The 140,756-nt window shown below is 41.7% G+C and overlaps 2 protein-coding genes across 14 annotated transcripts; one reads left to right on the top strand and one right to left on the bottom strand.

Moving 5' to 3' along the window:
* Positions 1-34,759: 34,759 nt before the first annotated feature.
* zc3h6 (zinc finger CCCH-type containing 6) lies at positions 34,760-90,500 on the bottom strand. 7 transcript variants are annotated; one of them, XM_078542663.1, is made up of 13 exons: positions 90,481-90,500; positions 89,916-89,997; positions 66,360-66,549; positions 66,085-66,201; positions 64,240-64,498; positions 60,255-60,385; positions 54,014-54,145; positions 53,054-53,165; positions 49,904-50,013; positions 47,616-47,956; positions 45,139-45,716; positions 44,050-44,292; positions 34,760-37,299 (listed from the first exon to the last, which is right to left on the bottom strand). In XM_078542663.1, the coding sequence occupies exons 2-13, from the start codon at positions 89,945-89,947 to the stop codon at positions 35,801-35,803; spliced, it is 3,744 nt and encodes a 1,247-aa protein (XP_078398789.1). In that variant the 5' UTR covers positions 89,948-89,997; positions 90,481-90,500; the 3' UTR covers positions 34,760-35,800. The 7 variants fall into 7 exon arrangements, with proteins under 7 accessions (XP_078398789.1, XP_078398786.1, XP_078398787.1 ...); XM_078542660.1 differs by lacking the exons at positions 89,916-89,997; positions 90,481-90,500 and adding exons at positions 88,848-89,003; positions 89,105-89,327; XM_078542661.1 differs by lacking the exons at positions 89,916-89,997; positions 90,481-90,500 and adding exons at positions 88,848-89,003; positions 89,159-89,327.
* LOC144681008 (ADP-ribose glycohydrolase OARD1-like) lies at positions 87,533-129,885 on the top strand. Of its 7 annotated transcripts, XM_078542672.1 has the most exons (7): positions 89,494-89,636; positions 119,512-119,596; positions 121,730-121,804; positions 122,367-122,520; positions 126,661-126,719; positions 127,407-127,519; positions 129,253-129,885. In XM_078542672.1, exons 3-7 carry the CDS (start codon positions 121,769-121,771, stop codon positions 129,353-129,355), a joined length of 465 nt encoding a protein of 154 aa, XP_078398798.1. In that variant the 5' UTR covers positions 89,494-89,636; positions 119,512-119,596; positions 121,730-121,768; the 3' UTR covers positions 129,356-129,885. The 7 variants fall into 7 exon arrangements, with proteins under 7 accessions (XP_078398793.1, XP_078398799.1, XP_078398796.1 ...); XM_078542667.1 differs by lacking the exons at positions 89,494-89,636; positions 119,512-119,596 and adding an exon at positions 87,533-87,556; XM_078542673.1 differs by lacking the exon at positions 119,512-119,596 and having other exon boundaries at positions 89,468-89,504.
* Positions 129,886-140,756: the final 10,871 nt, after the last annotated feature.

The following is a 140,756-nucleotide window of genomic DNA, read 5'->3' as shown; positions in this document are numbered from 1 at the left end:
CCATTGACGGGCAGAGCGGACGATTGCAAACTGATTTCACAATGTTGTGAAATCAATTTTTGGCCTTCTCGCCATATTGTCTGCTCACACTGCCAAACACGCTCAACGCCTGCGGGCAAGGAATATTCCACCTCCAGTCTTCAGTAATTGACCCCTGGCTTTAGTAAGTCAATTGGACAAAGCCATCCCACCAGTTAAAGTGGCTCCTAGTCACTGCTTGGGGAACCCATTGAATGGGAAATCGAGAGTCGATCTCTTTAAAAAGGATAAAGCTGTTGAGTGACTTTATTTACAAGGTGTGCAATGGCATTGATGGCCAACCTTCTTCATCCCTTGTGTGAATATGTTCATAAGCCCAAAGGTCTTGAGGAGATTAGCTGTGTAAGTAACATGGATTTTTCATTGATATACATCAAGGACCTCAAAAACTAAAAATTGGTCAAAGGTTCTGTGTAATAGGACAACTACCTCTTCCATCACATGATCCACCTGAAAACAACTTTGAAAGTGTGAAGAAGATGAGCAATGAGCTTCCTGCTGAGTTCCCCCTTATAGGTGAAGGAATTTATTCAGCTGCAAAAGTTAAAGACAACCTCATAGTTAACATCACTTTTGTAGGTATACTTGAACTGTCTAGTCATCACATGAATGCTGCTAGGGAAGTGGCAGCAAACACAGATCCACTAGAAAAGTAAGGAAGCCTTGGGTCACTGTAGGGTGAAGTGGCAGGCCTGATGCCAGATCTTCTCAGCCTGGCCAGGGGAGTGGCAGTTAAACAGAAAGGAGTTTGTGTGTGTAAATCAGAGGCATTTTAGGTCCAACCAGCCTGTGCGCCTGAAACTGTGTCTGCAAGAAACATCATTTTGAATTTGTAAGGTCAAATGTACTTTGCCTGGGGTCTTTTTAAATCCTTGAGCTTTACTGTTGCCTTAATGGGGGTGTAACTGAGAGTCAGGTTAATTAGGAGATTTTTGTAGTTCTTGTAGTAGTAATTTTGTAGACATATGTATATGCTTACAATTTTTCTTGTATTAATAAATGTTTAATTTAGTTTTATAAAAAACCTCTTGAGACTCGGTGGTCTTATTACTACTGAATTCAAAGCCTGCATCTCGAAACATACAAATTGCAAAAAATGGATTATGACAGTTGTTTCAAGTTTCTCTCTAGGATTTGAACAACTCAGCCTTTACCATTGGCTGTGTCATAATAGGGAAAAGCAAGAGACAAGGGAGGTAAATTTCTATGGTGGTTCTCTCCATCAATAATAGTAACTTTGGCAGAAGGTTATGGCAATTTCAGAGAAACAGCATAGTACAAGACTGGTTACCATATACAAATAGCATATAATTATTAGTCTTTCTGGAACTGCACAGTAGTTAGACATTGAGACCTGGATTCAAATCCAGCTGAGACTGATGACTGCTTCCCGTAGTGTCCGATGGCAGCAGAGCTTGGACAGCCTCAGTCCATTTGTGGCGGGCACAGGCCAATAGCACAAAACTGCTCCTAGTTCAGCATTAGTTGGCAATATCATTCAGACAGACCAATGACCTGCGCCTGCTTGATGCTGAAATGAAAAATATTCAATTCCTAAAACCCCTTGCCTTGTTGTGTAATAACAAAAAAAATGTAATCTTTGACTAACCTAACTCTTTCTTGTTTACATTTACTCCAGCTTGCTCACAGCTCTCTATATACTTCCAGCAATCCAGCACATTCAATTGCTGCTGAAGCTCTGGGTCTAAGAGCTGAGACCGAGGAATGGCACAATGACAACTAGATTGTGCAGGTCATCAAAGACATAGCAGTCCAAATATATCATATGGCACAGTTTCTCATAAAGCAAGGAGCAGTCAACATAATTTATATTGTGCCATCACAACACATTCAGAGCACAGGTCTAAAATAGCATCATACTGACACTGCAACAATATGCTGTTCTTTTTCAATAAGGCGTTCTGATTTAAAGATCAATCCCTCAGTCTTGGCAACTTAAAACTTTCTACAGTTCTTAGCTGTTAACAGAGGAAAGCTGAATGGGGAAGAGACTGATGTTCTAATAACTTTAATAAACAATTCCCATTATTAAAGACAGTTGCACATATGAAAACTAGGTATCTGCAATATAAGCAGATTCCAGGAGTTCTTATTCAAGACATGATTAGAACCTGTGCACAAACTGTACCAATAATCTACAAAGGCGGATATGGCACGTTCTAGGCATTGAACCAGATAATCAGGAGACCAGATAAATACAAGAGAATAATCAAGATGACATCAGGAAAGATGAGATATTGCTGAAAAAAAGACATGTCTAAGCTCTTGTTCTTGAACTATGCAAATTTGTATCTTTCAAATTTTTTTGTGCGATTTTGTCTGTTGTCCCATTTAAAATCTTAGTAATACCTAGCTGCAGTAGCAACACGAGTGATATTCGCCATTAACAGGATGCTGCCATCAAGCCAAAAAGACGTCCTGCCTATCACACAAATGAGTAATGTGGTATCTGAATTTCAGTGCCAGTGTGATGCTCGGTATGTAGGCCTTACGTCCCAAAGACTGGCAGATCATATCAAACAGCATGTCCAAGCCACTTTCGCAACGGGCAAGGTACAGACTGTACCCAACCAGCCTGTGTTTGCAAAACTCAAAACACAATGTCCAACATTAGATGTGATTCTGCAATTGGACAACATTTGCTAAATAATCCTCAGTGTCCTTAAAATTACACTGACAACCAATTTAAGCTTATCAGTTGGGCTTGAAGTGTGACGCATTTGCATGTGCTGGAAGCTACATATATTAATACACAGAGATCTGTTCTTTGCAGACAGAAAGAACATTTACACACAGAATCACACAGTGCAGAAGAGGCCCTTAAGCCCATCGAGTCTGCACCGACACGTGAGAAACACCTGACCTACCTACCTAATCCCATTTACCAGCACTTGGCCCATAGCCTTGAATGTTATGACGTGCCAAGTGCTCATCCAGGTACTTTTTAAAGGATGTGAGGCACCCCGCCTCCACCACCCTCCCAGGCAGCGCATTCCAGACTGTCATTACCCTCTGGGTAAAAACGTTTTTCCTCACATCCTCCCCAAATCGCCTGCCCCTCACCTTGAACTTATGCCCCCTTGTGACTGACCCTTCAACTAAGGGGAACAGCTGCTCCCTATCCACCCTGTCCATGCCCCTCATAATCTTGTACACCTCGATCAGGTCGCCTCTCAGTCTTCTCTGCTCCAATGAAAACAACCCAAGTCTATCCAACCTCTCTTCATTACTTAAATGTTTCATCCCAGGCAACATCCTGGTGAATCTCCTCTGCACCCCCTCCAGTGCAATCACATCCTTCCTATAACGTGGCGACCAGAACTGCACACAGTACTCCAGCTGTGGCCTCACTAAGGTTCTATACAACTCCAACATGAACTCCTTACTTTTGTAATCTATGCCTCGATTGATAAAGGCAAGTGACCCAAATGCCTTTTTCACCACCCCACTAACATGCCCCTCTGCCTTCAGAGATTTATGGACACACATGCCAAGGTCCCTTTGTTCCTCAGTACTTCCTAGTGTCATGCCATTCATTGAATACTTCCTTGTCAAATTATTCCTTCCAAAGTGTACTACCTCACACTTTTCAGGGTTAAATTCCATCTGCCACTTATCTGCCCATTTGACCATCCCGTCTATATCTTCCTGTAGCCCAAGACACTCAACCTCATTGTTAACCACCCGGCCAATCTTTGTATCATCCACAAATTTACTAATCCTATCCCCCACATAGTCATCTATGTCGTTTATATAAATGACAAATAATAGGGGACCAAGCACAGATCCCTGTGGTACGCCACTGGACACTGGCTTCCAGTCACTAAAGCATCCTTCTGTCATCACCTTCTGTCTCCTACAACTAAGGAAATTTTGAATCCATCTTATCAAATTACCCTGTATCCCATTTGCCTTCTTTATAAATCTCCCATGTGGGACCTTGTCAAAGGCTTTGCTGAAATCCATATAAACTACATCAACTGCACTACCCTCAAGCCAGTTTCATGCTGTCTGATTTCTTTCTCTCTCTGGAGTTCAAGTTCAAGCTTTCACATTTCCATTTCTTTTTCCAGTTTGAACTTTTTCATTTCTCTTTCTTTTTCAAGTTCAAATTCAAGTTTTTGCTTTTCTCTATCTCTTTCTATCTCAAGCTGCTTGACCTGTAACCAGTTAACTCAACTGTTACCTGGATTAACTTTTTCTTCTTCCCATCTCAGACGCTGTTGTATTATCTCAATTATTTCTGTTTTCTTGAGCCCTGCTTTTAACTCTTAACGCTAACTCTTCTGATAGTGCAATTAACCTAGCCTTGATTAATTGCTGTAAATCACTCAATGATACTCTCTGGTAGCTTTATATTCTCAACACCTGGGCAGTCATCTGGTGGAGTGAATCAGCCACCCTGTGTAGAACCTGCCCAATTATTGCCCCATTGCAAGTTTGAAATACCTGGTTCATCTTCTTCAAACACTTTACCTACAGTCTGCAGGGTTCTGGTAACTTTGTTGGTACTGGGGAATAGGTGGAGTGCTTAACACAACCGATTATAAATTGTTAGGGTCTGTGGTGCCACTTGTTCTGGCCTCCTCAACTTGAAAATAATGTATGAAAGAGAAAGAGGAGAAGATTTATAACTCATTTCCAAGAAAATAGAAATAAAAGAATAAGATCAAATTATTTTGCATCATATTCTTTACTGGGAATTGGACATTGCTGACAAAGCCACCATTTGTTGCCCATCCCTAATTGCCCTTGGACTGAGTGGTTTGCTAGGCCAGTTCAGGGGGCACTTAAGAGTCAACCATATTGCTAAGGACCTGGAGTCAAATGCACATCAGACTGTGTAAGGACAGCAGATTTCCTTCCCTAAAGGGCATGAGTGCACCTGATGGGTCTTCACGACAATCAATGATTATTTCACGGTCACCATTAATGAGACCAGCTTTATATTCCAGATTTATTAATTGAATTTAAATTCCACCAGTGGGATTTGCACCCATATCCCCAGAGGCTAGGCCTCTGGATGACTGGTCCAGTGACATTTCCACTATGTCACTGGCACCCCATGTAGCTCTTGCTTTGAGGATTAAGAAAGTAAGTCAGCCTCAGAAGGATAAAAATAAATGGAAAATTCTTGAAATATTGATCCAATCTCATCCTCACTAACTTCCCCCACAAATTCACAACTAAAATGGGCCAGGATTACATCCTCATGATGAATACACTGTTTCAGCTTGGCAATCCCATCTTCTGGTCATGATTCTCTCGGCTTTTTTAAAATTCATTCATGGGATGTGGATGTCACTGGCTAGGCCAGCATTTATGGCTTGCTAGGCCGTTTCACAGGGCAGCTAAGAGTGAACCACGTTGGTGTGGGTCTGGAGTTACATGTAGGCCAGACCAGGTAAGGACAGCAGGTTTCCTGCCCTAAAGAACATTAGTGAACTAGATGGGTTTTTATGACAATTGACAATGGTTTCATAGTCATCATTGGACTTTTTAATTCACCATCTGCTGTGGTGGGATTCGAACCCAGGTTCCCAGATAATACCACTATGCCACCGCCTCCCCTGTAAACAAACACATTCAGGTAGACATCAGCGACCACCTGAGCAACCCAACAAGCATCTTTGTGCATAGCAAACCTTCCTCCTGTCACTAGGATTTTGAAAAGGAGCTTGCTTTGTGCATCTGCTGGCAGTACTCTTTGCAAGGTGAACTTTGAACTGCTATGTTATTAAAGCAAGAACTTGCTATTAAAGAAAGCACTTTTATTTACCTAATCTTTTGATTATCTGCTCCTATCACTGCTTATCTCCACAATCACCACACCCTCAACTTCTCTCTTCCCCCCCTCCCCCCCACCCCCACCCCCCCACGCCCCCCCCAACCCCACCCCCCCACCCACACACCCCCCCCGCCCACCCCCCCCACCCCCCCCACCCCCCCCCCCCCACCCCCCCACCCCCCCCCCCACCCCCCCCACCCCCCCACCCCCCCACACCCACCCCCCCCCCACACCCACCCCCCCCCCACACCCACCCCCCCCCCCCACACCCACACCCCCCCCCACACCCACACCCCCCCCCCACACCCCCCCCCCCACACCCCCCCCCCCACACCCCCCCCCCCACCCCACACCCCCCCCCCCACACCCCCCCCCCACACCCCCCCCCCACACCACCCCCCCCCCCACACCCCCCCCCACCCACACCCCCCCCCCACCCACACCCCCCCCACCCACACCACCCCCCCCCCCACCCCCACCCCCCCCCCCCACCCCCCCCCCCCACCCCCCCCCCACCCCACACCCCCCCCCCACCCCACCCCCCCCCCCCCACCCCCCCCACACCCCCCCCCCACACCCCCCACCCCCCCCCCACACCCCCCCCACACACCCCCCCCACCCACACCCCCCCCCCACCCACACCCCCCCCACCCCCACCCCCCCCCCCACCCCCACCCCCCCCCCCCCACCCCCACCCCCCCCACCCCCACCCCCACCCCCCCCCACCCCCACCCCCCCCACCCCCACCCCCACCCCCCCCCACCCCCACCCCCCCCCCACCCCCCCCCACCCCCCACCCCTCACCCCCACCCCCCACCCCCACCCCCCACCCCCACCCCCCCCCCCCCACCCCCCCCCCACCCCCACCCCCCCCCACCCCCACCCCTCACCCCCACCCCCACCCCCCCCACCCCTCACCCCCACCCCCACCCCCCCCACCCACCCCCCCCCCACACCCCCACCCACCCCCACACCCCCACCCACCCCCACACACCCCCACACCCCCACCCACCCCCCCCCCCACCCACCCCCCCCCCCCACCCACCCCCCCCCCCCACACACCCCCCCCCCCACACACCCCCCCCCCCACACACCCCCCCCCCACACACCCCCCCACCCCCCCCCCACACACCCCCCCCCCACCCCCCCCCCCACCCCCCCCCACAACCCCCCCACCCCCTACCCCCCCACACCCCCCACCCCCTACCCCACCTTAAACCAGTTTATATTTCTCCCTTCTCCTAACTATGCTTCAGTTCTGCCGAAGGGCCATGAAGGCTCGAAACGTTAACTGATTTCTTCTCCGCCGATGCTGCCAGACCTGCTGAGTTTTTCCAGGTAATTCTGTTTTTGTTTTGGATTTCCAGCATCCGCAGTAGCTTTTAGCTTTTTGTTTTTACATCTGTTTTTAGTGTTGATTGAGGGATGAATATTGGCTAGGACACTGGAAAGAACTCATCTGTTCTACCTCAAAATAGTGCCATGGGCTCTCTTAAATCCACCTAAGAGGGCAGATGGGACCTGAGTTTTTTGTCTCATCCAAAACATGGTATCCTCCCAGTGTAACACTCCCTCAGTACCTCACCGCAGTATCAGCCTGGGTAATGACATAATTGTGCTTGACAACTTCTATGTTGTGTGAAGAAGTGTTGCAAGAAGGAGCCATTTGTCTCAATAACATCCGTATCTCTGCGCACCCCTCCTCCAGCCCTATAAGCCTCCGAGAACTCTGTGCTCTACCAGTTCTGGCCTTTTGCACATCCTTGATATTCATCACTCCACTGTTGAGGGCTGTGCCTTCAGCAGCCTAGGCCTTCAGCTCTGGAATTTCCTTTCCAAACCTCTCTCTCCTCCTTTAAGATAGTCTTTTGATTTACCTCTTTGATCAAGATTTTTGTCATAATATCTCCTTATGTGACTTAGACCATAAGACGTAGGTGCAGAAGTAGGCCATTCGGCTCATTGAGTCGTTCACATCGCCGTTCAATGAGATCATGGCTGATCTGATAAACCTTAATTCCACTTTCCTGCCTTTTCCCCATAACCCTTGATTCCCTTACTGATAAAAAGCCTTGAGTACAGTTAACATCCCAGCCTCTACAGCCCTCTGCGGTAAAGAATTCCACAGATTTACTACCCTCAGAGAAGAAATTCCTCCTCATCTCTGTCATAAATGGGCAACTCCTTATTCTGAGATTATGTCCTCTGGTCCTAGGCTCTCCCATAAGGGGAAACAACTTCTCAGCATCTACCCTGTCAAGCCCCCTAAGAATCTTATATGTTTCAATAAGGTCGCCTCTCATTCTTTTAAACTCCAATGAGTACAGGCCCAACCTATTCAACCTAAGAAAATCCCTCCATGCCCAGGATCAACCGAGTGAAACTTCTCTGGACTGCCTCCAATGCCAGTATAACTTTCCTTCGATAAGGGAACCAAAAATGTTCACAGTATTCTAGGTGTGATCTAACTAGTGCCTTGTATAGCTTTAGCAGGACTTCCCTATTTTTATACTCCATTCCCTTTGAAATAATGGCCAACATTCCATTTTCCCTCCCTATTACTTGTTGAACTTGTATGCTAGCTTTTTGTGATTCATGCATGAGGACCCCCAAATCCCTCTGTGCTGCAGCTTTCTTCAGTCTTTCTCTATTTAAATAATATTCAGCTCCCCTATTCTTCCTGTCAAAGTGCATAACCCCACATTTTCCCACATTATATTCCAACTGCCAAGTTTTTTACCACTCACTTACCCTGTCTATAACGCTCTGTAGACTCTTTGTGTCATCCTCATCCACTTGCCTTCCCACCTATTTTTGTCAACCGCAAACTTGGTGATAGTACATTCACTTCCCTCATCCAAGTCATTAATATATATTGTAAATAATTGTGGCCCCAAGCACTGATTCCTGTGGCACTCCACTAGTTACAGGTTGCCATCCTGAAAATGCTCCCCTTATCCCAACTCTCTGTCTTCTATTAGTTAGCTGATCCTCTATCTATGCTAATATACTACCCCCATTATGCACATTATTAAATTTGTTTGCCAAGACTCCTGTACAGCACTTTGGTGCTATATAACTGCATGTCGTTGTTGGAACAGTTGGTGCAGCATAAAGGCAGGTACACCAAGTGATAAATCAGCAATGAAATGCTGGTAAAGAATGCTGAGAACGTGATGAGAATTGTACTGCAAACCATCCAAGTAGCAGAGGCAGCATGTATCTAGGTGAGACCTTTTCCCTCTTTCCTACCACCATTTTGCCACAGTATTCCTTTTATTCAAAAATGTAAAAAAATGTTTCCCCTATTCTCCATTCTAAATCTCTTACATTTAATCATATATTTATATCATCTTGTTCTAAGCTCCATAAGCACCGGGAATAGCCTGTTTCTTAATGCTCTGCTCCATCCCATTATAATATATTACAACTTCTATAAAATCACTGTACTCTCCTCTGTTCTGACAACAGCCCCAATTTTTCAATTTAATGGTTCCTATTTTTCATTTGCTAGCATGCTGCCTTTCCCCCTTGGTTTAACATCCTCACATTCTACTATCAAATTCTTATTTGCTCCTGAATATCTACCCTTCATTTCTTTTATTCTTTCAGGGGATGGGGGTGTAGTTGGCGAGGCCAGAACTCGTTTTCCCATTCCAATTGTCTGTGAACTGAGTGGCTTGCTGGGCCAGTCCAGAGGACAGTTAAGAGTCAACCACATAACTGTGGGACTGGAGTCACATGAAAGCCAGACCAGGTAAGGAGAGCAGAATTCTTTCCCTAAAGTACATTAGTGAGCCAGATGGGTTTTTACATGATATTTTACAGTATTACGATCACCATTACTGGGACCATCTTTATATTCTGGATATATGAAGCTTTATATTTGAGATTTATTAATTGAATTTAAATTCCACAGCTGCCGTGGTGGGGTTTGAACCCATGTCCCCAGAGCATTAGTTTGGGCCTCTGGATTACTAGCCCAGTGACATTACCCCAAGCCACCATCTCCTCTTCATCATCACTTTATTCCAAGTTACCATTCCAACTCTGGAGTTTCCGGTGTGGAAGCTAGGACTTGCTGTCACTAGATCAGCTGTGTACCTTGGTCCAGATTTGTCATACTATTGGCTGTTTAATTGTGTCAATTCATCGCTGTTAATGATGGTGTTATGGCACGGCTGATGGTAAATGCTGAGCTTCTCAAATCCCAGAGAAACAGCTGCCAAAATGGTTTTTGCAATTTGTACAGTATGAGGAGAGGTTCTGAAATTCGTAATGATTTCCCTGACTACTTGTGATGATTTTATAGTAAAGTAAACATTTATTAAAAGAATAAAGGGGAAAAATAAAACACTTCCAGTTAAACGCAAGAATGGCTTCACACTGTAAGCAGTACTTTACATAAATCTTAACTACCCTCAGAGCTAACCTTCCCCTTCTCTGTTCAGCAACTATCCTCACAGATTTTAAAATCTATAGAATTCCAGTAGTTTTTACCATGCAGTGCCTTTTTTCTTTGGGGGTCCCCTCTAAGGCTGACAGCAACTGGGTCCTCAGATCTGGCCTTATTCACACCATCTTCTTGGGGTAGAATTTTGCGGTCAGTGAGCAGGGGGCGGGACCCATTCGCCGACGTGTAAAATGACGCAGGATGACATCGGATGGAACCCCCAACGTCATCCCGCCCCATTTAAATTTTCAGGAAGGCGGGGCCGCAGCAAAATCAGCTGCATGCCCGCTGACCTGTTAATGGCCAATTGAGGCCATTGACAGGATCAATTAAACAATTAAAGGACCTGCCCGTCCAACCTTAAGGTTGGCGGGCAGGCCAGGAGCCCCAGTGGCAAATAGAGAAAACATGAAACCTCATCCAGCTGTGGGATGAGGTTTCATGCAGGGTTTTAAAAATTTTAATAAAGTTATTATGTAAATTATGAATATGTCACATGAGGGGAACGTGTTAGGGAATTTTATTTTTCTATTTTTAATATTTTTCAAAGTGGAAGCAATCTCCCTGAGGCTGCACTTAGCCTCAGGGAGATGTGCACTCTTTCGTGCACATGCGCGAAAGAGCGCACTCTCGCTTTTAGGGAATCCTCCCCGCCCGCACACGCTTCCCGCCAGACGTCACGCTGGGTGGGCCTTAATTGGCCCGTCAACGTAAAATAGCAGTGCGGCCCACTTCACTGGCAGAGATCGGCTCCCCGGCCGCCGGAGATCGGGTTGGGCCTGCCCGCCCAACAGGCAGAAAATTCTGCTCTTGGAGTTCTGCCCAGCTATCCTGCTATCTTCTGTGAGATCTAACCAGCTACCTTCATTCACCTAGGTATCAGCATTTCCTTAAATGCAATCCTTCCCTTCTTCCCTTTGATTTCTCTATTGTCCCAACCAGTCTCTTCAGAAATGCTTTCTTCCCAGGATTGATTAACTTGTTCTTTATTATAGCTCTTAGACTTGTAAAAACAAACCTACCCTGTCTTTATCTTACTTGCGCCTTTTACCACCTGCATATATTCATCCCCATTTGAACTATAACAACTCAATTTGAAAACACTCCTGTTGTTGCTTTATGTAAAACTCTGATTGGAGTTCCTCTTGGTTCATTAACACATCAAAACAACTTTTTACTGTTGACTTTAGTGCCTTGCTGTCATTCTAACTCTTAATCCAATTACAGCCTGACTTCCAGTACATAAGACAATATGCCAGGGTAATTACCAGAAGAAAAAATTACAATTTCTTGTTTTCTTGACAATGGCACTAGCACCTGCTATCATAAAGCAACCATTGGAAGAAATGGGGAAAAAAATGTTAAAGTTGCCTTTGACTCTAGGGGTAAAATTTTTATCTCGGCGGGTGACCGCACACCTGACCCGACTGAACATAAAATGATGCACGATGACATCGGGTGTGGGTCCCAACGTCATGGCGCACTTGCGCGATATTTCAGTCAGTGGGTGCGCACCAGAGTTGGCAGCGTGCCCACTGACAATTAAAAGGCCTACTAAGGCTATTAACAAATTAATTAAAATAAACTTTTCGCTGCCCGTCCAACCTTATGGTTGGCAGGCAGGCGAAAAGGCCAAGTGGCCTTCGCATTGTTGGAAACCTCATCCATGGGCGGGATGAGGTTTCCAAAAGCAAATGAAGGTCAAATAAAAACTTTATTATTTCATTAATAACATCTCCCTGCTCATGTGACAGAGTCGCCTGAGGGGACATGTTTCATAACAGTTTTGAAATCTTTAATTAAAAAAAAAAATCAGTTCATCTCCCTGAGGCAGAGATCTGCCTTAGGGAGATTATGTAGCTTGCACTCGCATGCATGCGCGAAGGTCACGCTCACCCCACTCCTCCTCAGGGGAGCGTGAAGGTCGTGCTCCCCTTTCACGCTGGGCAGGCCTTAACTGGCACGCCAGCGTGAAGTTGTCTCCCGGGCCCGATCGTGCGCCAGCGGTCGGCTTCCCGACCGTCCCCACCAAGCCCGCATGCCAAGGGCAAAATTCTGCCCTAGCTGATATTTAAAGTGCTCCTGATGGAAGAGCTCTTTTAAGTATTATACCTGCATATCAAGACAACCTCAATATGTATGTCCATCTCAGATATGAGATCAGATAATAGTTGTTAATATTCTAATTATGATTCTCATGCACCACTGTTTGATTCAAGGGTCTAAAATAGCCTCCAGCTAACAAAGATAAAGCTGAGTCTGCTGCCTGTGTATTCAGTGGAGGAAGAAGTTGCAGCTGTACAAAGTCTCCAATCCAAACTAGACACGAGCCAGAGAAGAAGCAGCCAGCTTGTGCTCTATTTTTAAACTATTAAACTTCCTATAACAAGGCAACCAATGGCATTTGATAAATGTAGACCTTTGTGAGAAATGGATTTTTAAAAATATTTTAGGAGAATACTGTGTTATCTGCGAAAAAAGGCTGCGTGTGTGTGTGTGTGTGTGTGTGTGTATGATTTAATTAAGCTGGGCAGAGATTAATAGGAGACAGGTTGTTTGGGGGGGTTTAAAACATGAAAAGGATAGAGGTGTTAGGTTTGAGGTACAAGTGAATAGGTTAGATCTAACATTTGCATTTTTAGATAAGTTGAGAGTGTTTGAATATCAAAGCAAAATCAGAGGTAACAAGAAACATGTTTGCATCTTGGAGGAGTTCCACAGGTAAATAGAAGTGGGGATATCATATTTTATTGACTCGAAAGCAAAGACAAGATGGAAACTTGAAAGATCTTATATTTGGAATGATTTGAGTTTTAAAGAGGTGTGAGGACAAAGGAACCTGAGCCAAAAGGGGAAAAAGGGTATTTTAGATTTACTGTGGAGAGCTGCTTGAGCTGTAACTGTTAAGCTGGAGCTGTGAGATATAGTTGCTGAGCTGTGGCTGAGAAGATGTGGTTTGAATCAGCCATCCAGTCAAGCCATAAAAGTCTTGGGCTGCAAAAAGCAGTTTTATTCTAAAGCTTGGGTTTCCATAGCAGAGTGGAAGAGTGTTACAGGTCATGTGGTATGCCTTTATTAAGCTACAGCAGTTTGCCTTGCATAATATTACAGGATTTTTATAGTTAAATGTCAGTAAGGGAGTGATGCCTGGAAGGTGTTTACTTGTGGGTCTGACCAAGTAGAGAGTCTTTTTTGGCGAATGTTTTGTTAGACTAAGTTTAACTGTATAACTGTGATCTTGTGTGCTTAAGTTCTCTTTTATTCTTGGTAATAAAACTTTTACTTTTAATTTTTAAGATCCCAAAAGAGTTACTGGATTTCTTGCTGCTGAGGTCAGTATGTCATCTTCTCATTTTCAGAATACACAAAAAAAATGGGTGTGGCCCATAAACTAAGTTGCCCTCTGGGATTTGGTTTGAGCAGCAGTTAACATCAGCTACGGTCATAACAAATCTGGAGGCTTTTTGCAGGATCATTGAAATTCTTTGATTGGGTTGGAGTTTGTGAATCTAAGGGATACGAGTACAAGAGGAACGCTGGACTCGGGAATTTTGTGTTGAAGGATTTTAAAGCGGTTGGCTTTGGCAATTGCTATGACTTTACTGGGAGTAGAAAATGTAACTGTGGAGTATTTGAAATCTCTGACTAAAACTCAGTTGAGAGAATTAGCAGATGAAGTGCAGGTAAAAGCGGAATTTCGTAAGGCTGATATATTTAAAGTACTTACCCAGCACTTAAAGTTTGAGGAAGAGATACCTGAAATGAACATGTCACAGCTGGAGGTAGTAAGACTTCAGTTGCAAATGACGTAGCTTAATATAGAAAGAGTTAGAGAAAGACAAAAGCTTGAATTGGAAGAAAGAAATGAAAAAACTCGAGTTAGGGAGAGAAGAGAAGGAAAAAAAGAGAAGAATAGATTAAAAGAAATAGAAATAAAAAAAGCTTCAATGGGAAAGAGAGGAGCAGGAAAAGGAAAAGAAAAGATCACAAGAAATAGAAATGCAAAAGCTGGAACTTGAACTTCAGAGAGAGGAGTTAGCAACTGAGGAGAGAGAGAGGGAAAGAGATAGAGAGCTTCAGAGAGAGAAAGGAGCCAGATGGTATAAATTGTCTAAAGTGAAACTTAGCATAAAGGAAGAAATGAGAGATAGTGATTCAGGTGGTGACTTTGATTTCTTAGAGAAATTTGATTTAACTAAGAAACTTCGGTTAGTGCCTAAATTTGCAAAGGATGGAGTTGAAAGATATTTTACCTCATTTGAAAAGATAGCTATGAAATTGAATTGGCCAAGAGCTGCTTGGGCTAACATGTTACAAGGTGTTTTGTGAGGTGAATGTGTATGCAAACTTATCAGGGGAACAGTCTGCAGATTACAGGCAGGATTTTTCATATGGCAGGCAGGCTCGGTGGGAGTGGGCTGGGCGGGCGCAGAGCCGATCGCTGCCCACGATCGGCTCTGTGCCACCCATTTTACATGGGCGGGCCAATTAAGGCCCGCCCAGCGTAATATGTGGCCAATAGCGCTCAGCGCTACCTGTACGGGCAGGGGGAGGAGGGCGATTCGGGGCCAGTGCAATAGAGTGCAGCAATCTCCCTGAGGCACAGAGCTGCCTCAGGGAGATTGAATCGATATTAAAATAATTGAATAAATGATTTTTAAAATTATTTAAATATGTCCCCTCATGTGACTGTGTCACATGAGTTGGGACATGTTTTTATAGTTATGAAAATTTATTTATTTGATAAAAGCTTCAGGAAACCTCACCCTGCTTCCTGAGAAACGCGAAGGCCGCTTGGGCTTTTCTCCTGCCCGCCAACCTTAAGGTTGGACGGGCAGCATTCACAAATGCTTCAATTAATTTCTTAATGTCCTTAATAGACTGTTTACATGTCAGCAGGTGCACAGCCGCCTCCGGTGTGTGCTCGCTGAACGAAACATTGCTACTGAGCGCGATGACGTCGGGGCACACGCCCAACATCATCACACGTCATATTGTGCGTTGCCGTGTTGGGCCCGCCCCCACACCGACCGGAAAATTCTGCCCAAGGAAATAGTAAAGGCGGCAATATTAAACGCTTATGAACTTCTCCCTGAAGCTTATCAGTTGAAATATAGAACTCTAAGGAAAATAACCCATCAGACTTATGTGGAGTTTGCATGAGAAAAAGAAATTATCTGGGATCAATGGTTCAGGGCATTAAAATTAGACGAGACTTTTGACACTGTAAGAGAGGTTATGATTATGGAAGAATTTAGAAATAGCATTCCAGTAAACAACAAGGCCTACTTAGGTGAAAGACAAAGCAAAAAGATCAGGGAAGCTGCTGTTTTAGCCGACCTGTATGATATTTCACACAGTGGGAGTTGAGTGTAGGAAAGGGTCATATGGAAATCAGGAAGGAATTTGGGGATATGGGGCAGGATTTTGAGTTTGGCATGCGGGCACAGTCGGCAGGCCCGGGAGCGGCCGGGAAACGGGCCACTGTCCGCAGTCAGCCCCCTGACCGCGATTTCACGCTGGCTGTCCAATTAACGGTCAGCCAGTGTGAAAGGCGCACTGAAATGCTCAGCGCTGGCAGGGCGGGGGTGGGAGGAGGGCGAGCACAGGCATGGGGGAGCGCTCACAGAAAGCTCCCTGAAGGCAGATGGCTGCCTCAGGGAGCTGAAGAACCCAAACGCCATAAATAAAGATTTTAAAATGCCGAAAAAAACGCCCACACATCCGGATGAGTCACCTAAACATATGGATGCTGAAAATACTGTTCGAACATTTTAATCTTTCTTTTTCAATTAATCTCGGAAACCTCATCCCTACCAGAAAAAATATTCAACCATAGAGAAAGAGACTTTGAGTTTGGTGTTGGCTTTGCAGCATTTTAAGTTTGTGTTGCAAACAATTCTTCAGAGACAGGTTTCTGCCCATTACAAATTCCTTTGATTTTGGAACACAATGGGCAGGAGAATTATGATGCCATACAGACAAAGGAAATGCACATTTCATTTGAACCCGTGGCTGCCAAAGACATCTGTATCTCCCTCCTATCCAGCATTTAAAAGGCTAGTTTGCCTATTGCACTCAATTAGCAAGTGGCTGATTATAAAATTGCAATTAGTCTATTCATAAGAGAAATCAGTTAATCATTTCTCTTTTAAATTGTCGGGCATACTACACTTTTTCTGTAGTGAAATGCTTTCATGTTCTGCACCCTCCAAAATACTTAAATACCCAACTGCCAGGAACTGGAATAGGATTAAAAATACAGGGTGGTTGGACATCCATTCACATCATATCTAAAGCAGCAAGCTGAATGAAGAGAAATTTGAGGTCCATTAAACAGGAACTATTATCAGTATGTGCAGTTCATTAGCACTTTGTGCCAAGGCAAAACAAGACAGATTAAGTGAGTGGGCAACAAGGTAGCAGATGGAGTATAATGTGGAGAAGTATAATTTGCGTTTTTTCACTTTGGTCGTAAGAATGGAGCATATGAACAGAGAAAATAGGAGCAGGAGTCGGCCATTTGGCCCCTGGAGCTTGCTCCGCCATTCAACTAGATCATAGCTGATCTTCTACCTCAATGCCATTTTCCCACACTATCCCCATATTCTTTGGCATCTTTAATATCGATCTTTGTCTTGAATGTACTCAATGACTGTGCCTCCACAGCCACAGGGTAGAGGATTCCAAAGATTCTGAGTGAAGAAATTCCTCCTCATCTCAGTTCTAAATGGTCTACTTCTTATTATGAGACTGTGTCCCATGGCTCTAGACATCTGAGCCAGAGGAAACATCCTGTATCTACCCTGTCAAGCCCTTTAGGAATTTTGTATGCTTCAATGAGATCATCTCTCATTCTTCTAAACTCTAGAGAATATAGGCCCAGTCTCCTCAATCTCCCTTCATAGGGCAATCCCACCATCCCAGGGATCAGTCTGGTGGACTTTTGTTGCACTCCTCTATACAAAGTATATGCTTCCTTGGGTAAGAAGACCAAAACTGTACATAACACACCAGTTGTGGCACCAAGGCTCTATACAATTGCAGCAAGACTTCATTCCTGTACTCAAATCCCCTTGCAATGATACCACTTGGCTTCTAATTGCTTACTGCACCTGCATGTTAGCTTTCAGTGATTTATGAACAAGGACATCCAGGTCCCTTTGGAAATCAACACTTTCCAATCTCTCACCACTTAAGAGATACTCTGAATTTTGTTTTTCCTACCAGTGAAAAACTTCACACATTTTCCACATAATATTGCATCTGCCATGTTCTTGTTCACTCACTAAGCCTGTCGAAATTATCTTGAAGCCTCTTTGCATCCTCCTAACAACTCACATTCTCACTTAGTTTTGTGTCATCAGAAAACTTGGAAATATTACATTTGGTTCCCCACATTCACATCATTTATATAGATTGTGAACAGCTGAGCCAAAGCACTGATCCTAGCAGTGCCCCACTAATCACAACCTGCCAACCTGAAAATGACCCGTTTATTCCTACTCTCGGTTTTCTGTCCATTAACCAATTTTCAATCCATGCCTGTAAAAGAAGATCATTTCTTAAAAGGCTTGAAACTTGTAAATGTTGATGTACAGAGGAACTCAGGTGTACTTCTACAAGGAGCATGATGTTAGCATACAACTACAGCAATCAGGAAGACAAATGGGATGCTGGCCTTTATTGCAAGGGGATTGGAGTACAAGAACAGAAAAGTCTTGCTACAATTGTACAGGGCTTTGGTGTGACCATACCTGGAATACTGTATCCAGTTTTGGTCTCCATATTTAAGGAAGGATATACTTGCATTGGAAGTGGTACAGCAAAGGTTCACTAGATTGGTCCCTGGGATGACAGGGTTGTCCTATGATGAAAGGCTGAGTAAATTGGATCTATATTCTCTGAAGTTGAGGAGGAGGAGAGGTGATCGCATTGAAACATGCAAGATTCTGAAGACACCGAGAGTTGTTTCCCCTGGCTGGGAAATCTAGAACATTGGGGATCTCAGGATAAAGGGTCAATCGTTCAGAACTATGATGAGGAGAAATTTCTTCACTCAAAGGCATGTGAATATTTGGAACTCTCCGCCACAGACCATTGTGGATGCTCCATTGTTGAATATATTTAAGGCTGAGATAGATAGATTTTTGATCTCTCAGTGGATGAACGGATATGGGAATGGGCAGAAAAGTGGAGTTGAAGCTGAACATCAGCAGTGACCATATTGAATGGCGGAGCAGGCTCACTGGGCTAGATGGTCTACTCCTGTTCCTATTTCTTATGTTTTTAAGTGTTAATATTTGCCTTGAATAAGAAAAATTTAACATCACAGATTTTCACATGAAATCCCTTGTCAAGATAATTTAAGTTACAAAAACTATACATCTGCATCGATAAACTTTAAATGGCTGACGTACATGATAAAACTCTTTAAGAAATTTCCAACTCCTATGAGTAGAACACTTGCATTGGTGAATTGCCTATGCTGTTTAACTCTTTCTTGTAGTGTTTCAGCCAAAGTGAATTCATAATTCTCAACACATATACATTCCCTTGTTGAGGAATTATAAACTCCACTAGAAACGTGGGACAAACATGGTTCCTTAGAAATATGAAGGATAGCATTGGATTAAGAGAAGCTTACAATACTGGCAAAAAGAACAGTAGGCCTGAGAATTAGGAAGGTTTTAGACATAGACAAAGTATAATCAAGAAATCGATAAAGGAAAAATTGGAGTAAGAGTAAACTAGCAAGAAATATGAAAACACTTAAAACTTCGACAAGTATGCAAATAGGAAGAAAGCAGTAAAAGGAAACATGTGTCCCTTAGAGGCAGAGAGGAGAAATTATATTGAAGATTAAGGAAAGGTGTTAAACAAATATTTTGTGTCTCTTTTCACAGTTGAAGACGAAAGAACATACTGGAAATTATGATGAACTTAGAGTAACTGATATTTGTAAAGAAAAAGGACTAGAAAAGTTAATGGGATTAAGAACCTGGGCCTGATTCTTGTGTTTTAAAAAGGATGACTGCAGAGATAGTGGATGCATCTTCCAAGATTTCCTAGGGGTGGGGTTTCCCAACACCGCGAAATAGGGGGAGTTAGGAATGCATTCCTGCCTCTCTGGGATTTTCTCCAGCAGGCTGGGAACAGATTTTGCTGCCCACTCCACAGAGGTGGGCGGACAATTAAAACTCCACTTAGGGACTACTCTGCACCAGCGACGGTAATTTACCAATGTTGGAGCGATCCCTTTGTGCAGAGGCTGCTCGCTCAATTGAGGCTATCCAGTGGCACACCAGGGGGCCATCAGAGGCAGTGACATCCTGACCTAATGGGGCCATAGGGATGAAAGGCCACAGCATTGTCCATGAATAGGCATGTGGAGGGGTTGCCCTTCCAGTTTGATGGCCATACAGGCTTCTGGCCTTTTAGTTTATAACTTCAATGCAGGTAGCCAAGGGCACCATCATGTTGAGGAGACTTTGTGCTCACCTGCCTGCCATAGCAGCACCCACCTTGGGCCTTCTGGCCTGACGTCGCTGCGGGTTGATTAGGCCTGCAATATCGGAAGTCCGTGCTGAGGTAGCCATTTAGGAAGCCATCTGCCAGTAAGTTGTGCCAGAGGGCATGCTACCAACATGGGTCTGCTTTTGGAGACCTGGCACCTACTGGGATATCCAGCCCTAGACTCTAGAATAAACAAGAAGGTAGCAAATGTATCCCCACTATTCAAGAGAGAGAAAACAGAAATCATAGGCCAGTTAGCCTGACATTAGTAGTAGGGAAATTACTAGAATCTATTAAGGATATGGTAACAAGGCACTTTGCTTAATCATGTTGTGATTTTCCAAGATAACACGGTTTTATATAAGGGAAAACATGTTTGACAAACTTTAGAATTTTTTTGAGAGTATGAATAGCAGAGTAGATAAGAGCCAACCATGTAATATATTTGGATTTTCATAAAATATTCAATAAAGTGCTGTACAAGAATAAGGCTCATGGGTTGGAGGATTGGTAAATGGACAGCAAACAGAGTAGCAATAACAGGTCTTTTTTAGAATGAAAGGGTGTAACTAGTGGAATGTCTAAGGATCAGTGCTTGGACCTCAGTTATTTACAATCTATATCAATGACTTAAATGAGAGGACCAAGCACAACATATTTAAGTTCTATGATGATACAAAGCTAGGTGGCAGAGTAAGCAGAGAGGACATAGAGACTGCAAGGGGATTGGCATGACAATGGGAGTTAGACCAAGATGTAGAGAAGTGTAAAATGATCCATACGGTAGGAAGAATAGACAAGCAGAATTTTATAAAAAGTGAGACTTGTAAATGTTGGTAATTCAGAAGTGTTTGGGAGTCCTCGAACACAAAATGCATAAAGTTAACAAGCAAGTAAAACAATTAGGGAGACAAATGGCATGATATGTAAGAATAAGTCTTGCAATTATACAGGGTTTTGATATGGCAACACATGAAGTACTGTGCACAGTTTTAGTCTCCATACCAAGGAAGGAAATAATTATCTCAGAGGGGTGCAAAAAGGTTTAGTAGATTGATTCCTGGGATGAAATGGTTTGCCTGCAAGGAAAGATTAGGTAGAGTAGGCCTATATTCTCTGAAGTTTAGAAGAATAAGAGGCGATTTCAACATAGAAAATTCTTGAAAGGCTTAACAGGACAGGCGTGGAGAGGTGGTTTTCTCTTGGCTGTAAAGAGTCAGAGGATAAAGGTCTGGCCATTTATGGCTGAAACGAGAAGAAACTTCACCCAGAAGGTGGTGAATCTTTGGAGTTCTCAATCCTTGAGGACTGTGTGCTCAGTCAAGGAGTACATTCAAGACTGAGGTCGATATATTTTTGGGAATTAAGAAATGTTTTTTTAAAATTGAATCTTGGGTTGTGAGCATCATTGGAAAGGCCAGCATTTATTGCCCATCCCTAATTGTCCTTAACAAGGAGGCAGTGAGCTGCCTTCTTGAATCACTGGAGTCTATGTGGTGTTGGTACACTCTCAGTGCTTTTATCTGTAGTATTTTTCTACAACTGAGTGGCTTGCTTGCTTAATTCATAGGGCAGTTAAGAGTCAATCACATTACTATGGATCTGGAGTCACATGTGGGCCTGGCTAGGTCAGGATGGCAGATTTCCTCATTAGTGGAAAATTAGGGCATCAGTGAAGCAGATAGTATTTTACAACAATCATGATCAGTTTCATGCTCATTACTGAGACTAGTTTTTTTAAAAATTCCAGATTTATGAATGAATTGAATTTAAATTCCCTCCATTGTTGTGGTGGGATTTCAACTTTTGTCTCCAGAACATTAGCCTGGGCCTCTAGATTACTAGTAACATGCATTACCACCATGCTACCGTTCCCTTATACATGGAAAGTGCAGGTTATGTAGTTCAGCTATGATCAAAATGAATAGCGTAAAGGAAATATCATTTCTTTACTAATATTACTGTGGGATACTGAAGCAGGTGTGGGCGTGTGTGTGTGAGAGACTAATTTAATTAAAGACGGCCAGACTGCAAGGTTTGAATCATCAAAGGGATTAAGTGTAAAACAGGCATTTTAAAATTGAGATGGGTGAGCTAAGATGAAGTCTCAGGAGATACAGTGTTAATGGAATTTGCATTTTGTAGATAAGTTGAGAGGTTCTTTGATTTCCAAAGGGACATAATAAGATATTTCACAACTGGCAAGATAAATAAGGCAAAGTTATTAAGTTTATTTTTCCCTGGAAGTGCTGGCCATAGGGATAACATGAAAGATTTTTATATGCTGGGAAAAGTAACTTTGAGAAAGAAACAATGGGATTTACAGATCAAAAGGGAGAAAATATATTTAAAGAAAGATGGAAAGCTCTATGGTGAGTGGCTCTGAGAGATTTTGAGAGATGGACTGTGTGAAATAGACCTGTGAAAAATCAGCCTCTAGCCTACCCAGAGAAGTGCTGGTTTGGTCCAAAGTGCAAGGTATTGTTAAAAGCCTTGGAGTTCCATTGTCGAGTGAGAGGGAGAGAGAAGCTGTGAAATACCTCCCCCCTTATAGCAATAGTGGGTGCTTGTGGTGATAGTGCTGGATGTTTTATATATTAAGAATCTATTTGGACGGTTGCCTGAAAGGGGTTGTGTAGTTGGGAGTCTAGTTAAGTGGAAATCTTTTGGGAACTGTTACAAGACAAGTTTAACTGTAATCTTGTGTGTGTTTTTTACTTTTCTTTTGTTAATAAATGTTTTAATTTAATCTTTAAAATCTCCAAAGGTGGTAGTGGAGTCTTTACTTCTGACTTCAGTGTACCTACCTTCTCGTAATAGATCCAAATTGAAAAATTGTTGTGATAGCCTGGCCAAGTTTCCCTTTGGTCAGCCTGGCAAACACCACCTGTCATATCATAACAAAGCTGGGGGCTCTTTGAGGGATTTTTAAAATTCCTTGATTGGCTTGGAGTTGGTGAATCTTAAAGCTACGAGTGCGTAAAGAACATTCAACTCAGGAGTTGGTGTTGTGGGATTTTAAAGTGATTAGGCTGCAAATATGGCTTTAACAATTGCTAAGATTTTTCTGGAAGCAGATGTAACCCTGATCAGTTTGCAAAGAGTAAGGGAGCAAGCAGAAAGGAAGGAGAAAGAAAGAAAACAGGAAAGAGAAACGGAAATACAAAAAATTGACCTCCAGGGGGAGAAGTTAGCAATGGAGGAAAGGGAAAAAGAGAATACCAACTGAAAAGGCTGGGCCCTAAACAAAAGAGACCTCAGATGCTGAGGAAGGTTCTGATGGTGAAAGGACCACCTTCAATCCAAAAACCAGTGGGGAGATGTTTAAAGTTGTGCAAGCTCTTCCAAAGTTTGAGGAAAGGGATGTAGAGGCATTCTTTATTTCATTTGAGAAGGTAGCTAACCAAATGAAATGACCACAAGAAATCAGAACATTGATTTTACAGTCTAGGTTGGTAGGTACAGCTCATGAGATATATGCATCACTGTCAGAAGAAGTATCGGTGGATTATGATGCAGTAAAAATGACTATTTTTAGTGCATATAAGTTGGTTTCTGAGGCGTGCAGACAGAAGTTTAGGAATGTAAGGAAACGGCCTGGACAGAGTAACATTGAGTTTGAGAGAGTAAAACAAAGTAATTTTGTGGATCAGGGCATTAAAGGTAGAGGTGACATATGCAACTCTTAGAGCAGTAATTCTTTTGGATGAATTTAAAGGTTCACTTCCTGCAGTGGTTAGAACTCATGTACAAGAACAGAGGGTTAAAACGGCAAGCAGCAGAGATAGCTGATTAATATGAGCTAGTCCATAGATCTAAACCTTTTTTCCATCACCCTTTTAAATCCGAGAAGGATAGAAAGCAGGAAGTTGAAAGGAAGGCAGCAGTCAGGGAAGAGAAGGGAAAGTTGGGAATTCTCAAAGTTTCTCCCTAGACCAGAAAGGAAGGTGTTGAGGGTAGAACTGAACCTGAAGACTTAAATGTTTTCATTGTAATAAGGTTGGGTACACAAAGTCAATATGTTGGAGGTTACAGGAAAACCTATTGCAGTAATTGGAACACAGAAAAGTTCAGGAAATAAGTGTACTGTGGGTTTGGAGAACCAAAGCCAAGGGAAAACAGTGGTTTGTGTACAGGTGGAGCAAGAAGAATCAGTGGTAGCTAAAGAAGTGGGTATATGTTCACAATTTACCCAAGGGAGTCCTGAGGGGAAGGTTAAAGAAATGTTTAAAGATTTTGTATATAAAGGGAAAGTCTTTCCATGTGTACAGGGTGGAGCAGGCAAATATATCAAATTTTTAAGGGACATGGGAGCTAGTCAGTCCTTAATGCTATGGGATAGAGCTAGTTGTTGTCCAGAGGGGGTATTGCAGGAAAGAATATTAATAAGTGGAATAAGTGCTAAACACATTCCATTGTGTAGTGTAGATTTAAAAAGTAAGTTGCAAACAGGCGAGGCGATAGTTGGGGTAGTGGAAAAATTGCCCATTGCAGAGGTTCAGCTAACCCTAGGTAATGATATAGTTGGATCACAAATGTTGATGCTTACTGTAGTCATGCAGCCTGTGGAGACACAGTCAATACAGATGTTGCAGAAAGAACATCCTGGAGTGTGTCCAGATTGTATGGTAATGAGATCACAAGCTCACAGGTTGAAGCAGGAATAGGAAGAATCTATAAGACAGGGGAAAGATGTTGACATCCAGTTAGCTGGATCTGTCTTTGAAAAGATTGTTCAGGAAGAGAAGGTTGAAGAGAGTGAGGCTTGCGTGTTTGGCTCAGTGAAATTAGTAGAGTTACAGCAGAAAGATCTACGGATAAAGCAGTTATACCTGACAGCTTATTCGGACGCAGAGGCAGGATGTATTCCAGAGGGTTATTACCTGAAAAATAATGTGTTAATGGAGAAGTGGAGGCCGTTTAATATCCCAACAGGAGAGAAGCGGGTGGTAGTACATCAAATAATAATCACATCTGGATACAAATTAAATATTAAGAGTGGCTCATGAAATTCCAATATCTGGACATTTAGGAATTAGGAAAACTCAGGCTAAAATACAAAAAGATTTCTATTGGCCTGGGCTGCATAAAGATGTAGTCAAATTCTGTAAAACATGTCACACATGCCAGGTGACAGGAAAACTTCAAACAGCAATTAAATTACACCATTAATTCCGATTCCAGCATTTGAGGAACCTTTTACCATGGTCCTGATTGATGTGTAGGGCCCCTCCTCAAGTCCAAAAGTAGAAATCAGTACTTGCTGACAATCAATATGTCCACAAGATTTCCGGAAGCGATACCTTTACAAAATATTACAGCAAAAAGGATTGTAGGGGAGTTGACCAAATTCTTTACAAGATATGAGTTACCAAAAGAAATACAGTCGGATCAGGATTCGAATTTCATGTCACAGCTGTTTAAGGAAGTAATGAACAGCCTGGGAATAAAGCAGTTTAAGTCATCAGCTTTTCACTCTGAATCACGAGGTGCTTTAGAGAGATGGCATCAAACTTGAGAACTATGATGAGAGCATTAAGTCACGACTACCCACAGGACTGGGATTGGGGGATTCCATTCTTGATATTTGCTGTTAGGGAGGCCCCTAATGAATCGACTGGGTTTAGTCCTTTTGAATTAGTCTATGCTCATGAAGTAAGGGGACCACTTAAGTTGATTCAGGAGAAACTAGTAGGTCAAAGTTCAGAAACTACTCTCCTGGATTGTATGACAAAATTCAGAGAAAAATTGAACAAAGCCTGTGAGTTAGCTAAGGAACATTTAAATATATCACAGCAGGTGATGGAGACAGGTGCAGATAAGAGGGCAAAAGCTCATAGTTTTGTTGCTGGAGAGAGAGGTGTTAGTATTGTTGCCAGTGTCAGGTGAACCATTAAAGGTAAGGTTTAGCGGGCCTTACAGAATAGAAAAGAGACAGAGTGAGGTAAATTATTTAATAAATACTCCAGATAGAAGAAAGGAGCAGAGGATGTGTCAGGTAAATATGCTTAAAAAGCACTTTGACAGGGAGGTAACCAAAAGGAGGTATTAGTAGTGGTAGATCAGGAAAAAGAGGTAGAATGAAGGATTCAGAAAATAATTTTCGTCTAATTAAATTGGACAATGAAGGAGTGCTTGAAAATGTAAACATAATACTGAATTACCTTCGAGACAAGTGTCAAAATGATTTGGAAAAGCTATGGCATCCTTTGAAGTTCAAAGGAAACAAAGCTATTTGTGTGAATAAGTTGGAGAAAACAAATTTAGCTGTACATGATGTAGATGTGGGAGATTTAGTTTCAATAAGTCAACATTCTTATAGATTAAATCCAGTAAAATTAGCTGAAGTGCAAAATGAAACTGAATTCATGCTTCAAAATGACATCTGAATCTAGTTGCAGTAATTGGAGTTTACCTATTGTGATGGTGCCGAAACTGAATGGAACACGAAGAGTGTGTGGATTATCGAAAAGTAAAAGCAGTGACAAAAGTGGATTCATAGCCTTTTCCAGGTTGGAAGATTATATCGAGAAAGTGGGACTGTTTATCATAAAGATTTACTTGGTACTTGCCAATATCCTCACAGCCTTATCAGAGAGAGCAAAAAAGATATTTGCTTTTGTAACGCCAGGTGGACTATATCAGATCAAAGTTATGCCATGTGGTATGAAGAATGCCCCAGCAACATTTCAAAGACTGACGAACAAAGTAATTGCAGGCACAAAAACAAAAAATGCTGGAAAAACTCAGCAAGTCTGACAGCATCTATGGAGAGAGAAACAAGAGTTAATGTTTCGAGTCTGTATGACCCTTCTTCAGAGCTAGTAATTGCAGGACTGAGCAATTGTGCTGTTTATATTACCAATTTGGTAGTTTTCAGTCAAATGTGGGAGGAGCATTTGCAACATCTGAATTAACTGTTTGATCAACTGTAAGAAGCTAATTTGGTGGTGAATTTGCAAAAGCGCGAGTTACATATTTAGGCCACACCATTGGACATGATCAGATGGCCTCACGAGATGTGAAAGTAAAAGCCATTGTGAATTTCCCAGTGCCTATGATGAAACGTCAAGTTTTGAGATTTCTAGGCAAGAGTGGATTTTATCGGAAGTTTGTACCATATTTTAACAGTGTGGTTGCTCCATTAACTGAACTACTGAATAAGAACAAGAAATTTCAATGGACACAGGAGTGTCAGAATGCATTTTACAGTTTAAAAACTGTTGACAGCCACTACAGCTTTGGCAGCACCTAATTATGCCAAGCAGTTTAAGTTGGCGATTGATCTGGGTAGTGGTGCTGTGTTTTTGCGAGATGTTGAAACTGGAATTGAAAAGCCAGTAAGACATTTTCCATGTAAGCTGAATGTACACCAGAAAGATACTCATCGATCAAAAAAGGGACTGGGTCTGGTGCTAGCTTTGCAGCATTGAGTTTTCTGTTGCAAGCAATTCTTCAGAAACAATTATTTATACAGACTACAATCCTTTAAAATGTGACAGAAATGCAAGGCTATTCAGATGGAGTTTATTACTGCAACCATTTAATCTAAGATTATACATGTGGCTGGACGAGAAAATTTAATTGCAGATATGTTGTCAAGAGTTTAACGTTCAAAGGAAACTGGACATTTAAAACATAATAGACTGGTGACCTCTGTTGTTGTGGAGTGTTTGTATATATTGTCATGTTAATGCATGTACCGGGTAGTGTAATAGTTTTGTGTATTGAGATGAGTATAGTAAGTAAAGTGAAATGGGTTAAGAAAATGAAACCCTCTTTTAGAAACATGATGGCTCATTTTTCCATAAGGATGGAGGTGTAAAATAATTTTTTTCCCCGAATATTATTGTGGGATACTGGAGCAGGCTTGTGTGCGTGACTAATTTAATTAAACTAAAGACAGTCCGAGTGCAAGATTTAAATTATCAAAGGGGTTAAGTGTAAAACGGGCATTTTGAAATGGAGATGGAAGCTGTATGGGGAGTGGGGAGATCTTGAGAGGTGGACGACTGTGTGAAATAGATCTGTGAAAAAGCAGCCTCCAGCGACCCCAGAGAAGTGAGGGGGAGAGAGAAGTTGTGAAATACCTCCCCTCTTATAGCAACAATGGGTGCTTGTAGTAATATTGTTGGATGTTTTATAGATTAAGCATCTATTTGGACAGTTGCCTGAAAAGAGGTTCATCACTGGGAGTCTAGTTAAGTGGAAATCTTTTGGGAACTGTTATAAGACTAAGTTTAACTGTGTAACTAATCTTGTGTGCGTTTATTTTTTTCTTTTCCTTTGTTAAAATTAGATTAAACCATTTATTAAAATCTCCAAAGGAGGTAGTGGAGTCTTTACTTTTGATTTCAGTGTACAGACCTTCTCGTAATAGATACAAATTGAAAAATTGTTGTGATAGTCTGGCCAAGTTTCCCTTTGGGATTTGGTCAGCCTGGCAAATACCACCCGCCATATCATAACAATATTACAGGCTTGCAGGGCCCACTTCTGCTCCTGTTGCTCACTGATAAATACCATGGTCCCACCTTGAGCAATACTAAAAGTCTTCACAAGTAGGGTAAAATTGAAATTAGTAGCATGTTGGTCAGTGGCCAGATGTATGGTCACTCAGGCTCGAAGGAACATTAAACCGGTATTTTAAAGCAATGCTTGAGCTTGTGACCAAATTCTAGAGAAACCTGTGGAGAATTCAAGCAGCCCATCAACCTTTTATCCCCAGATCTAAAAATCAAGAGTTAAAATATGGCTTCTTCAATGAATCTTTTTTGGAATCCTGCTCCCACCTGAGGAATATCCTGAATGCACAATTGATTCTTTTCGCCTCATCTGATTTTACTGAATGGATCAATGCACTCATGCAAATCTAGCAGGGATCAATGAACAGCAAAGAACTAGAAGCATGGCCAAATTCCCACTCCTTATTCCTGCATTGCCAGGCCATCTGTGATGCTTCCATCATCCCAGGGGATGCTGTCTCTCAGCAAAAGCTGGTGTTTAGGTAGTAGCTCTTAAAAGTTTTGTCTCTTTTAGGTTGAATTAAAACTAGCTGTCATTCAGTGTGTTCAGGACATAAAATATCGGATAGAAAAGCAAATTACTGTGGATGCTGGAAACCTGGAACGCAAGCGGAAAATGCCAGGAAAGATCAGCAGGTCTGGCAGCATCTGTGGAGAGAGAAGCAAAGTTAATGGGCGGAATTCTCCCAGATTTGCACTAAGTGCGGTAGCAGGCGGGTAAAATGGAATCCTACTTGTCAACGAAAATGGCAGGTTTTCATGACATATTGTCCCAAGCCCATCTCATTATATATTCACTCCCGCGAAACACACCGCTTCCATGGCGGGTGGGCTCTCATTGGCCCGCCCACCATCACCCCGCTGTTGCATCAAGCTGGCTGCCATGTTTAAAAGGCAGCTGCCAGCACAGCGCTCATTGCCACTGGCTCACCACCGCTGCCTGAGAGACATGGCCAGCAAAGGCAAAGAGACTGCAGCCCCCAGCTTCAACGATGGGTCCCTCGAGCGACTGCTGATGCTGTGGAGGCCCGCCAGGATGTGCTCTACCCCAGCTCTGCCAGAAGGATGGGCAGCAAAGTCACCAACCTGGCTTGGGAGGCAGTGGCAGCAGTGGTCAACACAAATGCCTTGCAGAGAACGACAGCTGCCCAGTGCCGCAAAAGGATGACTGATCTCCTCCATTCCGCCAGGGCAAGTCACTCTTTTCATCACTCCCAACTCTCTCACTCTCAAACCCATCACACATCCACAGGGCCCTCACTGCCAGTTCAAGGGACATCACCATTCACTCTTTCACACACAACTGCATTGTCCTCAGCCGATCCATGGGACCACTCACCACCCACAGAGGCCAGACATACTTATCATCTGGCCCGGCAAGTGTCCTGATACTCTTCTCTCCATCTCTATCCATGCAGGACAAACTGACAAACGGGAGGGAAAGGTCACAGACAGGTGGAGGGATGCTGGAGATCAAAGTTCTTACACAATTTGAAAACAGAGCCATCCAGCTGGATGGCGATGACCGGGACTGGTCCTGTGCTGACGGTGAGGTCAGCCCTGCTCTACCAAGTGAGGATCCAGAAGTGCAACATCCAGATAACCATGCCATGAGTGATGTGCTCCATTTCACAGGTCGCCGCCATGCTCCCCTTGCTTTCGCAGGCACATCTGCTAAACAGCCGACAGAGTCCATGACCTCCAATCAAGCCCTGAAGAAACCTCTGAAGAGGAACTTGAATGCTCCCTCCCGCCTCGGGATCACAATCTGGTGATCACATCACACTTTATTCCACAGCAGGCAGAGGCAGGGACTTCCCAGGTCCCCGACCCTCCGAGGACTGTTGGAGACCAGACTGTTGCTGAGTCAAGCGCCAGATGGCGAGCCTCTGGACTTGGTCATGTCACAGTTACGGGAGCTGCAAAGGCAAACTAGGTAACATCAGGAAGGTTAGTCCACTGCACTCAGTTGCCCCCCGCCCCCAGCATCCCAGAGGCCTGTAAACAACAGGCGAGCTGTGGAGAATGCTGCTGCTCACTCACCTCAGTTCCCCCAAAGAGGATACCAAGTGCACGTCACTTGCGTGCAGTTGTGAAACACGTTGGTGTGCTTTCCCGACTTGGATAGATGATACAGAGGGGCTCCGAGACCCTGGTGGGATGGCCTTTTAATTATATGCCCATCTATTACAATTAGCTTCCCGCAGGCTGATAGTGGGAAATGCGGCCCACCATTGGCAGGCTGAGCGGATGATGGCGATTTGCCTTCACACCGTCCTAAAGCAGGTTGCGCCATATTTTCCACGTACACCACCTATCATGCCCTCCGCCAGCGGGCTCGGAAAATTCCATCCAACGTTGAGTCCAATATGGATCCTCTTCAGAATAGATAAAATGTCTGGTGTTCTCTTGCACACAGAAGTATTGGATCAGCGCAAATATGTTGCCACCTTCAGATAAAAGGTTGTTTCTACAATTGGTCACAAAAGGATACAAGAGTACAGTGCAGCTCTTCAATTCATTGTGATCCCAACTAGATGGCTAACATAATTTGACAGTGGCAACTAAAGTGGAATCTTCCGCTTCCTAAGTCTGTAATTGATCTCAGATGATTATTCTTTCCGATGATAAAACTGCCAAACTTACATGTATATAGCATCCCTCACCTCAAGATATCTTAACTGGGCTTCACAGGCAAATAATTATTTTTGAAGTATTTTGGTTGCCATGTTTGCCTGCAAAACAGCAAAATGCATACAGCAAGGTGCTACAAATAACAAAATAAATTGCCAGTTAATCTGTTTTGGCACTGCTGGGGATAAAAATTGGCCAGAACACTGGGAAAAATCCACTTCACTATGAATAGTGCCGGGAATGAGGTTAGAGTCCTAGCTCCGATAAGATTAATACCACCAAGCCAAGCTAGCAATTGATGTCCTTTTGGGTACCATTTCACATGTAGAAACTTCCTCAGAGTTTAGGGAAATCAGTAACATACGGATCTGGTTGCCCTAGTGCATGAATCACAAAAGGCTAATATGCAGGTACAGCAAGTAATTAAGAAAGCTAATAGAATGTTATCATTTATTGTGAGGGGAATTCAAAATAGGGAGGTTATGTTTCAGTTATACAGAGCAGAGTGAGACCATATCTGGAGTACTGTGTACAATATTGGTCACCTTATTTAAAGGATGCTAAAAGGTTAGTTAAGGAAAAAGTGGGACCTATCAGAGATGAAGATGGAAACTTGTTTGTAGATGCAGAGGCTGTGGGAAGGGTTTTGAATGAATATTTTGTCTCCGTTTACAAAGGAAAGGGAGGATGTAGATATAGTAGCCCAGGAAGAACACGGCGAGATATTGGACGGGATAGTCATAAAGAGAGAGGAAGTACTCGAAGGGTTGAAATCCTTGAAAGTTGATGAGTCACCGGGGCCAGATGGATTGTTTCCCAGGCTGCTGAAGGGAGTCAGGGAGGAGATAGCAAATGCTGAGGATTTTCCAATCTTCACTAGATACAGGGGAGGTACCGGAGGAATGCAAACGTAGTTCCATTGTTTAAAAAGGGATCAAAGGAAATGCCAAACAATTATAAGTCAGTTAGTCTTGCATCGGTGGTGAGCAAATTAGTAACATCAACCCTGAGAGATAGGATTAACTGTCATGTGGAAAGGCATGGACTAGTCAGGGATGGTCAGTATGGATTTGTTAAAGGAAGGTCTTGGCTCACAAATTTGAATTCTTTGAGGAAGTGACAAGAAGGGTTGATGAAGGTAGTGCAGTGGATGTTGTGTACAAGGCATTTGACAAGGTCCCACATGGCAGATTGGTCAGGAAAGTAAAAGCCCATGGGATTCAGGCTAATGTGGCAAACTGGATAAAAGGTTGGCTTTGTAACAGAAAACAAAGGTCAATGGATGCCCTTGCAAATGGAAAGTTGTCTCAAGTGGTGTTCCACAGGGCTTGGTGTTGGGACCCTTGCTGTTTGTGTTATATATTAACGATATGGATGTGAACATGGGGGGCACATTTGGGAAATTTGCAGATGACACAAAGATTGGCTGAGTAGTGGATAGAGGATAGCCATAATCTCCAAAACTATATAGATGGGTTGGTGGAGTGGGAGGTAAAGTGGCAGATGGATTTTAACATAGAGAAAAGTGTGAGGTCATACATTTAGGGAGGTCAGTTACAGGGATTACACAATAAATGGGAATATACTAAAAGGGATAGATGAAGTGAGAGATCTTGGCGTACAAGTACACAGGTCCCTGAAGGCAGCAGTTCAAGTAGACAAGGTTGTAAACAAGGCATGTGGAACGCTCTCCATCATTAGCAGAGGTAAAGAATATAAAAGTAAGGATATAATGTTGGAATTGTATAAAACACTGATGAGGAGTATTGTGTACAGTTCTGGTCACATTACAGGAAGGACACAATAGCACTGGACAGAGTGCAGAGGAGGTTTACAAGAATGTAGCCAGGGTTAGAAAAGTGTAGCTACGAGGAGAGAATGGATAGGTTGGGGTTATTTTCCTTAGAACAAAGAAGGCTGAGAGGTGACTTGATTGAGGTGTACAAAATTATGAGGGGAATAGATGGAGTGGACAGGATAAAATTGTTTCCCTTGGTGGAGAATTCTAGAGCCAGGGGACATAAGATTCAAGTGGCAGAAGGTGTAGGGGGAACATGAGGAAGAACTTTTTTTACACAGAGGGTAGTGGGCGTCTGGAATTCGCTGCCCAAGTTGGTGGTAGAGGATTAAACTCTAAACTCTTTTAAAAAGTACCTGGATCTGCATCTTAAGTGCTGTAAACTGCAGGGCTATGGGCCGGGTGCAGGAAGGTGGGATTAGAAAAGGCACGTGGGTATCCTTGGGCTGGCATGGACAAGATGGGCCGAATGGCCTCCTTCTGTGCTGTAACTTTTCTACGGTTCTATGTAAATACAATGGAAGCAGTTCAGGGAAGGTATACTAGACTAATACCTGGCATGGGCGTGTTGCTTTATGAGGAAAGGTTGGACAGACTAGGCTTGTATCCACTGGAGTTTAGAAGAATAAGAGGCGACTTGATTGAAAGATATAAGTTCCTGAGCGGTCTTGACAGGGTGGACGTGGAGAGGATGTTTCCTCGAGAGAATCTAGAACTAGGGGTCACTGTTTAAAAATAAGGGGTTGCCTATTTAAAACCGAGATGAGATGAAACGTTTTCTCTGAGGGTCGTGAAGCTTTGGAACACTCTTCCTGAAAAGGTGGTGGAAGCGCAGTCTTTGAGTATTTTTAAGGCAGAGGCGGGTGGATTCTTGGTAAGCAAGGGTGATAGGTTATCAGGGGTAGGTGGGATGCAGATTTTAAGTTATCAGCCATAATCTTATTGAATGGCGGAGCAGGTTTGAGGGACCGAATGGCCTACTCCTGCTCCTTGTTCGTATGTAGTTTGGCAGGTTGGAATGTCTCAAGCCTCATGTAGCCCATGAAGCATCCATGATGCATACCAGACTTTCCAGAATAGGCTATCACCCAGCCACATAATCAAAATGTATGGTACAATCCTTTGGTTGTCAGTTTTACCATAGCAAATAGCTTGGTGCACATTTTTTGAGTTCTTTGCGTCAAAATTATTACTTTCATCCCTGAAAACTGAAACAAAACAGAAAACAGGTCTGATTTTCCAAATGAGCAATTTACATACTTATTACAAGATAAACATACATTTGCGTACACATTATCAGCATAACGTAAACCACATTAGAGTGCAATGCCTAAATTCAGATAATCTTCAAAACAAACCCAACTGAACCCAACCTTTCTTCTGTGAGCTTAACCTCCGCACGGATGGGCCAGTATAGAATTACCACTGCGCATCAGTACTCACAAGAATTGATCAGCTCTTGTAATTGTGTAGAATGGTTCAGGTATTTAGGCCTTTGGTAAATATAAGCATGTGTTTCATTCAAACTACTGAGTAAGTGAAGACAAGAGTTAAAATACTCACTTTCAATTCTATCCAAAACTGAAAAAGATGTTGAACTATGTGCAATGCTAACTAAAATGATTTCTGATGTGGGTTCATAAATCTACAATAGTTTAATTTAAATTTTAGCTGTCAAATGCTTCATCATTGCAGAATGTCACAACTGGGTGGGTACAGTAGGTATGTATAAGTCTGTATTTGATTTTATATATACAAGCATAATGCAATATTTAATTTACTACTCAATTCAATATCTCAATCTGGTTCCTGAGGATGTTACTCTAATTTTCTTTGCATGTCATGTATTTTTCCATTTTAAAGCAGTTTTTTTAAACCTTAATGTTTATGTATAGAAACCCAAAATTAAAATAACTGCAGTCAGGCTGAAGTATTATATGCAGGATTGTATAAATAACTAAAAATTACAGCATACATATAAAATATACATTAAAAGAGTTTAATACATTTGTACAAAAAGCTTTTACATTAGGTTTTCTTTATAAAGCTAACTCTCAGTAGCTCAATATGAAAATACGGTATCGTACGTAAAGAACAAGTTCAGAAACTTTTATTAATGCACAATAATCCACCACTAGTTCCTTGTGTTAAATGGATAAGCAGTAGTTCACTAGATTTCAGACTTATTCTAGACAAAACAAAAAGGTTTTCACAATAAATGCTTTATACATTGTATACATTGATCTTCAGTAAATCACGTCATGATTCTGGTTGATTTACCAATTCAAAAATTGATAATCAGCTGTTACATTTGCTAAACAAAAAACATAATTTTTGAAGTACATTAACAAATTGTACAGTGCAATATCTATGGACAGTGTCTAACTGCAAATGGTTCCACACTTGATTGCGACAAAAAATTAAAGCAACTAATTTAAAACAAAACTGCAGTGCACGCATGACAGCATTGATTAACAATGAAACTCAAAAACTAGTTAGGACCATGACTAAGTATACCATTGGAGTGATATTATTGAAACTGTACAATATAAAAGTGGCAGTTATTTTTCTTTTTAAGATTAGCTCTCAAAACAAAAAGTAGTTACTTGAAAGTACTAAAAACAATATAGTTTTTCAGTGTACTACTTCAATAATACATAATCACACAATACCCAAGCAGGAAATAACTTAGAATGCGATTTCAGCAATTTCAGTACACGGAAAAACAATGACTTCACCGGGAAGAAAGTTTAAATGTGGTCACAGGTATATTCTCTCTATACATATATATATATATATATTTCTATTACCATAAAAAATTATTCATTCAAAATGTAGTTCTTACATACTCAGACCAAAAGAAAATTAGTCATACAGTCTGCGTGTGCCACTGCATGCATTTCTTTGAACAGTTAAACAGACTGTACATAGTAAAAAATAAATAAACCACTACCAACAAGCCAAATAAGTTAAAGAACCAGGACAAGCTACAATGTACAGACTGAACACCAGTCTTTCGATGGGTGCTAACAGAAAGGTGATGCTGTTGGATCAAAAGTCTTGAACATTTCTTTCAGTGGTTTTTTATCCTTTTTACTGTTTAAATCCTCTTCATCCACTTGACTAGGAGGTCCAGAATGTTTAGTTTGTCTTGGGTCACTGTACTGTGGTCTAATTAGACCAGCTAAAGCCTGGATTGGCAGATTATGCACTGCAGGTGCAGAAGTAGCAGTTGCCTGGGATGCTTCAGGCTTTAGCTGTGGTCTGTAACTATCTGACTTTTCTGCACCAAGATCAGTTGCATTCTCTGTAATACTACCTTCTTGTACCAATGAAGATTTATATGTTAGTGATGAGTCACACAGAACATTTTCTGACTTTGTGGGATTTTTTGGTACAAAAAGTTTCTTTACTTGCTCTCCTTCCCTAGAGGAATCTGCTTGCGTCGTTAAAACGGACGTCACTAAACTTTGTGAAGTTTGGGTCCTTGGGTCATAGAGACTGATGCCACTGAGCAACGTGCTGGGGGACCCAAGTCCAATGCCACTTGCAGAGAGTTTGGGAGCGTATGGGGGGAGTGTCTGATCCATCTTAACAGTCACTCCTGAGACTTGTGTAGAACCACTACTTAATTTTGATAAGCGAGGATCTGCTCGTGCAATGTGGGACTCTCTTGAAGTGGTATCTGTGCTGCTGCTTTTCTGCAATCTAGGATTAGATGACTTTTGCAATCGTGGGTCTAAAGGTCTGTCAGAAGAAACCCTTGAATCTGCGCTCTTTTCCGTTTTCATTGCGTTATTCTCCTTCGACCGCAAAGATAGCCGTGGATCAGTTTGACGAGGGTCACTTATAATACTCAGAGCTCTATTCAGCCGTTGATTAGCTATTAATGGAGGGAGAGGCAAGTTTATTGAAGACACTGGGTCTGGCTTTGGCAACGGCAGTGGAAGGAGGTCCTCAGGAGTCCAAACAACAAGTTTTGCAAAGTGAGGTTTAGAGAGGGTGATGTCCATCTTGATATGGCTGAACTGCTTCAGCTGACAGCGTGGATCCCGTAAGGTCACACCAGGTATTGTATCTAAAGGTATTATGGCTGGTTTCTCCCTCAGTTCTCGTTCTGTCTCTTCGTCATCATCGAGTCCTTGTTGCTTATTGTTTGGGATAGGATGAGGATCATGTTTAGGGCTTTCACTAACAGGAAGGCCTACACCGGCATTCTCATGTACCTTCATCTTTCTGGGATCTCTTGCTAATCTTGGATCAGCAGAGACCATTTCTGGAGGTTTTTTGACTTCTCCAGCTGTGCCTTGTCGTAAGTCAGCTCTTAATCGAAGATCTGAAGATTTGTTTTCGGGGGGTTTTTCTTTCACAAGTCTGGGGTCCATATATGTGTAAGATGTCTGTTCAGTTACAGGAGGCTGCTGGCTTTTCATGGTTTCACTTTGTTTCTTAAGAGTTTTCAATATTGATTTTACACTGCTACCATCTTCCTCTTCATCACTAGAATACCAATTTACAGTCTCATCTGAAAATATTAACAAAAGTTCTACGAGTTAAATATAAATACTGATTTTAAGTAAGCAGCATTACCATAATCTGGTGGTGTGCAAATGTAAATAATGCTTTCCCTTCCAGTGCCATGCATCATACTTTGAGGACAACTTGCTCCCAAAGACTTCACTTATGCTGCTTTAGATACAGTCAATAGAAGCAGCATGATACAGGTAGTATTCAACTGTAAAACTTAATCACAAATACTGTTGCCATGGTAATGGTATCAAATGAAGGGTTATAGTAAAATAAGCTTAGGCAGTGTTAAACCAGTTACCACTGAGTTGGGCTGCCTAGTAAAGTAGGGACATAACTCAGCATCAACAGAAAGTTATTAGCACAAAAGGCAATCATAATTGAGGGTGACCTGAATATTGCTCTTTTGGTTTAAAAATAATGAAGAAAAATGTTTCTTATAGATCCAATCGGCCACTAAAGGCAAAGAATGCATATATAATTTTGATGTACAAAACATACAGATCGTGCTAAACACTTCTAGGTGAGCAGTTCTGCAGCTTTCCAAGTGACCTCAAACTGATTATTACAAACATCCCATTACACAAAATGAGACCAAGTTCACCTTTTAACTAAAAATATGGTTTAACATCAACCTAAAGGATAAAACGTTAGATTATATTGAGTTACAGCGTTAACAGATCATAATTCTATCTACACATTACTAAATCTTACTCTAGGCGCATATCTTGTGTGCACAAATACTGGTTGTCACAGTTTTTATTCATTACTTTGTGTCAACATTTCCCATTCAATTTTGCTCTGTAACTGATGTAGTTTCGAGCTCTGACCACAACGTGGCACCATGAAGCAAGTTGTCATCGTCTCATCCAAGTCTATCATCATCTTGTATATACAGCAATTCACTGAATTACCCAGAATTCACAATACAGAAATAGACCATTTGGCTCTTTTGCGTACTCTTCTATTCTTTCTTTTACTCTCCCTTAAAGGCATCTATGCAATTAACCTTCACTGCTCTATATGGTAGCATGTTCCTCATTCTAATTATTCTCTGGGTAAAGTTTCCCCTCAATTACTAATTGGATTTATGAGCAATAATTCACAGCCCTCAGTTTTGATCCATCCCACGACCCCCACAAGTGAGATCATCTTTTCTATGATTACATAAGATATATGGCACAGAAACAGACCATTCGACCCAACCAGTCCATGCCAGTGTTTATGCCCCACTTCAGCCTTCTCTCACCTTTCCTCTTTGCAATCTACCATGGTAACCCTCTACTCCCTTCTCCCTCAAATGCTTGTCAAGTTTCCCCTTCAATACGTCTATATTATTTGCTTCAACCACTCACTGTAGTAGCAAGTTCCAAGTTCTTACCACTCTTTGGATGAAAGTTTTTTTGAATTCCCTACTGGATTTCTTGGCGGCTATCTTATATTGATGTCCTCTAGTTGTGTTCTTCCCCACAAGAGGAAACACTCTCTGCATCCACTCCAACAAAGCCTTTAGTCATTTTAAAGACCTGTTTTAGGTCATCCCTCAGCCTTCTTTTTTCAAGTGAAAATAGATCTAACCCATCAATCCTTTCCTGATACGTGCACGCACACATTTCAGTATCATCCATGTAAATCTCTGCATCCTTTCCAGTGCCTCTATTTCTGTTTTATAAAATGGCTCAGGAATGCACAAAGTATTTAAGTGCAGTCTAAACAAGGTTCGATACAGATTTAGCATAACTTCCCTACTTTCAATTCTACCTCTGCTTGGTTAGTTATTTTTATGGCCTTGCTAACCTGTAGCGCAACTTTTAGTGATATATTTTATGATCGTACTCCAGAACCCCCTAAACTTACACCTTCCAAGTAATAATTGACCTCCTATTCATCCCACCAAAATGTACCTCACATTTGTGTGTGTGGAACTTCCATTTGTCAATTATTTGCCCATTCTGCAAGTTTATTAATGCCCTCCTGTAATTTTCTGCAGTCTTCTTCACCACTGACCACATCCCCCAAATTTGGTGTCATCCACAAATTTAGAAATTGTGTTTTTGATTCCAAAGCCAAAATTTTGAACAGCAGTGGTCTGAGTACTGAACCTTGTGGAACAGCACTTCTCACATCCTGCCACTCTGAATAACTACCCTTTACTCCCATTCTCTGCTTTGTCTTGAAGCCAGCTAGCAATCCATTGTCACTTATCCCCTGACTCCACATTCTCTGACTTTATTCATTAATCTATTATGGGGCACCATATAGAAGGCCTTAGACAATCTAGATAAATTACATCGAATGAATTACCATTGTCTACTCTGTTATCTCCTCAAAAAAATTCAGTACGGTTGGTCAAGCAGAATTTTCCCTTTTGAAATCCATGCTAACTATTCATTATTAATTTTTTGTTTCTAAATGTTTTTCTATTCTCTTCTTTAGTAGGGATTCCATTATTTTTTCATGCCACCAATATTAAGGTTTCCAGTCTATTATTCCTTGGGAATATTCTGTCCGCCTTCTTAAATATAGAAATTACATTAGCTATCCCTCTGGCACTACACCTTTTTCTAATGAGCTATTAAATGTGTGTAATAATGCCTCTGCTATCTCTTTCAGAGATTATTTTAAAATACACGATATAATCCATCTGGATTGGTGGTTTTAAGCTCTGAATTAAAAACAGAAAATGCCAAGAATACTCGGCAGATCAGGCAGCATCTGTGGAGAGAGAGAGTTAATGTCCCTGATGTCAAGTTACAGACCTGAAATGTTAACACTGTTTCTCTCTACACAGATGCTGCCTAACCTTCTGTGCATTTCCAGTTTTTATTTTAGATTTCCAGCATCTACAGTATTCAGCTTTTCGCTTTATCCTTCGAGTTTGATTTGTTTATTCAATGCATCCCTCTTATTCAATTTTAAATGAACTTATCACATTGCTCATCTCATCTTCCAATATTATGTCATGTCTACTTGCTCTCTCTTATAAACAAAATAAAATAATGTAATATTTCAGCCATCGCTCAATCATTACCTGTGATATTATCTTATTCCTTCATGGTCTTAGTTACATCACAGCCTTTTTACTGATGCCTGTAAAATATTTTACTGTTTTGTTTTATGTTCCTTGATTAGTTTAATTTCAAAGTTCCTCCTTGCCTTCCTAATTGTTTTGCCTTCTCTCATCTCATATTCTCTCTTATTCATGCCCTCCGCTGTCTATGTACTTAATGTATACCTCTTTCCTTTATGTCTTTATTTATCCATGGAGTCCCACTAGTTTTGTTCTTTCGTTTGAGCCAAATATATTTTTCCTGCACTCTGTTGAACACAGTCTTAAATGTTTCCCATCATTATTCTCCACTGTCGTTTGCCTATATTGTTGCCCATTTTATTTTCCAAAGCTCTATCCTCAACCCCTCAAAATCAGCTCTTCTCCAATCTATTAATCTGGTTTTCATCATACTTATTCCCTTCTCTGTCATCATCTTGAAGTGTATTATATTATGGTCACTTGTGCCCGATGTTCCCTTACTTTTACTTCTCAAACCTGCTCTAGTTCATTCCCAATTACTATATTCAAGAGCATATTATCCCTTGTTGGGCTTTTTACATCTTGGGTTAGAAAGGAGTCCTCTACACATTGTAGGAACTCCATTCCCTTATCCCCATTACCTACCTTTTTAGTTCAATCAATGTCAGAGTAGTTGAAAGCCTCATGATTGTTATTTGATGCCTTTCACTCAATTCCCTAAATTGTATGCATATTCTTCCTCCACCTTCCTTACACTATTAGGTGATCTGTGGACTACAATATTAGTGAGATTGTTGCTTTATTTTTTATTTCTATCCATATGGATTCTATTTTAGTGTTGCTGATAGCTGCATCCTTGCAGTGACTTACTACATCTGTTGCATTACCCTTGTCTATTCTGTTGCTTCTTCAAAGACTTGAAGGAGGTTGGTAAAGTTTGAACTTCCTTCTTGAAATCCATGTTGGCTATTCTTAATTATATTTTCAGTTTTTAGACATTTTGTAATTTTACTCTTAAGGTTCCATTATCTTTCCTACCATTGACAATAAGCTAACTGGAGTTATTCTATCTCCCATTTTAAATATAGGGATATAAACAGTCCTTCAAATCCTCTAGCACTGTATCGATCTCTAATGAAATTTTCTAAGTATATAATGGTGCCTCTACTACCTCTTTGCTGGTTTCTTTTAGTGCTGTATGTGTGGATGCAACTTGATACAATAGTGAAAAATGCCTGGGACACCCTTCCTTTAATCATTTGTGCCTCATTGAGATGTCCCTCCTCAAGCTTGCTGGCAAAGTATTGTTGAGAACCACTATATTAATGTGCTCAGGTTTGGAACTAAGTAATGGCAAGCGCAATGAAACCTAGCTGCAAGTTCACCGAGTAGTTCCATGCTAGGTCAGAAAGAGAATCAAGTAATAGGCAGGGAGGGAACAGTGTGTACTGAAACTCTTTCAAAGAAAAAAGATCACCCATACACAATCTAAGTCATTAACATTCTTTCACATTCATTCAACATCCACATTCAATGAGAAGTATACAAAGCAGCGCAGAAGATTGGTAATGGGAATCTGGAAGACCTACAACTTCAGGATGGTTTGGTACACAGTTCCATTTACTGACCGTGGTTAAGGTGAGTTCAAGAGGAACCCTTTGAACATTGGATCACAAAGCAACCATGGAATAAGCGTCACCTAGCAAAATCATACAATGAAGAAATAACCTGTAAACAACTGCTGAAGCTTGCTTGGCTGGTGGCGAGAAAGGCCCTCCCCGTCAGATCCTTCCTACACGCCAGGAGTCTCACCCTTCCACACGCTGCCCTTGAGATGGCTGTGGTGGGGAAGAGACCACTGTCCATCTCCTTGTGGAATGTGCCTTTGCAAAGAAGGTCTGGAGATAGATGCAATGATTTTTGTCGAGGTTCATCCAGAGCAGTTCCATGACACAGGACTCCGTGCGCTACGGGCTGTTCCCAGGGACATACTCCAAGACAAACATCAACTGCAGCTGGAGGATCATCAAATTGTTAAAAGACACTCTTTGGTCTGCCCGAAACTTGTTGGTCTTCCAGTGCAGAGAGCTGTCCCGGCCGACTGTTGCAGACTAGCACATTCCAAGGTCCAGGACTATGTGTTGAGGGATGCAAAGAAGCTTGGGACAGCTGCCGCAAAGGCTCAGTGGGAAGAGGTCACTGTCTAAAGCCTTCCAGCCATAGTACACTTAGGGGCTGGGAATTGTATAGACTCCTCTGACTGTATGACTCACACTTAATGTATGCAGTGAATATTACGTGTATCACAATTGTATTGATGCACTTCAGATTGCAACATAATCTATGCAGACAACTTAAATACCATTGCACTAACTGTCTGTTATGATCATTTTGAAATGATTTTGTAATGTTCCTTTGATTGTATTGAAGGACCTCGGTGCAACATGATCCTAGTGGACAACTTGGATGTTATTGCACTTTTTGTGATAGCCATTTTGAAATCTTTTCATAGGGCCACAGTCATAGTTATACAGCACAAAAGCAGGCCCATCATGTCCGTACCAGCATCTAATCCCATTTTCTAGCACTTGGCCCATAGCCCTGGATGCTATGGCATTTCAAGTGCTCATCTAAATACTTCTTAAATGTTGTGAGGGTTTCTGCCTCTATCACCCCCTCAGGCAGTGCGTTCCAGATTCCAACCACCCTTTGGGTGAAAAATTTTTCCTCAAATCCCCTCTAAACCTCCTGCCCCTCACCTTAAACCTATGCCCCCGGTTATTAACACCTCCGCTAAGGGGAAAAGTTTCTTCCTATCTACCCAAGCTATGCCCCATATAATTTTGTATACCTCTATCAGGTTCCCCCCCTCAGCCTTCTCTGCTCCAAAGAAAACAACCCTAGGCTATCCAGTCTCTCTTCATAGTTGAAACACTCCAGCCCAGGCAACATCCTGGTGAATCTCCTCTGCACCCTCTACAGTGCAATCACATCCTTCCTATTGGGTGACGACCAGAACTGCACTCCAGCTGTGGCCCAACTAGCATTTTATACAGCTCCAATATAACCTCACTGCTCTTATATTCTATGCCTCGGCTAATAAAGGCAAGTATCCCATATGCCTTCTTAACTACCTTATCTACCTGTGCTGCTGCCTTCAGGGATCCATGGACATGTACACCTAGGTCCCTCTGTACTTCCTAGGGTCCTACCATTCATTGTGTATTCCCTTGCTGTGTTACTCTACACAAAATGTAATATTATTTCAGATATTTTATAAATAAAGAATATTTTTGCAAAAAAAATGTAAACAAATGCTGTGCATATTTATCACTAAAAAGGCTAATTGGATTTTAAGACAAGATGATAGTATTAACTGCCTGTAGCCAAAAGTGCAAAAATATTGGTGAGGCCAATGGAGCCAATTGCAGCTATTTCTTTGTAATGACTGAATAAACAGGAAGAATTCAGCTTGGCTGCATTGCCTCCAGTCTGCCAATACTCTGTAGCTAGATAAACACACAAGGATCGATCACTTAGTTAGGGACATGATGGCTGTCAAGTGCCCAAACTCCAACAACAGTTGGAGTCTTCAGGACAGAAAGAGAAAAATTAGTCCATCAAATAAAAAGAAATACGTCCTAGGTAGGAAATACAAGAGAGTAATCACCATTCAATGACAGATTCAATCAAATTAACAGCAATTTTTAGACCAACCTTCATCTCTGTTCTGCAGCAACTGTGACTGGTTGTTGTCCGATCCTCCCTCTTCCTGTTGCTTCTGCTTAATTCTTAGAAACAGAGCTTTTTGTTTGGCTGGAAGGAAGTCTGGAACAGTAACAGTAGGTTTACGGCCTGCTGAACTGCTGGCATCAGATTCTGTGTCGCTATCTCTCGAATCGTCTGTAGCCAAGTAAGGCTGATGATCTCTCTGCTCAGATGCCAAATTTGATACTCCATCTGCATATTTTTTAAAAACACAAAAAAAATTTGCTTCTTAAGCCAGTAAGACACTACTAATGGGTCACAAATAAGGTACTTCAAGGAAATTACCTATCTGCCTTATTTATATTTTTCTGAAATAAACACATCTTTTGCCATTCAATTTTATTGTATTATAATGTTCAGATTAACTTCTACTTTGTCTTTCTGCCCAAGTTATAGGCAAGAAACCATTTTCAGGCATTTATCATGTCATAATTTGTGTTAGGCGATATGTGAGACTTGCCCGAGTTAAACTGTTTGCCTACACATTTGGTTGGAATGCAAAAGCCCAGTAAAGGCTCATGGTTCACCACCTGGGGAATTACAAGCAAGAAACCTTTCTTGTATGGCTCCACAATACACAATCTAGAACAAATAATAAATTAGTTTAGAACGCCTTACTGCAAAGCTAAAGAGCTTTGTATGCATATAAAATTAGGCATTTTTAACTACAAAAAAAAATGACAGAATGTAAAGCAGATTGGCTCAACTAGTCCATGCTGGTCTTTTATGCTCCACACTGGCCTCCCTCACATTTCATCTAAACCTATCAGCATAACTTTCTATTCCTTTCTCTAGTGCCATGAAGTATGGTTCAACAGTGTGAACCATTACCTTCTAGTTACTTGAAGCTGTTTATTACATCAGCAGATAGTGGGAATGTTTGGCCCAACTGCAAAGCGGAAACCTTGTCAGTTTTAGTTGAAGGCCAGTTTAAAAACGTGAATACAAATTTTGAAGTCGCTCTGTCTGAACAATGGTTATTTTAAACATGACATACTGTTCCTTTAAGCAGTATTTCCAAATAAGTTCATGCCGTACCTCCCATATGGTTTTCTTGCTCCAAATTATGCACTACTTTCTGTGAATAGTAAGAGTTATAGAAGTCCACTGGATTTTGGATTTGTTGGTATGCGATGTCTTGCTGGTACCCAATGTCTTGTTGCATTTGTTGAGATGCATCAATTGTATATTGTGGATGAGTCTGATTTTGTGATGGTGGCAGTATCTGATGTTCCATGGGCATGTTCATCATAGGTCCCTGAAATCCCATCTGACCCGGAGGTTCATTTGGTCCTGCATTTATTGGTGGACCTGGAAATCCTGGTGGAGGAGGTAAACCAGGATGTCCTGGAGGAACTGGTGCTCCAGGTTGGCCTTGTAACACTGGCTGTCCAGGTAAGCCTGGAGGCATGACTGGTCCAGGTAGACCTTGTGTAACTGGCATATTATGTGGAGGACATGGAGGACCAAAGCCACCTGGAGACTCTGGAGGTCCATTGGGTCCTGGAGGCATCATGTTTTGTTCTGGACCTGCTCCAAACATCTGAGGTGGAGGAGGTAGTTGGTCTTCTTCAAATGGAGGATGTGGGGGTGACGGGGAGTTACAAAACTGTGGCCTACAAAAAAGCAAATGATTAATGAAAAATAGGTAGAATGCCATCTCTTTTTCTGAACCAACCAGTGAGGGAATTTAAAGTACCACTTAATAGCCTTGCTACTCCACACTCTCTTAAAGCCAGGCTCAATTATTTTTAAAAACCACCACCCTTATAAGAGTCAATTAAATTTATAATGAATGCCTCACAATATCTGTTTAACGCAAGTTACTGCTTTCTCTCATTCCCTTGGAGGTCATCATCTCTAGCTGAAATGATACTGCCTTTCCTTTAATGCTATTCTGTATCCAGATGTTTGACTATAGCACTCTTTTCAACCATAGGTGTAATCAAAAACTGCTATTTGTGTGGAAAGCACAAACCCATGAATGAAAGCCTATTTTTCTGTAGTGCTGTAATAACTACAGACTGGGGCAGGAAAGCTGCTCGATTTCCCAAGTATAAAACCTGAAGTAGCATTATGTGTAAATTTCTTCTTGTTTTCCAACGAAGAGAATAACTAACTCCAAACTGATATTCTCAAATTATCTAACAATTCAATCAGCACTGACAGTACTGTTGCTGTTCTAAACTTAAAGTAATGTATTATTTATTAAGATTTGTTAGAATTAGACCTTTACTGTCATTTTAAAATCAAATTTGTAATATGTAATGAAATCTGGTAGATGAAGTTCAATAATGTAATATATTTTATCTATCATTTTCTGCACAAAACAACAGGTTGAGAGGGTTGTAAAAAGCTCTAATCTTCAGGTTTTGAGAGAAACTAATTCAGTGCTCCTATGGTTTTCATAACCAACTATGACTTTACAACAGGCCATTCTCAAATTTGTAGGACAACACAAAGTCCGCATTTTGAATATTTTAACTCAAAACACTGCTTCAAGATCCTGAATGGCCTTAACAAGGTGGGTATCAAAAGGATATTTCCTCTTGTGGGTGAGTCCAGAAGTAGGAGGTACTGTTTTAAAATTAGGGGTCACCCTTTTAGGACAGAGATGAGGAGAAATTTTTTTCTTTGAGGGTTGTACGACTTTGGAACTCTGCCTCAGAAGGTGGTGGATCAGGGTCATTGAATATTAAGGCAGAGGTAGACAGATTCTTGTTAGGTATGGGAATCAAAGGTTATCGGGGGTAGTTGGGAGTGTGGAACTCGAAACACAAGGTCATCAGCCATGGTCTTATTGCATGGCGGAGCAGGCTTGAGGGGCCGAATGGTCTACTCTTGCTCCTAATTCTTATGTTCTTTATAGTAAATATCGATACAGTATTTTCAAAAAACCTTAACACATAGATGAAGACAAGCAAGCCATTTGGAAGATAAGCCTGATGTTTTTACTTTATGGTGAATTTACAAGTTTAGCACAGGGATGAATAAGCAGTTTGCACTTTATTCCTACGCTCAACTTACATCATGTAAATACAGGATTGACCTGTTTGGCTCCAGTACAAAGTGGTCTGAGACTCACCCCTCCAGAGCTTCACGTCACTTTGCTCCCCAGTTAGGATGAGTTAGGTCAGATGTAGGTTGCACACTAGCATCAGTGTGAACCAAATTCTTTTTGCATTGAAACTAGTTGTAGTGTAAAGGCATCCATATCAAGTCTTGGAGCCAAATTAGATATTGCACATAAGTTTATTACCGGGAGCAGACAAGGAAGCCCTCAACATATGCAAACATTTGTCTAAAAATTGCATCGTTTGTTATTTAATGTATATCTGCCACCATCTATTCAAACTAGAAAAGATTTGCAGTATGCTTCCAGTAGGCACATACTAGTACATTTTAAACTCAGTTTGCTTTGAAGGGAGTTTGTAACCCATTATATGATTCAATTAATTAGATAATGGCTGATCACTGGCTCTTATTCCAATAGATACATGTTAAAATCAACATACCTCCGTCCCATCTTGTTAACAAAGACACTTGTTGGCTGTACAACAATATCAAAGATAGAGGGAATCTTCCTCCCTGGTGAAGTTGCCTGTGGCTGGTTGCCAGGAGAACCCATTGGCATTGGACCAGGATAGTTTGGTGGTTGCGGAGGAGTTGGTAATAATCCAACCCCTGGTGGTGGCTTTGGAAGAGGAGTTATACCTTGTTTCCTAAGTTCTTCCACTTCAAGTTTATCATCGTCTTCGTTATACACATACTCATAATCATACTCATAATTATCAAAATCATTGGTATTGCTGTGGTCATTGTTATTGTCGTAATTTATATTTTCATTGTTCAACACCTGATAAAATATAACAAATATTAAGTTTTCAAGCAGGCACGGGTCTAATAAACAATTTTGCAAAATTTATGAGATCAAGCAACTCAAAATCTAAAGAACCACTTCTTAGGTACAAGTATGCTTTCCCGTTAATAAAATGCAAAAACAATATTATAATACTTATCAATGAAGTAATGTTACAATCTTTGCACGACTATTAATGCTTAAAGAAATTCAAACAGCCAGAGATTAACTATGAGGAGGCCATTTTACGTTTTTAAAGAAAAACAAATATTACTGTAACAAAAAATATTAAACCATGCAAGCACTACTAATTTAACACTGCGGTTTATAAAGACTTACTTTATAAAAAGAATATTTTTTACTTCCACCGCCCCACTGACCCAAAGAGTTCCCTTATAATTTTCAAAGTTTAAGACTTAAATTTATTTACACTCTTGGCTAGGTTAAGAAAAATACACCTACAACTGAACACACTTTCTTAGATCACTGTTGGCAATTCAACAACTTTACCATTCCTTATTAAGTCTATAACCCTCACAGAAAAATAAGAAATGGCCACACCCAGAATGGTCAAAGGCATTAGCTTTCAACTTGGCCAAGACTCAATTTAAAAATGTGATGCAGTTAAAAAGCACAACAAAAATCCAACCCTTAATTTTATCAAAAGCATTTTAAGTTCTCATGCTGTCAGGAAGATATAATAATTTTCATGTTATTGGAATTTATTGTATAGTAATAGTGGGGTCTGGGTCTGTGTGTGGCGGAGGGACTTAACTGAATAAAATGCAGCAGGTCTGAGGGCTTTGATGTATCAGAAGATAAAATAGGTTTGAAACGTTATGTAGGTAAACATGGGTGAAGTTTTAGAATGCGAGGTAAAGGGAACATTTGCATTTTTAAATAAACCAGGCTAGCTTGAATTAAAAAGGAGTGAAATGTTACACCTAGCCAGGAGAAGTTAAGAAACGGTGTTTATTTTTCCCAAAGATTACTGGTAAAATCGGTACTATGATAGATTTTTATTATTAGAGGTAAAGTCCAAAGACATAGTAAAACAATGGGAATTTGCATTCAAAGGAGAAAATATGTACAAAGAAGAGAAGGCAGTGTGTAGGGGCTAGATTTCTAAGATCTAACAAGTGTGAAAAGCCTCCAGCATCTAAGCCTCAAGCTGCTGTCTACAAGGAACCGAAGCTGAGAAAAACTCATTTTGACTTTGACTGTGCAGGATGTGCGCTTTGCCTGGGTCTGTTTAAACCTATGTTGTTTTACTGTTGCCTTAACGGAGGTGTAACTGGCAGTTAGATTAATCAGGGGAGCTAGGAGTTATCATAGTAGTAATTTGTGAACCTAAAAATGTGCTTAAAATCTTTTGTTATTTAATAAAAGTCTAATTTCGTTTTGTAAGAAACCTATAAGACCCCGTGGTCTTATTACTGCTGAATTCAAGGCACTCATCTCGAAATATCTACAAATTGCAAAACAGTTGTGGCAGTTGTTTCAAGTTTCCCTTAGGGATTTGAGTAGATTATTTGCCACCAACTGTGCCATAACAATGTGATAATACAAATTGAAGACTCTTTTTGCCAGGACCTGTCTTAATTGACGATTTGTAATGAATCTTAAAATAAGATTTGGAAAACTCAATCACGGAAGGCAACACAGCTGACCCTATACTATCCCAGTCTCTCTCAAGCACACACATTCCATAGAAGCTGCATGGCTAGTGAAATGGAAACTGACAAGGATGCTGAAGTCAATTTTGCATCCACAGTAGTATACCTTCTAAGGTCACCTAACACATCACAGATCAGCAAACAAACCTGGAAGCTTCCTAGTTTGCATCTCTGAATAAGGTACCATATTGTGCATTTCCCTATACAGCCATCAATATGGCTACTTGTGATACATTTCATGTTTTAAATCACATCTATTTACACAAACCTTGTCTAGCAGCTCCCTTGTTTCTTCAGTAAGTGGAGCATGCGAGAATTTGCAGTTGTCTCCTTGATAGCATTTTGCTCCTGTGTGGTAGAACTTACATGGATATTCACGTAAAAATACATTAAGGAACATAACTAATTTAATTGGAGCATTTAATTAGAACATTTAAAAGAACAAGGAAGACTGTGGCAAAGAATTCTTAGAACTCAGAAGCAGGGCGAGAGGTCAGCGAGAGGGGCCATAAAAGCAGCAAGACTTCTGCGAGCAGAGGGCTTATCTTTACATCCTTGTTCAGAAAAGGATGTAAAGATAAACCCAGCAATTACAAGCTAGTCAGTTGAACTTTGATGGTGGGAAAATTCTAGAAACAATAATTCGGAACAAAATTATGTTTAACTAGCTTGCTGGAAGTTTCGAAGAGGTAACAGGGAGGGTTGATGAGGGCAATGCTGTTGCTGTGGTGCACATCGACTTCCAAAAGGTGTTTGATACAATGCCACACCACAAACTTGAGAGCAAAGTTATAGCTCATGGAATAAACGGGACAGTAGCAACATGGATACAGAGTTGGCTGTATGCCAGGGAACAAAGAGTAGTGTTTATTGCATGTTTTTCAGGTTGGAAGAAAATTTGTAGTGGAGTTCCCCAGGGGTCAGTGTTGGGACCCTTGTTTTTCCTGATATATATAAATGGCCTAGACCTTTGTGTACAGGGCACAATTTCAAAGTTTGCGGATGATACCAAATCTTGGAAGCATTGTGAACTGTGAGGAGGATGGTGTAGAAATTCAAAAGGACACAGACAAGATAGCAGAATGGACAGGCAGGTAGCAGGTGAAGTTCAATGCAGAAAAATGTGAAGTGATTCATTTTGGCAGGAAGAACATGGACACACAGTATAAAATAAAGTGCACAATCCTAAAGGAGCAAAGGGACCAGGGTGTATAGGTGCAAAAATCATTGAAGGCGGCAAGATAGGTTGAGAGAGCGGTTAATAAAGCATAATAAAGTATCCTGGGTTTTATTAATTCCAGCATAGAGTACAAGAGCAAGGTGGTTACGTTGAACTTGTATAAGACACTAGTTCGCCCTCAGCTGTAGTATTGTGTCCAGTTTTGGGTGCCGCACTTTAGGAAGAATGTAAAGGAATTGGGAGAGTACAGGAAAGATTCACAAAAATGGTTCCAGGGATGAGGAGCTTCCATTATGAAGACAGATTGGAGAAGTTGGGAAGGCTTTTCTTGGAGAAAAGAAGGCTGAGAGGAAATTTGATAGAGGTGTTCAAATCATGAGGAGTCTGGACAGAGTAGATAGGGAGAACCTGTTCCCACATGAAAGGATCGATAATGAGAGGGCACAGGTTTAAAGTAATTGGCAAAAGAAGAAAAATCAACAATGAGGGAAAACTTTTTCATGCACAAATTGGCAAAAGAAGAAAAAGCAACACGAGGCAAAACTTTTTCACACACTGAGTGGTCAAGGTCTGGATGCATTGCCTGAGAGTGTGGTGGAGGGAGGTTCAATTGAAGCATTAAGAGATTTAGACTGTTATCTGAAGAGGAAGAATGTGCAGGGTTACAGGGAGAAGGCACGAAGTGAATAGCTCATTCAGAGAGCTGGTGCAGACATGATGGGCCAAATGGCCTCCTCCTGGCCCATCGAGTCTACTCCGCCATTCAACGAGATCATAGCTGATCTGATAATCCTCAGCTCTCCAGAATTCACTTTAATTTCTCCCTCAGTTCCAGCATAGGCTTCACTGCCTGCTTACTTAGTGGCTTTTAAAAACTAACACCCCTGATTCCCAATGGCCTCTATGCTCCTAGTTCCGCAGCTGGCTCCTTTCTCTCTGCCTGTTCCAAGCTGACACTTCCAAGCTAACTGAAGACTGCCTGTTTTTTTGTGAGAAACACCCAGGTGAATTAAAACAAAGGAACCTCTCTAACCTCCACAGCCTATCTCCATGGCAAGCTCCAAACAGCAAAAGTAAACTAATTATTTTTTACCTCAAAACAATTCTTTGATTCTATAATCCACATGAAGAATCTCTAACGGAGGTAACAACCCTCTCTCCACATTTGCTGGTTCTATCAAGAAACCTCCATATTCACAAGCCTGCTTTTGGCTTCTTCTAATCTGGGATTACATGAATAATTTAAATCCCTAATCGAAATAACCGTAGACACCACGGCTCTTTCAAAAACTCGAAGATGGGTCATCCATTGTTTAAGTTTTCTCACCATCAACTCTGACCTTATTGAATAAACGCAGGTTACCTTTTAACTGTAATTAGTCTAGGCTTTTTGATTTGCATTCACCTTAGATGTTTTCCAGTTTCTCAACCAAGTTTCTACTTATCTATATTTAAAAAGAAATCCAATTACCAAACCAAGTTATTTTCAAAAACATATGAATTATGAAGCTAGATGTTCACAACAGTAACTTTACAAACCACATTTATGTACATACAAATTAACTTAATACTACAATACAGCACCGTTAAAATACACCATTTAAAAAGCCTATTAACTTAATTTGTCTAGGTGATTTAAACTGTGCTTGCACTGTCTTAAAAAATAACTGGGGTGGGCAGGAGGAAAGTGATAAAAATGCAAAACACCACAAATGGAGCCAAAGGATATGGTATGGCAAAGTAAACTGGTAACATATTAAAGGTACATTCAAATGGGTGCAGAAACATCTGTGAAAGTAGAAACATTTTTTCTTTTTTAAGTCCATGGTTACCACAGTAATGAAGCTGTTTCTAACATGAATCACTTTAATGGCTTTTCAGGATAATTTTTGATTAAAATTAGTTAAAACTGACCAGCTCAAGAAGACGGACATTTCCCCAGGTCTGTAATTCTGAGAATTAATATTTCTGCATTTAAAGACTATATTACATACTTACAAGGAAACTGCAAAGAATAATCAAGAAATCACTGACTTCGTGAATTTTCAATACAGAAATCCAACCACCTTTTCCTTGCAGCTCATAAAAAGCAGCAATTTAAACAATTTCTTGCACTGGGCCTGTAGCTTTATTCAGATACGGAACAAATATCACCAAGAAGTGGACCAATGCATGAACACATTGTCTAATGAAAGCCAACGCTGGAGAATGAATGTTTACATGTGCAAAAAAGGATATCATGCATGAAAATGCAGTTATCTCCTTTGGTACAAAATCCATTTAAGTAGAATTTGCAGATGTCCTTCTTCTTTTGTATGACTACATCATGGCTATATCTGCATTGGTCCCCCTATGTAAAAATCAAAAACACATGCATTATAATAGCCTGTCAAAGTAAACAGGAAGCAAATTTGATGGTATTAGAAAATACAATACTCTTGAAACTTTTCAGCAAGTTGCAATTTCTTGAATTTGAGACTTCCTGGGGTGTAAAAAGTAGACTTAATGACCACTTTTGTTCACCTTGAAAGAATAAGTTAGAATAGTATTTAGAGTTGTCAACCTGTGCTACCTATAGAAATACCTCGTATGTGGGGGGCATCCGGTATGTGGTATGTAGATGGTCTACGAGTGTGTGTTTCTCTGCAAATTTCTATGTGCATGTCTGCCCGTGTATGAATTCTTGTATAAAGTTCTATTCTACAGTGATGGGCAAGGTGCCTCATTCTGTGTTGTATAAAATGATCATTCAACTCACTTCATATAAATTAAATAAGTTGTTTTAGCCTAAACAATGAAGATGACAGCTTGGCATTTTCAAGAATCTGGTGGACAGCGTGTTTTCAAATCAGCAAAGGTATGTTGCTAACTGTACAGCCAACAATTCCTATTCAATGCACGTTTTAAGTTTGAAGTTCCTGTTCACAAGGAATGTGAGTTCGCCAATGGAAATCTAATCTGTAATGAACTGTTTTGGAAAAGGGCCTAAATATAATAACCATGAATAGGAACTATCCACAATTTACATTTACAATCACAACTGGGGGCTGGGTGAGGTGTGCGGTGGGAGAGGAAGAAAGGAGAAGAGAAAGAAGTTCTGCACTACATTTAATCTACAGCTCCAACTGATGAATACCAGCAGCTCACTTTAGATGGTTGAGAGCATGACATACAAAAATCTTACAACAAAAAACGTACCCTAATACAGCGTCCTTCCAGAAAATACTTGCATATGCCTCCTTTCCTAATCTTTTCACCTGTTCCATGGTATGAAAAATCTTGATTTTTCTTCTTCTTCCGGGAAAAATTTGTATTTCCATAACCATCCTGCTAAATACAGTATTTAGATCAGTCATGTTGCTTAAATAAAACAAAAGCTCCATTTTGATTCCAGTTTGCATAACTGGCAGCTCAAAGCTATTAAATCAGGAATATATAGTACAGCTTTCTAAAATTCTTAAGATTCCTGAAACATTAGTTTCTATCCACCTTCCTAATCATTTAATCACAGGGTTGCTCCTCCCCAAAGTGTCTATTGTAAGAAAAATTATTTGGAATAAATATGATTTTTTCCTCCGGCAATGCAAACATAATTAAAACGTAGTGAAGATTGGATTTACCTTCAGCACGCGGGAGTAAATAAATCAGTTTAACAGAGAAGAGAATGCTGCCAATGTAGCAGTAAAGGAGGAAACAGTAACAATATGGGATGAAAATAAAGTGGTACATAAAAAATTGGCAGTCTGCAGAGAGGTCACCCAGTCCAGATGGGATGCACCCTAGGTTATTGAGGGAATTAAGCGTGAATATTGTGAAGACTCTGGAAACTATCTTGCAATCCTCCCTAAATACAGTGTTGGAGGATTGCAGATGCTATACCCGTCATAAAATGGTGAGTGGGATAAACCTGGCAATTACAGGCCAATCAGCCTAATATCAGTGGTGGGGAAGCTTACAAGACAATAACCTGGGATATTAATTAAAATTTGAAGTAGTATAGTTTTATAAATGAAAGTCAGTAAGGATTTGTTAACAACAAATCATCCTTGAATATGCTGAGTTCTTCAATGAATAGTGAGGATTGATTAAGGCAACGCAGTTGTTGGGCACATGGGCTTTCAAAAGGCATCCAACAGAGAACCACATAGTAGACTTGTTAGCAAAATTAAAGCCAATGGGATTAAAGGGGCATGAATAAGAAACTCAATAAGGAAAAGGAAGCAGAAAGTAGAGGTGAACGGTTTGCTTTTCATTCTGAACAGAAGTATACAGGGGCAGTCTTAGGACTATTGCTCTATTTAATATATTAATAAACTAGATTTGGGTATACCAAGCATAATCATGAAATTTGCCGAAGACGTGAAATTCGGAGATACATTAAGAAAGGCTTGCATTTACATAGTGTCTTTTATAATCTCAGGATGCCCCAAAGCACTTGACCAATTTTTAAAAATATTCTTTCATGGGAAAGAATAGACTAGCATTTAATTCCCATCCCTAATCGCCTTTGAGAAAGGGGTGGTGAGACGCCTTCTTGAACATCTGCAGTCCATGTGGTATAGGTACGCCCAACTGATGTTAGGGAGTTCCAAGATTCTGACCCCACTGAGGGTGAAGGAAAGGCAGTGATATAGGTCAGGATGGTATATGGCTTGGAGGGGAACTTGAAGGTGGTGATGCTCTGGTGCATTTGCTGCCTTTGTCCTAGGTGGTAGAGGTCACAAGTTTGGAAGTTGCTGTCAAAGAAGTCTTAGTGAGTTGCTGCAGTGTATCTTGTAGATGGTACACACTGCTGCCACTGTGCATCAGTGGTGGAGGGAGTGAATATATACATTAGGAGGATTAAGTACTGATCAAGTGAGCCACTTTACGCTGGATGGTGTCAAGCTTCTTGAATGTTGTTGGAGCTACACTCATCCAGGCAAGCAGAGAGTATTTCATCACACTCCTGACTTGTGTCTTGTAGATGGTGCACAGGCTTTGGGAGTCAGGAGGCGAGTTATTCACCACAGAATTCCTAGGCTCTGACATGTCTTGTAGCTGCAGTATTTGTATGGCTGGTCCAGTTCAGTTTCTGGTCAATGGTAACCCCAGGATGTTGATAGTGGGGGATTCAGTGATGGCAATGCCATTGAATATCAAGGCCCGAATATTGTCCGGTCTTGCTGCATATGGACACTAACAGCTTCAGAATCTGAGAAGTTGCGAATGGTGCTGAACACTGTACAATCAATAGCGAACATTTCCACTTCTGACATTTTGATGAAGGTCATTGATGAAGCAGCTGAGAGTGGTTGGGCCTAGAACACCACCTGAGGAACTCCTGCAGCAATGTTCTGTAACTTAGATGATCGACCTCCAACATCCACAACCATCTTCCTTTGTGCTAGGAATTACTCCAACCAGTGGAGAGTTTTCTTCTCTCTTCCCATTGACTTCAGTTTTGCTAGGGCTCCTTGATGCCACATGGTTAAATGCTGCATTGATGTCAAGGGCAGTCACTCTCACCTCATCTCTTGCGTTTAGCTCTTTTGCCCATGTTTGGACCAAGGCTGTAATGAGGTCTGTTGCTGAGTAGCCTTGGAGGAACTCTGAGTATGCGCCAGTGAGGTCATTGCTGTGTAAGTGCTGGTTGATAGCAATGTCGAGGACATCTTCCATCACTTTGCTGATGATTGAGAGTAGACTAATGGGGCAGTATTTGGCCGGGTTGGATTTGTCGTGCTTTTTGAGGACAGGAGATACCTGGGCAATTTTTCACATTATCGTTTAGATGCCAATATTGTAGCTCTACTGGAACAGGTTAGCTAGAGGCATGGTTTTTTAAAAAAAAATTTGTTCATGGGATATGTGCATCACTGGCTAGGTAAGCATTTATTGCCCATCCCTAGTTGCTCTTGAGAAGATGGTGGCTGCCTTTTTGAACCGCTGCAGTCTATGTGGTGTAGGTACACCCACAGTGCTGTTAGGGAGGGAGTTCCAAGATTTTGACCCAGCAACAGTGAAGGAACAGCAATATAGTTCCAAGTCCGGATGGTGCATGACTTGGAGGGGAACTTATAGCTCAAATCTTCAGTACTACTATCGGAAAGTTGTCAGGGCCAATAGCCTTTGCTGTCTCCAGTGCCTTTAGCTGTATCCTGGTATCACGTGGAGTGAATCAAAGTGGCTGAAGACTGGCATCTGTGATGCTGGGGTCCTCCAGGAGAGGCTGAGATTGATCACCACTTGGCATTGAAGGTGGTTACAAATCCTTCAGCCATATCTGTGGCGCACGAAGAGACAGGCGACTACACCGGAATGACACAGAGGCTGAGTAGTGAATTACGTTCATGTGGTAAGTTCTGGTAAGTCCTTTTAAGAATCAAGTACTAACCTTCAAGTAAGTTAGGTTAGCTTCTTAAGTAGAGAAGTGCCTGTAGTGCCAGTTATTTGTCAATCACCTGAAAGCAGTTGGTTCAAGTGGTGTTAACTACTGTAGCAGGAAGTTAAACTAGCTAGGGACTCAGAGGATCGAGAAAAGGGACAAGTTTTTCAAACCGCATGATCATTAAGGGGCGTGCGAGGAGATAGGTAACTACGCTGCAGTGAGTCAGAGACGAAGTGAGTAGCAAATTAGATTCACGTGAAAATTTGGTGCACCGCGGAAAGGGGTGTGGTATACATAGGAATTATTCTACGTTAATTGAGTAATTAAACTAAGTTAACTAAATAGCGCAAGGAACAATGGCAGGAAAGGTGTTATGTTACAGTTGTGGAATGTGAGTGCTTTTGGACACCAAGGCGATCCAGGACAAACAAGTCTACAAAAAGTGTAAGCAGCTAGAGGAATTCCAGATCAGGATTATTGATCTGGAAGCCGAACTGCAGACAGTGGGCAACATAAGGGAGGGGGAGAAATACCTGGAGACTTTGTTCCAGAAGATGACCACACCTCTGAGAATAGGGCCATCTGTTTTGGTCAGCAGTGAAGGACAGGAGGATGTGACTGTGAGTGAGGCAGGTAACGGGACTGAGCAGAAACAGAGAGTAGTGGAGGTGCCTCAGACTTTGCAATCGTCAAACAGGTTTGAGGTGCTCACAACCTGTGCGGACGAAAGCAAGGTCTGCAAGGGGAATGAGAAGACTGGCCATTGCATCATGGTACAGGAAGCCGTTCAAGCGGGGAGCAAACAGGGGTGTAGTAGTAGTATGGGACAGTATAGTGAGGAGGATTGACACTGTTCTCTGCAGCAAAGAGCGACTGTCCAGAAGGCTGAGTTGCCTACCCAGTGACAGGGTTTGGGACCTCTGCTCAGGGTTGGAGAGGAACTTGCAGTGGGAAGGGGAGGATCCAGTTGTCATGGCCCACGTAGGTTCTCATGGCTTAGGCAGAACAAGGAAGGAGGTTCTGCATAGTCAGTATGAGAAGCTAGGTACCAGATTAAGAAGCAGAACCTAAAAGGTAATAATCTCTGGTTACCACCTGAGCCACATGCAAATTAGTATAGGGCAAATAAGATCAGAGAGATGAATGCATGGCTCAAAGGCTGGTGTGGGAGAAGTGGATTCTGGTTTGTGGGGCACTGGCACCAGTACTGGGGAAAGGGGGGGTTGTACCATTGAGATGGCCCACACCTGAGCCGTGCTGGGGCGAGTATTCTTGCGAATCACTTAACTAGGGAGGCAGAGAAGGTATGGCGGTAAACTAAACGAGGTGGGTGAGGAATCAACCTTGGGTAGATATGGCAAATCAAGGGTAGATTCAAGGCAGGAGACCTTTGTAGTAGTATGGGAAATGAGGGTCATAGAATAGCAGGAAGGGGCAGAGAGATAAAACCTAAGAATACACCAATAGTCAAGACTAGAGGTCACAAATATAACAAAAAGACAAAACTAAAAGCTCTGTATCTGAATGCACACAGCATTCCTAACAAAGGAAACGAATTGATAGCACACATTGAAGTAAATACATATGATCCGATAGCCATGACGGAGACAAGGCCGCAGGATGACAAGGATTGGGTCCTGAATACTGAAGGGTATATGACATTCAAGAAGAATAGCAATAAACTGCTCACTGACGCTCAGTTTGGGATCCTGGCCTCATTACAGTCTTGGTTCAAACATGGACAAAAGAGCTGAACTCCAGAGGTGAGGCAAGTGACTGCTCTCGACATCAAGGCAGCATTTGACAGAGTGTGTCATCAAGGAGTCCTAACAAAACTGGAGTCAATGGAAATCAGGGGCAGAAACTCCCCAATGATTGGAATCATACCTAGTACAAAGTAAGATGGTTGTGGTTGTTGGAGGTCAATCATCTCATTTCCGGGACATCACTGTAGGAGTTCATCAGGATAGTGTCCTCGGCCTAACCATCTTCAGCTGCTTCCTCAATGACCATTCGTTCATCATAAGGTCAGAAGTGGGGATGTTCGCTGATGATCGCTTACTGTTCAGCACCATTCGCGATTCCTCAGACACTGAAGCAGTCCATGTCCAAATGCAGCAAGACCTGGACAATATCCAGGCTTTGAGCTGACAAGTGGCAAGTAACATTCGTGCCACACAAATGCCAGGCAATGACCATCTCCAACAAGAGAGAATCTAACCATCGCGCCTTGACATTCAATGGCATTACTGTCGGCTGAATCCCCCACCATCAACATCCTGGGTGGGGGTGGTGGGGGGGGTTACCACTAACCAGAAACTGAACTGGACTAGCCATATAAATACTGTGGCTACAAGAGCAGGACAGAGGCTAGGAATCCTGTGGTGAGTAACTCACCTCCTGACTCCCCAAGCCTGTCCATCATTTACAAGGCACAAGTCAGGAGTGTGATGGAAGACTCTCCACTTACCTGGATGACTACAGCTCCAACAACAATGAAAGCATGACACAATGCAGGACAAAGCAGCCCGCTTGATTGGCACCCCATCCACAAACATTCCACCAAGATCTACTGTTTATAGTACATATTTACAAATAATAAATAATAATATTAGTGACTAGTTATTCTATGATGGTGGTATAATATGCTCATCATTTAAATACAATAGCTGTGGCCACTTAACATTTTCAACTTTGTGTTGTCTTTTGCATCATTTCACACTTGAAATCATGTCACAGACTTCACCTCAGATAGCTTTTCCTTTGAGAAATATTCAACGACTCATTCACCCCTCACATGCTAATTCTAGAAATGAAGAATCTAAATTTAAAAACGCAATACAGATAAATCTTCTTTTTATTAGAATGGCACACTGCATGATAAACAGCAGCAGAGCTTTCAAATGGCATGATTTTAGCTGCATGATATTGGATACTGTTCCATTGCATTTTGTAGAACAGCACATCTTACATTTAGTTCAAGTTCCAGTGGCAGAACTTAATGTCTTCATTTAATTTGTTCTGGTAAAGGATGTTACAGCACTAAATTAATAGCTATTCTTTTCTTACCTCATCAGAAGCATCCATCATACCGCCGTCAGCTCCTCTTCCAGGTCCCCAGACCTTGCGCTTCTGTTTCGGTTGTCCTCGCATACCACGGCCTCGACCAATTCCTCGACCTCTACCCTTCTGCATAATACCTGGAACAATTTCACATCAAATTAAATGTCTTAGTTTATTTTGTACACTCAAATCACACATGCCTTTCGCAGCCAAGACCTGTGTCCAAATCTGCATGTTTCAGAAGCTGCAAACAAGAAATCTGAAGCCACTAGCCTTTAGGGGTTCCTTTCTTATGAGAAGTGAATCCTAGATGAAATTTCTCATGGCAGAGAGCAGAGAAACTGGAAGAAGGAATCCAAAATCTGACGGTATTTTTCAGTTCCAACACATCTTTGTAAATCATTTAAAAGTAGTCATATGTGAAGGTATTGATGATGGTATAAGCATTGCTGTATGCTGGTCTTTTATTTGAGTTAAAATGGCACAGATTAGTGGGGTGAAAGCTTCTCATGTCTGCTGGGCTACAAGGGTTCCACATGAAATGTGTCTAGTCATTCTCTGCCAATTGTTCATCAAGATGTGGGTCACAGGCCAAAACATCTCCAAATTCAACATTAAGTTGCCAACCTTACACAGAGAAACCAGAGGATGGCTAGTGTATTGAATAAGAAAAGCTAGGCACTTTTCTAACCTTAGGGCAGAGATACTATTATTGGGTTAGATTTACTTTGCATTAATCAATGTTGCAGCTGACCTAGGAATGTTTTGATGTGAACACTTGGTGCCTGATATTGGAAGAAGCTCAGTTCTCCAACGCAAATATTTTATCAACTCGATAAATACAAAATTCGGGAAAAATATTCAAATTCTTTATGACCATTTAATTAGGAAAGCTGTGAATCACTAAGAATATATTGTACTCGCAAATCACTAGCCTAGATTGCATCAGCATTCGGCATCATTGACTGAGAGGAAATATGCGCATAATTCCATACATAGTAATGTGCCAATCTTAACTGGACCATCAAGGAAGATAGTGAGATTTCCAACAGGTTGGGAAGGGATGAAAAGTCAGGCTTTTTTGTCCATCAAGTCTGCACTAGCTCGACTCCCTGCTCTATTGTTATAGCCTTGCTTGAGACAGTTTCTTAGAGTGGCACATTCTGGAACCAAGCAGAGAGCAGTTTATATTATACTTGGCATTGTGTAATGTAACAGGGTTAATTAATGACTTCAGAGTGAAGGCCTTCCTAGGTAGCAGCGACCACAATATGATTGAATTTTACATCCAGTTTGAAAGGGAGAAGAGTGGGTCTAAGACCAGTATTTTAAACTTAAATAAGGGCAACTAAGCATGGAAGCTGAGCTAGCTGAAGTGAACTGGGATACTAGGCTAGGGGTTAGATCAATAGAGAAGCAGTGGCAGACATTTAAGGGGATATTTCAGAATACTCAGAATAAGTATATTCCCACTACAAAGAAACATTTGAAGGAGAGGACTCACCATTTGTGGTTAACTAGAGAAGTTAAGGAAAGCATCAAACTTAGGGAAAAAGCATATAACTGCACAAAGCTAAGTAGCATGTCAGATGATTGGTTAGAATATGAAGAGTGGCAGAGAATTATTGAAAGGTTAATCAGGAAAAAGAAATTAGAGTATGAAAGGAAGCTAGCTAGAAATGTAAAAAGGGATAGCAAGTGTTTCTGTAGGCATTATAAAGGAAAAAAGTAGTGAGTATTGGTTCACTACAGTGACAATAGGGAGTTAATATTAGATAATAAGGAAATGGTGGATGAAATGAACAAATATTTTGCTTCTGTGTTCGCTGTACAAAAAACATTCCAGTAATAGCTGTAAATCAGGAGATGGAAGGGAGCGAAGGACTTGGTGAAATTACAATCACTAGGGAAGCGGAACTGGACAAACTGATCAGAGCGGTGGACTGACAAGTCTCCAGGTCCTAATGGACTTCATCCTAAGGTCTTTAACACCAAAGGATCTTCAACCTCATTAGCTACCTCTTTCATCTTCCAAAATTCACTAGATTCTGGAAAGGTTCCATCAGACTGCTAAGTAGCAAATAGAACACCTCTATTCAAGGAGGGAAGGAGGCAGGAAGCTATAGATCAAGTAGTTTGACATCTGTCATGAGGAAGGTGTTAGAATCGATCATTAAGGAGGTTATAACTAGGTACCCAGAAAAACTCAAGGCAATTGGGAAGAGTCAGCGTGGTTTTGTGAAAGGAAAATCATGTTTGACTAATTTATTGGAGTTCTTTGTAGGAGTCACATGCACTGTGGATAAAGGGAAGCCTGTAGATGCGCAGTACTTGGATTCCAGAAGGGATTTGATAAGGTGCCACATCAAAGGTTATTACGGAAAATAAAAGCTCACTGTGTAACATATTAGCATGAATAGATTGGCTAGCTGGCAGAAAACAGAGTGTGCATAAATGGGTCTTTTTCTGATTGGCAGGATGTGACGAGTGGAGTCCCACGGGGGTCTGTGCTGGGGCCTCAACTTTTTACAATTTATATTAATGACTTAGATGAGGGAAGCAAAGGCATGGTAGCTAAATTTTCAAAAGACACAAAGATAAGTGGGAAAGTAGGTTGTGAAGAGGACATTAAGGAGGTTGCAGACGGATATTGATAGGTTGAGTGAGTGCGCAACAATCTGGCAGATGGAGTATAATGTGGGAAAATGTGAAGTTGTTCACTTTGGCAGGAGGAATAAAAAAACAGTGTGTTACTTAAACACAGAATGACTGCAGAATTCCGAGCTGCAGAGGGATCTAGGTGCTCTAGTACATGAGTCACAAAAAGTTAGCGTGCAGGTACAGCAAGTATTTAAGGCGGCTAAAGGAATGCTATCCTTTATTACAAGAGGAATTGAACATAAAAGAAAGATGTTATAGTTCAGTTATACAGGACATTGGTGAGACCACATCTCAAATATTGTGTGCAGTTTTGGTCTGCTTATTTCAGGATAGATGTAAATACATAGATGGTGGTTCAGAGGAGGTTTACTTGATTGATACCTGGAATGAGCAGGTTGCCTTATGAGAAAAGGTTAGACAGACAGGGCTCGTTACCACTGGAGTTTAGAAGAGTGAGAGGTGACTTGATTGAGGTATATAAGATCCTGAATGGTACTGACAAGTTGGATGTGGAAAGGACGTTTCCTCTTGTGGGTGAGTCCAGAACTAGGGGACACTGTTTTAAAATTAGGGGTCACCATTTTAAGACAGAAATGAGGATAATTTTTTTCTCCTGGGGTGGGGGGGTTATGCAACTTTGGAACACACTGCCTCAGAAGGTGGTGGAGGCTGGGTCATTGAATATTTTTTCAGGTGGAGGTAAATTGATCCGTTAGGCAAAAGAATCATAGGTCATTGGGGTAGACCAGAATGTGGAACTTGAAACACAGATTAGCCATGATCTTGTCGAATGGCAGGGCAGGCTCAAGGGGGCCGAATGGCCTACTTCTACTCTTATTTCGTATGTTTCTATGCAATATTTCCTTTTCAAGCAAACATCCAATTCCCTATTGAAAGTTGTTAAATCTGCAACCACCAACTTTCATGCAGTGCATTCCAGATCACTGTGTGCAAACAAATTCTTAGTTCTTTTGCCAATTACCTTAAATCTGTGTTCTCTGTTTACTCATCCCTCTGCCAGTGGAAACAGTTTCTCTTAATTTATTCTACTGAAAATTTTCATAATTTTGAAGACCTCCCATCAAATCTTCCGTTAACTAAGATTCTGTGATTCTGAACTTGTGTCAAACATAGCTTAAAATGCTCCTGGTACTTTACTACATTAAATGTGCAAAATAAATACAAGCTTTTGTTGTAGTAGTAGTTGCACCCACAGATAGTCAAGTTATTTGACTTTAAATGCTGCCATGTACCACTCTTGGAAGCCACAACATGCATTTCAGCTCCAAAGTACATACTTTCTAAAGATACAGACAACCCATATAAATACCTTTCATTCCAGGCTTTCGCATCTGTCCCATAGGCGGCCCTTTAGGAGCCATAACTGTTGATGCTTCCTTTGCCTGTTTGTACTGTTTTAATTCATGAGCAAAGTCATCGCACTCCTCGTCTTCATAGGCATCATACTTCTCCTCACTATAGTCACTGTATTCAGCATAATCTCGGTTATCGGCCTTATTGTTATTGTAACATTTCTGTGCAGGTAAAGGTGCAGGGGATTTCATGTAATTTCCAGGTCCTTGTGCATGCTGAAAAAAAGTACCTAATTTAGATCCAATACAGCAGAGGTTTTATATCAACTTCACTTTATCATTGTCAGTATATTTTATCAAGAGTAGCAGATCCTTAACAAAACTAGGTTTCCCCTCAAAAGATATTTTTTAAATGAGCTCCAAGCATTATAACTATTTGGTAGTTGGATTGATAGACAAGCAGAATGCAATACCAATCACAATTTAAATTGATCAACTTCACCTTAGAGTTTAACAGAATGAAGAAATGGAATACGAAAAATACAAGGTGGCATTCTGAAAATATTGTTGACCAACACTTGCAAGGCAATCTGGTTGAAGCTCAGTATTACACAGCACTAAGTATGCAAGATACCATCAGTAACAATAAAGTGGGAAAAAATCTTCCTTTCTACAGGGCTGAAACCTTCAGATTAGTTTGTCTATAAACACCATTAACCTTCTCCTGTATTTATGGGCAATCATTAAGAATGGTGCTTTTGGAGAAAAGGCAGCAATGTAGCATTGAATAATGCCTCAAGTACAACATGAGGGAATGAGGAAGAGAGGAAAATTTTAATGAAAGTAATTGTGCAAGACATTCTTAAAGGGTCATTGTCCCTTGCTGACTAACCCAAACATGGATTCCTGCTCAGATTTGGGCAAAGATGCACAGAAGATATAACTGAAGATGTTAGACTACTCCATAAATTACATGATAACACAATGTCTTGCACTTCAGTCAAGTGAAAAAATTGTGACCAAATGTAGTGCATTTCAAAGCAGTTGAACAATTCTGAAGCTAAAAAAATTACACTTGAGTCCTAAAAGAAAATTATGAAAAGACCTGCAAGTTGTACTATTGAACTTCTTGCTGTGCCACTGAAGATCATGTGAAGGTTATATATGGTTGACATTTGGAGATGTCATGGCAGTGAGTTTTGATAGTGATGAACTGTTTTTGATTGGCTCCTGACCAAATAGGAAATTAAGATATTTTATGGTACAGGCAATTTATTTAAAACATATCACTAATGCTATATGCAAAGCTTTTAGATAAGACAAAGTTAGAACATAGAGGGACAAGAAAGAAGGACTTCAGGACATGAATTTAAATGAGTGAGACAGTTTTAAAACAGGTCAGGGAGGTTTTCTTTATCTGGGTTGAGTGGGGGGGGGGGGGGGGGGTGGAGGCGGTGTGGTTAGTTGAGAGGGAATTGTCTCAAGATGCCACAAAAAGGTCAGGTTTATGTGCTGAATAGAGCATTCCCAACATTAACAAGTTTTTAGGTTAATTCTGCACTTTGAAATAGAGGAGGAGGATTGAACATTCTTTCCTGCATCACTCAAGAACATTTCCTCTTCAGCTGATTAAAAAGAGAAAAACACACACTCCTACAAGTTTCTTTTAGGGCATGACTCCAAGCTCATCCTCCAATTTTTTCTGTTTCCCAAGATTTACATTAGCCCTGCTGCTGAAAGAGAACGGTAATGCAACACAAATTGAGGGAATTAGTCCACATATTGCATTAAAATATATTAGTACAAAGAAAATCTAGCCTTTTTATTTAGAAACCGCATCACAACTGTTTTTGGTTACTTACTGGAGAGAAAGGAGCATCATATTCCCTGTAGGGTACAGGACCTTTCTTGTACGACCTTTCAGTATCAATATCAGAGTCATAACTGAAGTCTGAATCACCACTGGAAGGTGAATGTCGCTGCAAAATAATTTAAGTTCACTCAGTATAATAAAGGTCCTATATGCTATAAATGTTAATGTTTAAAGAGGATGTATTATTTTCTACAGTAACCAAATTATATCTGTAGACAAGACAAATACAAACACTAGTTTAACAGGGCCATCTGTTCATGTTACCTTGTGTTTTTCTTTCTTTCTCCTCTTTGTTTTTTTCTTTTCCCTTTCCTTTTCTCGCTTTCTCTTCTTCTTTGATCTTCTATGAGATGACTTATCCTCTTTTTCACTTTCTTTTGATTCTTTCTTCACCTCAAGGTTTCCTTCAAGTCCATCATCATCTATTTCTCCATCTTCAAGTTCCCCATCCTCCCTATAATTGCAAATACCACCATCATGTTTGAGGGTTTACACATTTTTAATGGAAGTCCGAGCTGGGTAAAGCTTTTCCTTTTTTTATTTTGGCTTTTTAAAAAAATCTCATTTGTCAAACTTTCTCTTCCAAATTACAGAAAACTGCTAATTTCATAGGAACACAGGAGCAGGGGTAGGCCATTCAGTCCGTTGAGTCCACTCTGCCATTAAAATAGATCATGGCTGATCATCTACCTCAATGCCACTCTCCCGAACTACCCCCAGTGCCCAAGACGTCATTAGTATCCAGAAATCTATCGATTTCTATCTTGAACATGCTCAATGATCGAGTTTTCAGTCTTCTGGGGTAGACAATTCCAAAGATTCACCACCCCGAGTGAAGAAATTCCCCTTCATTTCAGTCCTATATGGCCTGCCCCTTATTTTGAGACTGTGCCCTCTGGTTCTAGACTCGCCAACCGGGAAAACATCCAATCTACATCCACCCAGTCATGCCCCATAAGAATTTTGTAAGTTTCAATGAGGTCACCTATCATTCTTCGAAATTCTAGAGAATACAGGCCCAGTTTCCTCAATCTCTCCTCAAAACAATTCTACCATCCCAGGGGTTAGTCTGGTGACCTCCATTGCACTCCTCCATGACAAGTACACCCTTCCTTAGATAAAGAGACCAAAACTGTAAACAGTACTCCAGGTGCAGTCTCACTAAGGCTTTATACAATTGCAGCAAGACATCTTTACTCCTGTACTCAAATCCTCTTGTGATGAAATGCAACATACCATTTGCCTTCCTAACTGCTTGCTGCACCTGCATGCTGGCTTTTAGTGACTCAAGAACAAGGACACCCAGGTCCATTTGGTCACCAACGCTTCTCAACATCTCACCATTCAAGAAATACTCTGCCTTTCCGTTTTTCAGGACTAGTTATTAAATGCAGGACTAGTTATTAAATACACTACAAAATTCTACACACAAAAGAAAACTACTAAAGAGCTAACAGTGCACACAAGCAAAATTAACTCTGCAATATGGCTCTTTTCACACCTTTTCCTCTGAGACGGCAATATTGTATGGGAATACCACAACAAATAAACCACATGCAAGACCAATGCCCAGAGAACAAAGGCTGCAGCTATAGGAAAGGAAACATATACTTGAAGAGGAAACAGATTTGACCTACAATGATAGAATGGTTACAGGTGGTGGCAATTTGGCCCACAGTATCCATGCTGGTGTTCTGCAAGCTAGTCCCACTTCCCCCATCTTTTGAGGTGTCAGCTGTGGCTCAGTTCATAGCACCCTCGCCTTTGAATCAGAGGGTTGTGGGTTCATGTCCCACTCCCGGAAACCAAGAACTGTGATTGTACTCGAAAGAGTTGCAATCTGTGACTGTTGATAACTCGAAAGAGTTTCCCCCATCTTTTGAGGTGTCAGCTGTGGCTCAGTTCATAGCACCCTCGCCTTTGAATCAGAGGGTTGTGGGTTCATGTCCCACTCCCGGAAACCAAGAACTGTGATTGTACTCGGAGGGTTGCAATCTGTGACTGTTGATAACTCGAAAGAGTTTCTCCCATCTTTTTGCTGTAACCCCGCAATGTTTTTCTCCTCAAATAATTATCCAATTGTCTTTTGAAAGCCACAATTGAATTTGCCTCCATGTCACTTTAAGGCAGTGCATTCCAGTTCTTAACCACAAGCTGCATAATAAAAATGTTTTCCTCTCAAGCCACCTTTGGTTCTTTTACCAATCACCTTAACTCATTGTCCTTTGGTTCTCAACCATTTCCAGGATTACAGGGTTGGGGGAGAAAATAGGAAAAAAGTTCTCACTGCTGACTGGCCAGTCACTTCTTTCAAAAGAGCAGAGAGGGGGGGAAAAAGGTGAAAGTTGTAACATATCAGAACATTCCTCCTGCACAAAACCATTATAAGCTCATTAACTTGTCACTAATCTCATTTAGAATTTGAGACACCTTCCTGGAGGAAAACAACAACTTGAATCTATGTAAAGAATATTTAATCTTTGCTGCAATACCAAAGTAATACAAAATAGACTTGCATTTACATTACCCCTTCCATGTTTTTGAATTGTGATCACTGTTGTAATGTATTAAACTCACCAGTCAACTTGCACACAGAAAGCTCCCACAAACTGCAATGTGATAATGACCAGATAATTCTTTGTGATGTTGGTTGAGGGATAAATATTGGTCAGGGCACCAGGGCTAAATCCCCTCTCTCTTTGAAATAGTGTCATGGGGTCTTCTCACGTCCAGAGTGTGGCATCAAGGAGTCCTAGCAAAACCAGGGTCAATGGGAATCAGGGGGAAAACTCTCCACTGGTTGGAATCATACCTAGTACAAAGGAAGATGGTGGTGGCCGTTGGCAGTCAATCATCTCAGTTCCAGGACATCACTGCAGTTCCTCAGGGTAGTGGGTTCGGCCCAACCATCTTCAGCTGCTTTAGCAAAGACCTTCCTTCTATCATATGATCAGAAGTAGGGATGTTTGCTGATGGTTGCACAATGTTCAGCACAATTCGTGACTCCTCAGATACTGAAACAGTCCATTTCCAAATGCTGCAAGAGGTTTGGGCTGACAAGTGGCAAGTAACATTCACACCACACAAGTGTCAGGCAATGGTCATCTCTAACATGAGAGAATCTAACCATTGCCCCTTGACATTCAATGGCATTATCATCGTTGAACCCCCCACCATCAACACACTGAGATTACCACTGACCAGTAACTGAACTGGGCTGACCATATAAATACTGTGGCTACAAGAGCAGGCTAGGAATCCTGTGGCAAATAACTCACCTCCTGCCTCTCCAAGCCTGTCCACTATCTGCAAGGCACAAGTCAGGAGTGTGATGGAATACTCTCCACTTGCCTGGATGAGTGCAACTCCAACAACACTCAAGAAGCTTGATGCCATCCAGGACAAAGCAGCCTGCTTGATTGGCACCCCATCCACAAACATTCACTCCCTCCACCACCAATGTGCAGTGACAGCAGTGTATACCATCTACAAGTGGCACTGCAGGAACTCGCCAAGCCTCCTTATACAGCACCATCCAAATCCACGGCCATTACCATCTAGAAGGACATGGGCAGCAAACAAATGGAAACTCCACCACCTGGAAGCTCCCCGCCATCCTGACTTGGAAATATATTGCCGTTCCTTCAACTGCCACTGGGCCAAAATCCTGGAATTCTCTCCCTAATAGCAGTGTGGGTGTACCTACATCACATCAACTGCAGTGGATCAAGAAAGCAGCTCACCATCATCTTCTCATGGGCAATTAGAGGTGGGAAAATGCTGGCCTAGCCAGCAACGCCCACATCTCATGAACAAATGAAAAAAAAAATCACTACTTCACCAATACTGCTAACAGTTTACTCTAGATTGTATGATCAAATCCATAGGAGGAGCTTGAATTCTCAACCTTTTACTTCAGAAGTATATGTTACCATCTGAGCTAGGGGTTTTCCTACTGGAAACAGAATGCAACCCCACACTGGACATAAAAATTAGAACAATTGGTCAATTTCAATATCCATACTGGGTTTGACAAAATCATGTATTCTATTTAAAATTTCTAAAACAATAAGAGGAAAAGAAAGTTGCATTTCCCATTTTTCAAACTGGCATATATGTACAGACTCATATTGGAATAGGAACCTTTCACATAATAAAACATGAGTCAGGAGCTTGATGAAATACACTCCAAAAACATGGAGGAGCGCAGCTGCAACAATCAAGGAGCTCAGCATTATTCATGCCAAACAAGCGACCGGATCGCCAGCCTATCCACTACTTTAGCCCTCCACTCCCAGCGCACAGTAGCTAAATGTCCACTATCTACAGCTCTATCGAAGTTATTCCCTAGGCTTCTTCAACATCATCTCCAAAACCCGTGACCTTCACTGAATAGAAAGACAAGGGCAACAGGTGCACAGAGTACCATCGTATCCAAGTGCCCTTTTAAGTAACACACCACTCCGACTTGGACATATATCACCAGTTCCTCATCACCTCAGGGTCAGAAACAGAACTGCCAACCTAAAAGCAGCAGTTTAAGAAGTGAGCTCACCAACACTTTCAAAAGCAACTAAGGATGGCAACTGTGCAGGCCTTCAGGCCTTGCCCAGAGATGCCCATATCCCGAGAATTGTTTTTGAATATTCAATCCGCTTGAGCTCATCATTCCAGCATAAATATTGTCACATTGTGCACCAGCTATAGAAATAAACTCCATAGGACAAATGGAGGGTTCTCTTAAAACCATATGGGTAACTGCAGTACGACTTCACTGAAATTGTACAATCTGCAGAAGAGAATTGAATGGAAAAGAATGCAGTAAGTGTAGCTTGTAGAAAGTAATTTACCTACAGCCTATACTTAAAAGTTGACATTACAAACATTATCAGTTCAATGTTATTTAATATTTACAATGCATGCATGATTAGCGTGCTAGCTGGTTACCATATCCTTTAATTCTTCCAGAAGAGGTAGCAATCTGTATTGGGCTTCACTTTTATTTTAGCTGCAAAAGTCTCACTACAAGAGTAGCTAGTCACAGCGTCAGCTATCACAATTCTGACAGACGGATCAAAAGGGAAGCGAGCAATAAGTTTGGTAGACCTGAGTTAATTCAGATTTTGTTGAAGTTGATCAGACTTTTAAAAAAGTTTGGGAATTCCATTCCCTTATTTATGAGTCAATACTCATTTAATTATGAAAGACTGCACAAATTGGGTAGGTAAAAAAAATTCATACAACTGCTCTGACTACCTAGGTATTTGAAGCATGAGATGTAAGGCGTGTAAGGGAGGGGTAACATCTCTCACAGGCAAGATCACCACACTCTTTGGAGTGGCTCATCTTGTACTGGTCCTCATCTTCACCCTGCTCTCAAATGTGGTTCCAAAACGTTGTTAGCATGTGCCAGTCACACCTCGGTTAACCACTTTGATGGGCAGGCCTAACCAGGTGAGGGTAGCCGTAGGGTTTCCTACCCTTGGTGATTAAGGGATTTGTCTACCCTGATATTCAAAGACTGATTCTGCCGGACTGGACGAGACCAATACACGGTCCAATGGCCTTGGGCGGGTTAGCACTGCATTCTGGAACGCAGAGAGCTTGACGTGACGCAGAAGGCATTCAGCTCATCCAATGCATCGGGATCTATCTCCAGCCGTCCAGACTCGTCCTGCCACTTGACCAAGATAAGTCAGGACAAGAGAGAGTGTCTGACAATGCATAGCTCTCTCTCACTACAATCCAATTCAGGCACAAGTCATGATCATCTTCTTTCTATAACCCGTCATCCATTACCTATCTGTCGCAAGTCCTGTGGCAAGGGGCACAGCAGCAGCTGAGGATTCACTGGAAGTTATGGCCGTGAACCTGCACATAGGTGGCTCAGGCCACAGGGTCACATCACTGGAAGGAATCAGGAGTAGAACTCAGCAGCTCCCTGTGCAACTGAGCAGCCCTTTTCAGAACCACACTGCTCACCTCCCTACTGAGGAAGGAACCAGAAAAGGTGTCCTAAAAATGGTCTGCTTCACCTCCCTGGCCAGCAGGCTGCAGTTGGCAGGGATCCCATCAATGCAGTCATAAGTCAGTCTCAAAAAAGAAAGTAAAGATGACAAGGGTTACTGCTGGCATATGGAATGCATGCACCCTCATGGACAATGTCACAGCCGACAGATGAGAGAAGAATTGCTCCCCAATAGAAAGCTGGCTAGGTACACGTCCAGATCATCACCCTCAACGAGATTCACGAGGGTGAGCTCAGGAAAATTGGAATGGCGGTACAAAACAATTACAGCATGAAGCTGGTGTAGACTTTGCTGTCTTGAACCATCTAATCAGTAGGTTGATTTGCCTTCCCAAGGGTGTTAATAACCAGCTCCACCACCTCAGCACAATCCGCACCCGACATGAGGTTGAAAGGGCCATCCGACAGCTAACAACCAACATGGTTGCCTGTGCAGACGGAATCCCTGCCAAAATATGGTGAAGTGCTCAACACGAATACATGACCTCATCTCCCTCATTTGGAAGGAGGGGAGCGTGCCAGGGGATCTCCGAGATGCTGTAATTGTGACCATCTTCAAAAAAGGAGGTAAGACTTACTAAGATAACCACAGAGGGATTTCTCTGCTGTTCACCACAGGGAAGGTAATTGCAAGAGTCCCCAATCGCCTTCTCCCCATGGCTGAAGAGCTCCTATGCGGATTCCGTCCATTGAGAGGCACAGTGGGCATGACCTTCACAGCAAGATAAGTCCAAGAGGAATGCAGAGAGCAGCAGCAACCTCTATTCATGGCCGCCTTTGACCTCACAAAGGCCTTTGGCTCTATCAAACGGGATGGAACTTGGAGCATCCTCTTCAAATTTTGCTGCCTAAAGAAATATGTCACCATTGTGCCTGCTGCACGATGATATGCAAGCCATGATCCTTACCAACGGATCTGCCACAGACTCAATACGAGTGCAAATTGGAGTCAAACAGGGCTGCATCATTGCAGAAATGCTCTTTTCCATCTTCCTCACTGCAACACTCCATCCCATCTCCATGAGACTCCACACCGGAGCGGAGCTACTCTTCAGGACAAGCGGGAAACTACTCAACCTACGAGATCTCCATTCCAGAACCAGGATCACCCAACCTCTGTCATCATACAGCAGTACGCTGACAATGCTTACGTATGCGCACACTCAGAAGTCGAACTCCAAATTATCAACACATTCACGGAGACGTATGAAAAAATGGGCCTTAGGCTAGACATTGGGAAGACAAAGGTCCTTTACCAGCCTGCTCCCGCTGCACACACTGCCCCCAGACATTAAGATCCACAGTGAACCACTGGACAATGTTGATCATTTCTCATAACTTGGGAGCCTCCTCTCAGCAAGGGCAGACATCGACGATGAAACTCAACATCCAGTAAGCCGTCAGAGGAAAAGAATGTTTGATGACAAATACCCTAAACCAGGCAAAAAGCTCACGGTCTACAGGGCTGCAGTGCTACCTGACCTCCTGTATGCGTCAGAGACATGGACAACGTACAGCAGACACCTTAAATTCCTGGAGAAATATCACCGGTGACGCTTCAGCAAAATCCTGCAACTTCAAAAGCAGAACAGGCGTTCCAATATCAGTGTCCTCTCTCAGGCCAACATCCCCAATACTGAGACACTGGTTATGGCTAATCAGCTACATTGGGTGGGCCACATCATCCATATGCCTGACACAAGACTCCCAAAACAAGCTCTCTACTCCAAGCTTCGTCACAGCAAGTGGTTACAAGGAGGGCAAAGGAAACGTTTCAGGGACATCCGCAAAGCCTCCCTGAAAAAAATGCCAAATCCCCACCAATTGTGGGAATCTTCTTACTCGAGACCACCCAAAGTGGAGAAGTAGCATCTGTGAAGATGCCAATCATTTCGAACGTATCCAACAGGCCCAGGTGGCGGCCAAGCACAAACAGAAAGACTGTACCAAAAATCCAAGTATCACACCCACCCACCTCATCAAACACTACCTGCCCCACCTGTGACAGTGTGTGCGGATCCAGCATTGGACTTTTTAGTTACCTCAGGACCCACAGCCCTGGAGTGGAAGAAAGTCATCCTCCAGAGGGGCTGCCTAAGAAGAAGAATGACCATTTGATGGTGCTTAAACTCGCCCTGCACGGCAACAGGCAAGAAACTCTCATCAGTATGCACAGTGCACCATGACCAACCCTGATGAAGTTATGGATAAATTTAATTGTGCCAAAGCAAACAAGCTAATCATTCTTGGTGACTTCAATGCAAGAGTTGGTGCAGGTCACCAGGCATGGGAAGTGGTCATCAGGAAAAACAACAGGGTTGGCAGTTGTAACAACAATGGTCACCTCTTGCGACAATACGTGCTGAACGTGAGCTCTTAATCACCAAGACAGTTTTCCGGCTCCCTAATTGCAACAACACGTCTTGGATGCACCATAAGGTCAGAAGTGGGGGTGTTCGCTGATGATTGCACAATATTCAGCACCATTCACGGCTCCTCAGATACTTAAACAGTCCATGTCCAAATGCATCCGAGACCTGGACAATATCCAGGCTTGGGCTGACAAGTGGCAAGTAGCATTCAGGCCACACAAGTGTCAGGCAATGACCATCTCCAACGAGAGAATTTAATTATTGCCCATTGACGTTCAATGGCATTACCATCACTGAATTCCCCCACTATCAACACCCTGGGGGGGGGGTTACCATTGACCAGAAACTGAATTGGACTAGCCATATAAATCCTGTGTCTACAAGAGTAGGTTGGAGGCTAGGAGTCCTGCGATGAGTAACTCACCTCCTGACTCCCCAAAGCCTGTCCACCATCTATAAGACACAAGTCAGGAGTGTGTTGGAATACTCCCCACTTGCCTGTGTGAGTGCAGCTCCCACAATACAAGCAGCTGGACACCGTCAAGGACAAAGCAGTCCGCTTGATTGGCACCACATCCACAAACATTCACTCCCTCCATCAACGCACAGTAGCAATAGTGGCAGAAATCAGAGTTTCTGATGCACTGCAGAAACTCACCAAGGCTCCTTAGACAGCACCTTCCAAACCCACGACTGCTACCATCTAGAAGGTCAAGCGCAGCAGGTAGATGGGAATATCACCACCTGAAAGATCCCCTCCAAGCCACACACCATTCTGCTTGGAAACATATCGCTGTTCTTTCACTGTTGCTGGATCAAAATCCTGGAACTCCCTCCCTAACAGCACTGTGGGTGTACCTACACCACATTGACTACAGCAGTGCAAGAAGGCAGTTCACCACCATTTCTCAAGGGCAGCTAGGCATGGGCAATAAATGCTGGACCAGCCAGCAAAGCCTACAGAAAAAAAAACTAATTGTTACTTACAGATTTATAGTTGCTTGCTACTATCCAGTGCCCTGCCCAAGTAGCATCTTTTCTCTAAGTCTCATCTGCCAGCGCGAACTGAAATGGTCAGAATTGGGCAGAGGAGGGAAGAGGAAGGGGGTATGCTGCTGTTAAAGCTCTTAGCAACCAGCAGCAGGAAGCATGGCTTATTATCCCACCTGCCCAGAGATCTATAGGTAATCGTAGTGCTTCACTCCTTTGCCAGTTTCAATCAACACAGCCCAGGGATCAAACTCAGTATCACAATAGTGCATTGTCTCAATAAGCCACTCGGAGAACTCTTGCTGGCAATTTAATTAGCCTACAACCTAAACAGAAGCAATATCCAAAATTAACATGCTTAATTCAATTTATTCCATTTAATACCATTGGTCCATCTAGCCTGTCCTCTCAAACCTCCCATCAGGATACTTACTTTGATTTTGGAACTAAGATATTGTTTGTATGGGCACTGGACAAGAACACGAACAAAATGACTCCAATGTCCTCACAGTCAGTAACCTACAAACATTTGTGAATAATGACTACTAGCCTAATCACTGGCACTTGTGGCATTGCATTACAGCAATAAATCTACATATTCATGACAGGACAAAATTGGCACGTATTAAAAAAATGTTGATTTTAATGTTTCAAGTTTCAGATTCAAATTAATTTTTGCTTTGGTTGCTAGGATGCTTTCTGGAAGTGAGAGTAAATTGTGTGTCTTCCTCCAGCTGACAAAATATTCAAGCCTTAACAAGCTACTTAGGAAATCTAGCTGAAAGTGGTGAGTTACGTTGCAATTTAGTTAACAGACCCAGATATTGCCATAACTTAGAACAACAAAGCATTATTCTTAAGCAACAGCTGAATCCCTATTACTACGACCATTACTCACTATTAATCACCCACTTAATTGAATACAAAAACTGAATGAGAACAATGGGGTTAGAATGATCAAAAATTGCAAGATGGTATAGAAGGGACCAGCTGATGTGAACTCAGGTGTGGCATAACAGGGATAACATCTTACAGCAGGGAAACGATAAGCCTATGATCCTCAAACATCAAATTAGCTGTTCTAATTACTGAAATCAGAAACATAGTTAAACACAATCATAGTGAAGTGAATGGCACGTGGCTTCAGGAGCACAACAAAATTAAGAGATTGGGAAAAAAGACATCAGATGAAATTTTCCTGGATGAAGAATAAGGAGATATAATAAATATATGTAGTATGTTAAAAGTAGAGGCTCAAAAGCTTATGGGTTCTTATAAATAAACACCAAAATTGAAGGCAGACTTGATAAAACGGAAAAACAGGATTTAGTTTCTTAGGTTTATACGTAGAGCACAATGTATAAAAACAAAGCGCTGTTACTAAACCTATACTGTTCTGGCCACAGCAGAAAGGATAGCAATGTCATGGAGAGGATACAAAAAGAGCTACTTGTATTATACTGAAGCAAAATACTGCTGATACTGGAAATCTGAAATTAAAAACAAAAAACTTTAGAAATACTCAATGGGTCTGACAGCATCTGTGGTGAGAGAAACAGAGTTTACATTTCAGGTCGAGGATGTTTCATCATAACTGATGAAAGGTCACTGGCCTGAAACGTTAAATCTGTTTCCCTTGCTACAAATGCTACTTATATTACGTTATACTCATGATGAGCTGTTTGAATTATGAGGCTAGAGAAAATGGGGCTGTCTTCATTAGAGCAGAGTAAATTTTAAAGGTTCTATACAGATAAACCAAGAAAAGCTATTACATATGAATTGATTAGAATGAATAAATTATGGTCACCAAAAGAACTATGGAATATCATAAGAATTTTTTTTTGGTAGAGGATTATTAGGACATAAAAGGCCCTATTAAAAAGTTGTGAAACCCAGAATTCTCAATAGCTTTTCAAAAGAGAAGCAGATGAATATTTGAAAGAACATTATAAAAACAAATACCAGGAAAATACAGGTGAATAGGACTAAGAGTTGGCAGAGGTCAATCACCAATGCTTTAAAATCATATGATTCTATTTCTCCTTCCCTCATCCTTAAAAGAAAGTTGATCATTCATAAAGCAGTCAAAGCATAGCCCTCCACCCATACAGTTCTTCTGTATTGCTGTTTTTTGAAAATACTAAATCAGATGAGACAATTTTATGTGGTCTCCATTTACTACAAGTTATTTTATGCAAAATGGTGGTATGCACTCCACTAACAGGTTACTTAAATTGTTCTATTCACCTTTAATACATTCATGTGTTTTCAGCTGTCTCCCCATTTCTCAATCCTTCCTTGTTCAAGCCTTTCTTAGTTTTTTTCCCCAGCTTAGTATATAAATCCATTTTCCTGTTTCTGTTCAAAACTAGCGGTCAATAGAACTTGATGAAAAAACAAACAAGCCACGATGGAATGAAAAGATCATTAAATCATTTTGGATGATAACCGTAAAACCCATTTGATCTCACCCTTACATAGTTAACAACTCTATCATCTTAGGTGAGTCCAATATCTAGCCTCAACTACTCTTCTTAGAAATCTTTAGCATCCACTGTGTGAAGCAATACTTCCCAACATCTGCTGAAATCGTTCTTTATATCCCTGAATCAGAGTACTATTGTCCTGTTACTCCGGTGTATATGATTGGTTCACTTTTCCAACTCAAAAAGACCAAGACGGAAAAAATACTGTCAAAGCCATGCCAATCCCAGCCTACAGTAACAATAGCAACTGTGATGAAAACTACAGCCAAAACTCTGCTCTTAGCCTAAAGAAATGTAAGCCAAGTCGCTTTAATATAAGCCTACTTTATTGCATATATAACATTTATCACCACAAATATTTAGTGCATGATCATATAACCAAATAATTCCTGAAAACCAGTTTCACTCTCATTTGGGAAAGTTGTGTTGCCCACCTTTATCCCACAAAGGGTACAAGCTAATAGGGCCAGCAAGGTGGTGCTAGAGCATTGATCAACTGGTAGGTGGTGAAATGCTGATCTCCGTATAGTAATCTTAGCTGCCCAACCATAAGGAGATAGATAGATGTTTGTTAGCTAAGTGTATGGAACAGAGATAGGAAATTGGTGTTGGGGGGCAGATGGAGGAGCAGGCCTGAGGAGCTGATTGACCTACTGCTGTCTTGTGTAAGGCAGACTTTACCTCAAAGAGAAGCTAGTAAAAGGGAATCCACTGGACATAATGACAGTTGATTTATGAGCAATCCATGGAAATGTGGGAACAATCTGATCACCTGTTTAGCCAGGATGATACATGGCACAGGAAGAGCGAAGAAAGAGGAATTGTCAGCTTCAAATTCAGGATTGTTATTGGTGTAAACAAATATAAGCATTCTCAAGGTAGTCTGAGAAGTTACTGTACCCACCAGCACAACTGAGCAAACATCTATTTTATCATTAATTGAAACTCAGTTGTCAGAAACCTCTTCTGGGAGTGCATGCATGAACAGGTATGGGCAGGGTGAGATTTGGTTGATGCCCATTGGCTAGGTAGCCTATCAGCATTTATCATCTCGACTTACTCAACAAAAAAGCCACTTGGACAAGATAGGTAACTGAACAACCAGGAAAGGAAGACAAAATTTGGCATAAACAGATAATATACATAATGGATGAACATTATGCAAAAGTTTCCATTCAAGACAACAGCTTCACTAGCTGTAACAAGTCCCACATTGCAACGGGTTGCTCAATTTTAAAAGCAGTGGGCTTACATGGGTTTTAGATGAATTGCATGTAACTACACCCTGAAAGAGTTTTGGGCCATTTTAAAAAAGCCAAGTGGTAAATCTCATTATTATTCTTAAAATCTACCTATACTTATTCACTATACCTGTTGCATTGTACCTCTTCCATTAATAAACATTCACCAGACCACTCCTTTGTGACTTTTTCTATTCTATCTCATGCAAAGATAAAACCAAATGTCCAATATGATCATCTAAACTGATGACAGGGTTACACCCTTTGCAGAACCTTATTGTTCACTTTTTAGTACTATATCATTTGTATTTACCAATCTCAGAACACCTCCACTGGCAGTATTTTTATATTGCTTATCTGTAACACAAAGATCTGCTTCCATCAGTAAAGCCAGGGCAACTGTACTCAATACATTTAAAAACTCGCCTAGAACAGAGTCCAAAGGGTTCAACTCCTGAGCACTGCAAACTTAATTTGACACTGCATTGGAATTATCCTCTACACATTGTCAACCCCTAAGGCTGCAAGACTGTTGTGCTAAACTTGCAGTACAACACAGCCTTACGAGTCCAATTGTCCAATGGGAATGTTAAAAATATCCTACTGCTTTTGCCACATAATACAAACAATTAAATTTCATAAACACCAAATAAAAATAATTAATGGAATGAATCATGATCATTCTTTTCCCTAGGAAAAAAAACAAAACCCAATTTTCTAGGCTAAACAATTGAGAAGTGTGTATACGCTGGAGTTGAGATTCTAAAACTGTTCCCACAATTTTAAATTCATTCATCTCATGGAATATTAAACTATATATTTTATAATGGGTACATGGGATGTAATTTACAAGAAATGAACAATCTGTGGTAATACATTTCAAGGACAGTTGTGGGGGCTCAAAGGGAGTTTGATTAGCTGTTGCAAAACCCACTTGTTGTTATCAACGCCTGGAATGCTGTGTTCCTAAAAATAGAACGAGCTTCAGTTTGGAATCTGAGAATAGAACAGCTGATGCATAGAGAAAGAGAAAACAGAAAAAGGATAATGAACAGGTCGCGAATGTCTGAGCAACACAGGATTAAGGCAGGTTCCTAAGCAAACAATGGCAAGGAAACAAATCAAAAATTAGAAGATTAAAACATTTGAAAGGTATAGTCATCTGAACATCAGGACAGAAGGGCTTGTAACAAAAAATGTGTAAGGACACCAAGTTAAAAAAAATGTTGCACACTAGTGGAATGGACAGCAGATGGATAAAGCAACATAAAAGAACAGAAAATACTAAAGAGAGAATAAGGTAGCTATTGCAAAGAGACCAGGACTAATTACGCTGTATCTAAATTATATCACTGACTTGGATTCAGAAACTACATAGAATTTACAGCAGAGGAACAGGCCATTCTGTCCGACATGTCTATGCTGGTGTTCATGCTCCACATAAATCTCCTCCCACCTTACTTCACCTCAACCTATCAGGACGTCCTTTTCGTCTTTTCTTCCGTTCATGTACTTATCAATCTTCTTTTTAAATACATTCATGCTATTCACCTCAGCTACTTCATATGGTAGGTTTCGCTTTCTGATCACACTCTAGTTGCAACTTCAAGTCCCACTCCAGATTTTTGAACACAAATATTAAAGCTGACACTCCAGTGTTGCATTGTTGCTGCTCTATTAGGTGGATGTAAGAGAGCCCATGGCACTGTTGCAAAGAATAGCAGCGAAATTCTCCTAGATATCCTGACAAATATTTACCCCTCAACCAATATTGCCAAAACAGATTATCTGATCATTATTACATTGCTGTTTGAGTGTGCTTTCGGTGTGCAAATTGCCACATTTCCAAAGTTACAACAGCTAATATACTTCAAAAAGTACTTCAATGGCTGCAATGTGCTATGGGACATCCCAAGTTCATGAAATATGCTATATAAATGCAAGCCTTTTGCCTGAATTTATTAGATTTATTGAGGAACAACTTATAAGTGTACAGCTGATACTAAATTAGAATAATCAAATCTGGTGAGTTATCCAATGAACTACAAAATGAGATAAAATAGAGTTGGTGAAACATGGCAGCATTATTGCAATGCAAGGGAGCAATGGGCACCAAGCCAAAGAAGTTTTGAGAGGTAGCCAAACACTTGCTCAAAGTGGTGGATTTTAAGGACAGCGAAATGGAGAAGCGGAGGAAAGATGGGGGGAGGTGGGGTGGCATTGGAGACTGTGGATGCAGCAAAGCAAGATTACAGATAAGGAGGGCTGAAGTTATGAAGGGATTTAAGTACAAGAATGAGAATTTTAAGAGACACATTGGGGAACCAATATAAATCAGTAAGGATAGTTAATAGGTGAACAGAACTTGAAGCAGGTTGGACACAGGCAGTAATGTTGTCCATGTGAAATTCAGAAAGTGTAAAATGAAAAATGAGTCCATCAGAAACAATGGACTTCCAGATAGTATAACAGAGGCCAAGAATATAGAAGAGCCAGATTATAAAATGTAGTTTCACTGTTCAGGCAGCTAGATTAGTGAGTTGAAATGGTCTTCCTCTGCCCTACTTATTGCTAAGGGGAGGAAGGAAGATGCAGAAATCAAAGTTTGACACCAAGCTACATAAGACAATATTAGGGCAGATGGCCAAAAGCTTGGTCAAAGAGGTAGGTTTTAAGGAGTGTGTTAAAGGAGGAAGGAAAGGCAAAATGGTTTAGAAAGGGAAATCCAGTGCTTTGGGCCTAGGCAACTGATGGTACAGCTGCCAATGGAGTAATTAAAATAGGGGTGCACAAGAGGCCAAAATTAAAAGAGTGTAGATTTCTCAGAGGGTTGTAGAGCTGGAGGAGAGTACAGAGATAGGGAGGATAGAGGCGATGGAGGGATTTGAATACATGAGAAGAATTTTAAAATCAAGGCATTGCTTAAATGTAGGTCACTGAGCAAAGGGGTTATGGGTGAATTGTGCATGCAAAGACGCAGGCAAAAAAGCAAGCAAATAAAGAACTGTACAAAGGATTAATAAGGCCAGATAGAGGGGAAGCGTTCATAAAACATTTATCTGTTCTAATATGTCTCTAGAAAGTCCATTGTGGTGATATTTAAAAGTGATTCCACAAAGCAAATATCCAAAAAAACACTTACTGGGACTGCTTTGATAAATACTTTTTGATTGCTTATTGAATATTGGAAATTAGATTATATTTATTGCAACATGGTTATTCGTAATGATATAGTGTAATTTGGGGAACACTTAACTGCTTGTTTAAATTGTTACAATACAAAGTGTATTCCAATATTGTATCAGTTGAAATTGAAATGAAAAAGTGACTTATACTAAAAAGCTAAATAACACGATACAGAACACATGCAAAAATAGTGCACAACATATAGCTGATAGTGTATGAAAGAACTGCTTGTGAAGATGAACTCACATCATATCCTTGTGGGTCAGTCAGAATGGCTACTCAAGTTAAATACTACTTGTGACCAGACACAACTAACTAAAAAGAAATTGAAGCATTTAACTTCAAAATTAAAATGACTTTCAGAGTAGACTCACAAATTAGTTAAGTATTCCAAGCAAAAAAAATACACTGATTGGATTTTATATAGGTTAATAATCCAAATGACCAAAAGTCTTTTAACAAATTCACTTCAAAATTTGGGGCTTGTACTTGATTTTCCTCCAAATAGTGAAAAAAGCTTTAGTATGCCAACAGCATTTCTAAAACAATTGACATAACTTATATTACTCACAAAAAATGTTTGGTAAACTGCACTCCAGAGCTAAATTATAATTGAATATATTTAAAAGCAAATTTCACTGAACAGTTATTACTGGATCAGTGTATTTGACACTTCCTAGCACTGACACCAAGAATGCAAGTTACCACTAAACTACCAGGTTGCACAAACTACAATATCACTTACATCACAGGTCAATCAACTCTTGAACAGGTCAATAGTACAATTAAAACAAGCTATTGTTTTGCAACTGCTGAATTTACAAATCTAAGTAAAATACTTTGCTATACATTCATGTTAACTCCTTAATAAAATGTTTATTGGGTTAAAGGCTTCAACTGTTGCACTCCATCTCCTGTGAAATTTAAATATTTAATGAGCAAATGGCTTAAGAGCAGACTGCCAGTTTGGAGCAATTATGTTTTGTGCTTACAATCCTTTCATTTCTATAATTCTGTACTCCAGTTGTTAAAATCCACCTATCTCAAGTCCTTCTACAGATAAAAATACAGATTCATGTTGGGGTACAGATCCAGATGTGCTGGCTAATCACCACTATCTTTTCAAGTGACCTCTCTTCAAATAAGCCCTAACAGCAATTTTTGGCAGGTCAGTCATTATTGGGGCCAGGAGTCTGGGGAGGCATTGATTTCAACCAATCCTGTTCTGTTCTCGGAGTCCAAAAATGCCAATTGCCAATAGAAATTCTAGCAATAGGAGTCAGAAGTAGAAAATCCCTTCTCTAGGTTAGAAGCACTAAGATGAAATGTAGCACCTTCAAAAACCATTCAGCTGAGCTCAATCAACATACCAAATACAAAAGAGAGGGCTTTCCAGTCTCCATAACTTAGTTTCTGGGTGCAATGAGCATTAGCATTTTATATCAACATTTTCAATTTATCAGTGTGGTGACAAAGGAAGAATATGTTCGGTTAACTTTGCTAAAAACATGCAGATCAAAATGTTTATGACCTTACTGCTTTGTTGAAAAATTAAAAGTACAGCACACCTGTGATCAGCTATTTTCCCTATGGGCAGCCAAGGGACTGTAGTTAAGTGCTCCTGGGAACTTGCAGTTTGATTCCACTCCCCTGATAACACATTATAAAAGGCAGGTGGAACAAGCTCATTACTTGCATCTATTACTAAACTCAACCTAGTGATAGCACTAAAGGCCACAGAGAATTGGGTAGGTTGATATTTTAAGAAAAGCTTTGGGTTCATCAAGCACTGGGTTAGACTTTCCCATCTTGTATGTGAAATGAGCAATCCCTCACTAGTTGCAGAATGGAACAGATGAAAAATAAAGCTGTGAACTGCTACTAGTGTACCTTAACCTCAGGTTTAAATTGACATCCTGTATTGAACAAAGATGAATGTTCACTTAGCACACTATTTAACCTTACAGTCCGAGTTTGCTCACTTACGCAGAATCCTGGATGATTACCTCACCACCAGCTAAGAAACTGATGGCAAGACATACATTTGAAAAAAAAAACTTAATCTTTTTAATCAGCATTATACTTAAATTAAATGGAAATTATGAATTGTGAATTGATACAGTCAGGGCAGTACCATAGAAATAAATTAAGTTATTCAGAAGCAAAGGGAAGCTACTAAATGAAAGATGAAACAACATCTCAGTAACGGTGGGCCCTGAGCATTATTAGCATGCATGAGCAGGACACAAGCAGAACGCTATGCTTGGTTGGGCAATATTAATGAATGTAGTAATACTATATACTAAAAATTTGTGCCTAGACTGGGGTGGAATGAAGTTACACCCATACTGATAACTGGTGGGGGGCCCATATCTGCCAATGCATAAGTATTGAGCTAATGACTGCTCACATTTTAATTTAGATTATGAATTATACAAAAATCTTTTAGAAACATGAATTACAGCCCTAGCCCAAAATTAAGGACAAGGTTTATAAATGGATAAATGTTCAGGCAGTAAAAGTTTTTAAAATTACTGCTTTACTGCACTCTTAAGGTTGCACATTAAGATCTACAATTGTCATATTATTTATTTTGATAATGAACAAAAAAATACTTAATTTATTAAGTGCTGGTGTATTGTTTGTTCTAGCTTGGAGGTATTACTGAAATCTACAATGTGAGGAAGGTTAACATTGGCAGTTGTCATTAACTTCAATACATATTCAAAGTCTTCTACAAGTAGGTATAGCAAATCCTCCAAGCTAGATTGGAGTGGAGCAGTATTCCCGAGTCATATTGCTTCAATAGGGTATACTAACAAGTTTTTGCAGGCACATGCTTTTTAAAAAGCATATATTCATGCATGGCCATCTTATTTGGAAATTTAAAAAGTTGCACTGCCTAAGTGTTTTACCAGAAGGGCAATAATAGTTTATTTTTAGTTCTCCAGACTAACTAAATGTTTAGAAGCAGACCTCATGATGACTTTTCTTCCTCTCTTTCTCAACAACTAGCCTGCACTTGTTACTATCTCCCACTAAAGGAGAATTAAGGAAAGGAAACCACATCCGGTTACTCAATAGTACAACACTCTGATTCCAGTATGCTCCACTATCACTTCACTCCAAAGACAAGTAAATGTTTAAGACATTTACGCCAGTGAAAGCCTACTGATAAATCCATGATATTGCAATTTTAAATACAAAGGCTTAGCATTTCCCAGACATCCATTTGGTAGATCTGTATTCAAATCACAATGCTTCCAAAGCATTTTTGATATGTAACATCTACTATAGATTGCACAGGAATTTCTAGCTACTTTTAGCTTCCCTTTGATTCTACTGGGATGACCAGAGAAAAGGGATTATAGAAGGTTAACTCTTGTTTGAAAAGTTAACATCTGCATAGGCTCAATTGATCGAACTATCTTCTTCTGCACTATAATTTCAATGACTCCAATTCAATAAGCAATGGCTACCTACCACACGTCCATTAATAATTTGGCTACAAATACAAGGAGGAAATGTACTGAGAGGGAATATGATCTTCCAAATTATCTTTACTCCCCTTTAACTTTAGAGTGAGCCAGAATGACAGACTACGTAAAATTTGATGGGGATGCCTGCCCTTTAAAAGTGAAACATTTGCAAATAAGAATTCTGAACATTGGTTATAACGAGTACTGATGTCAATTACAAAAGAACTTAAAAAGATGGGTTTTTTCCCCTTGACTTGAGATGTGGGGAAAAAAAATCACATTTATTTCCCAACTCTAACTATCTTGATGGATAAGGGGCTTGCTATGCCATATCAGAAGGCATTAAGATTCAAATGCACGGTGTAGGACTGGAGTCAAGTGCAAGTCAGACAAGGGGCTTGAAGGTCCTTTCTCTTTGGATATGTGAACCAGTAGGTTTTTAATAATGATCTAGCAGTTTTCATGATCATTTTTTGATGCTAGAAATTACTAGATTTATCAAATCCAAGGGCTTTGAACTCATGGCTTCTGGCTGATAGTTCTAATCCCAAAATAGCAAGATCGTAAGAAATAGGAGTCATCGGCCATTCAGTCCCTAAAGCCAGTTTCACTCGATAGTTGATCTGATCGTGGCCTCAACTTCTTGTGCCCCCCCCCCCCCCCCCACCCCACCCCAACCCCCCGGCCAACCATCAAAAATCAAACTCAGCCTTAAATATATTTAATGACCCAACCTCCACTGCTTTCACTGTAAGAAAATCTCAAAAATTAACAATCCTAAAAAATTGCTCAACGCCAGCTTAAATGGGAGGCCCCTTATCTTTAAACTCTGTTCCCCCATTCTAGATTCCACACCCCCCCATCCTGAGGAAACATCTTCTCAGCATCTACCCTAAGTCCCCTCAGAATCTTATGTTTTAATAAGATCACCTCTCATTCTTCTAAACTTCAAAGAGTATAAACCTAACCTGCTCAACCTTTCCTTGTAAGGCAACCCCTTCATCCCAGAAATCAACCTAGTGAATCTTCTCTGAACTTCCTCCAGTGCCTCCTTAAATGAGGCCAAAACTGCACACACTACTCTAGGTTGGTCTTACCAATGCCCTGTACGTTGTAGAAGGACATCCTTACTTTGAAGCTCCAATCCCACACCCCCACACCCCAAATAAGGGCTAATATTCCAATTGCCGAATTACTTGCTCTACCTGCACACTAGCTTTTTGTGATTCATGCACAAGGACACCCAGATCCCTCTGTACCGCAACATTCTCTCCCCCTTTAAATATTCTGCTTTTCTATTCTCTCTCCCCTACCCGTCCCCAAAGTCATGAAACTGAATTGCTGAACACAACTGTTGTGAGTTCTGACATATCACTCGATAATCAGATTCAAAAGTACATTCATCATCAATACAGTATCTTATTCAGCACACCACCCCCTCTTTGCAACATTCAGTTAGCCTTCCAAGCTAGTAACCCAGAGTGCAGGTGAGACTCTCACTAAAATTATATTTTCAAAGCACGAATGGGCACAAAAAGGCTATTTTTTAAGATTGTGTGCAGATGGCAAAACTCAATTATAGATTTAAATCTAAGTAAAAATGATCAACTACCCTTACACAAAACCAACGGCCCACGATCAAGTGCTGAGAGTTTACTGGTTGCTATATGATTACGGTAAAGCTATACTATTCCAATTCTAATCCATTGGGAAAAGATTCAGTATTCCAAATATATGCCTAACGTTAAAAATACTCACTGAACCTCATATTTGTCTCCATATGGGGGAAGGCGAGAAGGGAGAGAAAAGAGAAACTAAATTATTTTTGTGACTACACTGCCAAGGTCCCAAAAGTCTGCACTAGCGTGTTAATCAAATACTAAAGTGTACTGAATAGTATCTGTATCAAACAAGTGCAGAGTGCAGGGAAGGCTTAAAAGCAGAAGCTCATCCGCAAATATATTTAAACAAGTAACACGCATTATTTAAGAGTGAAAGGAATTTAAAAAGTTACATTTTCGGCAACTAATTAGTAGTTGCCCGTTGAGCTAAATTTCCCTTCGCTTTGAAACGACGAACGCAAAGAAATGTTCTTGGGTTTTTTTTTAAAAAGCGCTGCTATAAATATTGCTGTGACAAGTTTATGTAACAAGTCTGGGTGCAAACATTGTATTTATCATTTAAAAATAATCAAGGTGAAAGGAGAATGTTCGAATCGTTTTGATTTTCCGATTTTTTTTAAAAAAAATCCACGTGATGGTGCTTGTTTTTTTGGCAATTAAGTTTTTTTTTGGAAAGGGACTTCTTTGTTCTGTGCTCATGGGTATTTCTGTGGTGGCAACAAACTGAACGTTAACATGTCGGTCACGCCATTGATTTACATAAAGATTCACTGCCAAAATGGAGGATATAATCCGATGAGACGACATGAAACCGGATCCAACCCGACTTCGAGAAGAGGTTTCACGGACTCGAAAATATAAGACAAAACATTCAACCTCGTCACTACGTATAAATCAAATGGTTTCCTAAGTAAATAAAAAAAGAATGGTTTCCTCCCTAGTTTGATATATAAAACTTACCACGTTGAGCAGTGTTCTTTTTTTAAAAAAAATGGACAAATGATTTTTTTCCCCCTTTTTTTAAAAAGCCAAGCATGCACAAATTTCAACTGTTTGATTTTTTTTTAAAAAAAAGGGCAGGTGAAAGCGATACCCAGCAAAACATTTACTGTACAGACAGAGAGAGAAAAGAGAGAGAGAGAGAAATACAAATTGGATAGTATTCACCTCCCATGAACTGATTTTTTTTCCGGAAGAAAAAAGTTAAAAATTAAAACAGGTAGAGAGAGAGAGAGGAAAAGAGAAAGAAAGAAAGAGAGAGAGCGAGAGAAAGAATGGCAATGTTAAAACTTATTTTTAAAAAAATAAATTTTAGAATGGTTGATATATAAGAATGTTACTCGACCTTTCGTCCCCTGCAAGCTCAGACTCTGTCATGTTTAGAACATCATTTTTGTCAACTGGGGTTGGGGGGTTGGAGAAAAGGCTTTCAAAAGCCATTTTTCCCCGCACAACAGTACAAGGCTTGAGAGAGTGTCTCACTGAGACGTTGCTGGTGTGACTGTTGATAAAAATAAATAAATAAAAATCTCACGGTAAATTTGATGAGAACAGTATTTTTTCTCTTTTTTCAGAAAAAAACACAAGAGCGTTCAATCTTACGCGAGTTCTTATTTGGTTAAACTGTTTGCGTATTGGTTCTAAAGAGTTTGATACCCCTCTTTTTCCGTCGGTTTTGTTCTTGGTGATTTTGGTTGGCGAGAGCAAAAAAAAAGGAAAATTTTCACACGCTGTGGTTATTCCTCACAAACATGGCGCTCGATGCTTTCTAGTGCAGCGATGGTGACAGGGTTCTCTACCGAATTTACACAGAGGAAACGAATGAGCCCTCGCATCCCGCCTCAACCTAGCCTGATACCCTCGTAATACCATCCCCCTCCCTCTCCCATAGGCTGCCCGCCTTTGACGGACAGCAGCCTGACCTAAGGTACATAGAGTGGTCACCCGCGCCTGATTGGCTGATCAACACATCAGTCCACCGAGGGCGGGCCGCTCAGTTCCGGTAAGCAGGTTCGGTTGATGCTGAGATCGGACGACGTTTCTGGAAGGAGAAGGGGTAAAAAAGAGTGCGCGCGGGCGCAGAGGAGGGATCCGGCGCGGGTTGATATTGATGGCAGTGCTGCGGTCATTTTAGGTACGTGGGTGGGGTCAATTAACCTTAAATCGCCCTTTGGTTCATTGCAAAAATAATGTTTTGGTTTTTAGTAGCTTCTTTCTTACTAAAGAAAACGCTTTGTCGGCGATTTTCGCATTTCGAGATAAGTTGAGCGACCTCAATTTATCTCGAAGAGCATCGAGACGTTCTGACAAAATGGCGCCGACAGGAAATGGTTTGGAGGGAGAGCAAAGGAGAAGATTTAACCTACAACATTTTATTGCCCAAATTGAGGAATATTGATCTAAGTGTTCTTACTGTTCACAGAGGTATAGCGAAAACCCGTACATTCCGTGGGTAGATGGTGATTCCTCCAAGATAATGTGTCTATATTAACCTCCTGCAAGATAAGTTTTCAATGATTAAAAAAAGCAATGTTGTTCAAAGGACAGCGGTGAATGTTCTTTAACATTTACAGGGAAATTTGGTTGAAAACTAAGGTGTGACGGATGCTTACGGTTCACAGAATAATCTGGATAATTTAGAACCCCCAAAAATATATTTTCTCTTCCTGATGGCACTGACCCTCTTGCTGCATAAAGTTAGACGGTGAAATGGCGGCCTAATTGATCGTGGAGGATATCATTACTCTGATCCCACTACAAGACAAAGGAGCAGAAGTAGGCCATTCGGCCCATCGAGTCTGCTTCGCCATTCCATGAGATCATGGCTGGTCTGATAATCCTCAACTCCACCTATCTGCCTTTTCCCCATAATCCTTGATTCCCTTACTGATTAAAAATCTGTCTATCTCAGCCTTGACTTTAATTAACAACCCAGCTTCTACAGCTCAGGACGGTAAACATTTCCACAGATTTATTACCGTCAGAGAAGAAATTCCTCCTCATTTCTGTCTTAAGTGTGTGATCCCTTACTCTGAGATTATGCCCTCTGGTCCTAGACTCTCCCACCGGGGGAAACAACCTCTCAGCATCTACCCTGTCAAGCCCCCAAAGAATCTTATATGTTTCAATAAGGTCGCCTCTCATTCTTCTAAACTCCAATGAGTACAGACCCAACCTACTCAGCCTCTCCTCGTAAGAAAATCCCTCCAACCCTGGGATCAACCTAGTCAATCTTTTCTGGATTGCATCCAATACCAATATATGTTTCTTTAGATAAGGGAACCACAACTGTTCACAGTATTCTAGGTGTGGTCTACCTAGCGCCTTGTATAGTTTTAGCAAGAATTCCCTATTTTTATACTCCATTCCTTTTGAAATAAAGGCCAACATTCCATTTGCCTTACCTATTACCTGCTGAACCTGTATTGCTAGCTTTTTGTGATTCATGCGCAAGGGCTCCCAAATCCCTCTGTGCTGCAGTTTTCTGCAGCCTTTCTCCATTTAAATAATATTGAGCTCCTCTTCTTCCTCCCAAAGTGCATAACCTCACATTTTACCACATTATATTCCATCTGCCAAGTTTTTGCACTGTCACTTAACGTGTCTATATACCTCTGTAGACTCTTTGTGTCATCCTTGCTGCTTGCCTTCCTACCTGTATTTGTGTCATCCGCAAACTTGGCAATAGTACATTCATTTCCCTCATCCAAGACATTAATATATATTGTAAATAATGGTGGCCCAGCACTGATCCCTGTGGCACTCCACTAGTTACAGGTTGCCATCCTGAAAATGCCCCCTTATCCTAACTCCCTGACTTCTATTAGTTAGGCAATCCTCTATCCATGCTAATATACTACCCCAACACCATGGGCTCTTATCTTATTAAGTAGCCTTATGTGTGGTACCTTATCGCACACGTTTTGGAAATCTTATCATCTACTGGCTCCCCTTTATCTATCTTGCTTGTTACCTCCTCAAAGAATTTGTCAGGCATGAGTTCTCCTTCATGAATCCATGTTGACTCTACTTGATTATATTATGCATTTCTAATTGCTCTGCTATTACATCCTCCGACTGTTAGCAACTGAATGATTGGGTGAGCTTATTTGTCTATTTAGGATAAATGATAACAAGAAGGCAGACGTGATGCAGAAGTTAGAAAGATAGAGATAGCCAGATGTGATTTTGAGAAGATGATGGATGTGTTAACAAGAAGAAAATTCAAGCTTATAACAAGGAAAGAAAACTCCATAAGATGCTACATTCTATCTGCTTTTGTTATGACACAGCCGATGGGAAATGCTGAGTTGTTCAAATCCTAGAGGGAGAATTGAGACAACTACCACAACAAATTTTTGCAATTTGTATGTTTCAAGATGCGGGCTTTGAATCCAGTAGTAATAAGATCACCGAGCCTTGTAGGTTATTACAAAACTAGATTAAACCCTTATTAATAAGAGAAATTATTTTAAGCACATACATATGTCTACAAATGACTACAATAATAACTTCTAAATCCTCTAATTAATCTGACTCCCAGTTACACCTCCGTTAAGGCAACAGTAAAACACACACATTTTAAAAGACCCAGGCGAAGAACCATACCCTGAACAATCCAATTCAAAGTGAATTTTCTTAACTTCAGTTCGTTGTTGACAGCAGCTTGAAGTATAGAGGATGAAGGCTTTTCAAACTTTTTAGATCTTAAAATGCCTGCCTTTACATATAGCCTTCTCTCTTTTATACATATGTTCCCCATTGAATGCAAATTCCTATTATTTTACAATGTCTTTGGACTTTACATCCCTGATGATAAAAGCTTATCCTAGTACCAATTTTACCAGTAATCTTTGGGGAAAATAGACACATTTTCTGAACTTCACCTGGCTAGGTGACACATTTCACCCCTCCTTTGAAAACAATCTAGTCTGGTTTATTTTAAAATGCAAATGTCCTTTTACACCTTACATTCTAAACTTCCTCCATGTTTATCTACTTAATATTTCAAACCTAGCTCATCTTCTAATACGTCAAAGCCTTCAGACCAGCTGCCTTTAATCCAATTAAGTCTCTCTCTCATTCACACACACACACACATATATATAGACACAGATACCACTTTTTACAATAAATTATATCTTCCTGACACTTTCCTGTATGCCTCAGAAACCGGGACAAAAGTAAAGATCTGTGGAAGAAAATAAAGGCCTTTGAAATGTGGATACTAAGACATATGATAAAAAAAATTCCACATACAGGCCATAAGACAAATGAAGAAGTATTTGAAATTGCAAAAGCAAAAAAAACTTTTAAGAATTGGCATCTGGAAAAGACTATGTTTAGTACTTTGGCCATTTGATTAGAACTGAAACCTACAGAGATCTCTTCTAGAGGGCAAAGTGGAGGGTAACGGAAAGAGGGGTTGACCTCGGCATAGTTGGATACCAGAAGTCACAGTTGTTGCAGGTGAGCTATAGTGAGGGTAGCGCAAGACAGATGAGCGTGGCATACTATGACAGCAGATCTGGCAGGAATCGTTTCAAGCAGCAGCAACATAAAGTGTTACAACTGGGATGGGAGGAATGTGCAGTTGACCTAGCCACAGATCGTACAATTAGTTTAAAAGTTTAATTCACTCACCAAAGTGACCAACTATTTATCTAGCTACTGTTAGACCCAGAATAGAAGAGACTTTAACCAAGCTTCTTTCAATAAACTCTCAATGATTGATTTTATTGTAAAACAAAACTTTGTTTTTTAAACCGGTTGCTGGTTAACACGCAATTATCATTTGGAAGTATAACTACCTATCCTTCTTAAAATTCCCCAGCATGCACACATACAAACAAAGGATAAACAGACTTTCTGCAGAGATGGGCGGTTGAACAAAAGACTTTATAAAGTTTGCAGGGTTTCGATGCTGTCGATCTGAAACACCCTCGTGTGAAGACAGATCATCAGTCTCAGTAGATGCCTGGAGGATCTCACCAATGGAGCTTTGGCGTGGAGGAAAATAGAGCCGGATCAATCCTCCTCGTCTCAGCCTCTCAGGTTTCCAAACACAGACAAGTTCTACTGAGATGAGGATTCCTAGCTGGATATTGATAACCACTCTGCTTCAGGCAAGGCAAAGAGAGTACAAGCTGGGCAGCTTCCCCCTTCTAAGTTTGTTCCCAACTGAGTTCAAAAAACAAGCTCAAAACATAAAGCTCACCATCAGGTGATTTTCAGTAAATTACCAGGCCTTTGCCTTCAAACAGTTTTTTTCATCAATTTAAGTGTTTGCCATTCAAATGGCAAATAGCTTCCACTACCTACCTCCCTCAAGTGCCTGCTGCCCAGGTGATTTCTTGGAAAAGGCATGCTTGTTCACAGTCTAAGAAGAACTTATGACCTCTTTTTAAAAAAAAAACCCAAGTCAGCTTCCAAATGTCCAAATAATGCAAAGTCCTTCCAAATCTTAGAAAAAAATACTGTCCTTGAAGATTTGGTTCTAATAAAAGCAAAAGCTTATTCAAGGCTTGAATGCTGCTTGTACATCTCTTTCCCCCAACCTCTCTTATTAGAGTGACTGTAGTCAGTGTTTCCCAAATTTAATTTTTCTTGTTTCTCAAGACACATTTTGCCAATTTTGCAACCTTTTTCATTATGTCTATGGTGTGTAAAATTATTTCTCATAATATATTCTGCTGTAATACACTCTTTTTGAGATTCGTAAAACTATAGAGCTTCTTGTCTCTTTAAATCTTGCCTTCCTTTAGCCACTAATACATGGATTGGGCAGGTTGTCTTATGAGGAAAGATTGGACAGGCTCAGCTTGTGTCTGCTGTAGTTTAGAAGATAAAGAGGTGACTTGATTGAAACCAATAAGGGGTCTTGACAGGGTTGATGTGGAGTGGATGTTTCCTATTGTAGGAGAAACTAGTACTAGGGGCCACTGTTTAAAAATAAGGGGTTGCTGATTTAGGACAGAGGAGGAAACAATTTCTGAGTTGAGTGATTGGAACTCTCTTCCTCAAAATGCAGTGAAAACAGAGTCTTTGAATATTTTTAAGGCAGAGGTAGATAGATTCTTAATGAGCAAGGGGGTGAAAGGTTATTGGGGGTAGATGGGAATTTGGAGTTGAGGTTACAATCAGATCAGCCATGATCTTATTGAATGGAAGAGCAGGCTCGCAGGGCAGAATGGCCTACTCCTGCTCCTAATTCGTATATTCATATGCCACTTTCAAGTTTTGAAAATTAAATCTAGCATAAATCAACCTTGTCTTCTCAGTCTTCGTGAAGCTTCACATCACAAGCCTTGACGGTTCACATCAGTTCAAAAGATAATCTTTTATTAACCATTTTATGCAATACAATAGGATTATGGGGTAATTAGTGGATTGAGGGTTTGCTGCACTGTCAGGTGCTGTATTTCCATTGAGGTTTAGAACTACAGTGCCTCTGACCCCTTAAGTAGATGTAAAAAGTCTTTAACAACTACTTAAGGAGGCAGAGGTGAGTTCCAAACATACAAATTTGAAGCAGTCAAGAATCTATCTAACTCAGCTTTAAAAATGTTCAGTACACTCTCTGAGGAAAGAGAATTCCACAGACTAACGACCCTCTTAGAGAAAAACACTCTCCTCCTCTCTGTCTTAAATGGGAGACCCCTAATTTTTAGATTTTTTCCCTTAGTTCTAGTCTCTCCCCTAAGGGGAAACAGTGGGCAGAATTTTCCCAAATCTGCACTAAGTGCGGTAGCAGGCAGGCAAAATGGCGTTCCACCCACCGATGGCGGGCTTTCATGCTCTCATTTGCCCGCCCGCCATCACCCTGCAGTTGCGTCATGCCGGCCGCCATGCTTAAAAGGCAGCCGCCAGCACAGCGCTCATCACCACCAGCTCACCACCACTGCCCAGGAGACATGGCCAACAAAGGAAAAAAGACCACAGCCCTCTGTTTCAACGATGGGTCCCTCGAGCGACTACTGGATGATGTGGAGGCCCACCAGGATGTCCTGTATCCCTGCTTTGACTGCAGGTAGGGCAGCAACGTGATCAATCCAGCTTGGGAGGCGGTGGCAGTGGTGGTCAGCGCCAATGCCCTTCAGAAGAGGACAACCACCAAGTGCCACAAGAGGATCAGTGATCTCCATTCCGCTAGGGTAAGTCACTCTTCTCATCACTCTCAACTCTCTCACCCTCAAAACCATCATACATCCACAGGGCTTTCACTCACTGCCAGTTCAAGGGACATCACTATTCACTCTCTCTCACTCAATGTCATTGTCCTGATCCCGTCCATGGGACCACTCACCACCCACAAAGGCCAGGCATACTTACCTTTTAGCCTGGCAAGCGTCCTGCTTATACATTCTCCATCTCTATCCATGCAGGACAAGCTGGCACAAAGCAAGAGAGAGGTCGCAGACTGGTGGCGGAATTAAGATTAAACAGGTTAGGACTTTATTCCTTGGAGCGTAGAAGAATGAGGGGAGATTTGATAGAAGTTTACAAAATTATGAGGGGTATAGACAGAGTAAATGCGAGTAGGCTCTTTCCACTTAGATTAGGAGAGATAAACACGAGAGGACATGGCTTTAGGGTGAAAGGGGAAAGGTTTAGGGGGAATTTCTTCACTCAGCGTGGTGGGAGTGTGGAACAAGCTGCCATCTGACGTGGTAAATGCGGGCTCACTCTTAAGTTTTAAGAATAAATTGGATAGATACATGGATGGGAGAGGTCTGGAGGGTTATGGACTGGGTGCAGGTCAATGGGACTAGCGGAATAATATTTCAGCACAGACTAGAAGGGCCGAATGGCCTGTTTTTCTGTGCTGTAGTGTTCTATGGTACTAAGAGGTCGCAGACCGGTGGCGGAATGCCTGAAATCAAGGTCCTCACGGACTTTGAAAACAGAGCCATCCAGCAGGCCGGCCACAATCTAGACTGGTCCTGTGCTGGCAATGAGGTTGGCGCTGCTCTACCAAGTGAGGATCCAGCAGTGCAACATTCATCAGACGTGAGTGATGTGTCCACTTTCACAGGCCACTGCCATGCATTAATTATCTCTCTTTACTTTCACAGGCACATCTGCCAAACAGCCAACGAGTCCATGACCCAGGATCTCCGATCAAGCTCCAAAGAGGAATCTGGAGACACCCTCCCTGAAGTCCCATCACAGCGCTCGCCCGCACCTTCCACCAACGCAGAGGCACACACCTCGGTGGGAACTAGCTTTAGAGTAGTCCAGGGATCACAATCTGGTGAGCACATCACACTGATCCACAGCAGGAGGCGGCAGGGACTTCCCAGGTGTCCAGTACCCTGAGAACTGCTGGAGGCCAGAGATTTGCTGAGTCCGAGTCAGGTGACGAGCTTCTGGACTTAGTCATGTCACAGTTAATGGAGCTGCAAAAGGCAAGCTGGGGAACATCAGGGAGGGATGTCCGCTGCACTCCTCAGATTGCAAGGCACAATGGAGGAATCCATCCGCCTTCAGGCTGAGGTGATAGTGCCGGCATACCAAAGCACTGAGGTCAACAGTAGGATGGCTGCTACCCTGGAGACCTTGGTCCAGGACTTTGCTCCTGCACTGCTGCACAGACTCAACTCCATCGCTGATGCAATAGTTGGCCTCCAACAGTGTGGATGCGAGAGGGGTGCAAGGCAGCTTGATCTCCCTGCTCCTCAAGGAGTAGGCCTGGGGCCCCCAGCCACCCTTAGGGAGGAGGATCAGCAGATGCACACTCCGGGCCTATCCATCCAGGTGACTCCGAGAGTGTCTGGCCCATCCGACTCCCCATTTCCTGTGTCTCAGCAGCTCCAGCTCCACAGGCCGGAGAGGGTGCCACTGCCACAGATCATGACCCTGAAAGCAGGCCGGGGTCCTCCAAGTCTCAGCCCTCCAGAGGACGCCCGCCAAAGTCATCACAGGGCATCGCAGTCAACAGGCTGCCTCCACCTCCGCTGTGGATGTCCGGGGAGCATCAAGACGTCTTGGCAGGGTTAGGAAAGTTGAGGAGAATTAGTTGCACAGCCTGGGCACGGGTGTAAATCACTTGTACATACTGTTCACTATTGTCAATAAACTGCCAAGAATATCTTCCTGCCTATGGCTCCTGGTTCTGATGAGTAGTGTTCTTGTCACTCAGATTTGAAATCTTTCTGCACAAGATAAAGGCAGGTGTCTTAGTCTAGGGCCTCTTCCCTGTGCTCTGCAGCCTTCAGACCAAAGTGATGGTCCATCCTCACACTCCCTGAAAACATTACTAATGCCTGCACCTCGGCGGTGCTTGTCATTGCTGCCAGAATGTAATGGGCAGGTGCAACAGAGTTCTCTCATTCTCTCTGTGTGCTCTCAGCACCTTTTTAAGGAGGGGCTGGGCTCCATGTCTTCAGCATCTGTGACCACTGATGCTGTGCTCCAGCTCCTGAAGGGTTCAGGTGCTGAAGACGGACAAAGCATCAGATGCTTTTAAAGTTTCATGGCTGCATCTCTATGATATGACCCTGATTACGGAGCGTAAGTGAGCTGTCCTTGGCCAGACAGGAATCAGATTCTCAGAGGCTATGTGAAGATTCATGAAGTGTCCTCACTGCACGTTGCCATCATCCTCTTTAAACAAGCGACTATTAGGGCCTCCACTGCACCTCCACGACAGGAGCATTCTCACAAAGGGTATTCGCGCTGCCATAAGCCAGACTGGAGTTCACAGATGCGATGTGAGAATCTATGGGGTCACCTCACTGCATATCATCATCTTCCTCCACAAATCTAGCAGCTATGAGGGCCTCCTGAGTGCGCCTGCCTCGTCTAGCCAGTGTGAGGGCCTCATCCCCGTCATCGTTGCATCCAAGGATCTCCTTACGTTCATCCCTGTCGGCGGTGTCCTCATCAGAGGAGAGATACGGCTCCTCCATCTCCTCCTCTGCCAGCTTGTCTCCCCGTTGGAGTGCCAGGTTGTAGAGGGCGTAGCAAACGACAATGATGCATGACACCCTCTGCAGACTGTATTGCAGGGCTCCACCAGACTGGCCCAGACACCAGAACCTCATCTTCAGCATATCGATGGCCTGCTCCGCCAAGGTGCAAGCTGCAGCATGAGCCTCACTATACCTTCGCTCTGCTGTAGTATGAGACCACCACATGGGTGTCATCAGCCATGGCCTCTGCCAGTAGCCCTTGCCCCTGAGGAACCATCCCTGCAGCTTCATCTTTGGGAGACTCCAGGGATCTGTGACCGACTGAGGATGTAGATGTCGTGCACCCTCCCTGGAAACCATGCGCACACTTGCAGGATGTGTTTCTGGTGGTCGCATACCAGCTGCACATTCAGTTATCCCTTGCGGTTGATGTGGTCCACCGTGTGAAGCGACGGAGACCTGAGTGCCACATGGGTGCTGTCAATCACACCCTGCACCTGTGGGAATCCGGAGAATTTGTTGGCCCTTGCATCCTGGCTGCCCCAGTTCAGGGTGAAATGCACAAAGTTGTGTGCCCTCGAAGATGGTATCTGTGACCTCATGGATGCATTTGTGGGTGGCGGCTTGTGATATCCCACAGATATCACCTGTGGAGCCCTGAAAGAAACCACTTGCATAGAAATTGAGCACCGCGGTCACTTTCACAGCCACTAGCAGTGGATGCCCTCCATGTCCCCTTGACCCCCAGCCCTGCAGTAAGTGGCAGATGTGAGCGACCAAGTGCCTAGACGTGCAGTCATCGGCAACACTGGTCCTCGGCCATCTGCAGGAACGGCAGGTGGCGGCTGTGGGGAGGTCTGGAGCGCTTGGTAGCACTCTGGTGCCTCTGCATTGTTTGCATGGGCGCACAGTCTAGGAGCCTGACCCCAATCATGTCAATGTGGCTGCGCCTGAACTGTCTCCGTTGCAGAGGAATGGTCAGTTTATACAAGTGTCCCTACTGCGTAGCCACCTGCCTTGTCTACCCTGTCCCCCCAACTCAATTTTTTGTACATGGGATCCAACGCCAGGGCAGCAGTTGCCCTCGGACACCCCCCAACAACAGTCACCTCCGTGGCAGGGCGGCACTTCACCCCAGCACCCCTAAAGTCTGCAAAGCAACAGGCAACTCTGGCGAGCTCCACAGAACAATGCTGTTCACTCACCTCCAGTTCCCCCAGAGTGAAGGCCACCAAGTGCATGTTGCCTGTGTGCTGTTGTGAAACACGTTGTCGTCCTTTCCCACCAACGTGGATGGAAGATCCAGTGGGGGTCCAAGAGCCTGGCAGAATGGCCATTTAATGATATGCTGATGTATTACAATGAGGTCCCTGACGACTGTTGGCGGGAAACGCGGCCCGCCATCGGCGGGCTAAGCAGACGACCACAATCTGCCTTCCTGCCGTTGTGAAACACATTGCACCACATTGTCCACGCACGCCACCTATCACGCCCACCATCAGTGGGCATGGAAAATTCCGCTCATCTCCGCATTCACACTGTCAAGTCTCAGGACCTTATATTTCAATAAGATCACATCTCATTCTTCTAAATCTAATGGATACAGGCTTAACCTGTCCAACTTTTCCTCATAAGGCAATACCTTCATCCTAGGTATCAACTTAGTGAACCTTCTCTGCACTGCTATTGTAATTATATCCTTTCTTAAATAACAAGACCAGAACTGTACACAGTACTCCAGATGTGTTCTCAGCAAGACCCTGTACAACTATAGCAAAACATCTCTACTTTTATATTCCATTCCACTTGCAATAAACAACAATATTCCATTTGCCTTCCTAATCACTTGCTGTACCTACATACTAACTTCTTGTACCAGGACATACAGATCCTTTTGTACCGCACTGGGACCTGAAAAGCATGAATCTAAAAACTGGTTCTTTTAATGAAGGGAAGAACTGTACGGGTATCTAACGTTAACCTCCGTGCAAAGATTATGTACCAACCATTAAATTATGTTGAGACCAGATCTGAACAGTGATCCGTCTGGCTGAACTTGTTCTCACACTGAACAATTTCTCCTTTAACTCCTCTCACTCCCTCCAAATAAAAGGTGTGGCTATGGGTACCCGCATGGGCCCCAGCTATGCCTGTCTCTTTATGGGGTATGTGGAACATTCCTTGTTCCAGTCCTACTCTGGCCCCCTCCCACAACTCTTTCTCCGGTACATCGATGATTACTTCGGTGCTGCTTCATGCTCTCGTCAGGACCTGGAAAAATTTATTAATTTTGCTTCCAATCTCCACCCCTCCATCATTTTCACATGGTCCATCTCTGACACTTCCCTTCCTTGACCTTTCTGTCTCAATTTCTGATGATAGACTGTCCACCAATATCCATTACAAGCCTACCGACTCCCACAGCTACCTCGACTACAGCTCCTCACACCCCGCTTCCTGTAAGGACTCCATCCCATTCTCTCAGTTCCTTCGCCTCCGTCGCATCTGTTCTGATGACGCTACCTTCAAAAACAGCTCCTCTGACATGTCCTCCTTCTTCCTTAACCGAGGTTTTCCACCCACGGTCGTTGACAGGGCCCTCAACCATGTCCGGCCCATATCCCACGCATCCGCCCTCATGCCTTCTCCCTCCCAGAAACATGATAGGGTCCCCCTTGTCCTCACTTATCACCCCACCAGCCTCCGCATTCAAAGGATCATCCTCCACCATTTCCGCCAACTCCAGCATGATGCCACCACCAAACACATCTTCCCTTCACCCCCCCCTGGCGGCATTCCATAGGGATTGTTCCCTCCGGGACACCCTGGTCCACTCCTCCATCACCCCCTACTCCTCAACCCCCACCTATGGCACCTCCCCATGCCCACGCAGAAGATGCAACACCTGCCCCTTCACTTCCTCTCTCCTCACCGTCCAAGGGCCCAAACACTCCTTTCAAGTGAAGTAGCATTTCACTTGCATTTCCCCTAACTTAGTCTACTGCACTCGTTGCTCCCAATGCGGTCTCCTCTACATTGGAGAGACCAAACGCAAACTGGATGACCGCTTTGCAGAACACCTGCGGTCTGTCCGTAAGAAAGACCCAAACCTCCCTGTCGCTTGCCATTTTGACACTCCACCCTGTTCTCTTGCCCACATGTCTGTCCTTGGCTTGCTGCATTGTTCCAGTGAAGCCCAACACAAACTGGAGGAACAGCACCTCATCTTCCGACTAGGCACTTTACAGCCTTCCGGACTGAATATTGAATTCAACAACTTTAGATCTTAAACTCCCCCTCCCCCCTTCCCCACCCCGTTTCTTCCCCCTCCCTTTTTTTTCAATAATTTATATAGATTCTTCTTTCCCCACCTATTTTCATTATTTTTAAATCTACAACTAATACGTTGTTAGTCCTTCCACCCCACCCCCACTAGAGCTGTACCTTGAGTATCCTGCCATCCATTCTTAATTAGCACTTTTCTTAGATAATATCACCACCTTCAACACCTCTTTGATCCTTTTGTCTGTGACATCTTTTGATTATCTGCTCCTATCACTGCTTGCTTATCCCTACAACCACCCCACCCTCAACTTCTCTCTCCCCCCGCCCCCCACCTTAGACCAGCTTATATTTCACCTCTCTCCTAACTATACTTCAGTTCTGCCGAAGGGTCATGAGGACTCGAAACGTCAACTGTTTTCTTCTCCACCGATGCTGCCAGACCTGCTGAGTTTTTCCAGGTAATTCTGTTTTTGTTTTGGATTTCCAGCATCCGCAGTAGCTTTTAGCTTTTTGTTTTTATCTCTGAACAGTGATACCTCGGTAGTTGCTTCACAGCAAGTATTTTCTTGGCTCAGTTGTTACCGCTTACATTTGAGCCATGTGGTTTGAGTACGATGTAGCCTGGTGATGTAGTAGTGAGGATGTGTTAGTGTTAGAGCAGCTGTCATTTGGATAACAAGGCTGTTCATGTGGATGTTCAATTCACAATTACTGCTCCTAGTGTCCTAGCTAAGAGATACGGCATTTGAGGGTATTATAGGATTGCCAAACATATATTAGGTGTGGAACAAGTGGTAATATTATAGCGATGGTAGCTCTCACTCTTGATCACACACATACAAAATACTTCTCCAGCCTACCGGAGTTGACACAACAGCAGAGTCAGTATTCTTCACAGAACTTTTCATCCCTACCAAGGAGGTAACTTTTAGCATAGGCCTTTGATTAACCATTCCTGGCCATAAAAATTTGGGATCTCGTGTTACATATCTAAACACCTGCCTGAGGTAAAATTAGCTATTTGTCCTTACAAAAGATAAGCAGATAGTCACGAGAAAATATAATGAACAAGTGATTGGCATGAAATACTTGCTGACCCCTAGAGATAAGACCTATAAGCGGGTACCCGGGAAGGGAAGGATGGAGCGAATGGCAGACGCTTCACAAGGTGGATACGTGCTATCTTCGGCTTAACACTATGGTCAGCTTGAGAGACAATCGTGTGGAGGAGACTGTTGTGCGGACCTCCAAGACCAAGCTATTTCATTCCATCAGTCAGTTTATCCAATCTGGGACTGGCAAACCATCCTTACCTGTTAAAGGTCATATGCATACTTTTTCTGATCATGTCTTATGTGTCAACTACTGCTGTGTCATTCCTCAATAAACTGCTTGTAACCCCTCAATTCTTGAGTAATCTGTGACCACACACCCCCGCCACCCAAACAAATCTCAGTGATGTAAAAATTGGGATAATAGAAGTAAGGGCTAAACAAGCCTTGGCCTGTGAGAATCCAGAAAATTTTGAGAGGACATTTCAAATAGATGAAACCATGAGTACATGGCATTAGTATTTTACAAGAAACAGTTGATAGATAGCTTGAAAGAAAGCAGACACACCTGATGTAAAAGACATCCAAAAAGTTTTCAGAGAATGCAGTGGAGATTGTGCTTGCACACTTGGTAAAATGTTCAGAAGCACAAGCTGAAACTTTAAAAGTTGCCTACAAAGCACATGTATGCCTTGCAGTTAAATAAAAACAACAAATTGAATGGATAGGTAAATTACAAAAAGCAAATGGCAGTTGGCAGGAGAGCATGGCCATCTTGCTAAATCAACTATGCTGGGAACATGAAGCACTGGATGGATTTTTTTTACCTGGAAGAAGCTAGAGCAAATACTAGAACAGAATATCAATATTAATAACTAACATTACTCTCCCAATGCCACCAAAAAGTAAATTAGTTGACCATTCATCTGATGTCAGCAAAACGATCATGAAGTTGTCTTGATTGCAGTTTATCCACAACAGTGATCACACTTCTAAGCTATTGACTGTGAAGCACATCCTTTTTCGCAAAACAACAAAGTAACAGTGGTAGGTGGCTGTCTCACTGATTCTATTTAAGTTACAAAATTATTCAATTATAATCATTCTGATTCTCCACTATTAGCATTTAGGAACTTGGTTGGAGCTTACTAGTGTGTTGTAGCTCATTCCTTCATTTCTGAAAATTGCTAATAAATTTGAAAGCCTGGCAGTGTTACGTTCAGTTGTTTTATTCTGTTTGTTTCAAGTCGGGACCACTGATTCGCATATGCATGAACTACTTAGGATCATATGTGTGGCGTCTTTTCCTGACCTTTCTACTAGCCTGTGTTCAAGGGTTATGGGGAAAAGGCAGGAAAGTGGACTTGAGGATTATCAGGTCAGCCATGATCTCATTGAATGGTGGAGCAGACTTGCTGGGCCGAACGGCCTACTTCTGCTCCTACGTCTTATGGTGAGACCATTCAATGCTCTTGGCAACTGAACTAGTTGTTCAGTACTACTAAGAATTTTGTGAATTCTGATACTTGGTAAAACATGATGACCGATATAACTGGGAGTTTAAAGCATTATAGAGGAAGGCAACAAATTTCTTAATTATTAATGGCAGGAAAGTATACCATATTTATTTTCTCCCTTGATGGACTAGTTCCTTTGGCTGACGAGGAGTATCAGTCACCCAGGGGGGTGTACTCTACCTATAGTGAGGAAAATAACACAACAGTTCTATATCAGAAACCTGTTTTTAAAAAAAAGTATAATGAGATATTCACTCATTGATGCCTGGAATGAGTGGGTTGTTTTATGAAGAAAGGTTGGACAGGTTGGCCTTGTTTCCACTGGAGTTTAGAAGAGTGAGGAGTGATTCGGTTGAAGTATATAAGATCCTGAATGGCCTTGATAAAGTGGATGAGGAAAGGATGTTTCTTCTTGTGGGTGAGTCCAGAACTAGGGGGCACTGTTTTAAAATTAGGGGATGCCCTTTTAGGACAGAGATGAGGACGATTTTTTTCTTGGAGGGTTATGCGACTTTGGAACTCTCTGCCTCAGAAGGGGTGGAAAAAGGATCATTGAATAGTTTTAAGGCGGAGGTAGATAGATTCTTGTTAGGCAAGGGAATCAAAGGTTACCAGGGTTAGATGGCAACGTGGAAATCAGAACACAAGACGATCAACCATGATCTTATTGAATGGTGGAGCAGGCTCGAGGGACCAAATGGTGGTCTCCTGTTCCTATTTTATATGTTCTTATATTCATCAAGCTTAAACCAGCCACCATTGTGATGATTATTGGCCATTGTTTTGATTTGTGCAGAATATCACAATGTGAAAGGATGGTTGTCATGAAGCTATTAATGTATATAATGTTATTGGAATTTTTTTTTTAAGAGGTTTAGTCTGTGGGTGTGTCTTAATTGGATTAAAGCCAGCTAGCCTGGGTGCTTTGATGTATAGTAGTTTTGCGATGTAGACAGAGAGGTAAAGGTGTATTTGCATTTTGCTGAATAGAGCATTCAGGAGTGGGAGTGAAATCTTGCACCTAGCAAGGAGACACTAATCAATGTTTATATTACTAATAAAATTGGTACTATGAAAGGGGTTTTATTGTTAGAAGAGGTGGAGTTCAAAGGGCCTGATGATACAATGAGAATTTACATTCAAAGAGAAGCGCTGGGTATAACAGAAGGGAGCTTTTGTGTGTACAGGGTGGAGGCATGTAACATCAAAGCAGTTGAAAGCCTATAACTGTCTGCAAAGGAACCAAAGTGAAAGGAACTTCATTTTGAATTTGTACGGTGACAATGCTTTGCCTAGTGTCTGCTTAAAGTCTATGGGTTGTTGTTGCCTTAGTGGAGATTAGTTTGGGAATTTGTTGAAAAGTTATGATAGTAGTAATTTGTAGCCATGTGTATGTGTTTAGTTTGCGTAAGTTAATAAATGTCTCATGTAGTTTGATATAAAAACCTCTTGAGAACTGGTGGTCTTATTCCCGAATTTAGAGCTGCAACTCAAAACATACCACTTGAAAATATAGGTTATGTCAGTTGTTTAAAGTTTCCCTCTGGGATTTTAAATAACAGGCTTTACAAGCTGCTCTGTCATAACAATGGCACTTATCCAGGGAACAGTACAGTCGAATTAATTAAGAGGAATCTTCATCAATTTTTGTGCTTGTGCTTCATGGTTACCTTAATAGTGTCCTGTGTTTACTGCCACATTTTATTGTGCAGACTGACAGCATGGTTACTATGACCTGGCCTACTCAGCACTGACTCTTTAGTAACACCAGTGCTACATATGAATTAAGAGCAGGAGTAGGCCACTCAGCCCCTCCAACATGTTCCATCATTCAATAAGACCATGGCTGATCTGATTGTAACCTTGACTCCATATTCCCACCAACACCCGATAACCGTTCACTCCCTTGCTTTTACGAATCTATGCACCTCTGCCGTAAAAATATTCATAGACTCTGCTTCCATCGCCTTTTAAAGAAGAGAGTTCCAAAGGCTCAGGACGCTCTGAGAGGAAATAATTTTTCCTCATCTGTCTTAAATGGGTGACCCCTAGTTCTAGATTCTTCCACAAGAGGAAACATCCTCTCCACATCCACCCTGTCAAGACCCTTCAGAATCTTAAAGTTTCAATCAAGTCACCTCTTACTCTTAACTCCAACGGATACAAGCCTAGCCTGTCCAACCTTTTCTCATAAGACAACCCGTCCATTCCAGGTATTAGTCTAGTAAACCTTCTTTGAACTGCTTCTAATGCATTTACATCCATCCTTAAATAAGGAGACCAGTACTCCAGATGTGGCATCACCTATGCCCTATATCCATTTGTAGCCTCCTTATGCCCTCTTCACAACTTACTTTCCTACATATCTTTGTGTCATCAGAAAATTTAGCAACCATATCTTTTGATCCCTTCATACAAGTCATTTAGATAAATTGTAAGAAGTTGAGGCCCCAGCAATGATTTGTGGCACACCTCTTGACACATCTTACCAACCAGAAAATGAACCATTTATGCCTTCTCTGTTTCCTGTTAGCTAGCCAATCATCTTCTATCCATGCCAATATGTTACCCCCTACACTATGAGCTTTTATCTTCTGCAATAACCTTTGATGTGGCAGCTTATCAATTGCTTTTTGGAAATCTAAATACAGTACATCCACTGGTTCCCCTTTATCCATAGCACATGTTACTTCTTCAAATAACTTCAATAAATTAGTTAAACATGATTTCCCTCTCTCAAAACCATGTTGATTCTGTTTGATTACCTTGAATTTATCTAAGTGCCCTGCTGTAATGTCTTGAGCTTCCAACATTTTCCCTATGACAGATGTTAAGCTAATTGGCCTGTAGTTTCCTGCTTTCTGTCTCCCTCCCTTTTTGAATAAAGGAGTTACATTTGCTGTTTTCCAATCTAATGGAACCTTCCCCGACTCTAGAGAATTTTGGAAAATTAAAACCAATGCATCAACAATCTCATTAGCCACTTCTTTTAAGACCTAAGATGAAGTCCATCAGGACCCGGGGACTTGTCAGCCCACATCTCCAACAATTTGCTCAGTACCACTTCCCTGGTGATTGTAATTTTCCTGAGTTCCTACTTTCCTTCCATTTCCTGATTTACAGCTATTTCTGGGATGTTACTTGTATCCTCTAGTGAAGAGTGATGCAAAACATGCTGTTCAATTAATCTGCCATCTCCTTATTTTCCATTATTAATTCACCAGACTCACTTTTTATAGGACCAACACTCACTTTGTTAACTCTTTTCTTATTTAAATATCTATAGAAAATCTTACTATCTGTCTTTATATTCTAGCTACTTTCTCATATCTTTTCTTTCCTTATTAATCTTTTAGTCATTATTTGTTGCTTTTTATATTCTGTCCAGTCTTCTGACTTGCCATCCACCTTTGCGCACTTATATGCTTTTTCTTTAAGTTTGATACCGTCTTTAACTCATTTAATTAACCACGGATGATGCGTCCTCCCCTTGGAGTCTTTCTTTCTTGTTGGAATGTATCTATTCTGTGTACTCTGAAATATCCCCTTAAATGTCTGTCACTGCATCTCTATTGACCTATCCCTTAACCTAATTTGCAGTTTACTTTAGCTAGCTCTGCTTTTATGCCCTCATAATTATCCTTATTTATGTTTAAAATATTAGTCTTAGACCCACTTTTCTCTCCCTAAAACTGAATATAATACTCAATCATATTATGATCACTGCTATGTAGGGGTGCCTTCACTTTGGGGTCATTAATCGTTTCTCGTTGCACAATACCAGGTCTAGTATAGCCTGGTCTCTGGTTGGCGCCAGAACATGCTGTTCTAAGAAACTATCCCATAAACATTCTACAAATTTCTCATCTAGGCTACCTTTGCTGATCTGATTTTTCCAGTCTATATGTAGATTATAATCCCCCATGATTATCGCTGTACCTTTCTGATAAGCTCCCATTATTTCTTCCTTTATATGCTGTCCTGCCATGAGGTTACTTGTTAGGGGGCCGGTACACAACTCTCACAAGTGACTTCTTACCTTTACCATTTGTCATCTCTACCCAAACTGCTTCTACATCCTGGTTTCTTTAACTTAGGTCATCACTCTCTATTGTGCTAAAACCATCATTAATTAAAGATCCACCCCTCCACCTTTTCCTAGCTTTGTATCCTTCCTAAATGTCATGTACCCTTCAATATTTAGGTCCCAATCTTTGTCATCCTGCAGCCATGTCTCTGTAATGACTATCAGAGCGTACTTATTTATTTCTATTTGCACTATCAGTTCATCTGTTTTGTTTCAAATGCGACTTGCAGCCTTATCTGCTTATTTACTCTTAGATTTGTACTCTGTCCCTTCTGTTTGTTATTTCCAATGTTAATACCTTTCTCTCTTGCCTTGTCTCTATTCTTCAGTTTACCACATCTTCCCAAATTTGACCCCTTGCCCCCACTATTTAGTTTAAAATCCTCTCTACTTCCCTAGTTACTCAGCTTGCGAGAACGCAGGTTCTGGCAATATTCAGGCGTAGACCGTCCCCATGGTACAGCCTCCACTTTTGCCAGTACTGGTCCCATGAACCAGAACTCACTTCTCCCACGCCAGCCTTTGAACCACACATTCATCTCTCTCTCGTTTTATTTACCCTATGCCAATTTGCACGTAGCTCAGATATAATCCAGAGATTATTACCTTTGAAGTTTTGCTTTTTAATTTAGTGCCTAGCTCCACATATTGACCAAGCAAAACGTCTTTCTTAGTTCTCCCTATGTTGTTGGTACTTACATGGACCACAACGACTGGATTCTCCCCCTCCCACTGCAAATTCCTCTGCAGCCCTGAGCAGATATCCCAAACCCTTGCACTGGGCAGATAACACAGCTGTTTACTGTGGAGAGCAGTGTCTATTATTATGACACAGCCAATGGTAAAGGCTGAGTTGTTCAGACCCCAGATGGAAACTTGAAACAACTGTCGTAGCCCATTTTTGCAATTTGTATGTTTTGAGATGCAAGCTTTTATTCAGTAGTAATAAGGCAATCGGGTCTCGAGGTTTTTTTATAAAACTATATTAAACATTTATTAATAAAAGAAAGATTGTAAGCACATATGTCTTCAAAATTACTACTATAATAACTACAAAAATCCTCTAATCTGACTCTCAGTTATACCCCCGTTAAGGAAACAGTAAATCTCATAGATTTAAACAGTCACCTGGCAAAGCACACCCTGGATAGTCGCATTCAAAATGAGTTTCTTTCAGCTCTGGGTCCTTGCAGACAGCAACTGGAGGCTTCCCACACTTGTTGGATCTACCTTGCACACAATGTCCTATTTCCTTTATACATATCTTTCCCTTTGAATGTAAATTTTCCATTGTATCACTAGGCTTTTAATTTTACTTCTTCTAACAATAACATCCCTTCATCCCACCAATTTTATTAGTCAGCTGAAAAAATAAACACATTGCTTGGCATCTTCTAGCTAGGTGTAAGATTTCACCCGCAGCTTTGAATGGTTTCTTTTAACAAATGCAAATTTGCACTTTACCTTCTACCTTCCTTATGTTGACCTAATTAACATCTCAAAACTACTATACATCAGACTAGCTGGCTTTAATCCAATTAAGACCACACACAGACACAGACTCCACTAGAACTCTATTTTAAAAAATAATTTGCAATAACATTATAGATATTAATATCTCTTCATGACACCATGCCCATGACTATACTGTCCCCTACTACTCCTGCATTCCTTTTTGCACCCGTCCACTTGATCAGCTTCCTGTACCATGGTACCATGATCAATCTGCTCATCCACCCTGCAGACCTCGCTTTTGTCCACACATGTTGTAAGCACCTCATATGTTTTTAAGAATTGCAAAGTCTAAGATTCCTCCACTACTGTGTGCTCAGTCCCTTTACCTTACTCACTCATAATCCTCCAGTCCCTCACCGCTGACCAAAACAGACGACCCTATTCTAAGGGGTGTGACCATCTCCTGGTACAAAGTGTTCCGGTATTTCTCCCAGTCCCTGATGTTGCGCAGTGTCTGCAGTTGGGCATCCAAATCAATAATCCTGATCCAAAATTCCTCTAGTTGCTTATACTTCCTGCAGATGTGTTTGCCCTGGATCATATTGGCGCCCAGGAGCTCCCACATTCCACAGTTGTAACACAATACCTATCCTGCCATTGTTACTTAGGTTATTTAGTTAATTTAATTTAATTACTTTCTTAATTAATTAGAATTATTCTATGTATATTACAAGTTACTGTACTTATTAAATGCCGGTACCACCTTCAGCTAAGAGTTACATGCTCTAATTGGCTCCTTCCGCTGCACCAAACTATCAAAAAAGTACAAAAGATTAACTGCTCTTTGAAAGACCAACAGAAATGGCTCACAATGATTAAGATAAAACAGTCTGGGCCTGGCCAGGGCCATTCAGCTCCTGACCTCATTACAGCCTTGGTTCAAACATGGACAAAAGTACTAAACTCCAGAGGTGAGGTGACTACCCTTGACATCAAGGCAGCGTTTAACTTAATGTGGTATGAAGGCGCCCTAGCAAAACTGTAGTCAATGAGAATCAGGAGGAAAACCCTCTGCTGGTTGGAGTCATACCTAGCACAAAGAAAGGTGGTTGCAGGTCAATCATCTCAGTTGCAGGACATCACTGCAGGAGTTCCTCAGGGTAGTGTCCTAGCCCCAACCACCTTCAGCTGCTTCGTCAATGACCGTCCTTCCAAATTAAAGTCAGAAATGGGGATGTTCGCCGATGATTGCACAATGTTCAGCACCATTCGCGACTCCTCAGATACGGAAGTGGTCTACATCCAAATGCAGCGAGGCCTGGACAATATCTAGGATTGGGTTGACAAGTTGCAAGTAACATTTGGGCCACACAAGTGCCAGGCAATGACCATCTCCGACAAGAGAGAATCTAATGAACACCCCTTGACATTCAATGGCAGTACCCACATTGAATCCCCTACTATCAACACCCTGGGGGGTTTCCATTGAACTGAAACTGAACTAGCCATATAAATACTGTGGCTACAAGAGCAGTTCAGAGGCTAGGAATCCTGTAGTGAGTAACTTACCTCCTGACTCCCCAAAGCTTGTTCACCATCTATAAGGCACAAGTCAGGAGTGTGATGGAATGCTCTGCACTTGCCTGGATGAGTGCAGCTCCAACAACACTAAGCTTGACATCATCCAGGACAAAGCTTGATTGGCACCCCATCCACAAACATTCACTCCCTCCACCACTGATGCACAGATGGTAAAAACTGCTGCCAGCACAAGATACACTGCAAGCCACTTTAGACAACATCTGCCAAACCCTCGTGCACTACCATCTAGAAGGACAAGGGTAGCAGATACTTGGGACTACCAGCTGGAAGTTCCCCTCCAAGCCACTCACCATCCAGACTTGGAAATATATCACTGTTCCTTCACTGTCGCTGGGTCAAAATCCTGGAACTCCCTCCCTAACAGTACTGTGGGTGTACCTACACCACATGGACTGTAGCGGTTCAAGAAGGCAGCTCACCACCACCTTCTCAAGGGAAATTGGGGGTTGGCAATAAATGCTGGCCTAGCCAGCAATGTCTACATCTCATAAATGAATTAAAAAAAACTCACGGATTGTCTCAGTTGCTGTGGTGGAATTTTTCACAGCTGTCAAAATGTGAACAGAGTTTTCAGAGCAGGTTGTTGTATATGGATAAGCCTGACGCATCTTCAGTGAGATGGAAGCTCTTAATAAAAAACGTTTTCAGCATTGTAGTTATTGAACATCAACCTGGCAGGAAAAAGCCTCAAGGAAGTGCTGTGTAATTGTAATTTTGAGTCAACACAATGTAGTGGCGGCATATGCATCAATGAGTGTCCTTTCCACTTGTTTTTTTTTCTGTTAAGGGGTAAAAGCAGATCTAGTTTAGTGTTAACTCTGCTGCCTCTTGAAGACGCAGCATAGAAATAATAGCTGAAGTAATCTTAAATAAAAAGAGTTCTCTATTCATACACCCGGCCATGTTATCAAACGCGACTAGATATCCAGACATGTGAAAACACCGAGGACATAGGAGCATACAAAAAGTAGTTCTGACACAGAGGACAAAGGGGCATCCAAAAGTAGTCCTAAACACAGGAACCAAAAAATCTAGAGTACAAAATAGTAACAGAACCCTAAAGCTCATGGGGAAGAAGGAAAAGATGTAGTCATCTGATAACTACTCATACACATCCTCGTGGCTGGTTTCAGAGGACTGTTTGAAGAAACCACCAGGTTTCTGCTGGCAGTCGAGTTGGAATTTGGCACAGGAAGACCCAAGAAGAATACATATTATTCATAATGTACTGAGCACCAAGGTAAACAGTTTCCTTCTGGAATTAAAAATTTGAGAAATTAAGTTTTTGTGATCATGCTAAGAGAGAAAGAAGAAACTTGCCTTTCGAGACATCCCAAAGTGCTTAACAGCCACAAATATTTTTGATCACTTGTTTATATGCAGAAACTAAACATAATGGATATCGTGGCTTCTGTTAATTCCTATACAGTGCCATCATTCTAATCACTCATATGTCCTATGCCAGACCAGTTTCCAAGGATGTAGTTATGGTTTTGCTTCTGGTAGCGGAATGTGGAATTGTTCCCACACTCTTGGGCAAGAGCTCATTGTGTTCCTTTTTAATACATTGATTAGTGTGCTCTTTCTTGCTGTCTGTCTTTTTTCTGAGCAAGAGGCATTTATAAAAAAAAAAGCCAGCCAGTCTCATGTGGCGCTGTGAATGACAGCTGACTTCTTCCATTAATGCTGCTCCCCATTAAGGGGTGGTTTAAAGCTCTCTGACTGCTGCAGCTGCCCACCAAGCTTCAGATGTTTTGCAGTGCTCCTGCTCTTTGTGTGACATTGCCCAGCGTCACTCAGACTCTCTAAGCAGCTCCCTGACAACTACAACAATTGATTCAAGGCTTTCTGTAATTTTCTCTCCAGTGATGGGAGTGAATGCTTCAGTATCAACCAGCAGTAAAAACAAAGTGCCATGTCATTTGGTTGATAAAATATTCACACTGAAAGTTATGCTAGCTGCATCGCTGCTAATTGTGGTGACTCTTCTCAAGATTATCTTGTGTCTTGTGGGGTTTCCCAGTAATTCCATTACCATAGACAACAGATATCTGGAAAACGGACAGAATACGTTCCTCAACTTCAGCTATTTCAACACCAACCATACTTGGAGCAAAGGAAATTGAAGGAAAATTTAGTAGTGGTGTACAAGATTATGAAAGATTTAGGTAAAGTAGACAAAAAAATGTTGTTCCCATTTGCTAACTAGTGGGCACAGATTTAAGATTTTGGGCAAGAGATGCAGGGGAGGATGTGAGGACAAAATGCTTACTCCGTGATTGGTAATGACCTGGAAAACACTGTCTATGGGGATGGAGGAAACGGAGACAATCCAAAATGTTGGGCACTTGAGGCAAATAATCTTGCAGGCCCACAAGGATAGAATGCAGAAATGGGACTGATTGGCTTTACAGAGAGTTGGCATGGACTTAATGGGCTGAAGGACCTCTTTTTTAATTAATTCATGGGACGAGGGCGTCGCTGGCTAGGCCAGCATATATTGCTTATCCCTAATTGCCCTTGAGAAGGTGGTGGTGAACTGCCTATAACTAGTGGAGTACACAGGGATCAGTGCTGGGGCCACATTTATTTTCAACATATGTTAATAACTTGGATGAGGGAAGTGAATGTACAATCGCCGAGTTTGCGGATGACACAAAAATAGGTGGGAAGGCGAGCAGCAAGGATGACAAAAAGAGTCTACAGAAGGATATAGGTTAAGCGGTGGGCAAAAACTTGGCAGATGGAATATAATGTGGGAAAATGTGAGATTATGCACTTTGTCAGGAAGAATAGAGGAGTTGAATATTATTCAAATGGAGAAAGACTGCAGAAAGCTGCAACATAGAAGGATTTGGGAGCCCTTGTGCATGAATCACAAAAAGCTAGCAATACAGGTTCAGCAGGTAATCGGGAAGGCAAATGGAATGTTGGCCTTTATTTCAAAGGGAATGGAGTATAAAAATAGGGAAGTCTTGCTATTACTATACAAGGCACTAGTTAGACCACACCTAGAATACTGTGAACAGTTTTGGTTCCCTTATCTAAGGAAAGATATATTGGTATTGGAGGCAGCCCAAAAAAGGTTCACTCATTTGATCCCGGGGTTGGAGGGATTTTCTTACGAGGAGAGGCTGAGTAGGTTGGGCCTGTACTCATTGGAGTTTAGAAGAATGAGAGGCGACCTTATTGAAACATTTAAGATTCTTAGGGGGCTTGACAGAATAGTTGCTGACAGGTTGTTTCCCCTGTGGGAGAGTCTAGGACCAGAGAGGGTAATCTCAGAGTAAGGGATCACCCATTTAAGATAGAAATGACGAGGAATTTCTTCTTTTTGAAGATAGTGAATCTGTGGAACTCTTTACCACAGAAGGCTGTAGAGGCTGGGTTTTAAGTGTATTCAAGGCTGAGATAGACAGATTTTTAATCAGTAAGGGAATCAAGGGTTATGGGGAAAGGCAGGAAGGTGGAGTTGAGGATTATCAGATCAGTTATGATCTCATTGAATGGCGGAGCAGACTCAATGGGCCGAATGGTCTACTTCTGCTCCTACATCTTATGCTCTTCTTGAACTGCTGCAGTCCATGTGACGTAGGTACACCCAAAGTGCTCTTAGGGAGGGAGTTCCAAAATTTTGACCCAGCCATTGAAGGAACAGCGATATATTCCCAGTCAGGGTGGGGAGTGGCTTGGAGGGTAGAGGCTTCCAGGTTATTGTGTTCCCATGTGTCTGCAGCCCTTATCCTTTTATGCTGTTATGAATCTGGATCCCCCTTGCCACTCCTCACAGTAACTGAGGAGAGACTAGGGAGCAGCAACGGACCAGGGTGCACCGGAGTTTGAAAAAGTAGGGGGAAAAGTCGTACTGTGATATTACGGGATGGCTGTGAGTTGAATGCCAAGTATTGCTGCTGTGTTTCCCTTTCTCCATAGTTAAGGAGTTAGTTTAAGCAGCTCCAATATTAAAAATTTAGGACCCCTGCTGTTGATGATCTAGACCTTGGCGTACAGAACACAATTTTAAATTTTGTGGACGATACAAAACTTGGGAAATATTGTGAACTGTGAGGAGGATAGTGCAGAATTTCAAAGGGACATAGGTTGGTGGAATGTGTGGGGAAAATGGCAGGTAAATTTTATGCAGAGAAGTGTGAATTGATTCATTTTGGCAGGAAGAACACAGAGAGACAATATAAAATAGAGTATAATTCTAAAGGAAGTTCAGGAGCACAGGACCTGGGTGTATGTGTGCGTAAATAATTGAAGATGGCAGAACTGGTTAAGAGAGCGGTTAGTAAAACTTAGAATGCTGCATGCTTTATTAATGGGAGCATAGAGAACAAAAGCAAAGAAGTTATATGAAACTTGTATAGAACACTGGTTCCGTCTCAACTGGAGTATTGTGTCTAGTTCAGGGCGCCACACTTATGGAAGGATCTGAAGGCATTAGAGAGGGTGCAGAAAAGATTCACAAGAATGGTTCCAGGGATGAGGAACTTCAATTATATAGATAGATAGCTGAAGTGAGGATTGTTTTGAGAAGAGAGTGCTGAAAGGCGTTTTTATTTATTCATTTATGGGATCTGGGCATCGTTGACTCAGCCAACCCTTATTGCCCACCCATAATTGCCCTTGAGGGGTTGGAAAGCTGCCTTCTTGAACTGCTGCGTTCCATGTAGTGTAGGTACATCCACAGTGCTGTTAGGGAGGGTGTTTCAGGATTTTGACCCAGCGACAGTGAAGGAATGGCAATATTGTTCTAAATCAGGATAATGTGTGGCCTTGAGAGGGATTTCCAGTTGGTAGTGCTCCCATGTGCCTGCTGCCCTTGTCCTTCTAGATGGCCATGGGTTTGGAAGGGGTTGTCTAAAGAGGCTTGGTGAGTTCTTGCAGTGCATCTTGTAGATGGTGCACACTGCTGCCACTGTGCATTGGTGGTGGAGGGAGTGAATGCTTGTGCAATTAAGCGTGCTGATTTGTCCTGGATGGTGTCAAGCTTCTTGAGTTCCAGAGAACCATGGATGATATTCAGGATACGGTGAGAAGGAAAAGAGAGGCTTTTAGCGGGTACAAGGGGAGCAAATCAGCGGAGGCATTAGTGGAGTACAGAAAGTGCAGGGTGGAGCTTAAGAAAGCAATTAGGAGAGCAAAGAGGGGATATGAGAAAGCTCTGACTGGTAAAAGTAGGGAAAATCCCAAGATATTCTATAAGTATATCAATGGAAAGAGGATAACCAGGGAAAGAGTAGTGCCCATTAGGGACCAAGGGGGCAATCTATGGGTGGGGCCAGAGGACATCAGTAGAGTGTTGAACGAATACTTCACATCTGTCCTCACCCAAGAGAATGAGGATGAAGGTATGGAACTCGGGGAGAGAGACTGTGAGGTTCTTGAGCAAATTGATATAGGGAGGGACAAGGTATTGGAGGTGTTGGCAGGCTTAAAAGTGGACAAGTCTCCAGGTCCGGATGATTTGTGTCCCAGACTGCTGAGGGAGGCAAGAGAGGAGATTTCAGGGGCTCTGACCCAAATTTTTAATTCCTCTCTGGCCACGGGGAGGTGCCAGAGGACTGGAGAACAGCTAATGTGGTTCCGCTATTTAAGAGGGGTTGTAGAGATAAGCCAGGGAACTAAAGACCAGTGAGTCTCAAACAGTGGTAGGGAAACTATTGGAGAAAATTCTGAAGGAGAGAATCTATCTCCACTTGGAGAGGCAAGGTTTGATCAGGGATAGTCAGCATGGCTTTGTCAGAGGGAGGTCATGCCTAACAAATTTGATTGAATTTTTTGAGGAGGTGACCAGGCGTGTAGATGAGGGTAGTGCAGTTGATGTACTTTATATGGATTTCAGCAAAGCCTTTGAGAAGGTCTCACATGGCAGACTTATTAAGAAGGCAAATGCACATAGAATACAGGGTAATTCGATAAGGTGGTTTCAAAATTGGCTTAGTTGTAGGAGACAGAGGGTGATGACAGAAGGCTGCTTTAGTGACTGGAAGCCAGTGTCCAGTGGTGTACCACAGGTGCTGGGTCCCCTATTATTCGTCATTTATATAAACGACATAGATGACTATGTGGGAGGTAGGATTAGTAAGTTTGCGGATGATACAAAGATTGGCCGGGTGGTTAACAATGAGGCTACAGGAAGATAGAGACGGTATGGTCAAATGGGCAGATAAGTGGCAGATGGAATTTAACCCTGAAAAGTGTGAGGTGATACACTTTGGAAGGAGTAATTTGACAAGGAAGTATTCAATGAACGGCATGACACTAGGAAGTTCTGAGGAACAAAGGGACCTTGGCGTGTGTGTCCATAGATCTCTGAAAGCGGAGGGACATGTTAGTGGGGTGGTGAAAAAGGCATATGAGACACTTGCCTTTATCAATCGAGGCATAGATTACAAAAGTAGAGAGGTCATGTTGGAGTTGTATAGAACCTTGGTGAGGCTACAGCTGGAGTAGTGTGTGCAGTTCTGGTCGCCACATTATAGGAAGGATATGATTGCACTGGAGGGGGTGCAGAGGAGATTCACCAGGATGTTGCCTGGGATGAAACATTTAAGTTATGAAGAGAGGTTGGATAGACTTGGGTTGTTTTTGTTGGAGAAGAGAAGACTGAGGGGAGACCTGATTGAGGTGTACAAGATTATGAGGGGCATGGACATGGTGGATAGGGAGCAGCTGTTCCCTTTAGTTGAAGGGTCAGTCACAAGTGAACACAAGTTCAAGGTGAGGGGCAAGAGGTTTAGTGAGGATTTGAGGAAAAGCTTTTTCACCCAGAGGGTGGTGACAGTCTGGAGTGTGCTGCCTGGGAGGGTGGTGGAGGCGGGTTGCCTCCCATCCTTTAAAAAGTACCTGGATGAGCACTTGGCACATCATAACATTCAAGGCTATGGGCCAAGTGCTGGTAAATGGGATTAGGTCAGGTGTTCCTCACGTGTTGGTGCAGACTCGATGGGCCGAAGGGCCCCTTCAGCATTGTGTGATTCTGTGAGTGTTGTTGGAGCTGCACTCACCCAGGCAAGTGGAGAGTATTCCACCACACTCCTGACTTGTATGTTGCAGATGGTGGACAGGCTCTGGGGGGTCAGGAAGTGAGTTACCCATCACAGGTTTCCTAGCCTCTGACCTGCTGTTATATATATGTAACCCCGAGGATTTTGATACTGGGGGAATTCAGCGATGGTAATGCCATTGAATGCCATGGGACGATGATTGGATTCTCTCTTGTTAAAGGTGGTCATTGCCTGGCGTGAATGTTACTTGCCACTTGTCAGCCTACACCTAGATATTGTCCAGGTCTTGCTGCATTTGGACATGGACAGCTTCAATATCTGACGATTTGCCAACAGTGCTGAACATTATGCAATCATGAGCAAACATCCCCACTTCTGACCTTATGATAGAAGGAAGGTCGTTGATGAAGCAGAAGATGGTTGGGCTAGTACACTACCCTGAGGAATCCCTGCAGTGATGTCCTGGAACTGAGATGAACAACCACAGCCATCTTCCTTTATGCTAGGTACAATAGAGGTATTCAAAATCATGGGGGTTCTTGACAGAGTAGATAGGGAGAAACCTTTCCCATTGAAAGGATCGAGAACCAGAGGGCACAGATTTAAGATAATTGCCAAAAGAAGCAATGGTGAAATGACAAAAAGCCTTCTTACAGAGTGGTTAGAATCTCAAATGTACTGCCTTAGAGTATGGTGGAAGCAGGTTCAATTGAGGTTGTCAAAACCGAATTGGATCATTATCTGAAAAGGAAGAACATGCAGGGCCACTGGGAGAAGGTGGTGGAATGGCTCTTAGGTGAATTGCCCCTTCAGAGAGCCAGTTCAGACAATACGGGCCAAATTGCCACTTCCTGTGCTGTAACGATTGTGATTATGTATGTCAGAGGATAAAGCCTGTTACTTTCTCTGTTTTCCCTCTTCTAATTCAATTTCTCTTTTCTGCTCTTCTATGTTTCTCATTCTTTTTTCACCTAGTCAACTTGCTGTACTCTCTGATTATTTGCCACTTTTCAGAACTTTTTGATAGGAAATTTCGTGCCTCTGATCCAAGAACAGATTTTCCATTCTCATCTCTCCTGTAGATTTTTTGATGAATAGATATTACAGTACTCTCCAATCTCAAGAATTCCAGCAGGAAAAAGACAGCCCAAGATATGGCACAGAACAGTAAGTAAGGAAAGCCAACTAAATTAGGGTAGAGATGCTATAGGGGGAAATGGATGGTTTTATGCTCGAATGGACCATTTAACAGGCTGTGTAGTCCATTTGCTGAAAGAGAGGAGAATTGCTGATAAGAAAATCTGAGGTGAATCAGTGGTGAATTTACATTAGGCTGTAAATTGATAAACCAGTACATGAAAGTGCTCATAAAACATGGTAAGAAGCCTTGTGAGATCTTTAGAAGATTGAACAGAGCATCAGTTTCAATGAACAGCATTGCCATGGTAAGTGAAATTTGTGGTGTTAGAACCAAGTGAAGAGGAACAGGATGGCTCTCCTTTTCCACTCCTCTTTTGACTGTAACAGGTTTTTATTAAAAGGATATGTTTGCCAATTCGGTGAGTGTCTAACTGTTTACATATGACTATAAAATACTCAAAGCCAACGGGTTTTCTTGAGTTTTAAAAAAAGAGACAATGTACTTAACTTGATCTAAGCAAAATAATAAAAATGCTTCAACTTACATAGCCACACACCCGAAGTTCACACCACATACAAATAGAGTACAGTGGATAGATTAAGCAATTTAGAGTCCCATAACATTAAAGGGGTATACAGCTCTTGAAGGTTGGTGACTTGGTTGGCTTCAGGTTGAACTTGGAGGTCCTGCTGCTTTTCAGTGTCAAGATTTAAAGATGTAGATGGACGATTTTTCTGTTCTTGTGGAGATACCAGCACTGGGTTGGGTTCTTTTTAATATATCTTTCTGCAACCCCTGCATGGTAAAAATCTGCAAAACAGGACAAGTAAGTTGCTTAAACGCACTTGTCACATGACCCTCTCCAAGTGTCCAATGACCCAAATATGATGATGGTTAGTGTATTCTAGTTGTAACCTGATTACAAAATGGCTGAGAATTCCTCTCTCAACCAGGGCCCCATTGTCCAAGTGATTATGTCTAATGGTTTTTATCCACCTAGTTGAGCACCCAGGGGATTATCTGGAGGCTTTGCTGATGGGATAGGAGATGGCCCACTTTCATACTCTTTTTTTCAAGGCAATTGTTCCTGGTGTGGCTTTGCAGACAGGTTGCCTCCATTTCAATGGTTTTGGAATGTAGAAGGTGCAGTGATGCAAATGTGCAGCCATGTTTGACTGTGATCCCAAGATACTGGAACGTGGCTTTAGTATTTTTTCAAAATCAGTTGGGAGGTTTCTAGCCAAAAAATTCAATTTTTTAATATAAAGCATGGTTTCACAACAATAGGATCATGTTCTCAGATGCAGCTGTTGCATTTTCTGTTGAAATCTGATGCATGCTGAAAACGGGAAGAAAAGCTAGTGTGGGGTTTGATGCTTGAAAAGAAGTGCCCTCAAGAAAGATGGGAGTGAGCCTTGGAAATCTGGGCAACTGCTGGGAAGAGGAACAAAAGGATAATGGATGGCAATGGAGCTGTATCATAATGATGCTGGTCCTGTCAAGTTGGGTCAGCTGGGCGATGAAGGTAGTAGGTGCAACAATGCTGCCAGTACAAGGACCTACAGTGAAAGGTAACTAATGAGAAATTAAGTAATGGTAAATTTCCGATGTCAATTTATTTTTGTGAGGATGGTCCAACTAGATTTAGTTTCTTATCTATAGAGAGAAAGTGAAAATTGAAGATCTGGTCAACAAAGGTTAACATCTGTTGAGCAGGTAATTCAGAATAACTTTGCGGAATGAGAATGGGAGCAGGAAGAAGGAGTTACATTTATATAACGCCTGTCAGGATATCAAAAATATCCTTCCATCCAAGGAAGCACTTTTGAAGTGTCATCAGTGTTGTTAAAGTAGAAAAAGTGGCAGATATAATATTGTTTGGGAATGTTGGACAGGACACAAGCAGAACCCCTCGCTCTTCAAATAGTGACATGGAACCTTTTACACCCATCCAAGAAGTTTAGTGAGGTCCCAGTGAGACATTTCAACTGAAAGACAGCACCCTTGACAGTTCAGACCTCCCTCATTACTGCTGTAAAATGCCAGTATAGATTTTGAGCTGAAGTCTTTGGAGTGAGACTTGAATCATGTGATGATGTTAACACTGAGCCATAACTAAGTGAATATTACAGTTAACAGAATTTATTTTGCTTTGTTAGAAGAAGGAAGCACAAAGTAAATCGAAGAAAAGGAGAAAAATGGCTAGTTCCCCAGAGAAGCCACCAGAGGGCAATGTAAGTATGGAGCACACTGAGTATTTTACACTTTCTCCTTTTTTCTCTCCTGTGACTCCTCTGCTAAAGCCAAAAAATGGTCTACTCCTGATCATTGAAAGTAATTTTTGGAGCTTAAGTGAACTATCTAATAGTTTGAATTAATAAACCTAAATAAAACAAAGTAGGAATTTGATGTTTTAAAAATGAGTTAACGGCTTATTTTAATTACGAAACTTTGAATTAAGTGTAGTGTTTGCTGTGGTATGTTCTCACAGCTAACTATGACTCTCTAGCACCTGGTCTGAATGGCCACATAAGATGTCTAGATCCATCATTAATAAGTGTGATCAAAATAGCATATGGGTATAAATGAATGAGCAAGCCCAAGGTCTGAATTCCCTTTTCCAATTTCCTATTCCCCATTTCTAATATTTTTCTGCCTTTTTCCTTTTAAAAAAAATTGTGAATTGTATGGATGCTTTCAACTGAAAAATACTCAACTACTGTAAGCACTTGTGGAAATAGCAAAACTTACATGTACTGTTAACCTCTAACAATGTCTTTTCATTGGCAACCACAGAGCTTTGAGATCCGTTACTTGAAAGGTGATTTGTTCGCATGCCCAGAGAAGGATGCACTGGCACATTGCATCAGTGAAGATTGTAACATGGAAGCGGGAATAGCAGTCTTGTTCAAGAAGAAATATGGATGTGTTGAGGAGCTGCAGAATCAGAGTAAGAGAGTAAAATTACAGAGCTCATTTTAAATTGGTGAACCAACAGCGTATTATTATGACCAGGATGGGAGGAGTGCGCAGATTACCTAGCCCCACTGCAGGTCATATTATTAGTTTAAAAGTTTAATTTACTCATCAAAATGGCCAATTGTTTACCTTCATTACTGGTACCTGGAATAAAAGAGACTTTAACCAGGCTTCTTTCAATAAACTCAAAATGATTGATTTATTATAAAACAAAACATATTTTTAACAAGTTGCAAGGACTGGTTGACACACAATTGTAATCTAGAAGTATAACTATCTATCGCTTCTTAAAAAATCCCCAGCACACATACAGATAAACAAAGGACATATAAGTAGCCTCTGCAGAGGTGGGTTTTAAAAATATATATAAGAAAATGATAACGTTCGCAGAGGTTCAACACTGTTGATCTGGAGCTCCCTCACATGAAGACAGGCTGCTGGTCCCAGTAGAGGTCTGGAGGTTCTCACCAATGGAGCATCAGCAGGGAGGAGAATATAGAGCTGGATCAATTCATCCAGCCTCAGCTTTACGGGTCCAAAATGCAAACAAGTTACACTCAGATGAGAATTCTCTGGCTACAGGTTTATAACCACACACGGAATTTCAGCCAAGACTGTGAGAGAGAAAGTCAGTTAGGGTAGCTTTCCTGCTCAGCTTATTCCCCCAACAAGACTGAATTCACAAAAAAAGGTTCAAAACTTAAAGCTTGTCTTTGTCATGTGATTTACAGTAAATCACTTGCCTGTGCCTTTAACAGTTTTTTTCATCAATTAAAGTAATTGCAATGCCAACAAGCACACAGCTCTTACCCTCCCTCAAGTACCACGCTGATCAGGTGATTTCTTGGAAAAGGCATGCTTGTTCACAGTTCAGAGGTGAACTTATGACCTTTTTTTAAAAAAACTCCAGGTCAGCACCCAAAGGCCCAAATAATGCAATGTCTTCCAAATTTTGAAAGAAGAATGCAGTTCATGAAGATATGGTTTTCCCAACAATATCGGTTTCTCTGGTGAAAGACACAATTTTGTTTGGACACAAATTCTTACCCCCTTGTAAGGAAAATCAAGCAGCAAGTTTTTTCAGAAGCATAAGATGCTCCATTCTCCAACCAATCCATGTTGGTGTTTATACTCCACTTCAATGGTAGTACTTCTCTCATGTTCTACTCCAGTGGCCTTTAATCCTCTTTTGTTCAGCCACCGACCTAATCTATTCTGAAATGCCTCTGTTCTTAAAACTCCGGTAATGTCATCTGTATAAAAATTTTCTCCAATTCTCTATCCCAAACCTTGCGTTTAATCTTATACCTATACCTGTTCTTTCACCCCACTTTCCATTCTAGATCATAGCATGATTAGTACTACAGTTTATCCCCAAATATTTAGAAACATGATTGAATTTTCAAAAATCATCATAAAAAGAATTGCCAGGTTAGATGGAGGGAAGTTTTTGCTCAGAAGTTAAAAAGAGAACTTGGAGAGATGAACTGGAACACTAAATACTGGAATACTAAATACTGGAAATAGAAATAAAATCAACAATGCTGTGACAGGAAAGCGAGTCAGTCAGCAGTTGTGTTAAGACGAAAGACTGCCTCTGTTGGGACTTCAACACAACATTGCTGGGTTCTGATGATGAGTAGCAGGAAATATGGTTGTACATGGGGAATTCATAAGCTGAGCATAAATTCATTAACCTAAATCATAAGGCCTATTGCATAATTAAGTAAAATTGCAGTTAGTAATGTCAATTTTATAGTTGAAGTACTCCAAGAAGTTGGGCTGATTCAGGTCCATCTCCTCCTTAGGATGTGGGAATTACTGGCTAGCTCAGCATTTATTTCCAATTCCTAATTGCCTTTGAGAAGGCGTTGGTGAACTGCCTTCTTGAACCACTGCAGTCTATGTGGTATAGGTACACCCAAAGTTCTATTGTGAAGGGAGAAAAATGGGGAAAGATCAATCAAACTGACGTTTAAAATACCCTGTAGCTGTAACTAAAAACTGTTTGTATTTTATTCATGCAAGATTGTGCAGTACTCTTTCATAACTCTTTGAACTGACTTAGGCCAGCTGTAAGAAGGCAACTAGTGCCATGGAACTTGGAAGGCTTTTGGGAATCAAGTGCAATGTTTGAATTGAAGCTGGTGAGCTTCTATTTGGGTGGACTTAAAGGCATTAAAACAGAGTACAGGCATCCTGTACTGTAGCAAGATAGATGTACATCCTGACCACACACACGACCACCTCCACCCCCCATCCCCCTCACCCACCCACACACGCACACGCACACACACACACACACACAGTAAAATACATAGAACCATAGACCATAGAAAAGTTACAGCACAGAAGGAGGCCATTCGGCCCATCTTGTCCATGCCAGCCCGAGGACACCCAGGTGCCCTTTCTAATCCCACCTTCCTCCACCTGGCCCATAGCCCTGCGGCTTACAGCACTTAAGGTGCAGATCCAGGTACTTTTTAAAAGAGTTAAGAGTTTCTGCCTCTACCACCAACTTGGGCAGGGAATTCCAGACACCCACTACCCTCTGCGTAAAAAAGTTCTTCCTCATGTCCTCCTTACACCTTCTGCCACTTATCTTGAATCTATGTCCCCTGGTTCTAGAATTCTCCACCATAGCTAAATATTCTACTTAATTGGATTCTTCAAGAGCTTTTGTTCTTCCTGGGTGAGTTCAGTTGTCTCTGTGATAACTGAACTGAGTTGTTTGAGATCAAGGTTCACTGGAATGTGGGAAACATCAGGCGTACAAAGCCAATCAGTATTCGGCAACTCCAAACTTTTCTGAGCTGGATCAGGTGGATTCGAGGTTCGCTGGAGCGCTGAGAAAAAATATCCAGTTTTCTTACACCACTATTTTTCAGGTAGCCAAATTTGAGGTACTCTACCTATAGTGACTTTCATTGCAGTGCAATTTGATGTTGTCTGGGTATGGACCTTCCAGTATTTGGTCACAAGTACAGTCACCCGAATGTCATATGCGTTCCATAGCCAATTTTGTCCACTTTGTTCACTTAAAGGCATAGAATAAAGCCTTCAATCAGAGGTATGCCGGGGAAGCCCTTACTTATTCACGATAAAAAAAGAACTCTGCGGTCAAGACTAATACCAAGCATGGAAATAAATAACTAACCACCTTTTAGTAGAAAACCTAATATTGGCCCAGATCTTCTGGTCTCAGGATTATTAAAGACCTGATGTGCCACCCAAGATGCATGTCGGGACCCCATGGAAGTCCTGACGCGCTCACTCCATGGGAATTGCCCAGGAAGACTGAACTTTCAATGAGCAGTTCCCTCTCCAAAAAAGTCTCCAACTCTGAATTCAAGTCAGAGACTTTGGACCTGGGTAGTTATCCAGGAAATGTTGGACAGAAAAACCCTAATCTAATCAGTGGATAACTATGCAACTGAACGCCAACCACTCCCGCTGACCCCAATTTCTCCATCCCCAGCTACCCGACTGCCCCCAACCACCCTGCCAACCCAATAATCTTCACCCATTCTCTAACCTTCACCTAAGGGGAGTGTGTCTTCTGCTCTGATTCTCTTCGCTGCTCTGCATGGATCCTGACGCTAAGCGAGTTCTGGCAGCTGCATTGGAAATCGGAGCCTTTTAAACGTGTCCAGGTAAGTGCACTGATTTCTGCCTGATCAGTGCCGGATGCAGCAGTTCCAAAGCTGATCAGAAGATTTGGGCCAATGCTTTCGCTAAACAGAAATTACCTCCCTACACTTCTTCCCAGTATCTACATTACCTCAATATTAATTAAATCTGTTCAATGTTTTAGTACTATTGTTGTGCTTGTTTTGAGACCGCAATAAAGCTACGGGCTAAGCCATGACCCATTAGAAAATGCCAAACTGATAATACAATAAATTTGCTGTGTCTACAACAGGTTTGAAAATTATTAGTTATTAGTTGATTAGTCATTATTAGTTCTCATTTGGTCCCTTTACATAAAGATAGACTTTCTGTTTGCTAATGCAATTAATGATTTAAATTGTTTTGCTCTATCATCAGATTATTGCACCTTTTATTTTAGTTAATATGTAAATACAATTTTGATTGGTGATTTTCCTTACAGAAAAGAAGACTGGGGAGGTGGCTGTGCTGCAGAAAGATCAGAGATACATTTACTATTTGGTAATGGATCCAGCCATATTTTACATTGAGTAATGGGATCACTATTTACCATTTAAATTATCTAAACCTCATGTCGGGGTACAGGATAATTTGGAAAAATGTATTTTCACTTTTGAAGTCTTTATTAGATTTAAATTTTTCAAATACACTACTCACATTATTTTAACAAGTATTGGATATACTCCCAAGAGCTTAATGAAGTAACTGCTGTTCATTTTTTTTCATTTGGTTAATCAGAAGATAAACTCGATTTTAAAAAAATAGCACTTGATCTTAATATTTTTTAAATTGTTGACTTATGTGCAAAGCTTACTGGGGGTTCATGCTCCAGACTTATCTATAAACCCATCACTTTAACCTTATCTTACAATAATGATGGAACTGCAAGAGAGTGTTTGTGTAATGTAATTTGGTGTTAAACAAGGCTTTAATTCTCACTTCTCACTTTTTGTGCTTTTAGTTATTGACCTAATTCAAAGATGCCAACGTATTGCTGAGTTGTGAATACAAGATAAAATACTTCAAAGTTGGAATATTTTCCTTATCCACCTGATTTTCTGACATTCACTTAAACTGAGTGATCCTGTGTATTTGAGAACCAGCCCAAGAAAATTTCCACTTTTAATACCTCCTGTTCATTATTGTCTACCTTGTTGCCTGATATTAAGTGATTTAATTCTTCTACAGATCACTAAAAAGGTGGCATCAGATAAGCCAACTTATGACGATCTGCAGAGCAGCCTCAAGGCCATGAAGAATCACTGCCTGAGTAATGGAGTCTTGCGCATCTCAATGCCTAAGTAATAATGAAGGAGAAGTTGAATTTGTTGCTTCTACTGCAGTTTTATCACAATTGTATTCTTGATTATTTCAATGTCCTGCTTTCCGGCATATCATCCTGAACTCTGCACACTTCCAATTTTTCCAGAATTGAGATTCCAGTATCCTGTCCCATACTCAATCTCACTTGTCTATGATACTTGTGTAAATTAATATATAATAGCATTTTATTCTCCAATGTACTAAATTCAATGCCTCATCCTTATCAGATTTCTCGACAATCTTGCACACTCAATTTTTCAGAATCCCACGAACCTTTATCCTCCCTTTCCCCGCCTCCCCCTTCGACACACACAACTTCAATCTCCTGACTGTCATTTGTACATTTCTACCACTTTGCTTTTCCTCAGCCTTAATAGCAGAGTCTGTAGCTGCTTTGTCTCTACTCTCTGAAACAACTTCCCTAAACATGTATTTCCTCTGAAAGTTTTTGCAAAATTTATCTTTCTGACCAAACTTTGACATCCTTTCTGATCTCTGCATCAGTGCTTAGGCACCCACTTTCATGTCTATTTCCATTGTGAAGCACTTTGAGAAGGTGGGAAGCAGTAGTCAAGACTTGAAGGAATACAGATCTCTTGAGGGCTATAGAGATAGAGAGGGACAGGACGACATGGGATTTTTGCAAGGGGTTGTGAATATTAGACACATCAGTGGTATGTGTTGCTGCCAGGCTCAGCGAGGAACTCGCAATATTGTTTGGATTTCTGCATTAAACATGTATATGGTGGAGAAAGACCATTCTCACCACCTCAAACCACCTGTTGACTAATCACAATGCATGCATAGCAATCATGTAGAAGCCTTCAGAAAGAGCAATTCTGTCTTGGTCACTGGAGGATGATAGGGTAGACAGTGAGGAATAAGTATTTTTTTTTTGGAAAAAAAGCAACAGGAACATAGAAAGCTGACAGTTGCTCTGTTCATACTGCCTGTGAGCACAGTGAGAAATGGCTGTGGGCATGAAATAGACTCTACTCAGACTGTCTTTTAGCTGGTATGTGATCAGCTAATTTAAAGAGAGCGGAGATGAAATTGGTTTTAAAATAAACAACATGTCATTTTTGGTTCTGTTAACTCTTCACTAAAGTTGTAACTGCACTTACAAAGGAGTTGGTGACATACAGAGAACCCAATGAAACGTTTGCACAGCAGTAACTGGTCTTATGAGGATTTTCTTGTATTACTGTAATTAGAGCATAGTGCTGACGTTTAATAGACCAGCCAGAAAGCATGTTACAAGTAGAATCATTCCATAGGATAGGGCTATTAGTGTAATTGTATGTATGTCATGTAGACATTTGGGACCTGCATCATAAGAATGTAGTGGGGTGTTTTTGTTGGAGGGTTCCACAGGTGAGTTTGTTTTAATTTCTGTCTTGGATAGCTGGCAGCTTCAGGAAATCGTCTGAGTTTGCGATGCTGTTTGTTTTTTTCCCTGTTTGCTAACTCCTACTGTGTGTGCCATGCATTACTAAAATCTGCCTTTGTTTCCGCTCAATGCGACTCAACTCTGAAGACTAGCCTAGTTGTCTCTTCTTTGTAAATAAATTAAATAATTTATATATGTCAGAACAGGTGTTAAATACTCACTATCCTATATAATGGGATTTTGCAACTTTTCATTCTAATTGTGCTTAATAACTCAAGATCTGGCTATACTTTGTTATGAATAGTACCATTTTCTCTGCAGGATCGGATGTGGTCTGGACAATCTGGAGTGGGACAAAGTTTCTGCGATAATTCAAGAGGTTTTTAAAGACGCAAATACCATAGTCACTGTGTACTCTTTGTAAAGATGCATATTATGAATATGTGTACTGTTTAAAAAAACACAAGTATTCTACGTAAGTAATTTGAGCGATTAGGGACGGATGGATGTGAAATAATGACTTGGGTACTTTTTGTTGGTTACCTGTTTGATTCCCATCAGTTGATGGTTAATGTTTGCTTTTTCTATTGATAGACCTAGGTAGTAATTTCTAAAAACAAAAAGTAATAATTTTTGTTTATTGTGTATGTATTACAATAAGTTCATAAGATCTGAGTGAAATTCATCTCTTAATAGAAAGGCGGGGGAGATCCTGTTGTTCTCAAATTGTCTAGCGAAATCACCACACTTGTGAATCTCAGATTTTAAATGTTGTGCGTTCCACACTTTCTTTAGTAGATTGTTAATTTCAGACTAAAACAAGCATTTTCTATTTCTGTTGAAAGAATGCGAGAATTTTTTTCAGTCTGCGATTTGCCAAAGTATCAAGCTTGTAACTTGAGTGAGCCTGTTCACAAGTCCTTATTGAATAAATTCTTTCTGGTACTCTCTCAAGTTCAAATCTGTTGTTGGGATACTGCTGCTGCCATGGAATTATTGTACTGATGATCAATAATTTGATTTGTTGTTATTTACATAAAATTTTACGGAACTAAAATAGACCATTTGGCCCATCAGGTTTATGCTCCACACGTGACTCCTTCCACCTTAATTCATCTTGCCCTATCAATATATCTTTCTGTTCCTTTCTTCTTGTACTTCTCTTCCCCTTAAAAGCATCTATGCTGCAAAAACACATTCACGCCACTCTCTGAATAAAGAATTTCACCTGAATTGCTTATTGGATTTAATGGTGACTAGCTTACATTTATCACCCCTAGTTTCATACTTGCTCACAAGTGGAAACATCTCACTATGGCTACCTTTCATAATTATAACAATCTCTAACAGGCCATTGCTCGGTCTTCTCTCTTCCAGAGAAAGGAACCCCAATCTGTGTTTTCTGACAGTTGCCTCAGTTCTGGTGATTTTCATATCTAGTACTTCTATATCCTTTTTGTAATACGAGGCAGGATTTTTTAGTTCGGTGGGCGCCTGCGATCGGCAGGTCTGGGATCGGCCGGATATCGGACCACCGACAGCAATCTGCTCCCAACCACAATTTCATGCTGGCTGGCCAATTAACGCATGCTGAATTAAGGTGCGCTGAAATGCTCAGCGCTGCCAAGGTAGGGGGGCGGGAGGAGGGCAAGCGCTGAAGTCAGCTCAGGCGCAAGGGAATGCAGAATGAAAGCTCCCTGAAGGCAGAGAGCTGCCTCAAGGAGCTGAAGAATCCAAAAGCAATAAATAATGATTTTAAAATGCCGAAAGAAATGTCCACGCATCAGAATCATACGCACATATGGATGATGATAAATTCTGTCCAAACATTTTTTTTAAGATTAATACCGGAAATCTCACCCCGCCTTTGGATGAGGTTTCCTCAAAAAGGCAAAGGCCACCTAGCTGATTCGCCCACATGCCAACCAGTACGTTGGAGGGGCAACAAAAAATCTCCGTCAATTACAATGTTAATGGCCCTAATAGGCCTCTTAATTGTCAGCGGGTGCACTCCCGACGCTCGTGTGCGCCTGCTGACTGAAATATCACGCTCGCCTGATGTCATCACGTGCTACTTTATGCTCAAGTGGATCGTGCATGTGCCTGCACACTGAGCGAAAAATTCTGCCCATGGAGACCAGAACTGTGATCCGTACTCAACTGTTGTTTAACATTTTTTTGTTTTTGAATTCTATTCCTTCAAAAATAAACCAGTACTTGCTAGCATTTTTATAACTTTGCTATCTCTGTTCCTGAATTTACCTCTAAATCCAATAGCACCTTTACCTGTGGCTTGGTTGATAGCGCTCTTGCCTCTAAGTCAAAATGTTACGGATCCAGGACTTGAGCACAACAATCCAGGCTGACACTCCAGTGCAATACTGTCAGAGGTGTTATCTTTAAGATGAGACATTAAACCGAGCTCCTATGTGTTTCCTGAGTGGAATATTTGTTATTGTGGCTTTATCTCGGGATTTGTTGGCTTCTTACTCTGATGGAGGCAATGTCCTTCCGTTCAAAAGCATTTATTTAGATTCTAACTCTTTACAGAGGTTAAATAAGACCAAGACGTAGCTGGAGCAATGCTCTTGATGTTTCACACTCATCTCCTCTCAATGAGTGCCATCACTGTAACATAGCTCCTTTTGCACATGCTCAATAGTTATCATTAGAGTTAACCTTTATTCTACGTCTCCCCCAAGTCCCTATTCCCATACTATAATACACATTCTCCTACACTTCCCCCAATGTCTCTTTTCTTAAAGGGAAAGTGTCTTTGATGGTTTCACCAGGCTTCCTGAGCGAATGCGAAGCTCCTGAGGTAGATGGGAATCCTGTTGCTCTGATGTCAGTTTGTGGGGATTGTCACTCCTGGTTTCCCTCATTTCTGGTTGTGCAGGTGTGACATTCTCTTGAGGTTCAGGGTACTCTGCCTATGCTGTTGATGATTTTCTGTCTATTAAAATTAGGGCAGATCCGTTCCTTCGAATGATGCCTGACTGTGTCTTGACTAGATATGATCTCAGTTGCTGTAGCTTCTCAATTCCTATACCAGCACGGCTCTGGTCTCTGATCCATACCCTCTTCTTCCCAGAATCGAAAGGTCTTAAGCCCTATGCCTATGGTTCAACACACAAGCTTGTCTTGCTCAGTAGGCTTCTTCCTAGCTCGATCATGGACTGAGGGCATTTGGGGGAGCTCATGGCATGCACAAATCTATATGATGCTACAAATATTTGGAGGCACTCTGGCGAATTTGTGGTCGATTATCAGAAATGATGATGTCCAGAATGCCATGCCTAGAGAACATTTTCTTCCCACTTTCTATAGTCAAACAAATCCATGCCAAGGTGTTCCCAAGGCCTTGATGGAAAGGAGGAGGGCAAAAGTAGCTCTTTCTGCTCCTGCCTGTGAATGGTGCAGGTGACGCAGTTGGAGATCATTTCTTCAATAGAGTGTGAAATGCTTGGCCATCATACTGACTGCTGTGTCCTGGCTCAACACACAAGATATCCTTTGTGGATCTTCCGGAGGATTTCAGACAGGGAGCTCCAGGTACCACCACTCTTGCATCGTATACCAGGAGGGTGTCTACAATGCCGAAGTGGTGATACTGTTTGAAATATTTCCTCAAGATGGAGCTGCTTAGAATGTATTGTGGCCATCCGTCCAGGCAGTGTATGTGAATCTGGATGCACTCTTCCTCTTGCCTTTGGGCCGCACGAAATTCACACAATTTCTGGTCTGTTGCTGGCAAGTATTTGGTAGTCAAGGCTGTGAAGATTTTATCTTCCTATACTGGGTAAGTGGCGGGTGTCTTGGACAGTGCATAGCCTGATATTTATCCTATATGTACTCTGTAGTAGCATTGTATCACATGAATCTAAGTCAGAATTGCTGAATCCTGGGTGGCATCTTGGCGATTTCTTTTGCATTAAACAGGGTTAGTAATGGCTTATGATCAGTCTCAATCTTAAACTGCAGGCCTGGTACATAATCGGAGAATTTTTCACATGCCCAAGTCACTGTGAGGGCTCCCTTTTCGATAACCACATAGCACAGGTCTGTCTCGGTTAATGAACTTGTAATTAACAGGTTGTCTTTTGCCATCACTTTGGACCTGGAATAGTACCGCTCCCAGTCCCGTTCCAGATGCAACAACTGCTACAATCATGAGAAGTTCAAGGTCGTAGTGGGTTAAGACCTCTGAGGATATTAGTATTGTTTTGATTTGTTTCAATGACTGTTGCTAATGTTCAATCCAGTACCATCCCTGTCTTGTAGTAAAAATATATCTGAGGGGTTCATTTTATCTAGGCTAAGTGAGGCAGGGGTTTACCTAGTTGGCTGACAATGCCCATAAACATTTGTAGCTCTGTTATATTTCTAGGTGGCGGGAATTTCTTTATTGTTCATGGTTTCTGTGGGTCTACTGTAATCTCAGTCACTTGTATAATGTGCCCTAGGACTTTATCATGGGCCTAGAAAGCTCACATTTATCATGGAGCATCAAGCCAGCCTCTTGTTACATTAGTAAGATTCCCTGACCTCTTTGTTGTGTTCCTGTTTCATTGACCCATGGATCAAGAAGTCATCATGTGGTACATGACACCTTTCATTCTTTGCAAAATATTGGACATTATCCTTTGGAATATTTTGTAGAATCTTTGCAGTGCAGAAGGAGGCCATTCAGCCCATCGAGTCTGCACTGGCTCTCTGAAAGAGTATTCTACTGAGTCCCATTCCCCTGCCTTATCCTTGTAACCTTGTACATTCTTTATTTTCAGATAGCAATCCAATTCCCTTTTTAATACCTCGTTCGAACCTGCCTCCAACACCCTCTCAAGAAGTTCGTTCCAGACTCCAGCCACCCTCTGGGTGAAAAATGTTTTCCTCGCATCACTTTTACTCCTTTTGCCAATTATTTTGAATCTGTGCCCTCTAGTTCTTGATGCTCCCTTGAGTGGGAACAGTTTCTCACTGTTTACCCTGTCCATCCCCTCAGGATCTTGAATATCTCTGAAGGTGGAGGGGCATGTTCGTGGGGTGGTGAAAAAGGCATATGAGACACTTGCCTTTATCAATCGAGGCATAGATTACAAAAGTAGGGTGATCATGTTAGAGTTGTATAGAACCTTTGGTGAGGCCACAGCTGGAGTATTGTGTGCAGTTCTGGTCACCACATTATAGGAAGGATGTGATTGCACTGGAGGGGGTGCAGAGGAGATTCACCAGGACGTTGCCTGGGATGAAATATTTAAGTTATGAAGAGAGGTTGGATAGACTTAGGTTGTTTTCGTTGGAGCAGAGAAGGCTGAGGAGGTGACCTGATCAAGGTGTACAAGATTATGAGGGGCATGGACAGGGTGGATAGGGAGCAGCTGTTCCCCTTAGTTGAAGGGTCAGTCACGAGGGGTCATAAATTCAAGGTGAGGGGCAGGAGGTTTAGGGGGGATGTGAGGAAAAAGCTTTTCACCCAGAGGGTGGTGACGGCCTGGAATGCACTGCCTGGGAGGGTGGTGGAGGTGGGATGCCTCCCATCCTTTAAAAAGTACCTGGATGAGCACTTGGCACGTCATAACATTCAAGGCTATGAGCCAAGTGCTGGTAAATGGGATTAGATAGGTGCGTCAGGTGTTTTTCATGTGTCGGTGCAGACTCAATGGGCCGAAGGGCTTCTTCTGCACTCTGTGATTCTGTGATCTCTATCAAGTCTTCTCTCAGCCGCCTTTTCTCAATGAAAATAGCCCCAACCTCTTCAATCTACCCTTATAGCTACAGTTCTTTATTCCTGGAGCCGTTCTTGTGAATCTCCTCTGTACCCGCTCCAATGCCTTCACATCCTTCCTCAAGTATGGCACCCAGAACTGGACGCAGTACTCCAGATTAGGCCTAACTAGCGTCTTATACAAGTTCAGCATGACCTCCTTACTCTTGTACTTAATGCCCCATTAATAAATCCTCAGATACTTTATGCTTTATTAACTGCTCTCTCAACATGCCCTGCCATCTTCAATGACTTGTGTTCCAAGGTTCCTCTGTTCCTGCACCTCCTTTCGAGTTTCTCCCTTTATTTTATACTGCATCTTCATATTCCTCCTGCTAAAATGAATCACCTCACACTTCTCTGCATTGAACTTCATCTGCCACTTGTCTGCCCAATCAACCAACATGTCTATATCCTTTTGAAGTTCAAGACAATCCTCCTCACAGTTGACAATATTTCCAATCTTCGTATCATCTGCACATTTTGAAATCATGCTCCGAACATCACAGTCTAGGTCATTAATATATATCAGGAAGAGCAAGGTTCCCAACAATGACCCTTGGGGGAACTCCCGAGCAAAACTGGAGTTGGTGGGAATCAGGGGGAAAAGTCCTTGCTGGTTGGAGTCATACAATGGAAGCACAATGGAAGATTAGCTCTGAAGAAGAGCCATATGGACTCGAAGCATTAACTCAGTTTCTCTCTCCGCAGATGCTGCCAGCCCTGCTGAATTTTTCCAGCATTTTCAGTTTTTATTACAAAGGAAGATGGTTGTGGTTGTTGGAGGTCAAACGTCTCAATTCCAGGACATCACCGCAAGAGTTTCTCAGGGTAGTGTCCTAGGCCCAACCATCTTCAGCTGCTTCATCAATAACCTTCCTTCCATCATAAGTTCAGAAGTGGGGATGTTTGCTAATGATTGCACAATGTGTTCAGTACCATTCGCGACTCCTCAGATACTAGAGCAGTCCATGTCCAAAATCTGGACAATATCCAGGCTTTGGGCTGACAAGTGACAAGGAACATTTGCACCACTCAAGTGCCAGACAATGACTATCTCCAACAAAGGAGAATCTAACCATTGCCCCTTGACATTCAATGGCATTATCATCACTGAATCCCCCACTATCAGCATCTTGGGGGTTACCATTGACAACTGGACTAACCATATAAATACTGTGGTTACAAAAGCAGGTCAGAAGCTAAGAATCTCGTGGCGAGTAACTCGCCTCCTGACACCCCAAAGCCTGTCCACCATCTGCTAGGCACAAGCTTGGAGTGTGATGGAATACTCTCCACTTGCCTGGATGAGTGCAGCTCCAACAACGCTCAAGAAGCCTGGCACTCTTGAGGACAAAGCAGCCTGCTTGATTGGCATCCCATCCACAAACATTCACTCACTCCATCACTGATGCACAGTGGCAGTAGTGTGTACCATCTATGAGATGCACTGCAGGAACTCACCAAGCCTCCTTAGGTAGCACCTTCCAAACCCTCAACCACTACCATACAGAAGGACAAGGGCAGCAGACATGGGAACACCACCACCTGGAAGTTCCTCCTCAAGCCACTCACCATCCTAACTTGGAAATATATTGCCGGTCCTTCACTGTTGCTGGGTCAAAATCCTGGAACTCCCTCCCTAACAGCACTGTGGATGTACCTACATCATCTAAACTGCAGCGGTTCAAGAAGGCAGCTCACCACCACCTTCCCAAGGGCAATTAGGGATGGGGTAGTAAATGCTGGCCTAGCCAGCGATGCTCTCCTCTCATGAATGAAGAAAAAAAGCCCTTGCACCCCTTTTTGAACAAAGTGTGACATTTGGAATTCTCCAGTCCTTTGGCACCAGCCTGTATCTAAAGAAGACTGGAAGATTGTCACTAATGCCTCTGCAATTTTCACTCTCACTTCCCTCAGTACATTTGACTGCATCTCATCCGGTCCTGGTACCTTATCTATTTTAAGTAAAGATAGCCTTCACCACCTCCTTTTCAAATGTAAATTCTTCTTGTGTACCAGTTACCTCCTCTCTCACCTCAGCCTGGGTAGCCTCTTCTTCCTTTGTAAAGACAGATGCAAAGTACTTGTTTAATACTTCCGCTATTTCTCCTCCCTTCACCTGCAAGCTCCCTTTATCCCTAATGGGCCCTACTCTCTCTTTTACCACTCTTTTATATGCTTATAGAAGACGTTGGGATTCCCTTTCATGTTAGCTGCCAGTCTCTTTTCATGCTCTCTCCTCGCTTTTCTGATTAGTTTTTTCACTTCCCCTCTGGTCCTTTTACATTCAGCCTGATTCTCCATTGTATTTTCTACCTGACATTTTCTACCTGCACACTTCTTCTTTTTCATCTTCACCTCTATCTCTCTTGTCATCCAGGGCGCCATGGATTTATTTTTCCTACCTTTTCCCCCATCAATATACCTTGACATTGCCTGCAATACCTTTTCTTTGAAGGTGGCCACTGTCTTTTGTGCCATTTGATTCCAACTTACTTGACTCAGATGCATTCTCATCCTATTGAAGTTGGCTTTTCCCCCAATGAATTATACATGCCCTGAATTATTCCTTGCCCTTTTCCATGACCAACCTAAACCTTTTGATACAATGGTCACTGTCCCCTAAACCCGCTCCCATTGACATTTGATCTACTTGGGTCAACTCATTCCTCAGAACTTGGTTCAACAGTGCCTACTCTCTCATTGGACTGGAAACAAACTGCTGCAGAACGTTATCTTGAACACATTCCAGGAACTCACTCCCCTCTTGTTCCTTTGCGTTATTCCTATCCTAGCCTATAATTGGATAATTGAAGTTCCCCATTATAATTACTTCATAATTCTTGCACCTCTCTGTAATTTCTTCACTCGTTATCACATTGCTGGTTGTGGGAGTTTGTTGTGAGCAAATTTGCTGGTGTGTTTTGTACATCACAACAGTAATTATTCTTCAGAAGTATTTAAGTAGCTGTCAAGCACTTTGGGAGGTCCAGTGGTCCTAAAAGACGCTGGATGAATCCAAGTCTTTTTCTTCTTACCCCATTTCAAATCTTATTTTCCAAAGAAAGATTTGTTTCTCCTTGTTCCTCCTACTAAAATGTACCATTTCACACCTTTATAAAATGAATTTTTGTATTGATAACATAAGAAATAGGAGCAGGAGTAGACCAAATGACTCACCGAGCCTGCTCCTCTACTCAATTTGATCAAACCTGGTCTTTGGCCTCAACTCCACTCTCCTGCCTGTTCCCTATATCCCTCGATTACCTCAGACCAAAATCTGTCTGTCTCTGCCTTAAATATATTCAATGGTGCGGCATCCACTACTCAATAGGGTAGCAAATTCCAATCTTTTAGAGCGAAGAAATTTCTCCTCCATCTTAGTAAATGATCAACCCCTTATCTTGAGATTGTGGCCCCATGTCCTAGATTCCATAGCCAGGGTAAACAACTCTGTCTATCCTGTCAAGCCCCTTCAGAATTTTAATTAATAGCAAAATACTGCAGATGATAGAAATCTCAAATAAAAACGGAAAGTGCTGGAAATATTGGGTCTAGCACTATCTGTGGAGAGAGAAACTGAGGTAGTTCACTTCTGAAGAAGTCATATTCTACTTAATGTTCATGTTTTCTCTCTCCACAGGTACTGCCAGACATGCTGAGTATTTCCAGCACTTCTCTTCATAATCTTGAATGTTTCAATGAGCTCACCTCTCATTCTTCTAAACCCCAGAGAATATAGACCCAATTTATTCAGCTTCTTAAACCCTCTCATCCTTGGGACAAACGAGTGAAACCTTGCTCTACCGCCTCCAATGCAGGAGGCGATGGCATAAAAACACAGAAACTAGGAGCAGGAATAGGCCATTCGGCCCCTTGAGACTGCTCCGCCATTCATTATGATCATGGCTGATCACCCAACTCAATAGCCTGCTCCCGCTTTCTCCCCATACCCTTTGATCCCTTTCACCCCAAGAGCTATATCTAACTCCTTCTTGAAAACACACAATGTTTTGGTCTCAACTACTTTCTGTGTTAATGAATTCCACAGGCTCACCACTCTTTGGGTGAATAAATTTCTCCTCATCTCAGTCCAAAATGGTCTACCCCATATCCTCAGACTGTGACCCCTGGTTCTGGACTCCCCCACCGTCGGGAACATCCTTCCTGCATCTACCCTGTCAAGTCCTGTTAGAATTTTATAGGTTTCTATGAGATCCCCCCTCATTTTTCTGAACTCCAGCAAACAATCCTAATCAACTCAATCTCTCCTCATATGTCAGTCCCGCCATCCCAGGAATCAGTCAGGTAAACCTTTGCTGCACTCCCTCTATAGCAAGTACATCCTTCCTCAGATAAGGAGACCAAAACTGCACACAATATTCCAGGTGTGGTCTCACCTAGGCCCTGTACAATTGCAGCAAGGCATCTCTGTTCCTGTACTCGAATCCTCTGGCTATGAAGGCCAACATACCATTTGCCTTCTTTACCGCCTGTTGCACTGGCATGCTTACCTTCAGCGATTGGTGTACCAGGACACCCAGGTCTCGTTGCACATTCCCCTCTCTCAATTTATAGCCATTCAGATAATAATCTGCCTTCCTGTTTTTGCTACCAAAATGGATAACCTTACATTTATCCACATTATTCTGCATCTGCCATGCATTTGCCCACTCAGCTTGTCCAAATCACACTGAAGCATCTCCACATCCTCCTCACAGCTCATCCTCCCACCCAGCTTTGTGTCATCTGCAAATTTGGAGATATTACATTAATTCCCTCATCTAAATCATTAATATATATTGTGAATAACTGGGGTCCCAGCACCGATCCCTGCGGTACCCCACTAGTCACTGCCTGCCATTCGGAAAAAGACCCGTTTATTCCTACTCTTTGTTTCCTGTCTGCCAACCAGTTTTCTATCCATCTCAATACACTACCCCAATCCCATGCGCTTTAATTTTACAATCCAATCCCTGATGTTGGACTTTGTCGAAAGCCTTCTGAAAGTCCAAATAAACCACATCCACTGGCTCCCCCTCATCAACTCTACTAGTTACATCCTCAAAAAATTCCAGTAGATTTGTCAAGCATGATTTCCCTTTCATAAATCCGTGCTGACTCTATCTGATTCTGCCACTGTTTTCCAAGTGCTCAGCTATTAAATCTTTTACAATGGACTCTAGAATTTTCCCCACTACCAACGTCAGGCTGACTGGTCAATAATTCCCTGTTTTCTCTCTGCCTCCCTTTTTAAATAGTGGGGTTACATTAACTACCCTCCAATCTGTAGGAACTGTTCCAGAGTCTATAGAATCTCGGAAGATGACCACCAATGCATCCACTATTTCTAGGGCCACTTCCTTAAGTACTCTGGGATGTAGATTATCAGGCCCCAGGGATTTATCAGCCTTCAATCCCATCAATTTCCCCAACACCACTTCCCTACTAATGCTGATTTCTTTCAGTTCCTCCCTCTCACTAAACCCTGTGTTCCCCAACATTTCTGGTATGTTATTAATGTCCTCCTTTGTGAAGACAGAACCAAAGTATGTATTTAGTTGGTCAGCCATTTCTTTGTTCCCCATTATAAATTCCCCTGTTTCTGACTGTAAGGGACCTACATTTGTCTTCACCAATATTTTTCTCTTCACATACCTATAGAAACTTTGACAGTCAGTTTTTATGTTCCCTGCAAGCTTACTCTCGTACTCTATTTTCCCCTTCTTAATCAATCCCTTGGTCCTCCTTTGCTGAATTCTAAACTGCTCCCAATCCTCAGGTCTGTTGTTTTTTCTGGCCAATTTGTATGCCTCTTCCTTGCATCTAATACTATCTCTAATTTCCCTTGTAAGCCATGGTTTGGCCACCTTTCCTGTTTTATTTTTGCACCAGACAGGAATAAACAATTGTTGCTGTTCACCCATGCGCTCTTTGAATGTTTGCCATTGCCTATCCACCGTCATCCCTTTAAGTAACATTTCCCAATCCATCATAGCCAACTCGCGCCTCATACCATCGTAGTTTCCTTTATTAAGATTCAGGACCCAAGTCT

The sequence above is a fragment of the Cetorhinus maximus genome, chromosome 5 (assembly GCF_964194155.1).
Source record: "Cetorhinus maximus chromosome 5, sCetMax3.hap1.1, whole genome shotgun sequence".
Lineage (NCBI taxonomy): Eukaryota > Metazoa > Chordata > Chondrichthyes > Lamniformes > Cetorhinidae > Cetorhinus > Cetorhinus maximus.
Note: the sequence above shows the minus strand (reverse complement) of the source record. Positions and strands in the feature narration are given on the sequence as shown.

Excerpts from the sequence above, each read along its gene's own strand:
- LOC144681008 (XM_078542667.1), top strand. Across the intron at positions 122,521-126,660 it reads TGAGGAGCTGCAGAATCAGA|AAAAGAAGACTGGGGAGGTG; the intron begins GTAAGAGAGTAA and ends TTTTCCTTACAG. Across the intron at positions 127,520-129,252 it reads TTGCGCATCTCAATGCCTAA|GATCGGATGTGGTCTGGACA; the intron begins GTAATAATGAAG and ends TTTTCTCTGCAG.
- zc3h6 (XM_078542659.1), bottom strand. The coding sequence starts at position 88,942 with ATGGCTTTTGAAAGCCTTTTCTCCAACCCCCCAACCCCAGTTGACAAA. Across the intron at positions 66,550-88,847 it reads GAGCTTGCAGGGGACGAAAG|GGAGGATGGGGAACTTGAAG; the intron begins GTCGAGTAACAT and ends TTGCAATTATAG. Across the intron at positions 64,499-66,084 it reads ATGATGCTCCTTTCTCTCCA|CATGCACAAGGACCTGGAAA; the intron begins GTAAGTAACCAA and ends ACTTTTTTTCAG.